Source organism: Hemiscyllium ocellatum, chromosome 11 (genome assembly GCF_020745735.1).
Source record: "Hemiscyllium ocellatum isolate sHemOce1 chromosome 11, sHemOce1.pat.X.cur, whole genome shotgun sequence".
Classification (NCBI taxonomy): domain Eukaryota; kingdom Metazoa; phylum Chordata; class Chondrichthyes; order Orectolobiformes; family Hemiscylliidae; genus Hemiscyllium; species Hemiscyllium ocellatum.
Window position 1 is genome coordinate 89,806,664 of NC_083411.1, and position 144,179 is coordinate 89,950,842.

At 40.7% G+C, this 144,179-nt stretch overlaps 3 protein-coding genes across 3 annotated transcripts; 2 read left to right on the forward strand and 1 right to left on the reverse strand.

Annotated features, from left to right (window-relative positions):
- Positions 1–22,714: 22,714 nt before the first annotated feature.
- LOC132820502 (ATP-binding cassette sub-family C member 5-like) lies at positions 22,715–69,472 on the forward strand. The gene is made up of 12 exons (XM_060832709.1): positions 22,715–22,838; positions 24,915–25,044; positions 31,437–31,590; positions 33,532–33,664; positions 37,359–37,538; positions 41,713–41,802; positions 48,933–49,122; positions 56,493–56,652; positions 56,822–56,900; positions 62,591–62,704; positions 65,187–65,351; positions 68,911–69,472. The coding sequence occupies exons 1-12, from the start codon at positions 22,737–22,739 to the stop codon at positions 69,019–69,021; spliced, it is 1,608 nt and encodes a 535-aa protein (XP_060688692.1). The 5' UTR covers positions 22,715–22,736; the 3' UTR covers positions 69,022–69,472.
- Positions 69,473–76,855: 7,383 nt separating this feature from the next.
- On the reverse strand, positions 76,856–93,704 carry LOC132820503 (tumor necrosis factor ligand superfamily member 10-like). The gene is made up of 5 exons (XM_060832710.1): positions 93,433–93,704; positions 90,311–90,460; positions 80,656–80,701; positions 80,164–80,244; positions 76,856–78,403 (listed from the first exon to the last, which is right to left on the reverse strand). Exons 1-5 carry the CDS (start codon positions 93,598–93,600, stop codon positions 77,970–77,972), a joined length of 879 nt encoding a protein of 292 aa, XP_060688693.1. The 5' UTR covers positions 93,601–93,704; the 3' UTR covers positions 76,856–77,969.
- A 9,459-nt stretch (positions 93,705–103,163) lies between these two features.
- LOC132820238 (uncharacterized) lies at positions 103,164–119,116 on the forward strand. The gene is made up of 2 exons (XM_060832242.1): positions 103,164–103,383; positions 117,695–119,116. The coding sequence occupies exons 1-2, from the start codon at positions 103,346–103,348 to the stop codon at positions 118,758–118,760; spliced, it is 1,104 nt and encodes a 367-aa protein (XP_060688225.1). The 5' UTR covers positions 103,164–103,345; the 3' UTR covers positions 118,761–119,116.
- Positions 119,117–144,179: the final 25,063 nt, after the last annotated feature.

Genomic DNA, 144,179 nt, shown 5'->3' on the forward strand with positions numbered 1-144,179 from the left:
CTGGGCAGGAGCCACATCTACCTGCAATTGCAACTGGATGAGGAGTCCCAGAAGTACGCTACAATTAATACCAAAAGGGTTTATACCAATATACAACACTGCCATTTGGGGTATCATCAGCATGCACGCTTTGCCAGGAGACCATAGGGAACATTTTATAAGGCCACCCTTGGTTTCCATTTATCTACATGACATACTAATAACCGAAAGACCAATAAAGAGCACTTGGAGAACTTGGATATAGTGCTTAAACGTTTCTCCCAGGTGGGCATGCACCTTAGAAGGGAAAAATATATGCTCCAGGTGCCCAAGTGACCTACTTGGTTTACAGAGTTGACAAAACCGGGTTACACCAGTGGGAAGAGAAAGTGAGGGTGATCAAAGGACCCCACCTCCCACATCTGTACCAGAACATTTGTCTTTCCTTGGGTGAGTGAATTATTACAGAAAATTCATATGTAACCTGGCCTCCATCTTGGCACCTGCTATTGAAAAAGGGTCTGTTTTAGAAATGGTCTTGTAGTCAAGAAGTAGCCTTTCAGGAAGTGATAAAGCAGCCATCGTCATCTAAGGTATTGGCCTATTATAATCTGAAGCAAGAGGCAGTGCTGACATGCAATGCCTCCCCATCTGGCATTGGAGTAGTGTTGGATCACTAATGGCCCAATGGAGCGGAATGCCTGATAGTTTATGCTTCACAGACGCTGAACAGAAATATGCCCAAATAGAGAAGGAAGATTTAGCAGTCATCTTTGGTGTGAGAAAGTTCCACCACTATCTTTATAGATGGGATATGTCATAGTAACAGTTCACAAACCACTGTCACGACTACTGAAGGAAGACAAAGCAATGCTGTCCACAGCTTCCAGTAGAATTCAGGGATGGGCCCTTATTCTTAGCATGTACAAGTACAAGTTAGAAAATGTCCAGGAAGCCAAGTGGCTAATGCAGATACCTTGAACTGCCTCCAACTGGCAGAAATTCCACCAACGGTGTTTCCCCCAAAGAGTTGATTTGGGTTTTTAAACTTCCTAAACAGAAAGGCCACTGCCAACCTAGATTGGGACCTTTCTGGACCTGACAAGACCAGGTCACTGTGGAGGATGGCATATTCCAATGGGAGCAAGACTAATTGTCCCAAGTAAAGGCCACCACCAGATATTGGTTGAACTCCACCAGAGTCATCCAAGGGCTTCCAAGGTTAAGGTGCTGGCAAGAAGCTATGTCCAGTGGCCAAGGTTGGATACTGACATAGCTGTATTGGTGGAGCAGTGCCCAGAGTGCCAACAAAGACAAAAATTGCCACGAGCAGCATCCCTACATTCATGAGAATAGCTGGGTAAACACCAGATTCGGTTGCAATGTCAACTAGACTGGTCCTTTCACAGACTCAATATTCCTGGTCATTGTGAATGCCCATTCAAAGTGGTTGGATGTGCATAAAGTTCGTTTGACAAATTCGGAAATGACTGTTGAGAAGCTGTGAGCGTCATTCACGATATATGTTCTCCCGGAAGTATTGGTCATAGACAATTGGATGTCATTTACCAGCAGGGAATTTAAGTACTTCCTAAAGTTGAATGGCATTTGGCACATAAGGACAGCTCCATACTATCTATTGTCCAATAGTCTGGCAGAAAGAGCGCTCCAAACATTGAAGGTAGGCTTAAAGAAGCAGCCTACAGCATCATTTGATACCAAAATGTTTCGGTTCCTATTCGATTATAGGACCATCCCACACTCAATGACAGGGATAGCTCCAACGGAGTTGCTGATGGGGAAGAGACTCCACAGCAGGTTAAACCTGTTATTCCCAGACCTGGGGGGTGGTGGAGGATGAAATGGCAGCAGGAATGCTAATGCTGGCTACAGGCCCCTCTATGCAAGAGGGAGAATTTAATTCGGAGGATGAAGTTTGGTGCCAGAACCGTGGAATTGGCCCTGTCTGGATATAAGGCGAAGTCAAGTCCCATGACTTACAAAGTTTGATAGGTGATACAGTCTTGAACAAACTTGTGGATCACCTGAAAGCTGTTACTTCACAAACCTTGTTGACTACAACGTCCTTGATTGGGGTTGTTAACCAGGGCCGATCAGGAAAGCCTTGGTTGACCAATATAAAGAAGAGATTTAGAATCTCCTCAGTTCAGGAGACTCATGCCAAGCTGCTTGCCCACAACCAGTGTACTTTGCACAAGTGAATAAAGGGTGACTTGATGATGGGATACTCATATGTAGTTATTTCAAACCTCTTAAAAAATTCAATTATTTTGGTCAGACATAACCTCCATTTAACAAAACCATGCTGACTATTCCTAAGTAACCCATGCCTCTCCAAGTGAAGCCTAATTCTGTCCCTCAATTGCTTTCAATAGTTTCCCCATCACTAAGGTTAGACTGACTGGTCCTTAGTTTCCTGGTTTATCTCTTGCTTTCTTCTTGAATAACAATTTTTATGGAGTTCAATGCAGCTAAATGTGAGGTGATGCACTTTGGGAAGAATAACAGGATGGCAGAGTACTTGGTCAATGGAAAGATTCTTGGTCGTGTGGATATGCAGAGGGATCTTGGAGTCCATGTGCATAGATCCCTGAAAGTTGCCACCCAGGTGGATAGTGCTGTTAAGAAGGCATATGGTGTGTTAGGTTTCATTGGTAGAGGGATTGAGTTCCAGAACCGCAATATCATGCTGCAACTATACAAAATGCTGGTGCGGCCACACTTGGAATATTGTGTAAAGTTCTGGTCGTCCCATTACAAAAAGAATGTGGAAGCATTGGAAAAGGTGCAGAGGAGATTTACCAGGATGTTGCCTGGTCTGGAGGGAAGGTCTTAAGAAGAAAGGCTGAGACACTTGAGTCTTTTCATTGGAAAGAAGAAGGCTGAAGGGGGATTTGATAGAGACATCCAAGATGATCAGAGGATTAGGTAGGGTAGACAGAGAAAGACTTTTTCCTAGGATGATAACGTCAGCTTGTACGAGAGGGCATAACTACAAATTGAGGGGTGATGGATTTAAGACTGTAGTCAGAGGCAAGCTCTTTACACAGAGAGTGGTAAGGATGTGGAATGCCCTACCTGCTAATATAGTCAACTCAGCCACATTAGGGAGAGTTAAACAATCCTTAGATAAGCTCTTGGATGATTTTGGGATAGTGTAAGGGGACGAGCTGAGAAAAGTCCACAGGTCGGGGCAACATCGAGGGCCAAAGGACTTGTCCTGCACAATATTGTTCGATGTTCTATGTTCTAACAGTACCATATTGGTTGTCCTACAGTCTTCTGGCACTTCTCCTGTAGCCAGAGAGGAATTGAAAATTATAGCCAGTGCCCTCAATATTTTCTATCTTGCCTCACAGAACATTTCATCTGCTCCTGGAGATTTATCTACCTTTTAACCTGCCAGATCACTAAGAACCTCCTCTTTGTCTATGCTAGTTTCTTTAAGTATGTCAAAGTCCTTCTCCCTAATTTCCATACCTACACTGTCCCTCTCACTGGAGAACACCAACACTAAGTATCAATTTAGAACCCCATCTACATCATCCTCTGGCTCCATCCACAAGTTACCACTGTGGTCCTATTATTCTAATTATCCATTTACCCTTAATGCACTCACAAAATAACATAGGATTTTCCTTTATTTTACCTGTTATTCTTGTTTCATGCTCTCATTTTGCTCTTTTGAGGTTTCCCCTTGCACATTCAGTACTCCTTGAGGGCTGATGCTGTTCTGAGCATATATTATCTGCTGTAAGCCCCTGTTTTTCTCTTTATCTAATCTCTTACATCCTTGAATATGTATGGTTTGCTAGGTTTGTTGGTAACACCCTTTATCTTTATTGGAGTATGTTGGTCTGGTACACTTTCTATTTCTTAAGTCCCACAGCTTTGAAACTGATTCACCTAAAAGTATCATCTCCCACTCCACTCTAGCCAAATCATGTTTGGTCTTATTAAAATTGTTCATCCCCCAGTTTAGAATTTTGATTTCAAACTCAATCTTGCAATTTTCCATAAGATTTTCGAATCTAACAGTGTTATAATTGCTTTCTGCAAAACCCTCTGGCACTGATACTTCAACCACTTGCTTGGCTTCGTTATCTAACGTTAGGGCCAGAACGAAAGCCAGGAAACTATAGAGTGGTAAGCAAAAGCCAGGGAACTATACAGATTTATTGATTTAACTGATTTATTGGCATCTCTGAAGAAGTAATATGTATTGATAAAGGGGAACAGCTGGATTACTGGTTTTCCAGACAGGATTAGATAAGGCACTGCATCAAAGATCATTATGAGCATAGGAGATCATCATGTATTGATCATTTATTGAAGTGGATATAAAATTGGCTAGCTAACAGGCAACACACATGAATGGGTCACTTTCTGATGAACATGTTGTAGCAAGTGGTGAGCCCAAGCGGTTAATGCAAGGTGTTGACTTTTTGCAATACTGATGATGAAGTTTTGTAGGAAAGTAGGTGAAATGGGTAGGGTATTGCACTGTGATATTGTAGCTGGAATAGTAATCTGAAGATCTAGTTAATGTTCTGCAAGTTGGAGTTCAAATCCCACCACAGCAGCTCAGAGGATTTTGAGTTCATAAATAAAAATCTGGAATCTGGCTCTTGAAAATATATCACTGTTCTTTCAGTACTACTGGGTCAAAAACCTAGAACTCCCTCTTTAACAGCATTGTGGGTCTGTCTATAGTAATGAACTACAATGTTTCAAAAAGACAGCTTACACCTTTTCAAGGACAACGAAACATGGGCAACAAACACTGGCCCAACCAGGATCCCATGAATTTTTTTTTAAGTTGTGAAAATCATGCAAGGAGTCTACAAAGGAATGTAGATAGATTAAGTGAATGGATGTAGATCTTGGAAAATTAAGTTTAATATGTAAAAATATCAAATTGTCCATTTTAACAGGATGAATGATAAAGTATTGATTTAAAATTTAAGGGGTTGCAGAGTGCTGAAATACAGAGGAATCTGTGTGTTCTAGTAAATGAATTGTATTAAGTCAGTATGCAGCTCTGGCAAGTAATTAGGCAAGTTAATAGAATGCTGTCATTTATTGGGAAGGGAATTGAATATAAAAGGAGGGAAGTTATGCTTCTGCTGTACAGGGCATTGGTCAGACCATATCTGAAATATTGTATATTGTACAGGTTTCCTTACTTAAGAAGGTTGTAAATATGTTGGCAGCAGTTACGAGAAGGTTTACTAGACAAATACCTAGAGTTGTCTTAAATGGAAATTAGGACAGGTTAGGCTTTTCTTCAGTGAAGTTAGAGGAATCTGTGGTTACTTAATTGGAATGTACAAGATACTATAAAAACAGGAAATGACAGTAAACTCAGTAGGTTTGGCAGCATCTGTGGTGTCTAATGTCATTTGGAACACCTGTATGATGAAATATTAAGTTTTACATTTACATTAAACAAAAACTCGATCTGTATTGATCTGATGCATACAGTCTTCTGACAGTTTTCCCAAAAATCATCATTTACTCGGAGGAAGTTTAAGAAAATCAAATGTGATAATTTGAGTTATGGCCAAGGAATCTGTGTATAATGGAGTCATAGAGAGAGGTATAGCACGAAAACAGACCCTTCAGTCCAACTCATCCATGCCGACCAGGTATCTTAACCTAATCTAGTCCCATTTGACAGCACTTGGCCCATTTCCCTCTAAAACACGTCCTGTTAATATACCTATCCAGATGTCTTGTAAATGCTATCATTGTACCGGCGTCTACTATGAGTGTAACATTTATTTTAGAGTTTGGATTTTAAAATACCAACATGAGAGTTTTGGTCAGTGTGTCTGAGGGGGTTTTGGTGAGCAACTTGACAGCATTTCTGGAACCTTTATTTATGTATGAGCGAGTGACTTCCTGGAGTATAATGGGGTGATCTTTGTGATGAGTGTGTTTTACAGCGAGACAGAATAAACCATTGAGTGCTTTAGGCAGCTTCCAGTTAGAAGGATCTGGACTTTTGCTTAAAGGAACACTTTTTGCTTTTAGTTTGCATAAGTCCTGGTTGGAAATTAAGTGTGTGAAACAGTTTCCCTAAAGAAAAGAGGTAGTTTAAAATTGTTAAGAAATCAGTTACCTCAGTATAAGGAATTTAGTTTGCAACTTCCCGACTAGGAGTGTTTGAAGGGACTATTTGAAGCTGAGAAGGTTTAGCTTAGTTGAATGAACAGAAAGCCCAGAATTTTTTGCAGCAGTGATGTCAAACTATTTGTGCCATAAAGAAGGGATTCTTTTTGGTGTTTGTGTCCTGTGAAAGATGTTGTTGGGATAAATGAGATTTTATTTTATCACGTGTTTCAAAATCTTTAAAATTGTGTTACATGTAAATGGCTTGGTTTATTCTATATTATTGTTACTTCTTTTGCATAATAAACTCATGTTTTAATAATAAAATCAAGTCTGCAGCACTGCATGTGTGCGGTTCAATGAAAGACCACTTTGATAAGTTTAAAAAAAACACTATCAGATCAGATTTCAATCTGAGATCTGATAAATACAACAGTTGAGAATGGAGAAAACACTGTTTGGCTTAGTAAAAAGAAATAAAATGAATTGTTCATATTTAAGAAAAGGCTGTAATGTATCTGAAATATTAGGTACAAATTTACTGTAAATGCCATATCTTTTTATTTTTCTGTATTTAAGATTGTGAACTAAAATGTAAAAAGGGCTGTCTTAACAAGCAAGGATTGGTGAAGGATTACAGTACTTTTTAAAAGCAAGTAACCTGACTTGTAAGTGTTGTTTACATAGTTGCTGCACAGTAGTCATAAGTTTGCAGATGATCTGGAGGCCAGGGCTGTGTACATATGAAGATTTAATCATCAACAAGTAGCAAATTGGTCTGTGGACAAGTGACCAATTATCAATAACAAAAGCTTTCTACTTGTCAACAGCTATGTAACTGGTTGAACAGTTGGTTCTTGCTTGTTTATCTGTAGTTGTAATGTATTTATTTGTAATAAATAATGATCCCTTTTAAGTTTGGAAACCTAGTCATGCTTTCTGCTAACATGGGTCAAAAAGACAGATAAATTGGGGAATTCTTTCCCATTTTCAAACCTTTTAATTTTTGTGATGACTTGGGAATAGGTGGAGCTTGATTTCTAATGAGCTATCCAATCAGGTGTAATATTAAGGTCATTTCAGAACTGACCTCAAGGCAGAAAACCCATATTGTCCAACTGTTTGTGCAAGAGTGGGATAATAATTACCAATGTTGGTGACGGTTTCATCGAGTTGGTTCAAAAGATTGGTCATAGTCATTTACATCTGAATTTCCTTGATCTATTACATTTGAAGATTGACATTGCACTGAGTTATGTCCATCTTGCACAGAAAAATACAAGGAACTTAGAGACTATAGCATGTCTAATAATCAACACCAATGTACCACATTAAATTCTAGAACCTTATTCAGAAGAACTTGAAAAACACCGCCAGAAAACCTGGACATCAAGGACCGAGAAATCTCCTGTCAGTGAGCAAATCTGTGTCAATTGTACATGAAAAGAAGAAGGAAGGTATTGAGGGGTGCCTATATCTGTACCTGGATGTGCATGTGGTTAACATATATTTTCAGTAGTGAGAGTATGGTTGAAGTTGTTTTCTGATGGGTGAAGTGTTTATATTTATTATATGGGTGTTCCTTTATGTCAGTGTATGTGAGATAAAATACAAAAATACATTGATTTAGCCTAACACATTTCTCAATATATGTGAATCATTTTTATCTATTTAATTGCATGGAAGAACAGAAGTATTTATTTAAAATAGTCAACTAATTGATAGAACTGGGAGTGATTTGGGGCTTTGTGGTGCAACACTGTGGAGAGAAGCTGCAGTTCAGGATGAGTTGAATGCTGACTTTGGGATATGGTCTGTAAGAATGTGGATATGTCATGTTTGAATAATGGTGAAGGCTAGAATGTGTACTTAGGCTAAGTTCCAGTTTGGATACACACAGGGTAGTTTGGCAACTGTGTACAAGATGGGACTAAGGTTCGGAGTAAGACTGGGCTCTGTTTCGTCGAAGTGCAGTAAATGTAGACTTGGGGTGCAGGGTTAGATTTACAGTTGGCTTCAAATCTGAAGTTGAGATCTGGGATGAGAACATGCATGTCAGTTATTGAAGTAGTGGATTCAGTAAGAGTAAAAACAAAGGAAATTAATCAGCATCAGAGTGTTGCCATCAAATACTGAGTCACAAAGTCATAAAGTTGTAGAGATTAGTGAGTTTTGAAAAGATTTGTAGCTCAAGTTGAGGTTCTGGATGTAGGTTTGCTCGCTGAGCTGGAGAGTTCATTTCCAGACGTTTTGCCACCCTACTAAGTAACATCTTCAGTTGTCCTCCGGGCAAAGCACTCCTGATGGTTCCTACTTTCTATTCATATGTTTGGGTTTTATAGATGGAGTCATAGAGATGTACAGCAAGGAAACAGACTCTTTGGTCCAACTCATCCATGCTGACCAGATATCCCAACCTAATCTAGTTCAGTTTGCCAGCACTTGGTCCATACCCGTCTAAACCCTTCCTATTCTTATACCCATCCAGATGCGTTTTAAATGTTGTAATTGTACTAGCCTCCACCACTTCCTCTGGCAGTTCATTCCATACATGCACCACCCTCTACGTAAAAAGGTTGCTCCTTAGGTCCCTTTTATATCTTTCCCCTTTCATCTAAAACTATACCCTCTAGCTCTGGACTCTCCATCCCAAGGAAAATACTTTGTCTGTTTATCCTCTCCATACCTTCATGATTTTATAAATCTCTGAGGTCACCTCTCAGCCTCCAAGAAAAACAGCCCCAGCCTATTCAGCCTCTCCCTATAGCTAAAATCCTCCAACCTTGGCAGCATCCTTTGTAAATACTTTCTGAACCCGTTCAAGTTTCACAACATCCTTCTGTTCGGAAGGAGACCCAGAATTGGATGCAATATTCCAAAAGTTGCCTAACCAAAGAGGCCGCAACATGACCTCCTAACTCCTATACTCAATACTCTGACCAATAAAGGAAAGCTTACCAAATGCCTTCTTCACAATCCTACCTACTTGCGACTCTACTTTCAAGGAGCTATGAGCGTGCACTCCAAGGTTTCTCTGTTTAGCAACCCTCCCTAGGACCTTATCATTAAGTGTATAAGTCCTGCTAAGATTTGCTTTCTCAAAATGCATTTCTCACATTTATCTAAATTAAACTCCATCTGCCACTCCTCAGCCCATTGGCTCATCTGATCAAGATCCCATTGTAATCTGAGGTAACCTTCTTCACTGTCCACTACACATCCAATTTTGGTGTCATCTGCAAACTTACTAACTATATTTCCTATGTTCACGTCCAAATCATTTATAAAAATGATGAAAAGTAGTGGACCAACATTGATCCTTGTGGCACTCCACTGGTCACAAGCCTCTAGTCTGAAAAACAACCCTCCATCACCACCCTCTGATTTCTACTTTTGACCCAGTTTTGTATCCAAATGGCTCATTCTCCCTATATTCAATAAGATCTAACCTTGCAAACCACTCTCCCAAGAGGAACCTTGTCAAATGCCTTACTGAAATCAATATAGATACATTCACCTGTCTGCCCTCATCAATCAGATTTGTTACTTTTTCAAAAAACACAATCAAGTTCATGAGACATGATTTCCCATGCACAAAGCCATGTTGACATCCCTAATCAGTCATTGCCTTTCCAAATATGTGTAAATCCTGTCCCTCAGGGTTCCCTCCAACAACTTATCTATTACTGACACCAGTCTCAGTCTATAGTTCCCTGGCTTGTCCTTACCACCTTTCTTAAATAGTTAGCCAACCTCCAGTCTTCTAGCACCTCACCTGCGACTATCAATGATACAAATATCTCAGCAAGGGGCCCAGCAATCACTTCCCTAGCTTCCCAGAGTTGGAGTTTCTTTGGGTTGGTGAGGTCATTTCCTGTTCTTTTTCTCAGGGTTGGTAGATGGGGTCTAACTTGATGTGTTTGTTGATAGATTTCCAGTTGAAATGCCATGCTACTAGGAATTGTCGTGTATGTCTCTGTTTGGCTTGTCCCAGGATGGATGTGTTGTCCCAGTCGAAGTTGTGTCTTTCCTTATCTGTATGTAAGGATCCTCTCTAACCAGCATCCTTACATACTAAAAGTCAAATAGAGCCAATTTTGAACTTTTAATCATGATGAAAAATGTTGAATAGCAAATTTTTACTCCAAATGGAAAGGAAGATTAAGCAGGATGTCAAATGAATGGCTGATTTGCAGCATCTGTTTTTCATCCAGCTGTAACAACTGAGCTGAATCTGAAAAAGTTCAATGCAATATATCTCTCTTTTGACTATCAGTGGGCTGTAACCTCTTTAAATATTTTGATCTGTTATTTTAAGCATGAGGTTTGTAGCTAAGTGTATGTTTGAGGCCAATTCTCTGTTGTATGTCAGTTAAAAATATTAACTTCTTACTCATGTAACTAACCATTATGTAGGCAGAGAAAAGGCAGTCAATGTTTAAGTCCTTTCTAGTTAACATGTTATAGGCATGTTTCATGGGTAGCATAGTGGCTGAGTGGCCCCATTGGCCAAGCTAAGTAGCCCATTCTATCCTGTGCAGCCATGGGAAATGCAGAGTTACAGGGATTGGGTTATGGGTTGGGTCTGGGTGGACTTGATGGACTGAATGACCCTGCTTCCACACTGTAGGGATTCTATGATAGGTAAATGAGGGACAGTAGATTGCTATATATCTTTGAATTGTCTTTCTCAAATAAATTCAGTTTCTCAAATGCTTTCCTGTTTCCATTGCAAGTCTAATGAAGCAAAAAATTAAATGTTTACTGCCTGCAAATATTTCAGTAAGTTCTTTCTCATCAGGTCGAGGATATGGAACAGTAGTGATCCGCAAAGTGGTATCTGAGGGAGATTTCATGTACCAGGTCAGGGTTTTTGGAAGCAGGTCATATATCAAACTACAAGGAAGAGATGTAAGAATGAGCGAGTCTGTGCAGAGTTTACCAGTGATATCAAATCAGAGTTCAGCAGATTCCAGCACAGAGTTTCAAACAAAGGAACCAGACAAGAATGGAGGCAAGTGAAAATGATGAACTTATGAATTTCTAGTAACTAGCAAGGACAATTTATTGAATAAGCATGACCTTTTAAACTAATATTAACCCCAGCCTGCACTATTCTTTTCTCAATTATTTTTCTCTGTGTAGAAATCTAATTGCTTGTGTAATTTAAACTTTCCATCTTAATGAATTTTTTTAGTTGCTTATTCTACATATTAGTCTTTATGCAAAATGGTCTGATATGAGTTCCTTTCTCTTTTTAAAAAAAAGTGGTTTCCCTCATATTGGTACAGTATATTTTGTAAATTTCTGTCATAATGTCAATTAATTGACATCAAGTCTCTTTTCTGAAGACAAACAACTGTAAATTTATGTAATTACTTAGATACCTAATATCAGATATTATAGTATATCAGGATCACTATGGTCATGCATTTTTGTTCTTTATCAAGAACAACAAATCTATCCATAGTTTTAAGATCCAAATGATACCCATTTTATCCAGCAGGAAGTATCGCCCACCTCCAACATACGTCTGACAATAGTATCTGCAATTTTTCTGTTACTTCTGGTAGCAGACAAGGTCAGGTTGCAAGTTTGCTCACTGAGCTGGTAAACTTGTTCTCAGACGTTTCATCACCATGCTAGGTAACATCATCACTGAGCCTCCGATGAAGTGCTAGTGTTCTGTCCCATTTGCTATTTATCTGTCTTGATCTGTTGTGGTAGAATATATCACTTCCAGTTCTTTTTCTGAGAGGTTGGTAAATGGGGTCCAAATCAATGTGTTTGCAATGGAGTTCCGGTTTGAATGCCAGGCCTCTAGGAATTCCCGCACATGTCTTTGTTTAACCTGTCCCACGGTGGAGCAAGAAACATTGTCAAGAAACAGCTAGGTGAACCAAGGACACAAACACCTGACAGCACCAACTCCATCAACAAGGACAGTATCCTCAAACTAGTAGACCTGTGCCTCACAACTCACTTCACCATCAAAGACCTATAACAAAACAATTAGTTATCTATGGGATCACCAATATCAGGACTCTTAGCAGGAGCAGTTATGAAAATGTTAGAATGAACAGCACTTCCCATAATCCAGCCCAAGCTTTGGGTCCACTATGTGGATGACATCTTTTTCATCACAAAATGCAACAAAATAGATGAAACCCACAAACACATAAAAAAATCCTTACAGTTATAATGTTCACCAAAGATGAAGAAAACAACAACAGACTCCCCTTCCTAGATGTCATGGTAGAATGCAAAGCCAATGGAGAGCTACAGAGCATTGTTTACAGGAGCGTCACACACTGACCAGATACTCAGTTACAGGAGCAATCATCCTACCGCACAATCATCCTACCGCACTTTCCTAAGCAGAAAGAAAGAAGGGAACACCCTCAACACTCTGGAAAGGAAAGCCTGGAAGGGCTCAGAAAAGACAGAAATATCGTAATCCTACCGGCAGACAAAGGGCTCATGTCTGTGTGGAGTTTGCACGTTCTCCCCGTGTCTGCGTGGGTTTCCTCCGGGTGCTCCGGTTTCCTCCCACAGTCCAAAGATGTGCGGGTCAGGTGAATTGGCCATGCTAAATTGCCCGTAGTGTTAGATAAGGGGTAAATGTAGGGGTATGGGTGGGTTGCGCTTCGCCGGGTCGGTGTGGACGACTTGGGCCAAAGGGCCTGTTTCTACACTGTAAGTAATCTAATCTAATCTAATCTAATCTAATCTAAGTCATCCTGAACAGAACATTGAAAAGCCAAACACACTACTTGCAGACACTGACACTACCAACAGGTGGCGATGGACCCGACAATGCAGCTAGAAAACCGTATTACAACAACTGTGAGAAAGCCAGGAAAAACTGTGTTAATATATTAGTATATAAGTCCCCTCATATTCCATATTTCAACAGGCTTAGTTCAAAAAATTAATTTTATTGGAAGAAATATGAAAAAATAAGATAAAAAAATAATGAAATTGGTCTGTTATTATGATTGTATAATGTTAATATTCTCAATACTACCAAAACACCTCTCTAACTTTCCTAATAACTCAGTCTTTATAACAGTATACCTCCATTTTTATAATAGTCCCTCCCCTCAAAGCATTTTAATGAGCTTCATGTAGTTAGTTCCTGATTGAAATGCAGTGACTAGGACTATGTAATAGGCATGGAAAGCACTTTGCATTAACAATGTTACACAGAATGCCGTAAGATAAATGACAAAACAATTTATCCTCAGTTGATGTTGTTGAGGGTACAAGAGATAACTCCATCAATCTTCAAAACATATAACAGCCTGCATCCAAATCCTTGCTTGAAAGAACAAAACAAATAACAAAGAACGTTACAGTGCAGGAACAGGCCCTTCAGCCCTCCAAGCCTGTGCCGATCCAGATCCTCTATCTAAATCTGCCATCTATTTTCTCAGGATCTGTATCCCTTTGCTCCCTGCCCATTCATGTGTCTGTCTAGATACATCTTAAATGTTGCTATTGTTCCCACCCCTACCATCTCCGCTGGCAACGCATTCCAGGCACCCACCACCCACATATATCTCCCCTAAACTTCTACCCTTGACCCCAACAAATTTGGAGTCAAGATTACTGCTCATTCAACCTGAAATGCAGTATCCTGTCTGTGGTGAGACGATTAACATGTGCTTAGGCATTTAGATCAATGCTTTATCACATCACATTTTTATGCTCAAGTAACGAATCTGAACAAGACTGTTAGGTATTTAAATTGATTAGCGATAAACTTGAAGGAAAGAATACTCAAGATTTCCAATGACATTTGCTGGGAAGTGTTTCTGTAGAAAGGGTCAGACTTAACAGAAGGAAAACAATAACACACATGACAACCAGCATTTATATGTTGCCTTTTAGAGTAGGAAAACTTCCCACAACACTTCACAGGACCATTATCAAACAAAATTTAACACAGAACCACATATGAGATATTAGGACAGAAGAAGAACATTTTAAGGAGCATCTTAAAAGATAAAAGAGATCGCATGATGTATAAGTTTACGGTGGGATTAATTACAGAGACTAGTGACTTGGCTGCTGAAGGCAAGTCCACCGCTGGTGGAATGATTAAAATAATCAAGGTACTAATTTACCATTGTCAAAGTCAAGTTGAAGAATGACTTCTGTTGGGGTGCAACCAACAGAAATTATAAACAAGCATGGATCAGCATTTTAAGGAGAAAATAGAGTCAAGGAGTCAGAGAGATGTACAGCACGGAAACAGACCCTTTGGTCCAACTCGTCCATGCCGATCAGATGTCCTAAATTAATCTAGTCCCATTTGCTAACACTTTGCCCATATCCCTGTAAACCCTTCCTATTCATATGTCCATCCAGATGCCTTTTAAATGCCAAGCTCCACCACTTCCTCTGGCAGCTCATTCCATACCCGCACCACCCTCTGTGTGAAAAAGTTGCCCCTTAGGTCCCTTTTAAATTTTTCCCCTTTCAACCTAAACTTATGCCCTCTCGACCTAAACACCTCCACCCCAGCGAAAAGACTTTGGATATTCATCCCATCTGTGTCCCTCATGATTTTATAAACCTCCATAAGGTTACCCCTCAACCTCAGACATTCCAGGGAAAGTAGTCCCAGCTTATTCAGCCTCTCCCTATAGCTCAAACTTCCACCCCTGACAACATCCTTGTAAACTTTTCCTGAACCTTTTCAAGTTTCACAACATCCTTCTTGTTGGAGGGAGACCAGAATTGCACACAATATTTTTAAAATAACATCTGATATCATTGGAGACCAATCTGCATATTTAAAGAGGACCCCATCAGCTTAGGCCAAATGTCCTTGAGATCTTCAATTCAAAACTACAGTCAGCCAAACCAGATTGGAAAGGGATTGGAATTCTGAACTATTCCATTTTAATTGCCCCCTGCACCTAGCTTTTGTTTGTACCAATAAACTTCTGAGCCAATTTGCCTTAAACTAGTAACAATTTATTGAATTGTAGGATGTTCCTGCCTTTACTGACACACTGTCATTATTTGGCTACTTCACTGCACCAATAGCTTCACCTCTGTCCAACAGGACCTTTAGTAGTATGAGGTGATAGTGAGGGAGAACACCAAGCAGGGTTGTTAGCATATACTTTGTTTTCCTAGGTTAACTTTAGTTTCCCTTCATTTTTGTAAAGACCTGACACCAGCAGTATGTAGAATCTTTGTTTCATGATCTTCAGATCACCTGTGTCCTTAAATCTTGTGTTACATGCATGGAAATAGACCCTTCAGTCCAACTAGTCCACGCCGGTCATGTTCCTGAACTAAACAAGACCCATTAGCTTGTGCTTGGCCATATCCCTCTTAACCTTTCCTTTTCATGAAGTCATCCAAATGCCTTTTAAATGTTGTAATTTTATCTGCATCCATCACTTTCACTGGCAGTCCATTCCACATAAGAACCACTCTCTGTGTAAACCGTTGCCCCTCATGTCCTTTTATAAATCTTTCTCCTCTCATATACCTGTATGGATCAAGTGCTAGTGTTTACTTGTTACCCCAAACGCCCTTAATGCTGTTAATCCTGTGGAAGTTCTTTGGCACGAGTGATGGGCAATAATTTTCTTTATACGCTGAAGACCAACTGAGGGAAGTTTCACATTATGCAGAAATATTTTGTTTCAGAAGGGAGTTTTCCAGGTAGTTTCAGAAATATAAACATATTTATATCGTACAGGTTTGCAAAAAAATCATTCATATGAAATGAATGAAAAAATGTATCATCACAGTAAGCTATACAATTGTTCAAAAGGAGGTGAGGTGGCCCAGTGAGTTGGCACACAGTCAGTTGTTAGAAGTACAAATATATGTATGGATGAAAGCAACTGGAATATGAAACAAAAATAGCATTTATTACATTAAATAATGGTATTGTTCATACAATATCAAAATGCATGAAAATGTGTTTACTTTAATGATATATAGTTCCTTTGTATTTTAAAAATGTGGTTCCATGACAATAAAAAACCCTGGAAGACTAGGATACAGAGTGGAACACTGCAGGTCCAGATCAGGGCTGTTGACCAACATCTATGATTCCTCAGTAGCTGGTACACATCAGCTTTTTGCCTATTCAAATCCTATATTTTGTTTTATTCGTTGCCTCTGGGCAATTAGGGACGAGAGCATCACTAGCTGGTCCAGCGTTTATTGCCCATCTCTAATTACCCAGAGTGTGGTTAAGAAACAACCACATTGCTGTGCATCTGAAGTCACTTGTAGGCCAGACCAGGTAATGATGGCAGTTTCCTTCCCTAAAGGACGTTAGTAAACTGGAAGGATTTTTCCAACAATCATCGGTAGATTCACTGTCATCATTAGACTCTTAATTACAAATTTTTTTATTGATTTCAAATTCCACCATCTCCCTTGGTGAGATTTGAACCATGGTCCCTAAAACAGTACCTGGGTCTGACTATATCTGACTTTTCCATTACTGTGCTAGCCTGTATTATGTAGTCATTCTTTGTACTAATAAGCATGAATCTTATCCTAGCTGCAGAAAGTGCAAACAGTAACAAAATAGGACCAGAAGTGGTGGTCAGCATAGTACCAGAACAAGAAAAAAAGATGAAAGAGCAAGTTAAGGATTGCAAGCAGGCAGATTCTGAGGACAAACCTGATGTGATGGTGAATGGCAAAAAATCTGCAGTGTTTCGATGGAAGCCAGTTGTCGTCCAAATGCATGATGAAGACAGCATTGAATGGAGTGAGGGTGATTTAAGTTACTTGTTCAGGACAGAACCCAGAGATTTGGAGCCTCGGGTGGAGATAGCGAAAGATTTCAACAGTGAGAAGGACTTTGATGAGGAGTTGAATGCTGAAGCAGCCGATGATTTAATTAGTCGTGATTTTTTTCCAGAAGAGGAAACACAGAAGGGCAAGTGAAACAGTAATGTGATTTCTGTTAAAACTCTTCAGTTTTCTTCACTATTTTAATACAGAAGTCTCATTTAATAAGGCTTAATAATAATTTGACATTTGACATAGCACTTATGCTCAAGGTTAAAAGACCATATAAATTCTCAACATAACAAACACAATCAAAATATACTCTGACATTGCACAGTCTGAAATATAAAACCATTTCTGATGTCTTCATTAATGTCTTTATTGGTACTCACCAGGTCCAAGTCACTTTTTGAATGGTTCCCCTGTAATAATCTTAAAAAAAGAGCTCTACTGTACCCTTGTGCTTGTTATTTTCAGACAATAAAACTGTCTTGAATTAATGAACACAAAACACATTGAAGAACCTTAATTCTATTATTGAAATGTTATTTTACCCAAACTGTTAATTCCTGTGAATAGAAAACTTTCTTTCAGCATCAAGCATTGCGACAGATACAGCATACCCAGCTGAAAAGTGAAATTCCTTCCTTTCTACTGTAAGCACAGAAGCAAATTCCTTGGCTCTTCATCAGTTCAACAAATCAGTTTCCCCAAAGTACCATCTTGATGCCTCATGTGGTGAAATGAATGCTAGGTATCTGTTTTTGCTGTAGTTTCATAGTTGCTTCAGGAACTGAGGAAAGCCTACCCGTTTTCACTTCATAAGTGATAAAAATAAAAAGTTAAAAGCATCTACCTAAGAATAAAACTTGACACAGTTTACAAATACTGAGTGAATTATAGGCGCCTAAAAGATTCACTTCTTCCCTTTATATATTCTTTCGTTTAGCTATCCCTGTCAACTCCATCAGTTTTGAGGCTCCCCAATTGCCAAACCTTTTATTCAACTATAAAGATTCTCTATTTTCTGCCCTATCCCCAGGCCTATTGTTTAGCCATGCCCACCATCACTATTCACTGCGCTCCTCACCCTCCTTTTGCCTCCCTTTGAGGCAAAGTTAGATGCACATTCCCGTGTATTTGGCTGTCTTTGTTCTTCTAGATGGTGGTGGCCGTTGGTTTGGAAGATGCTGTTTAAGGAGTCTCAGTGAATTGCTGCAGTTCATTTTGCAGAAATAGACACTTTTGATACTGTGCATTGGTGATAGAGTAGGTGAATGTTTATGGATGTGGTGTCAATCAAATGAGCTGCTTTGTCCTGGGTGATGTCAAGGTTTTTCACATTTTTTGGAGATGCACTTATCCAAGCAAGTGAGGAGTATTCCATTACACTTGGACTTGTGCTTTGTAGATGGTGGACAGGCTTTTGGGAGTCAGGAGATGAATTGCTTCCTGCAGTATTCCTAGTCTCTGACCTGCTGTTGTAGCCAAAATATTTATATGGCTAGTCACATTCAATTTCTGCTTGGTGGTAATCCTTGGATGTTGAAAGTGATGGATTCAATGGTGGAAATGCCATTGAATGTCCAGGTGCAATGGTTAGATTTTATTTTATTAGAGTTGGTCATTGCCTGCATTTATGTGATGTTTGTGTTACTTGGCTCTTTCAACCCAAGCTTAGATATTTTCCAGGCCTTCAATTCCCGCCTCAGGCGACTGACTGTGTGGAGTTTGCACATTCTCCCCGTGTCTGCGTGGGTTTCCCCTGGGTGCTCCGGTTTCCTCCCACAGTCCAAAGATGTGCGGGTCAGGTGAATTGGCCATACTAAATTGCCTGTAGTGTTAGGTGAAGGGGTAAGTGTAGGGGTGTGGGTGGGTTGTGCTTCGGCGGGTCGGTGTGGACTTGTTGGGCCGAAGGGCCTGTTTCCACACTGTACGTAATCTAATCTAAGAATACTTCCACTTCTAAGGTGTTGTGAATGGTGCTGAACAATGTGTGGTCACCAACAAACATCCCCACTCTGACTTTTTAATGGTCACTAATGAAACAGCTGAAAATATTTGGGTCTTGGACACTAACTTGAAGTGATTTCCTGAAGATGAGATGGCTGACCTCTAACAAATGCAACCATCTTCCTTTGTGATAGCTATGATTGCAACCTGCAAAGAGTATTCCAAACCTCACCTTGCCCCCGATTCCCAGAAGAGTTGTGAGGCTGTGAGTTTATAATAAAGTGGCAATTCACTTACAAGTAAATTAGAGACTGTGAACATCCAAGTAAGCAAAGATAGATGTGTGTCCTTTTGTGCAGAATGACCCAGCAAAGGCATTACAATGTTGGGTGTCTGTGAATTCCAGCGTACTGGAGCATTTTTTGAGTTAGTCTACAATTGATGATATCATAAGACTGGTGTTTTGGCAGTGCTACTTTCTAGGGATAAAGTATAGTCATAGCTGTTGCCCATGGAGCAATTTAAGATGATGGTGAACATACCTGAACATGCGGGCCCAGAAAACGACTGGCAAGCTGCATCTGCGGGTATTTTCTGATTCTCAAGTCAGGAATTGGCACCGTCTAGTTTTTCAGCCCTACATGGAGGAATGGCAAATTGCATTAAATGAAATAAGTTAATAATAAGATGCGAATATGTGGAGATAAGGTAGCCACCATTTACTACCCAGAATCTTATCTATCCCATAAAACTTTAAGGGAAATCAGAATGATTTTCCTCAACATTGAGCATCAGATTTTTTAAATTCTCACTGTTTTCCCAAATTTCTGGCCATTGGTCAAAGCTGGGAAAATTCTACACTCTGATAATCAGAAAGCCCAACTGGAAGCGAACATTCTTTATTGCTGAACACCAAATTAGAGCCACTACTTGTGGCCTACATTTGCTAGTCACAGCCTGGAACAGACAGCTCAGCAGTTCCATCCCTGGGTCTGTTTTTTTAACAGTTGAACATAATTTATTTACAATTTAACATAAGACGAATATAAATTTATTACAAAATTGGCCAGAACTGTATAATATAAGTTGAACATAGGGATTATTAAACACCTTTAATTCATTCCTAGCAATATGTTAGGGGATATGACATGACTGGGTCTGCTTTATATTTTTCCTGAGCAACCTGTTCAGTGATGTCTTTACACAACTCTGGAACAGATGGGCTGTGAATGCAGGCTTCCTGGTTTAGGGGTAGGGAACAATACCACTATGCACAAGAGCCCTTGGGATTTGCTTTATTTTATTACAAAGGTGTCTGCTTTTTTTTAATATTTGAAATCCGGGAGTGCATTTAATCTAAAAAACCTATTGAAGTAGAAAGCTTTGGCAGCAGATCAAATTGGTGATGATGTCATGAGTATGAATGATCAGTTTGGCTGAAGTGCAGAATTAGCAGTAATGAAACCATGGCCCTTTTTCACAAATAATTTTCTTTTCCATTGATTTTGAACATAGAATCTACTTTTACCCATTCCAGGTTATATTGATGAAGACTAATTTCATCCCCTATGTAAGTTCACCTCATCCATGTGAACATAATAAAAAGATCTTATGAAAAAGTGTAGCTCACTTTACAGGGCAAGAAATCCTCTAGTGATCAATTTAAAATGTCAAGTTAATAACCAGAATGGATGACAGTTTTAGAATGCACTGTCATCCAGAGTGAATTATGTTTGTTGTAGGTACATTCAAAGTCAACGGGTAAAAAATGAGGTCTGCAGATGCTGGAGATCACAGTTGAACATGTGTTGCTGGTTAAAGCACAGCAGGTCAGGCAGCATCCAAGGAATAGGAAATTCGACGTTTCGGGCATGAAGGGCTTATGCCCGAAACGTCGAATTTCCTATTCCTTGGATGCTGCCTGACCTGCTGTGCTTTAACCAGCAACACATGTTCAACATTCAAGGTCAAAACTACTTTGGATGAAGCCAACCCATGTACAACACTGTCTCACTTACATCGTGCCTGTAAAATCTTGCATTTATAAGTTCAAGTGATTATTCAGCATTAAAAGGCCTGAATTTTGCCTTACATCCTTTCTTATAAATGGGCAAAAGAATTTTAAAGTAGATCTATTCTGCATTCAAAATCAATTAAAAAGAAAATTATTTGTAAAAGAAAATAGGCTGCATTTCTTTATTTAAAAACTGAAAGAACTGCAGATGCTGTAAATCAGAAACAAAAACAGAAATCGCTGGAAAGGCTCAGCAAGTCTGGCAGAAATCAGTTAACGCTTTGGGTCATGTGCCCCTTCCTCAGAACTGACAAAATGTTAATTCTGATTTCTCTCCATAGATGTTGCCAGACCTGTTGATATTTCTAGCAATTTTTGTTTTTGCATTCTTTTATTGCTGGTTTGGTTCTGTAATAAAATATAAAATTCAAACGCATTACCTGATCTGCTGCCACAAGTTTTGTCTTTAAATAAATGCTGTATAAATGCCACAAAGCTTTGCCACAATATTTGTCAGGTAGTAGTACATTTTTGTCTTACCAAAGATTCCTGGCATTTCACAAAACCAAATGTCCTAATCTGATAGCACCATCTTTTAATCCCGCTGCCTTCAAAATTCATTTCATTTTATTTTGAAAAAAAAACAGTTTTGCTTTTTGTATTAGCAAAAATAATTTCACATTGAACATCTATGTTTTCACATTTCAGTGACTTTATAGCAAGAACTCTTCCATTTTTGACAAACCAACATTGAAATGGAAACTAGCTCAAGAATGTCAAAGTCTTCCATTTATCCCTTTTTTGATATATACCTTTTACAAACAGATTTCTAAGCCTTCAATTTTATCCTACATGCAGTTAAAAAAAAAATACTGGTTTGCCTCAGCTTCTGTAGTAATTGTGAGTCCAGAGCAAAACTATGTGCTGATCAATTATTCCACTAAGCAAAGCCTTATGGATCATGTTTGATGAAAATTAATTCATTCCACTAGAGGAAGGGGCTGATGATGGTTTACTTCTGAAGTTAAATGGATCTCTTCTTCAGTTAAATGATCAGCTAGAATTTTGCTCCTTTGACAGGTAGCACACTCAAGAAACATCATTGTCAAATTCAATGCAAAAACAGAAATTGCATGAAACGCATGAATGAAAGTTCTGAAACAACAAAATTTCAGTGGTAAAATTTACTGAGCTGATATTTGTCATTTTATTTGCTACCAGATCAGCTTATGCAAGCTGAAGAAAAGGCTGGTGGTTCTGTGTCCTGGTCAACTTACGGAATTTACATCAAGGCTGCAGGAGGTAGTCTCGTCTTCTTTGTAAACATTCTTCTGTTCATACTGACAGCAGGCAGCATAGCATTCAGTAACTGGTGGCTCAGCTATTGGATTAAGCAAGGCAGTGGGGTGAGTTCCTTGCAGTGCTAGAACATAGTGCATATCGTAACAAACATTGATGTCCCTGAATGCCGCAAGTAGCATAATTAGAACATACAGGTGCAATCATGCTGTTAACAGCTTTTTGTTTAAAATGTTCCTGAATTGCAGGAATTTGTAAAGTACTATTACATATCCAGGATTATTAAATTAAGTTTGTAATTCTCCATGATAAAATGCAGTTGTAAAGGCTACAAATTCTAATCTAATTGAGTCTAATGTCTTGTAATACTTTCAAAGTACAATAGAACTGCAAAAAATAAACAAAATAAAATTCAGTTTTGCATTTATTTTGTACGCAAAATATGTGTTGAATGAATATCTTGATGAGCTCAGCAGATGATTGTAGACTGGCTTCTTAAAAGACTGATATTGTACATGACATTATTTTTCAGAATACACCTGTCACTAAAGGTAATACAACCTACATCAGCAACAGCATGAGAGACCATCCAAAACAGAGCTTCTACACTTGCGTCTATGCTCTATCCATGGTGGCTGTACTACTTTTCAAGGCACTCCGTGGTTACACATTTGTTAAGGTGCGGAAATACGATGTTTGTGACAAACAAATGTCTTCCTGTCATTATACTGATTGGCTAATATCTGCTTCAAATTTGTGCAAGATAGAAAAGTAATTCCATCGATGAACCCTATTGTTACAATCTTCTTGGTATTGAAATCTAGATCTTGACTAATGCTGAATATTTCTGCAGATGACCTCATTTCTGCAAGTCAAATGCTTGTTTTTATATGAGTGTTGTGCATGCCTGCTGATTGTATTCAGCAATTCTTTGGTTTCCTTGGTTCTAAGCTAGGAAATAAAAAGTGTGATTCTGAGACTTCATGGTAGATAGTAGAAATTGATAGAAATCAAGGAGCAGACACAGTATTCCTTCTATTGCTGTTTGTGCTGCAGTCAAACCTCGGCTCTCTTATGGGCTACTGCAGTGTATCCCCAAGATATTGATCTTAAACTTGTCTACTTTTGACACTTCTCGGTGCACGCCAAGCTATACATCTCTTATATTATCTCTGTAAGCCATTTCCAAAACTGCCCTTCAAACCATTGAGTCAACTCTTACAGCAGTCCAAGACAGTGAATGGGGATGTGGTTGTAATAATATGAATCTCAGTTTATGTACGGCCTTTCATAATAAATCATCCCGAAGTTCTTCACAGATATTAACTAAATATGATATCAAATTACATAAAGATATTTGGTCAGATGACAAAACACTTGGTCAAAGAGTTAGGTTTTAAGGACTGTCTTATAGGAAGAAAGTGCATGGAAAGGTATAGGGTATAAGCATCAGGCCAAGAGAATTGAAGGAATGGTCATCAAAGTTGGAACAACTAAAATTGTAAACAGCTGAAAAATGTGTTGCTGGAAAAGCGCAGCAGGTCAGGCAGCATCAAAGGAGCTGGAGCATCGACGTTTCGGGGATAAGCCCTGCTTATGCCCGAAATGTCGATTCTCCTGCTCCTTTGCTGCCTGACCTGCTGCGCTTTTTCAGCAACACATTTTTCAGCTCTGACCTCCAGCATCTGCAGTCCTCACTTTCTCCTAGTTAAAACTGTAAATACTGAACATTAGATTTGGAGAACTGAATGAACCCCCAAAACTTGTGGTGTTAGAGAAGATGATCAAGAGGGACAAGTTATGGATGGATTTTAAAACAAGGATGAGAATTTTAAAGTCAAGGTGTTGCTTGACTGGGAGCCAATGTGGGTCAACATGGACTGATATAAGGAACACCCTTGGTCAACCTGATTCTTTCGTGTTACCTTGCATAATTTAGTAATGTCAGTCAACACCATGTAGCATTACTATGAGGATGGGAGGAAGGCCAGTCTGCAATGGAGATGGCCTCTACAGCCAAGACCACATATTATTCACAATTCCCTTTGATAGCTTCCTGTCCCATTTTCCAAGCAGGACATTAGATTTAATGAGTTAACATGAATAAGTGTTGCACGAGTTGGTGTATAATAGGAAGGATTTGAAGATTCTGAACAATTTGTAGGGAAGGTGGAAAGATGTAGATAGGACTGTTAAGGAAATAGAAAGTTGTGATTATACAAAAAAAAAATCATATTACATAGTCACAAAGGACTGTTGGCAATGGGTTGTGTACCATTTTCTCCTCCTCTCTTTTGCTTTTGCACTATTTTGACTAAGTAGCACTCCTTTGCGTAGCAATGAAATATTAAAATAAAATCTGTACATTCTGCAACTCAGCTTTCAAATATTTCATCACTGTCAGTTTTGCTGTCCAGAACAACAGTAGTTGCTCTTTAAACCTTCACATGGATGTGTTTATCTTGTTTGTTCACATTAAAATGAGCCTAGGAAGTTAATTGGAGCCAATACCAGATCTCATCGGTAGATGAAAACCTGACCCAAGAGATACTTCAGGTGACATTAAAACTGAATAGAAAAATCTAGGTTGGGGCCTTTGAACATTAGAATATCAAAACCAATTTTGAATAAAATCCTTGAATATTTTTCCATGACATTTTAAGTAGCATTTAGTGTATTTGAGTTTATGAGAGAGTTCCAGTGGACTCTTGGTTAGTTAAATCTTTAGTAATTACGCGTTATCTTTCCTCAACAGTGCACACTTAGGGCCTCCTCCAAGCTCCATGATGCTCTATTTAAGAAAATTCTGAGGAGCCCAATGCACTTCTTCGACACAACACCTCTAGGTCGCATTCTAAATAGATTTGCTAAGGATATGGATGAAGGTAAGACCTAAAGAAAGTTTTAAATAAGTAAATTTATTTTTAAAAATGATTTTAGAGTTAGCACTTCCATTTGTGGCATCGTGCAGTTGTATGATGTGTTTCACATTTTTCCCATTTGGAGAATGTTAAGCTTTGAATAATTGATCAGGAGAAATTCTAAGCCAAGTTGGGCACTGTTGATAAAGAGGAGATACCAGGAGAGATAGTCACTTCATTGATTTCTAGCAGAAGGAGTGCAGTTACACTTGTACTATAAAGGCAAAATTCCTCTTGGTGCATGTCAATATGAGAAACGACAGTTAAAGTTTGGTTTAAGCTTCAAGCTTTCAGCAAAGCATATTAAAGCATCCCTGCACAGCATCACCTTGCAAAACTTTCAATTTGTAATAACTAGAATATTATTTCATCCCTAGTACACATTTGTGTATGCAAAAATATTTTTTTTAAAAATGCAGCAGTTCTGCCCATGTCAAGCTTTCAGTAGCAAACAATTTAATCTGTACAGAATTGCTTGTGCTGTGAGATTGCTCTTTGCAGTAATATGTCATCGTTCTTCTTTCCTCCAAATTGGACAAGGAATTGATTTGGCCAACCAATTTGCTTTTCCGTTGCTGCAGACAGGGTATAAATTTCTGTTGACTTTCTGGAAGCAGTGCTGTCTGGTATCAGTCTGAGTATCTAATACAATGGAAGAAAGATTTCCTGCCTGTGCAATGTAGCTTCCAGATGTTATAACTGCAGTCTGTTGGTAGTAACTCAGGGTCCATCAGGATCTTTCTGAAAAATGACTTGAAAGAGAAAGGTCATAGAAATAAAATTATAAGTTACCTTCAATTTTTCAAAAAGAAAATTGATATCTTTGTAAAACTTAAATGACATCAGCTACATTAAAAGATTGAGAATACAATGGGGCAACTGTTGGAACAACAGTGTATTCCGCAAAAAAGAAATCATTATGATTCATTTTAATTTATAATTTAGATTTATGGTTTTTTTCAGGTGAGTTCTAGTGCACATCATTGTCTTTTCTGTATGACAACTACACTGTGATTTTCTGGCTCAGAGATCAAATCAAAGGGTAAAAATGTGAATGCTAATGTTAACTGTTAATGCAACTTAATTAATTTTAATAAGTGAGTATTAACACCAATGAGCACTGAAATATATCATGATAATGAAATATTCCATCCCTGGAGGTGATGAATTGTTGGTCAACCAGTTTATTTTGTGTTATATTCTGTAGACAGCAATAATTTAAAGGAAATTGGCTTGTTTCATTTTTGTTTGGACAGGCTAGAAAATATTATGCTAGAACTTGCAAAAAACTTTGACATTCAACCACTTTGTAAATTTCTGTTCCATTTTTCTACCAGAGGGATTATCACACCCAACTGAACGATCTTCCAATCAATAAAATTATTGTGTTTTTAAATTTTTATAAAACTACTAGCCGCTACCAGTACATACACCCTTTAAAAGATATTTGGACAAGTACATGGATATAAAAGGTTGAGAAAGATATGGACCAAACACAGAAAATGGGACTAGTTTAGTTTGGGAAAACCTGGTTGGTATGGATGAGGTGAATCAAAGAGTCTGTTTGTGTGCTGCATTACTCGATTCAATGACTCCATGACCCGTGCACCCAATTCAGTATTCATATGCTAAGCCTATCGATGGCAATGTAAAACATCAAAAGAGTGGGATAGGCACAGAGGGAGAGATGGGGCTAAATCAAAATGGTGTTGAATGGGGTAATAAAGCACTATATGCCCTGCATGCCCTCCTGTCTCTAAAACACAGTGGGCAAGCTTCTTCTCCAAGGATGCCCAGGTATGAATGCAGCCATAGAAGAGGGTCAGACAGTTAGCAGATATAACCCTCTTATAAAGGGTGTTTTTACTGGTAGCGGTTAGTAGTTTTATAAAAATTTTAAAAGCACAATAATTATGGTCACTCAGTTGTGTGTGATAACCCTTCAGGTAGAAAAACGGAACAAAAATATACAAAGTGGGTCGAACAGCAAGTTCTAGCAAATTGGTCCACTGCCTGGACCTATTTAGAGCCAGCCTGGCCAGGGCCAAAGGGAGGTTCTCCAATCAGTCCACATTCCCTCTGCAAACATTCCAAACATCAGAAGCATGGGGCTGAGGTGCAACCAAACACACAACAATTTTTTTTCCAAATGAACAAGAAAGCCATACCCACAACCAATATATTCTACACACTTTGTAACCCTGTGTAGTAATTATTTTCAGATCAACTCATTTTCTTATTGGGGGAGTTTCACTGGCCATGGTGAGGTTGATACAGGTGCAGGCCTTGGGGTGAAAAAGCAATGTGTATCAATCTGCCCACTTTCATGTTTCATCCATCTGGATTTGGAGAAGAATAAAGAACTGGGAATGTTTTAATAATTGAAATCAGCAAGTTTGTAGTTAGCCATGGTTATGACTACCATTTTGGGAAGAGAGGCTACCTACACAGAAAATAGAACATGACAGCACAGTACATCCTCGATGTTGCACCAACCTGTGGAACCAATCTGAAGCCCACCCATCCAACACTATTCCATTTTTATCCATATGTCTATCCAATGACCATTTAAATGCCCTTAAATTTGGGAAGTCTACAACTTTTGCAGTCAGTGCATTCCACACCCCTACTACTCTGAGTAAAGAAACTACCTCTGACACCTGCCCTATCCAACCCTCTCATTATCTTGTACGTAACAATTAAGTCATCTCACAACCTTCTTTTCTCTAATGAAAACAGCCTCAAGTCCCTCAGCCTTTCCTCATAAGACCTTCCCTTTATACCAGGCAACATCCTAGTAAATCTCCTCTGAACCCTCTCCAAAGCTTCCACATCCTATCTATAATGCAGTGACCAGAATTGTATGCAATACTCAAGTGAGGCCACACCAGAATTTTGTACAGTTGCAGCGTGACTTCATGGCTTTGAAACTCGATCCATCTACCAATAAAAGCTAACACACCATTTGCCTTCTTAACAACCCAATAACTTGGGTGGCAACTTTCAAGAATTTATGTACATGGACACCAAGATATCTCTGCTTATCTACACTATCAAGAATCTTACCATTAGCCCAGTACTCTTTACTCCTGTTGCACCTTCTAAAGTGAATCACCTCACACTTTTCCACATTAAACTCAATTTGCCACCTCTCAATCCAGCTCTGCAGCTTATCTATGTCCCTCTGTAACCTGCAAAATCCTTCTGCACTATCCACAACTCCACGACCTTTGTGTCATCTGCAAATTTACTAACCAATCCTTCTATGCCTTCATCTAGGTCATTTATAAAAAATGACAAACAGCAGTGGCCCCAAAACCAGATCCTTGTGATACACCACTAGTAACTGAACTCCAGGATGAACATTTCCCATCAATCACCACCGTCTGTCTTCTTTCAGCTAGCCAACTTGTGATCCACACTGCTAAATACCCTCAATCCCATGCCTCCTTATTTTGTGCAATAGCTTTCCTGAAATCCATATACACCACATCAACTACTTTACCCTCATTTATCTGTTTGGTAAGGTTTGTGAGGCACAATCTACTCTTCACAAAACCGTGTTGACTATCCCTAATCAACTTATTCCTTTCTAGATAATTATAAATTGTATCTCTTATAACCTTTTCCAGCACTACCCACAACCGAAGTAAGGCTCACTGCTCTATAATTACCAGGGCTATCTCTACTCACTTTCTTGAGCAAGGGATCAACATGAGCTATCCACCAGTCTTCTGGCACTATTCCTGTCGCCAGTGACGACATAATGCATGGATAATTGGTATCAGACAAAAAGCAGTGCATCTTACCTCAAATCAGTGGAATTCAAAGCTGAAATAATTCGATTTGAGTCTCAATTGCAGCCTTTTTCGAGTTATTTACAAAGGCCTGTGTCTCAACTTGCTTGCATTTATTTTAATTCACTCGTGAGAAGTAAGTGTCACTGGCTAGCCAGCATTTATTGCCAATAACTATTTACCCTTGACAAGATGTTGGTGAGTTGCCTTCTTAAGCCACTGCAGTTCCATGTGCTGTAGGACCCAAAATGTCCTTAGGGAGGGAATTCCAGGAGTTTGAACCAGCACTAGTGAAGAAAGGGGTGATATTTTTCCAAGTCAGGATGATGAATGACTTGGAGGGGAACTTGGAGGTGCTGGTGTTCCCATGTAGCTGTTGACCGTGTCCTTCTAGAAGGATTTGGTTTTGGGTTTGGAAGGTGCTGCCTAAAGATCTTTTGCAGTGCATCTTAAAGAATGTACATCCTGCTGCTACTGAGCATTGGTGATAGAGGGAATGAATGTTTGTGTGTGGTGTCAACTAAACAGGCTGCTTTATCCTGGATGGTGGAATATGCTCAAGGGGCTGAATGGTCCTGTCCGGTTCCTATGTTTCTTTGTTCCTTGGTATGGAGCTACATCAGTGAGTTTTTGCTCCATCCTATGTATCAGATCAGTGTGCAAATGATTAGTCTGAGCCAGCAAGCACTTAGTTGTCTGTCAAGTCTGATTATTCACAAAGATGGCCTCCCTTTCTATATAGGAGGATATCAGTGTCAATACCTGGGAAAACATGGTGTACCTTTAGAATTGAAGTCATTCATTTTTCCCTCTGAGAATATGCAGTTCTTCTGGAAATATTGGCAGAACTGCACACATTTGCTGCGCTGCAAGTTTCCTTCTCGCAGTTAGCTTTTGAGGTTCATCATCTCAAACTAACCATACAAAGCAAAGCAAAGCTTAGAGTTTCCTGCACCTCTGCAAGCTGGACCAGTGACCACATGTTCCTACCAGTGTGTAATGTACTGCTCACCTTGTACTACCTATTCAAATTACCGAGACCCCACCAAGACGTGTTTCTGTACTGGTGAAGAGTATTCAGGGATCCTGTGATGGTGCATCTTTAGAATGGTTACTGTCTTCCAAGGACTTCTCAGTGTGATCTTCATCCGCTCCTTGGCAACCTATAATGGACCTTTGGTAGATGAAAGGCAAGAATTAGCGCCAATATTGAAAAAGAATACAAACACAGCCTAGTGACGTTATCAAGACAGTTCAGTTATTCAGGATGTCAAGTCATGAATGATTGCGAGTGGATAGTGCTTTATCTAATGCTGTCACTAGATTTCTCAGTCAAGCCATCCCTCCTTTGCCAACTCTGGCTTGCCAAACATCCAAAGTACCTCCTTTTGTAGGGATGGTATGGTCATGAACATGACTACATAGCTATTTCCTACCCTGATTCTGTAATTGTCTCTGGAGTTATGCACTGTTTTCTGCAATGGGAAAAGGCAGACATCTGAGTGTAAAAAGTGGAATGTATTGAGGATAATGATTGTGAGGGATTGGTGCGAGAGGGAAATGTAAGATGGATTGCAAATGGAAATTGTGGAGGCAGTTGGCGAGAACAAATACATAGAACTGCACGTCAGTCAAAAGAGAATGCTACTGAGTTTAGAATAAAGTGACTACAATGCCTGAGTGATGAGGCGCCTTTCTGGATCTAATGTGGTCATTAAATTCTTTATGACACTGCATCACAACTGTTGCTAACTTTTGCTATCTTCAACCATGACAGCTTGCTCAGGTCCTAGTGCTGTTTTCCTCCATCCTCAGCAAATAGGATTTCTTTTTTCCTGCTCACTGTCTCCAATGTGACCTCCAGTGATGAATGTGAATATGGGGAGAAGCTTCCACATTTTCCTTCTATTCCAAAGCAACTTTCTGATTCTTTCCTTAGCAAATTTTCCTGCAGCCATTCAGACCTCACTAAGGACTGATGAAATAGAGCCTTCATTAACAAATCCATGGATGATCTCGTCCACCTTCTCTATTTGGCCAGGAAATCAAATGCAACATGCAAATGTGAGGAGTTAGACATAGGGCTAAAGAGATAATGGATATGGACAAAAACTAGCACCATGTTTCTAGGTTGGATGATAAACCATGATCAGTATCAATGGTAGAACAGGTTCAAAGAGCTGAATGGCTTGCTCCTGCTCCGATTTTTCTATCTTTTATAACCTGGATACCTGAATTAGTACCTAATACCTGGATTATCCAAGTCTGGCACATTTTGCTAGATTCTAGGAGTTGAAAGTTTTGACCTATATATCTCCTTTTGCTTTTGTTTTAATTATCCTAACTGTACCGTCTACCGAAATAAATAACATTAGTTGACTGACCAGGAATTTGACCCATAAAACAAGTTTATTATACGTTCCACAATTCCCCTGTGTACCTTCTATTTTTAGGATTCGTGTGCATCTGTTGAGAAAATACATTGGATTATTGTGTACATCTGTTATAAGTGAAGATAATTTTTTTTTAATACAAACATTCAACCTTCTCTTTCTTCAGTGGATGTGCGGTTGACCACACAGACTGAGATGTTGATCCAGAATATCATCCTTATACTCTTTTGTCTTGGTGTCGTCAGTTCAGTCTTTCCATGGTTCCTTATTTCGGTGTTACCACTCTGTATTATCTTCATGATAGTCAACAGAATATCAAGGTAATGTCCCTGTCAATAGATCTGATATCAATGGAGGGAAAAGACTTTTCTCAAAGAGTCTTGGCGCTAGCTGGGTTCTTAGTCAGCTAAACAAAATGGTTATTTATTGGAATTACTGATGGGATAAAATCTAATCTTCCTTTAATCTTTATCTTATTAAACTCCTTTTAAAAGACGAACAGTAAGAACTGTGGCACAGTAATGATGACACAACTCTATATTAACAGGATAATGTTTTAAATCAATGATATTCTAATAATGCCAGTAAGAGATAAATACCTAAAAATAATTTATAAGATCTATTTAAGGTGATATCTCTGTGGCCTACTAAGTAGATTAACTAAGTATAACGAAAACAGGAATTGCTGGAGCAACTCAGTGGTCTAGCAGCATCTGTGGTGAGAAAACAGAATTAATATTTTGAGTCTTTCGAGAACTTCAGTGAAGAGTTTCTTTCCACAGATGTTGCTAAACCTGCTGAGTTTCTCAGTAATTTCTGATTTTGTTTCAGATCTCCAGCATCTGTAGTTCTTTGTTTAAAATGAACTATGTTAACCATGTTAAACACCCAGAAGTTAAAAGGTTGGCTAGTCAGAGTCCAGGTATATATCTTTCTGGTTACACATCACAAAACTCCAACGCATTGCTTACTTGTTTCACCTGTACATCCAGTTCTCACCAAATTATTCCTTAATCACATGAGGCAATTGCTGATTGACTCAACAAAATTCACTCATTCAATGACCATGCATCTGTTCTTTCCATCAGCAAGGCAATGGTTTTTATTCTATATCTGTTAACTCAGCAATTAAGCTAGGGCTACAGTTCAGCACTGCCTGGGGCTCAAATCAACTCATATACTCTGAAACACAATCAAATTGGGTACTACTGTGGCCTGAATGGCTTGTTATCATTCAGTAGGATCTGACAGGATTTCAAGTGGAACTAGAGAACAGGTCATGATTCTCTGTTGATGAAGGAATATTGACAATAAGATGTAGGAGCAGAAGTAGGCCATTCAACCTGTTGAGTTTGCTCACCCATTCGTTGACATCCTGGCTGAACTGATAAATAGCAACTAAATTTGTATTCTTGCAAAATATCCTGATGAGAGCAAGATGAAAAGCTTCACTGGTTTATTTCTCAGAGCAAGGCCTTAAACAATCAGATTCAACTTACTGGGTTTAAAAGTTTTTAAAAGCTGGGTTTTTAACTGTTAACCAGCATCAATTGATGCATTTTCTACAGCGGTGCCTCAATCAATTACAGTCCAGTTGACAACCGATCACTGCTCTCCTCATATGGTAAATGTTAGGGTGTAGGTTTGCTCGCTGAGCTGTAGGTTTGATATCCAGACGTTTCATTACCTGGCTAGGTAACATCATCAGTGGCGACCTCCAAGTGAAGTGAAATTGTTGTCTCCTGCTTTCTATTTATATGTTTGTCCTGGTAAATGTTGGTTTTCCACTTGAATTTGAATTCTTGTGAAATATCCCTTCATCAGCAGAGAATTACTAGCTGGTCTGTAGTTCCATTTGAAATCCTGTCAGATCCTACTGAATGATAACAAGTCAATCAGGCCACAGTGGTATCCAATTTGATTGTGTTACAGGAGATGTGAGTTGATTTGAGCCCCGGGCAGCTGTGCAGCTCTAGCCCTAGCTTCATTGTTGTTGAATTAACAGGAAGAGAGTCAAACACCATTTCCTCGCTGCTGGAAAGAATACATGTATGGTCATTGAATGAGTGAATTTTGTTGTGAAGTCAAAGATTTACAATCCAAGTTCAGAGGTGCTGAGTAGAGTGAAGTCATAAAGGACTGTCATTAGCTTTCGATACATATCTGTGTATATTTCTATTGTTGGACAAAAGTAATAAAAAACAGAATAGAAAGGAAATTAAAATTGGTGATAAACTGGCGAATTCTCTACCTTTCGACAGGGTTTTAGTTCGTGAGCTTAAGCGTATGGACAGTATCAGTCAGTCACCGTTTACATCTCATATCACCTCCAGTGTCCAGGGTTTAGCCACCATCCATGCTTATGACAAAGAAAGTGAGTTCCTGCAAAGGTATGTAGCAAATACTTTTAAAACATATGAATCTACAGCAGGGTACAATTATTGTATGTAAAATATAAAAATATCTTTTAAGCATGGCACTTTTCTGCGATTTGTGCATGGAGAGTTCCGACCAAATACAGTCTTCAGGTACCACACTGTTGAGGATGGAAGAATAATTGGGCTAATACATAATGATGGTTTTAAAGTCTTACATTCCATCCTTTTTTCCCATTGTGTTTCACTATCATTTTGTTATCTTACTATTCGACAACTCTCCAAATTTTGGCACTAGCCCCCCTGGTGTTAGCAAGTAGGACTTTGCAGGTTTAACAGGGCTGTGTTGCTGTTGTCATTTTCGGTGCTGAGATCGATGCCAGGCAGTCCATCTAATTTCATTCCTTTTGAGATTTCCTTGGATTTCAGGCTCAATAGGCAACATTAATATATAGATGCCAATGTTCTAGTACTCGACCATTATCTTTACATTTTTCAGCTATCATGAACACCATTGATAGACATTTTAAACAACAGTATTTCATGGTCAATTCAAAATTGTTTTTCCAGATACAGGCCAAATTATAAATTAAAATCTAGCTGTATTACTAGGTGGTTTTCATGGTTCAGGAGAACATAGATGTAAGTTTTTTTTTCAAAATTACCATTACGTTTCACTGAATGCTTTATAGCTTTTACAGTAAGGGATGTTTTTTGTACGCAAACCTTGAAGGCGCAGGGCAGATTGATAAAGTGTTTAATACTGCATGCGGAAAGCTAGGCTGTTTAAAAATGGACAAACAGGAAAAGATGCAATTGATAATAAGCCTGTATAAAATACTGCTTATGCTTCATCTGGGTATTGTTTCTATTTCTGAGCAAAGCACATTAAGAAGGTGTGACAGTGTGCTAAAGGATTCCTGAGTATGAAACTAGGGTGTACAGTTTTGTGGATAAATTGGAGAATCTGGGACTGTTCTCCTTGAGAGAAAACAATGAGGGGATTTGATGGAGATGTTGAAGATCTTGAGGGATCTGAATAGTCTGGATAGGGAGAAATTATTTCCGTCGATGGAAGGATGCCAGACAGGAATGAAGAATTATTGCACACACTCTTTAAATGTTTGCCCTTTTCTATCCCCCATTTTCTCTTTAAGCAATAACTTTCAGTTTATCATTCACAGCTCATATCTCATACCATCGTAATTTCTATTACTAAGATTCAGGATCATAGTCGCAGCAATGAGTATGTCACACGCCATCTTAATGAAGCATTCTATCATATTAACTTCTCCCCTACGGGCCTCACACACTTAGATTACCAGTTATTCCTTTCTTATTACAGAATAAAAAATGAGGTCTGCAGATGCTGGAGATCACAGCTGCAAATGTGTTGCTGGTCAAAGCACAGCAGGTTAGGCAGCATCTCAGGAATAGAGAATTCGACGTTTCGAGCATAAGCCCTTATTACAGAATACCCAATCTAGAGCGACCTGTTTTTCAGTTGGTTCCTCAATATATTGATCATTCAAAATCATCTTGTACACAATCCAGGAGTTCCTGTTGTACAACATTGTTACTAAATAATCCAACTTTGCATAACAATAACAAATATTGTTGTGAGGTTAACTACCCTTATGGAATGATGATCCATTGATTAAGACATCTAGTGCCTCCTCAATCACCCTATCTTAGATTAAAGAAATGTGGAACTCCCTGAGGGCATTTTGAACTAGCCCTTATATAAGTAATGTAATAATGCACTGGGTCATTTCCAGTGTCTAGTGGCTTAGTTGGGATGGTGATGCTGGTGTGTCTCCCAATCAAAGCAGTAAATTAAGAGGAATGTATAGGCTATGGAGTATCACCATGTTAAGTTTTGATATAATAAAATGTTTGATCAAGAACATTGCAAGTGTCTCTCTCTCTCTCTCTCTCTCTCTCTCTCTCTCTCTCTGGTGAAGTAAGTGAGTTCAGCTCCTAACAGTGCTTGGAAGGCAAATATGTTGGGGAACATTCTTCTCTCACTTTTTCTGTACAAATTGACCCTTTCTGCTATATAAAAGGCCTTGTCTGAATCATGGATATGAGACAAGTTGTTTGCATTGTAGCCTTTTTAAGCTGCCCCATTATTTTGGTACATTTCTCAATCCACTTAAACCAAAATGGTCATTGTTGTCCTTATGCAATGCATTAAGTGATGCTAAGGTCTTGCTACACTTCTTAATCCACTTTAAAATGCTACAAGAATTTTAGTTTTAAAGGGTATCCCAATTCGTAACATTGTTGAGTTGTTATTGTGCACCTTTATGGTTTGCATTGCTGGTGGAGATAGGGTGCCAGTCAAGGGACTGTTTTGGCCTGATTGCTGTTGAGCTTCTTGAGTATTGTTGGAATTGCACTGATCCAGGCAAGTGGAGAGAATATTCCTAGTGGAGATTGTGGACAGGATTTGGGGCACTGTGAGGTGAGTTACATTTTGCAGGCTACCTAGATGCCGACTTGCTCTTGGAGGTGCACAATATTTACATGGCTGGTCCCGTTCAGTTTCTGGTCAGTGGCAACTCCCAGAATGTTGATAGTTGGTGATGCAACTGATAGCATTCAATGGTGTGACCATCACTGAATCCTCCACTATAAACATCATGGTGTGGGAGGAGGGGTTACTATTTATCAGAAACTCAACTGGATTCATTACATTAAATATGGTGGCAGCAAGAGCAGGTCAGAGGATAGGAATTCTGCAGCGAGTATTTCACTTCCTGACTCCCCAGAGCTTGACCCACATCTGCAAGGCACAAGTCAGGAGTGTGATGGAATACTGCCCACTTCTCTGGCGGAGTGCAGCTCCAAGAAGCTTGACCATCCAGGACGTAGCAGTCAGTTTGTTTGTACCAGATCTACAAGCATCCATTGCCTCAACCACAAATACTTAGTAGCAGCAGTTTGTACTATTTACAAGAAGCACTGCAGAAATTCATCAAAGATCCTTTAACAACATCTTCCAAACCTATAGCCATTTCCATCTTGAAAGACAAAGGCAGCAGATGCAAGGAAACACCACCACCTGCAAATTCCCCTCCAAGCGATTCACCGTCCTGACCCCGAAATACATTGCCATTCCTCAACTGTCACTCAGTTAAAATCCTGGAATTCCCTTTGTGTCTAATATATTATTTATAGTTAAGTGTTTTCATACTTCCATTTAAATGCAGAATAGGAATGGTAGAGTTTACTCATCAATAAAAGCAATTTGTACCTTACTTATGATGCTACTGAATTGAAATGCAAGTTCTCCTTGGCATTATAATTTAATTACACTGTTTTGAAATCTCTTTTTCTCTCAATCCAATTTTGGGGTGTCACCACCCTCTGTCACGAAAACAAACACCTACCAACTTCAGTGGATACTTGGCAATCCACCAGTATGCAGCATAAATGCTCGGGGAACCACACAACAGGATCCACCTTCTAACATTTTACCAACTAATTTCTAATACTTGCTTTTGTACCAATAGATTACGAGTGAAGTTGGCAAATCATGGAGTAGAAGCAACACTGCTGACATCTGGTGGTCAAAAGTTGTGCATCAGCATTGATGCAATTTTGCTGCAAAGCAATTAATTTCAGCTTACGCCTGTAATTCTCCCAACATTTTAGGAATCAGCCTTTGCCATATAACTCAATTGGTGCTATTTCCTTTTAGGTACCAGGAACTACTAGATTCCAATCAAGGGCCCCATTTTCTATTCAGCTGTGGCATGCGATGGTTGGCTGTTCGCCTTGATCTTATAAGCATCATACTTATCACCGTTGTGTCAGCAATGATGGTTTTCATGCATGGAAGAATTCCGCCAGCTTATGCAGGCCTTGCCATCTCTCATGCAGTCCAGGTAACTTCAAATTAAGGAACTTAATTGCAAGCCATTAGCAATATTAAATTGTGAATGAATTACAAAGTGGAAGTTTGTCACAAAAATTTGAAGATAGCTCGGATACTTACGTTTCACTATTTAACTTGCTCCCTGATAGCTATCAATTTTATCAAATTGATTCTGGTTTACTTTATAATGAACAACTAAGATTCAACCACAGTGATTTCAGACACTAAACTTGACCTTAACTGATCTGAGTTGTGGATGGGAATAAAATAACCCATCCTGAAAAGTTTCTGAACATTGGATGAGGCCAGTGATCAGGCTTGCCTTCAATATCTAACTCTATCCACAGGTGCTCAACATGCACAAAAGCCCCTCACTAATAATAACAATTTGGGCGAGATACTGAAGAATCTTTCCCATAAATACCTCAGCATGAGTCTCTGCCTTCAGAAAAGGAACAAGAGAATACAATTTATTTATGATATTATTAAGTATTGTAATATCTCATAATGAAGAGTACAAGGTTCGTATGATGGTTAATGTCCTCACTCTCATATGCTAGAAGATAACTGTTTTTAACAAGTCCAAGTCTACGCTTTTTGTGAGAGTTTTATTTGAAGTTAACCACATTCCATAAAATTCACACCCCACCGCTTGCTAGCTCCCTATATTTATGCAACCAATTCGCACCCTTAATATAGAACATCAAGCATTACAGTGCAGTACACGCCTTTCACCCCTCACTGTCGCACGGACTTGTGGAATCAATCTGAAGCCCATCTAGCCTACACTATTCTATTTTTGGCTATATGTCAATCCAATTACTCCTCGATGTAAAGCTATCCCCCCTCGTGCTAGCCATCACTATCTGAGGAAAAAGGCCCTCACTGTCCACCCTATCTAACCCTCTGATTATCTTATATATCTAAATTCATTAATCTCTCAACCTTCTTCTCTCCAATGAAAACAGTTTCAAGTCCCTCAACCTTCCCTCCATAACAGGCAACATCCTAGTAAATCACCACTGAACCCTTTCCAAAGCTTCCATATCCTTCCTATAATGAGGTGACCAGAACTGTATGCAATACTCCAAGTGCGGCTGCACCAGCATTTTGTACAGCTGCAGTATGAAATTCAATCCCTCCACTAATAAAAGCTAACACACCATATGCTTTCTTAACAACCCTATCAACCCAGGTGACAACTTTCAGGGATCTATGTACGTGGACACTGAGATCTCTTTGCTCAACTACACTACCAAGAATTTTACCATTAGCCCAGTACTCTTTAGTCCTGTTGCTCCTTCCAAAGTGAATCACCTCACACTTCTCCACATTAAACTCCATTTGCGACCTCTCAGCCCAGCTCGGCAGCTTATCTATGACCCTTTGTAACCTACAACATCCTTTTGCACTATTCACAACTCCATCAACCTTAGTGTCATCAGCAAATTTACTAACCAATCCTTCTATGCCTTCATCTTGGTCATTTATAAAAATGACAAACAGCAGTGGATCAAAAAAATTCTTGCAGTACACCACTAGTAAATGAACTCCAGGATGAACATTTCCCATCAACCACTTCTTTCTGATTTAAACCACTAAATTTCTGATCTAAATCACCCTCATTCCCATGCCTCCGTATTTTGTGCAATAGCCTACTGTGGGGAACCTTATCAAATACCTCACTGAAATCTATACACACCACATCAACTGCTTTACCCTCGTCCACTTGTTTGGTCATCTTCTCAAAGAACTCAGTAAGGTTTGTGAGGCATGGCCTACCCTTCTCAAAGCCATGTTGACTATCCTTAATCAACCTATTCCTTTCTAGATGATGATCAATCCTATCTCTTATAACCCTTTCCAACACTTTACCCACAACCGAAGTAAGGCTCACTGCTCTATAACTATCAGAGTTTTCTCTACTCCCCTTCTTGAACAAGGGAACAACATTTGCTATCCTCCAGTCTACTGCTCCTACAGTCTGCAGGTGGATCATTCAATTGCCCTGTCCTCCATTCCCACTATTCTAAATTCCCAACGAGACTAATGAAAACTAATATATGTATCACCTCCTCCCTCATTTTATTCAGTGCATACCATGTTAATTATCCTATGACTTTCCACTCCCATTCTTTGTTGTCCTTGCATTCTTTCTGGCCTCAAAAAACAAATTTCAGCATTTTCAAATGAGTCCTTGAAGTTAAAATATCTGGGCTGCACATTTCTAAAACTACATGAATTAGCATCTGCTTCATTTCCTACAACCTCAGTTTCCATCCCCCAAGTTCAACATAACTCCAGGAACCAAACTTTCTCAGCACAATAACAAAGGTTCTTTCCTCAGACATATTTGAAATGGAAAGCTCATCAACTGAGGGTCTGAGGACACAGACTGTTGTCTTAAGAATGTCACAGCATAATATTTTGAGCAATATAGAACATAGAATTGTGCAGCACAGGAACGGGCCCTCCTTCCCATGATATTGTGCCAAACATGATGCCAAATAAACTAATCCCTTCTGCCTGTCCTTGGTCCATATCCCTCCAGTCCTTGCATATTCATGTGCTTATCTAAAAGTCTCTTAAATGCCCCTATCATCTCTGCCACTATCACTACCCGTGACAATGTGTTCCAGAAACATCCCACTCTCTGTTTAAAACAAAGTGCCCCTCACATTTCCTTTTGAACTTTCGCCCACTCACCTAAATTCATGCCCCCCAGTGTTACACATTTCAACTCTGGGAAAAAGATTCTGACAGTTTACCTTATCTATGCATCTCATAATTTTATAGACTTTTATCAAAGTTCCCCTTAGCCTCTGCCACTCCAGAGAAAACAACACATGTTTTTCTAGCCTCCCCTTATGTTCATACCCTCTAATCCAGGCAGCATTCTGGCAAACCTCTTCTGCTCTTACTCCACATCCTTCCTGTACTGTGATGATCAGAACTGAATGCAATTGTGGCCTAACCAAAATCTTATAAATCTGCAACATGACATCCTGACTCTTGTACTCAATTCCCCGACCAATAAAGGCAAGTATACCATTTGCTTTCTTAATCCCCCTATCTGCTTCCATGGCCACTTTTAAGGAGCTATGGACTTGAACCCCAAGATCCCTCTGTACATCAATGCTGCTCAAGGGCCGTCAATAACTGTAAACCTTCCCTCCAAAGTGTAGCACTTCACACTTACCAGGATTAAACTCTATCTGCCATTTCTTGACACACACTGCAAGTGATCTTTTTTTCCTGCTGTAGCCTTTGACAACCTTCTAAACTTCACCAATCTTTGTATCATCTGCAAACTTACTAGCCTACCTGTATACATTTTCATTCAAGTCATTTATATATATCACAAACAGCAGATATACAGATCCCTGCAAAACAGCATTAGTCATGGACCTCCAGTCAGAAAAACATCCTTCCACAACAGCCCTCTGCCTTCTATTGACAAGCCAATTCTGAATTTACGCAGCCAAGTCATCATGGATCCCACACATCTTAGTCTTCTGGATGAGCCTACCATGAGGGACTTTGTCAAAAGCCTTACTAAAATCCATGTAGACAACATCCACTGCTCTACCCTCATCAATCACCTTCATCACTTTCTCAAAGAATTCAGTCAAATTAGTAAGACATCACCTGTCCTGCTGATTTCCCCTAGTTATGCCATGCTTTTCCAAATGTGCATAAATCCTATTGTTAAGAATTCTCCCCAATTGCTTCCCAACCACTGATATGAGACTCACTGGTCTGTCATTTCCTGGATTATCCCTATTTCTCTTCTTGAACAGAGGAACAACATCAGCTACTCACCAGTCCTCCAGGACCTGGCCAGTGCTAATGAGGATATAAAGACCTTGGCCAAAGCCCCAGCAATCTCCTCTGTTGCCTCTGTCAATAACCTGGTGTAGATACCATCAGGTCCTGGGGATTTATCCACATTAGTGCTCTTCAAGAAACCCAATACTATTTCGTTCTTGACCTCAAAATACCATCTTCGGTAATAACTATAATAACTATAATATATAAGATCTTAAATTTTTATTTTAGAAAACTTCTTAAAAGTATCTCTTAAATGTCTCTGTTTCTTTTAACTAACAAAATATGCATTTGTATTCTGATAATTTATTTTCTTTCTTAAGAATATCTTCTTCCCCCCTTGTTTTATCAATCAGCTGACAGGACTGTTTCAATTTACGGTCCGCTTAGCATCAGAATCAGAAGCCAGATTCACGTCTGTAGAAAGGATCAGGCATTACATAATGGTGAGTTTTGTAGCATTGATCGCAGCTGAGATATTTACAATGTTTCCATTAACTTACAGGTTAAATCTCACTTATACAGCTTGATTGTCATAGAATTATTTATCTTCAATACATAATTGTGTGTGAAATATTTAAATATATCTGTTCCATAGAGTTAGTTTTTATAATTAAATTGCCTTTTTCTCTGCAGATACATGCTATTATTCCATATCTACACTATCAAAACTATGTAAATCTAAGATGTGGGACAATTATTGAGAAAGTTTGACTGAAAGAGCTTTATTAAAAGCTATGAATCCTGCCATAATGAGCCAATCAGTCATCATTGGCAATTCATCATCATTGACACTACAAGATGTTGCCATCAAGCTTTCCTGATGCCAGTTGCAATAACTTTTTGTCTGTTGTTACTTTTTCACTGACATCTTCATATATACGTTCTTGAACTCTTTGGTCTTTCGCATAGTTTTTACTTGACTGAGACTATGACCAAAATTATTCAAAATTCCAAATGCGGTCTGACCAGAGCCTTTTACATCCTCAGCAGTATGTCTCTGCTTTTGTATTCTATCCCTCTTGAAATAAATGCTGACAATGCATTTGCCTTCCTAACTGCCACTGCATCTGAACTGCTTGTACCTTTTGTGCTTCAGATTTCTGAAGTCATTCCCCCTTTTGAATATTGTTGACACCTCTAATCTTCCGACCAAAGTGAATAACCTCACACTTTCCAATCTGATTTTCCCAGTCCACCTGCATGTTGAAGAAGTCCCCCATGATTATTGTCATAGCGTTTTTGTTAAATGCATTTTCTATCTCCCAATTTACTTTCTTCCCCAAATTCTGACTAGGAGGCCTGTACACGACTCCCAACAAGGTCTTTCTTGCTTCACAGTTTCTCAACTCTGCCATCACAGATTCTACACCTTCTGACTCAAAACCACTTCTTGCGGTTGATTTAATTTAATTTCTTATTAACTAAGCAACCCTCCCCCTCTGCCCATTTGTCTGCCTTTTGAAATAATGCGTATCCTTGGATATATATAGTTCCTAGCCCTGATCCCGTCGCAGCCACATTTTTGGGATATGCACAAAAATCTATCTGCCAATATTAATCTATTCTATAAGCTCATTTATCTTATTTCACATACTTCATGCATTCAAGTACAACACTGTCAGTCCTGCATTTACTGCCCCCTTTCTCATTGTTGTCCCCTCATCTGCTGTGCCTGAAGTTAGATTCGTGGCCCTTTTCATACTCTTCTGTTCTATCACTTATTCTGGAAACTTTAGTAACCTCTGCTGAGCCTTTTCCTCTTTCAATTTTTCTATAATGTTCCCTGCAACTGAACCTACCTGACACCCACTATTTAATTTAAAGCCCTATCCACAACTCTAGTTATGCGATTCACTGGGACTCTGGTCCCAACATGATTCAGGTGGAGCCAGTCCAATTGAAACAGCTCCCTCCTTCCCCAGTACTGGTGCCAATGTCCCATGAATTCAAACCCAATTCTCCTGCTCCTATCTTTGAGCCATGTGTTTACCTCTTTAACTTTGTTGACATTGTACTAGTTTGCTTGCAGTTCAGTTAGTTCCTGTACTGTTCTATGTTCTATGATGTCTGACTCACTGCAGTCACTACACACCTGAAACATGAATAGGGCTTTAACAGGTTTTAAATACTATTGAAGCGTAACTGATGTGGTCACCTCAGCTCTACTTAAGAAAGGGCCTGTTGAAAGTGCACAATAATAAAGCTTTGCATGGCCAAGAAAGATCACTTCCAAAATGCAACACAACCGAAGTGAGTATACAGTTCAGGGAATTTGGAAGCCTATTTCTCTGCCCATATCTGCAACTGATCTAGATCCCACCGTATCCTTTGACACTATCTACAACTCTATGGATCTTCGTATTGTCTGTAAACTTACTAACCTACCCATTGACATTTTCATCCAAGTCATTTATATGCATCATAAATAACAGAGGTCCTCATATGGATCCCTATAGAATGCTACTAGTCATGTACTTCCAGCCAGAGAAACACACTTCCACCACTACCTTTGTTTCTATGCGCAAGCCAGTTTTGAATCCAAGTGGCCACTTCACCATGGTTCCCGTGCATTTTAATCTTCTGGATAAGCCTACCACGAGGGACCTTGTCAAAAGCCTGACTAAAGTCCACGTGTACAACATCATGCTGTACTCTCATCGATTACCTTCATCACATCCTCAAAAAATTCAGTCAAGATAGTAAGACATGGCCTACTCTACACAAAACCATGCTTACTTACCCTAATTAACCCATGCTTTTCTGAATGCACATCATTCCTATCCCTAAAAATTGTCTCCAATAGCTTTCCAACCACTGGTCTATGGTTTCCTGAATGATCCCTATTTCTCTTCTTGAACGGAGAGCAACATTAGCTACTCACTAGTCCTCTGGGACCTTTCCAATGACTAGTGAAGATACAAAGATCTTAGTCAAGGCCCCAGCAATCTCCTCTGTTGCTTCTGTCAATAACCTAGGGTTAATACAATCGGGCCGTAGGGACTTATTTACGCTAATGCTCTCCAAGAGATCCAACACCACTTCCTTTTTTTTCTCAAAATGCCTTAGCACATTAGCATGTTCCACAGTAATCTCACTATCCTCCGAATCCTTCTCCCGGATGAATACTGACACAATATATTGGTTTCGGGTCTCGACAACATCCTCTCCCTCCAAGCACAAGTTTCCTCCTTTATCCTTGAGGGGTCCTACGTTCTCCCAAGGTATTCTTCTGTTTTAACGAATGTATAGAATGCCTTGGGATTCTCTTTAGCCCTACTTGCCAAGGTAATTTAGTGACCCCTTCTTGCTCTCCTCATACCCTGCTTGGTTTATTTCCTGCTTTCTTTATATTATTTAAGGGTCCTGTCTGACCTTTGATTCCTAACCCTTATATATGCTTCTTTTTTTCTTTTGACTAAATTCACAGGCTACCTCGTTATCCAAGTGTCCCTTGCCTTGCTATTCTTGTCCTTCCTCCTTACGGGAATATGCTGGTCCTGAACTCTGATCAATAGGTCTTTAAACAACTCCTGCATGTCAAAGTTAGGCTTGCCCAATAACAGCTCCTCCTATTAACACTCACTAGCTCCTGACTAACGCTGATGTAATTTAGTACAATTTAGTATCTTCCCACAAGGTCCTGACACATCCTTATTCATAGCTATCTTAAAACTTAAGGAGTTGTGATCACTATTAAAACTTAAGAAGTTGTCATCTCATCACATTCGCTCTGAGAGTAGGCTCAGAGGGAGCTGGATTGGTGTCAAGGACTTCCCACATGTAAATAAAGGGTGACTTGTTGACAGGACTGGCCTCCTATTTCAGTGGCAATGAGAATAAAGCACGCTCACAACAGTCATCTTTGAAATTGGGTAAGCATTTCTGGCATCTCGCTGTTGTCTGCGAAACTTGACTTGTTCAATCCTGCCATTTAAGACTGGGCCCAGTATGTAGAAGGAATGTGTATTTTTTTTTAGGCAAATGACATTGGGGCAGCTGAAAAGCACAAGTAATTCTCCTGGTAGCTTGTGCACCCGCAGATGTTTTTGGTTATTCAGAGCATAAATTTCCCAAAGGCATGATACTAAAACCTTTCAAGAGTTAAGAAATACTATCCCAAGCTGCCTCTAATTCTGAAATGTTATTGGTTTTACTCGAGCAATTTGAGAACCAAAGCAGAAGCATGTGGTGTTGGTTTAACCCTGACTGAGATGCTGAGACACGGTTTGTTGGTTTGGTATGTGGGACTGATGACGTAACCATGCAAAAGTACCTACTAGCTGAAGTCCAACTGGACTTCAAACCGGCACGACAACTGGCTTTATCATTAGAAAATATGGAAACTGGAGCATGAGTTGTAGAGAATTTTGGAAGAAATAGATACCCTCGACTGAGCTTGGCGAACATCACTTGGATGAAGGCAATTGCACTCAGGACATGTTCTGAATAAAGGGACTGTAGGTCAACCACAGCAACACCCCCCCCCCCCCAAAGAAAAAGCCGCGGTGACAATTTTCTTCAGGGTCAGGGCCAGCAAGCCTTGATGGTTGCTGCTGGTATATAGGCACAGACAGCAAACGAGTCCCAAGAGATCTAAATTGAGTAGGAGAACACAGAGCAATATCCAGGAGAGTGCACACCCTTGGAAATCCAACTACATCTGGTTTGGATCAGTTAATTTGTTTAGCAACATCCAAATCAGAATCCACCAACCACTTAACCAATCTAGTTAAATGGTCCCTTGGTTCTAATGGAGTTTGATACTGGTGTAGCTGTTTCAGTGATCCTAGGACCAACCTTGAACAAATTTTACTCTGGATTCCAACCATTATGTTTGCACAAGAACTCAGCTAGACTGGGGAGCTTTTACAGATCGAGTGTACAACTTTGGTTCCAGTCTCTTATGAGAAGCAACTGGTTCAGTTACCACTGACTGCAGTAATAGGTTTGTGGTCAAGCTTGATGAGGCAAAACTGGTTCAGAAAGATTGACCTAGATTGGCTCTATTTTTCGATCAGAAAATGGCTGCCTGAGTGAAGTTCTAATTAAATACCCTCAAGTTTTTCAGGAAGATCTAAAGATTATCAAAGGAGCTAAGGCCACTTTTATGTTGACCAGGAAGCAATTCCATGATTCTGCAAGGCCTGCCCAGCGCCATTTGTCTGGGGGGCAAAAGTAGAGGTAGAAATCAGAAGGCTGGAAAGTGAAGGAAGCATAAACCCTATCCAATTTGCAGATGGGCAGCACTGGTCTTACTGATTGTGAAGCCTAAAGTGTCAGTTCACCTTTGTGGGGATTTTAAACAAATAGTAAACTTCTTTTTTGTAACTGGACAAATACCTAATCCCTCCCATAGAGGATTTACATACAAAGCTGACAGAGAGACTATCCTTGCGAAGCTGGACATTAGCCATGTGCACTTGCAATTGCAGTTCTATGAGGAATCCAGGAAGTATGCTACAATTAATACCCGTAACTACAATTATTGTACTAATTATATTATTGTACTAATATAACAGACTGCCATTTAAGGTATGCAAATACAATTTTTTAGCAGACAATGGAGAGCATTTTACAACATCTACCTCAGGTTGCTATTTACCTTGATGTCATGCTAAAGACAGGGAAGACCAATAATGAGCACTTAGAACTTGAACATTTCCATAGACATTTCGCCCAGGCAGATGTATGCCTTAGAAGGGAAAAATGTGTGTCCCAGGTACCGTAAATGACCTACTTGGGCTACAGAGTCGACAAGACCAGGGTACACCCACTGGAAAATAAAATGAGGATAATCAAACGTTTCCCTGGCTCCCACATCTGTACCAGAGTATAGGTCTTTCCTTGGGCTGGTGAATTATTACAGAAAGTTCATGCATAGCCTGACCTCCATCCTAGCACCTTTGCATCAACGTAGAAAAGTGTCAGCCTAGGAAATGGTCGCAATAGTTTTTAGAAACAGATTTCATCCTCAAAGGTGTTGGCGCACTATGATCCCAAGCAAGATCGGATATTGACGTGCAATGTTTTTCTGTATGGCATAGGGGTAATATTAACTCATAGGTGGCCCAAAGGAGAGGAACACTGAATGACGTATGCATCTAGGACTCTGGCTAATGCATAGCATAACTATGCCCAGATAGAGAAGCAAGTTTGGCAGTCATATTTGGAGTCAGGAATGGATGTAAATTTGTAACAATAACAGGTCACAAACTCCTGCCGGAAATTTGCATCCCCTGCTAGAGGTTTGTGGCCTTGGCAAAACTGACACAGCTGGTGGTGGTGGGAAAACCAAGAAGTTTTTTGTGTCATAACCAGAATTGAAATCTTTTTGGAACCAGAGAGGCCAGATCACAGTAGAGAACGGCATATTATTATGGGGTAACAAGGTGATGGGATACAGGCTTCTATTGAGTTATTTCAAAGTGATTGATATGTGTCATTGAGTCAGCTACGTCATTAACTTTTTCATTGGACTACTGAATTTTTAAAAAATCGATAAAGAAAATAAAGATTCACCAGTTCTTTTCCCACATTGCTTCTGAATTCCCTGAACTATATATTCACTCTGTGATCTCATCTTCCTAACCTGATCAAATTCTAGCTACACCATCTGCTGTGGTGGGACTTAACCCTGGGTCCCTAGAACATTACTTAGGTCTCAGGATTACTATTGCAATGTCAGTACCACTGACCATCTCCATTGCAGGTTGTCATTTTGGGGTGATCGCTCGATCTACACTAATCTCGATATGCCATGAAGCTGGACCTAATGCAGGGAGTTGGTCTCTGAGAGCCACCTCTTTGCCTTTGCTTCCAGTTCCATCAGATGCCCAATTGTTAGAAGATAAGCAGGCTTCCCCAGCACTGTAGGTCATAGCCTTGTTTTTTCCCCTGGAAACCCCTCCTTTTGAAGTTAATCCAAACCCAGAAAGATCCTGCCCAGAGTATCAGGTCCTATTCTAACTTTCATGCTTCTTGCTGTTTTTTAGGCATGTGAATGTTGGAAGAGCTAACAAATTTCACTACTTGATGATCATACTGATAGTATTCCTTAATCATTAGCTGCCTGTCTCTTAGACATTTTATCCCTTGATATTACCTTAAAACTATGAAATGACCACACTTCCTAATTCTTTACCTCATGAAGTAGTGTCAGGATTTTTTTCACAGACAATAATCCACATACACCACTTAGAGATCTGTGAGAAATGATTAATCAGCTGACTAATTTAACATGGAATTGCATTTGACTGAAGTGTAACATAACCTTGGAAAATTTTTAGTGTTTGATTGTATTCTTCCTCCTTTGTGTTAAATAACAACAGCAAATGCAGCATCTGGAGAGAAAAATAGAGATACATTAAAATTCAACCTTGTGTGCCCTTGTTTTTGTTTTGAATCTATAAATTGATGATAATAACTTCGAGAAGAATATAGCACTGCCCAGTTTGTGAAATCACAAAAAAAATGCAACTTACATCTTTTCTGAGCAAACCTCTTTATTGTTCCATTAATATGTTACTGTTAGAATTTGGTATTGTAATGTTAATGAGTTCTGCATCACATTTAGAATTTGGAATCTGAAGCACCGTCACATATTCCAGAGACAGCACCTCCCCCTGATTGGCCTCAGGAAGGACAAATCCAGTTTGAGGAAGTGGAAATGTGTTACCGTGATACCTTACCAGTTGTGCTGAAGAAAGTTACATTTACTATTAAACCTCGGGAAAAAATTGGAATTGTAGGAAGAACAGGATCGGGTATATCTCTTTTTCCACTATTTATGATTTATTTTGAAGAATGTTGAATGTGCTTAATTTATCTGAAACAATGTCAAGACATTGGGCATGAACAAATTACCATAAGTAAAATATCTAATGTTACCAAGTAAAGAATCTGTTTCCAACATGAAGGCAAAGATTTTGAGTGTTTGAGGTTCGTTAGACCTCGGACCAATTCTAAATATTTTAAATTGGGATCTGCCTGAATTACTCTCCTGAGGGAGACGTAATATTTTATATCCATACTGAAGGAACAGCTATACTGTTCCCAGCCAGAAGGATGAGTGGCTCTGAGGGGAACTTGTAGTTTGCAGTGTCCACACGTGTCTGCAACCCAGGTTCCATGAATACTGAAAAATTTGCAAATGAACAAAATTGTGAGAAAGGATGAGTTGTGTGGAGAACGTTGCAGGCTGATTAAATGGTCAAATTCACGGAAGATGCAGTATAATGTGGATGGACAATTGTGAGATTATCCATTTTGGTGGCAAAAATGAGAAGGCAGATATTATTTGAGTGGCTATAAATTGAGAGGGGAGAATGTTCAATGAGATTGGGCGTCCATGTGCACGAGTCACTGAAAATAAGCAACCACATGCAGCAAGCAGTAAAGAAGGAGAACTCTTTGTTGGCCTTCAATGTCTTAGTTCAATCATAGAGGGTATTGGTGAGACTATACCTGGAATATTGTGTGCAGTTTTGCTCTCCTTATTTAAGGAAGGATGCTGTCGTTATAGAGGGAATACAGGGAAAGGTTAAGCAAATTGATTCCCTGGGATAGCAGGACTGATAGATGAGGAGAGATTGGGTCAGATTTATATTCACTGCAGCATAGAAGAATTGGGGTGGAGGGGTGTGTGGAATCTCATTGAAGCATATAAATTCTAACAGGACTAGAAGGGTTGGATGCAGGAAGGATGTTCCTTATTTTGGCAGAATCCAGAACTAGGGTTCATAGTTTAAAGGTTAGGGGTAAACCTTTTAGGATTGAATTGAGGAGAAATTATTTCACCCAGTGAGTCATGAGTCTGTGGAATTTAGAGCCAAAGAAAGTAGTTCCTGCCAAAATATTGTGTTTTCAGGAAGAAAGTAAATATGGTTCTTTTGGCTAAAAGGATCAAGGGACGTAAGGAAGGTAGGTTTAGGATATTAAGTTCAATGATCAACCATTCATCATATTGAATTGATGGCTGAAGGGGTCAAATGGCGTACTCTGCTCCTATCGTCTATGTAGAAGGAGAAGGACAGCAGATGCACAGAAATATCATCTCCTGCAGTTTTTGTCTCCAAACCACTCCCCATCCTGACTTAGAAAAATATTGTTATTTATTCAGTGTCACTGATTCAAAATCCTGGAACTCCCCAATTACATTGTGAACTGCATTACTAATGCCAAATGGATTTCAATGTTTCAAAAAGGCAGCTCACCACCACCTTCTCAAGGACAACTAGTAAGAGGCAATAAGGGTTCGCTCAGCTAGTTGAACGCCACATCCTCTGAATGAGTAAAAAGACAGATCTTGCAGTGTGAAATTTATGTTCCTGCTCCGTTCACAGCTTTACTTAATAGTTTCAAAGATAGCATTTGATCCACATCCCTCCTAAACCTTTCTCATTCATATATCCATCCAGATGCCTTTTAAATGTCGTAAATATACCAGCCTCTACCACTTCCTCTGACACCTCATTCCACACACACACCACCCTCTGTGTGAAAACGTTGCCCCTTAGATCTCTTTTTAATCTATGCCTTCTAGTTTTGGACTCCCCAACTCCTGAGAAAAGATCTTGTTTTTTAACCCTATCCATGCCCCTTATGATTTTATAAGCCTCTATAAGGTCGCCCCTCAGCCTCTGACACTCCAAGAAATATGCCCCAGCCTATTCACCTCTGTCCCCAGCCCTGGTAACATCCTTGTAATGTAGAGGAGGCCACATCGTGAACAACAGATACAGTAAATGATGTGTGGAAGTGCAGGTGAAACTTTGATGGATGTGGAAGGCTCCTTTGAGACTTGGACGGAGGTGAGGGGGGAGGTGTGTGCGCAAGTTTTACGATTCCTGTGGTGGCAGGGGAAGATCCACACTGCCTTCCCCCCCCCCCCCCCCCCCTCCCCAAACAGCCCACTCTCCCCTCCTGGCACCTTCCCCTGCCACTGCAGGAATTGCAAAACCCAAAGGATCTTTCCACATCCATCAAAGTTTCACCTACATTGGGGAGACAGGATGCCTACTCGCAGAGCGCTTCAGAGAACATCTCCGGGTTCCCCGTACCAACCAACCCCACGACCCCATGGCCGAAAACTTCCCCTCCCACTCTGCCGAGGATATGCAGGTCTGGGCCTCCTCCATCACCACTCCCTTACTACCCAACACCTAGAGGAAGAACGCCTCATCTTCCACCTCTGGGCCCTCCAACCCCAGGACATCAATGTGGATTTCACCAGTTTCCTCATTTCCTCTCCCGCCACCTTACCCTAGCTCTAACCTTCCAGTTCAGCACGATTCTCAATATCTGTCCATCTTTCTTCCCACCTATCTGCATCACCCTCCTCTCCAACCTATCATCTATACCCCCAACATTGCACTCTCAGCTACCTTGTCCCCAGCCCCATCCCCTTCTCATTTATCTCCCCACTCCTGAGGATCCCAGCCTCATTCCTGATGAAGGGCTTTTGCCTGAACGTTGATTTTCCTCCATCTTTGCAACTGAACAATCTACAGACCCAGAAAATAGTACACTTTTACTGTTTTGAAAACACTGTTCTAGACTAGCTTAGTAGCTAGTAAAAAGTGAGGTCTGCAGATGCTGGAGATCAGAGCTGAAAATGTGTTGCTGGTTAAAGCACAGCAGGTCAGGCAGCATCCAAGGAACAGGAAATTCGACGTTTCGGGCCAGAGCCCTTCATCAGGAATGAGGAGAGGGTGCCAGGCAGGCTAAGATAAAAGGTAGGGAGGAGGGACTTGGGGGAGGGGCGATGGAGATGTGATAGGTGGAAGGAGGTTAAGGTAGGGTGATAGGCCGGAGTGGGGTGGGGGCGGAGAGGTCAGGAAGCGGATTGCAGGTTAGGAGGGCAGTGCTGAGTCCAAGGGAATCGACTGAGACAAGGTGGGGGGAGGGGAAATGAGGAAACTGGAGAAATCCGAGTTCATCCCTTGTGGCTGGAGGGTTCCCAGGCGGAAGATGAGGCGCTCTTCCTCCAACCGTCGTGTTGTTATGTTCTGGCGATGGAGGAGTCCAAGGACCTGCATGTCTTCGGTGGAGTGGGAGGGAGAGTTAAAGTGTTGAGCCACGGGGTGGTTGGGTTGGTTGGTTCGGGCGTCCCAGAGGTGTTCCCTGAAGCGTTCTGCAAGTAGGCGGCCTGTCTCCCCAATATGGAGGAGGCCACATCGGGTGCAGCGGATGCAATAGATGATGTGTGTGGAGGTGCAGGTGAATTTGTGGTGGATATGGAAGGATCCCTTGGGGCCTTGGAGAGAGGTAAGGGAGGAGGTGTGGGCGCAAGTTTTGCATTTCCTGCGGTTGCAGGGGAAGGTGCCGGGAGTGGAGGTTGGGTTGGTGGGGGGTGTCGACTTGACGAGGGAGTCACGCAGGGAGTGGTCTTTGCGGAACGCTGATAGGGGAGGGGAGGGAAATATATCCCTGGTGGTGGGGTCCGTTTGGAGTTGGCGGAAATGACGGCGGATGATACGCTGTATACGGAGGTTGGTGGGGTGGTAGGTGAAAACCAGTGGGGTTCTGTCTTGGTGGCGGTTGGAGGGGCTGGGCTCAAGGGCGGAGGAGCGGGAAGTGGAGGAGATGCGGTGGAGGGCATCGACGATCACGTCTGGGGGGAATTTGGCGCACCGACCTTTATACCGCTGAGGCCAAGCGCCAGCTCGCGGACACTTCCTCCTATTGCCCCCTTGACCATGACCCCACCTCCCACCACCAAACCATCATCTTCCAGACCATCCATAACCTCATCACCCCAGAGGATCTCCCATCCACCGCCTCCAACCGCATAGTCCCACAACCCCGCACCGCCCGTTTCTACCTCCTGCCCAAAATCCACAAACCTGACTGCCCCGGCCGACCCATTGTCTCAGCCTGCTCCTGCCCCACCGAACTCATCTCCGCGTACCTCGACACGGTTCTGTCCCCTTTAGTCCAAAACTCCCCACCTACGTTCGGGACACCACCCACGCCCTCCACCTCCTCCATGATTTTCGCTTCCCCGGTCCCCAACGCCTTATCTTCACGATAGACATCCAGTCTCTATACACCTCCATCCCCATCACGAAGGACTCAAAGCCCTCCGCTTCTTCCTTTCCCGCCGCACCAACCAGTAGCCTTCCACTGACACCCTCCTTCGACTGACTGAACTGGTCCTCACCCTGAATAACTTCTCTTTCCAATCTTCCCACTTCCTCCAAACTAAAGGAGTTGCCATGGGCACCCGCATGGGCCCCAGCTATGCCTGTCTCTTTGTAGGATATGTGGAACAGTCCATCTTCCGCAACTACACTGGCACCACCCCCCACCTTTTCCTCCGCTACATCGATGACTGTATCGGCGCTGCCTCGTGCTCCCACGAGGAGGTTGAACAGTTCATCAACTTTACTAACACCTTCCATCCCGACCTCAAATTCACCTGGACTGTCTCAGACTCCTCCCTCCCCTTCCTAGACCTTTCCATTTCTATCTCGGGTGGCCGACTCAACACAGACATCTACTATAAACCGACTGACTCCCACAGCTACCTGGACTACACCTCCTCCCACCCTGCCCCCTGTAAAAACTCCATCCCATATTCCCAATTCCTTCGTCTCCACTGCACCTGCTCCCAGGAGGACCAGTTCCAATACCGTACAGCCCAGATGGCCTCCTTCTTCAAGGACCGCAGATTCCCCCCAGACGTGATCGACGATGCCCTCCACCGCATCTCCTCCACTTCCCGCTCCTCCGCCCTTGAGCCCCGCCCCTCCAACCGCCACCAAGACAAAACCCCACTGGTTCTCACCTACCATCCCACCAACCTCCGTATACAGCGTATCATCCGCCATCATTTCCGCCAACTCCAAACGGACCCCACCACCAGGGATATATTTCCCTCCCCACCCTTATCAGCATTCCGAAAAGACCACTCCCTTCGTGACTCCCTCATCAAGTCGACACCCCCCACCAACCCAACCTCCACTCCCGGCACCTTCCCTTGCAACCGCAGGAAATGCAAAACTTGCGCCCACACCTCCTCCCTTACTTCTCTCCAAGGCCCCAAGGGATCCTTCCATATCCGCCACAAATTCACCTGCACCTTCACACACATCATCTATTGCATCCGCTGCACCCGATGTGGCCTCCTCTGTATTGGGGAGACAGGCCGCCTACTTGCAGAACGCTTCAGGGAACACCCTCTGTGACGCCCGAACCAACCAACCCAACCACCCCGTGGCTCAACACTTTAACTCTCCCTCCCACTCCACCGAAGACATGCAGGTCCTTGGACTCCTCCATCGCCAGAACATAACAACACGACGGTTGGAGGAAGAGCGCCTCATCTTCCGCCTGGGAACCCTCCAGCCACAAGGGATGAACTCGGATTTCTCCAGTTTCCTCATTTCCCCTCCCCCCACCTTGTCTCAGTCGATTCCCTTGAACTCAGCACTGCCCTCCTAACCTGCAATCCTCTTCCTGACCTCTCCGCCCCCACCCCACTCCGGCCTATCACCCTCACCTTGACCTCCTTCCACCTATCACATCTCCATCGCCCCTCCCCCAAGTCCCTCCTCCCTACCTTTTATCTTAGCCTGCCTGGCACCCTCTCCTCATTCCTGATGAAGGGCTCTGGCCCGAAACGTCGAATTTCCTGTTCCTTGGATGCTGCCTGACCTGCTGTGCTTTAACCAACAACACATTTTTAGCTTAGTAGCTATGTTTTTATATTTTTAAAGTTTAGTCAAGAGACAGATCTCAATGAAAAAATGTCATCAAAAATCCCCACTGTATTTACTATTGTAGATTTACAAAGAAGAAATAAAATTACATTTTAAAACAAGCCACTTAACTGCTCCCTTGCTTTCTGAAAACCAACCCTCCACCACCACACTCTATCTTCTACCTTTGAGACAGTTCTGTAACCAAATGCCTCAATCTCCCTGTATTCCATGAGATCTAACCTTGCTCACCAGTCTCCCATGGGAAACCTTGTCGAATACCTTAGCGAAATCAATATAGATTACATCTCCTGCTCTGCCCTCATCAATCTTTGTTACTTCTTCCGAAAATTCAATCAAGTTTTTGAGACGTGATTTCCCACGTATAAAGCCATGTTGACTATCCCTAATCAGTCATTGCCTTTCTAAATATATGTACATCATGTCCCTCCAACAATTTGCCCACCACCAACATCAGACTCACTGCTCCATAGTTCCCTGGCTTGTCCTTACCACATTTCTTAAACAGTGGCACCACGTTAGCTAACCTCCAGTCTTCCGGCACCTCACCTGTGCCTATCAATGATACAAATATATCAGTAAGAGGCCCAGCAATTTCTTAGCTTCCCACAGAGTTCTAGGGTACAGCTGATCAGGTTCTGGGGATTTATCCACTTTTATGCCTTTCAAGCAATGCAGCACTTCCTCCTGTGTAATCTGGACATTTTTCAAGATGTCCCCATCTATTCCCTACATTCTATATCTTCTATGTCCTTTTCCACAGTAAATACTGATGCAAAATACTCATTTAGTATCTACCCCATCTTCTGTGGCTCCACACAAAGGCCACCTTGCTGATCTCTGAGGAGCCCTATTCTCTCCCTATTTACCCTTTTGTCCATAATGTATTTATAAAAACCCTTTAGATTCTCTTCAACTCTATTTGCCAAAGCTACCTCATGTCCCCTTTCTGCCCTCCTAATTTCTCCCTTGAGTATACTGCTACTGCCTTTACACTCGTCTAAGGATTCACTCGATCTATCCTGTCTATACCTGACATATGCTTCCTTCTTTTTCTTAACCAATGCCTCAATTTCTTTAGTCATCCAGCATTCCCTATACCTACCAGTCTTTCCTTTCACACTAACAGGAATATACTTTCTCTGGACTCTTGTTATTTCATTTCTGAAGGCTTCCCATTTTCCAGAGGTGCCTTTACCTGCAAACACCTGCCTCCAATCAGCTTTTGAAAGTTCTTGCCTAATACCGTCAAAATTGGCCTTTGTCCAATTTAGAACTTCAAGAGATATTCCTTTTAACTGGAGTCCATTAAGCGGTGGTTAAATTATTTTATGAATGGAAAGCCACTTGCAAGAAGATGATGAATGGTAACAAATTATTAATTGATTCCATATACCATGTTTTATATACAGGGAAATCATCCCTAGGAGTGACTTTATTCAGACTGGTAGAAATTTGCAATGGATCTATTACAATAGATGGCGTGAAGATTAGGGATATTGGATTGGATGACCTGAGAAAGAAGCTATCCATTATTCCTCAGGAGCCTGTGCTGTTTGTTGGGACAGTCAGGTATGTATCTAACTTGGCTAAGGACAGTTCCTGACATATTATGCCAAGATTGGTAGTATTGATGATACCATATATGAGGGAAATCTTCATTTATTTGTGGTAACATGACAGCTATATTAACAATAAATCCATACTATGAATAATTTTGTTGTTTCTGTGTTTATTTCAGGACAAACCTTGACCCCTACAATCAGTACACTGATTTGCAAATTTGGGATGCATTAGAAAGAGTTCACATGAAAGAAAGTGTAAGTAATGGTCAAATATAAGTGAAGTAATATAAATTTCCATTTACATTGCATGTATCTGTTAGATCTTGTATGTTTGTAGTGTTTAAGACATCTTGGTCTTCACCTTCATACCATCATTTTTTTTACAATTCTATTTCATCAGAAAGTTCCCTTGTCACATCACCGAAACAAAATATAATTGTTTTTAATTGTAATATTTTCATTGTAACAATATTTATTTTGGAAAAAATGCTCTCAGGTGCTCCAAAGTAGTGTATTTTGTTTTTGAAGACTCTGCAGCAATGTTCCTTCTCAGCTGTATGGGTGCAAGACCACACACCAGTCTAATCCAATAGGCTGTACAAAATTTCCTTTCAGGTATGCAAATGTGCGGTGTATGTGAATCTTAAAATGACCAGGAAGTGCAACTAACAGACCGTGCACAACAAACACAGGCTGGTGGGAACATCGATTTAGGAAGACACTCAAGATATCTTGAATAATTTGACAAGTTTTTTATGATAAATCTCATCATACAAAATTTTTGATTAGATTAGATTACTTAGTGTGGAAACAGGCCCTTCGGCCCAACAAGTCCACACCGACCCTCTGAAGAGCGACCCAACCAGACCCATTCCCCTACATTTACCCCTATACCTAACAGGCGATTTAGCATGGCGAATTCACCTAACCTGCACATTTTTGGACTGTGGGAGGAAACCGGAGCACCCGGAAGAAACCCACGCAGACACCAGGGAGAACGTGCAAACTCCACACAGACAGTTGCCTGAGGCGGGAATTGAACCCAGGTCTCTGGTGCTGTGAGGCAGCAGTGCTAACCACTGTTCCACCATGCCGCCCACTATTGTGGCAAGTTTTATTTTTATCAATGCGACAAATTGGCAGCTAAGTTATTTGTAGGAATATTGCATGGCATTTTTTTTACTACAAGAGACTTTGATGACTCGCTCTCTGATATCACTGTTGACATAAGCTGCAGTAAATGGCTTTAGGCATGAAATTGAGTTTGGTCATAACAATTATTTGTTGCTATAATTGCCATTTTGCGACAAAATGATACCCACTGCATGCAGTCTCACTTGCCACATGAATCACATTGGACCTCCTACTGGTGAAGATGTTAACTAATGTTTGTAAAGCAAACATTATTGTCACATGTCAATACCAGCAGAACCATTTGATAGTTTTATACACCAGCCAATGCCTTCTGTTAGCCTGACACAGCTGAGCAAGTGTTAAGCAGCATGAAGGACTCTGCACCAGCACTATTTAGCAGGATCATCAACTCTGTCTATCTTTGTCTAGTCATCCCTTGAACCTAGGAGGACTTTTACCACATGGCAACTCATGGCAAGTACCTGTGCATTATTGTTTTTAATCTGGAGAAGCTGTTGTGCTGCAGCTATCACATGGTTCTAGCTGATCTGGAGACTCTTACGTTCTTATCACATACCATTGGTGTATTGGAAGTATTTACAGTAACCACCTGTTTAGCCACATTGTGAATGCACCTTCTGTTGCCATCAAGTCAGGCTGTTGGACTCCATCTCTGTGACTTCGATGTAGAATGCTACGACTGTGCCACAAGACCAGATTGAAATACATATGATTAGTTACTCATTTGATTTCTGTTAACAGTTGTAATAATTGTGCAAATCTTTAGTCTTCTAAAAATCTTCAAAGTTGTTAAAGTCAATAGAGAGTAGTAGGGAATCACCATTCAGCGAGATCATGGCAAGCCCAATTGAGATCCAAGTTCTGCATTCCCAGTTCCAAACCCAATGACCTTTTGATTCCCTCACAAAAATCCTTCTACCTCTATCTTTAAAAATATTTAATAGCCCTGCCTCCACCGTCTCCGAATGCAGCAAGTTCCAAAGTCACACAGTCCTCAGAGAAATTACCTATTATACTATGTATACTTTACAGTTCATTCTGTTTGTTAATTTAGACATAATTGATCTTGATTCTGATTTATATTACTATAAAAATGAGGAAGTGGAATCTTGTTTAGTAACTTTCTAAATTTGGCAGTCATTTAAGAAATGTTATTCATAGAATCCCCACAGTGTGGAAACAAGCCATTCGGCCCAACAAGTCCACACCGACACGACCCCCCTACACTATCCCTATAATCCTACTTTCTCCATTGCTAGTCTGCCTAACCTATGCATCCTTGCACACTATGGGTAATTTACCATGGCCAATCCACCTAACCTGCACATCTTTGAACCCTCGCAAGCAGGGGGACAATGTGCTAACTCCACACAGACAGTCGCCTGAAGCTGGAATTCAACCTGGGCACTTTGGTTTGTTCATCTTCATTGGGAAGATAACACAAGCAAGTGGAAATGATTCAGTCACATTACTAACTCATGCTAACTGATGAACAGGCAATGGGAAGTCAAGAATTGAGTTACTTGCCACAGAATTCCCAGCTTTTGAACTATTCCAGTGAGACACTGGATGAAATTTTCCAATGGCCTGACAATCATTATTCCAACATAGTTGGGAGTTACAAATAGGTACCTGGTGGAGTTCCTATCAGCAAATGCTGAAGGAATTGCCCGATAGTTGATTCCACTGAGCAATTCCTCTACACCTAGAACCTTCGAAAGTCTCAATTCAAATCAAGGAAATATGAAGGTTACAATGAAATTAAGTAAATAGTTATTCAACAAAATCCAGGTTGTTAAATATGTAGTCTAACTCCTGAGTAAGTATTCAATTGTCCCTATACACATCTTATAGATTCACAACTAAAATTCTCCCAGACCACTTCACTAAACCACTCCCCTCCCCTCCCCACCCCACCCCACCAAACACCCTGACTGGCCATCCCCTTCCACCACTTGCCTGTCCTCCCTTTCTCTGCCGCTGGATATGCTCTTGCCTTTGTCAGATCTGACTTCCACTCACTATTCCTGCTCCCATTGGCCCAAATTTCTCCCACCTGCCCAAGCTACCTTAAACACTATATCACTTTAGTTTGCCCTTTTCCCTATCCAGTTAACACCCTCTCCCTTTTCCACTTGATATCCCATCCACTTCGCACTGTACTCACTACTCATCTGTCACTTAACCCCCTACCAGCTGACATGATTTACCTCGCGGAGAAAGTGAGGTCTGCAGATGCTGGAGATCAGAGCTGAAAATGTGTTGCTGGAAAAGCACAGCAGGTCAGGCAGCATCCAAGGAACAGGAAATTTGACGTTTCGGGCATAAGCCCTTCTTCAGGAATTTATCTAGCACCCTGGCCTCGTACTTACCTTAGCCCCAGCATCCAACCCTCTATCAATTTAGCACCTTATTCTTCCGATACTCAACAGTACACTTGCCTTATGTACTTACTGTTTGATAGCAGCTGTTATAGAAAGTGGCTGGACCTTTGAATATCACAATGTGGCAGCTGATTGTTGTGAAAGGAGGGCATGGTTTGCCTTCCCTGACACTTTTGCACCACACAACTATAGTGCAAAAACAGTAAAGCTCCTGTTTCCTGAAGGATCCCTGATTGGAATCTCCTCTCAGAAATAAGGAGCTTCCTTCTTTAGTAAAAAGAAAGGGCAAAATAGCAATTTGCGTGAAATTTCCAGCCCATTATTTGTATAGATTATCTGGTTAGGTCGGTAACCAATGGTACCCCCAAGTTGTTGATGGTGAAGGATTCTGCAATGATAATGCCTGCTTCTGGTGCTTGTTGACCTTGTGCATGAAGACTGCTTCAATGTCTGAGTTGTTGTGAATAGTACTGAACACAGAAAACACCAACATCGCTCTTCTGATCTTATGTCGGAGAGATGCCTATTGATGGAGCAGTTGAAGATGGTCAGACTTCGGAGACTAGCCGAAGGAACTTGGGGGATCTTGTAGTGCAGACATAGGGTCCCTACCTCTGGGCCAGCATGGGATATGCCCCATCTGCTCTGGAGCTGTGTAAGAATATCTCTCATTATGTTGATCAGAAAATATCTAGCCTGAGAATCTTCTGCTCTCATTTCCTTGGCCTGATTCCACTGTACCAAGTATGAGTCCAACCAATGCAGTGTTGAACCCCACTCCCGCATTGATTTCAGATTTGCTGATTCTTTTAGAGGCCATGCTGATCAAATATTGCCTTTGTCTTTCTCACCTCATCTTTGAATGTTACTCTTTTGTCCATGATTGAACCAAACCTGCATTGAAGTCTGGAGATGAAACATTCAGGGCAGAATCCAAACAGTGGTAGTGAGCGTGTTATTTTTGAGTAAATGCTGCTTGATAACTTTCTATCACTTTGATAACTGAGAGTAAACCCATTGGGCTTTTGCAGCAGGGCATAGGCACTTTCTACATTTTTAAGAATATGCCATTTAGCTATACAGGAAATGCTTGGCTAGAGGCCAAGTTAGTTTATGGCATAAAACTTGGCATAATACTGCTAGGATTTTGACAGGGTCCATAATTTTGCTGTATCCATGCTTTCAGGTGCTGCTTAGTATCACACAGAGTGAATCAAATTTGCTGAAGACTTGCATCTGAGATGCCGGGGGCCTCAAGAGGTGACTGATGTGGATTATCGATTCTGTACTTCTAGCTGAAGATAGTTGAAAAATATGTCTTGCTTTTAGCATAGGTGTGCTGCACTCCCTGATCATTAGGCCTGGGGATGCTTGTGGAACCTTCTCCTCTTCTGATTAGCTGTTTAACTGCCCACTGTGTTCATGACTGAATGTGATCGGACTGAAAAGCTTTGATCTGAGCTACTGATTGTAGATTCACTTGCCCCTGTCTGTTGTACAATGCTTCTGCTAATTGGCGTCCATGAAATCCAGTGTTGTAGCTTCATAGTTTGGTCCCTAATTCTTAGCTAATCCTGGTGCTGCTCTTGGCATGCTCTTCTTCATTCTTCACTGAACCAGGTTTGACCCCCTAGCTTGCAGGTAATGGTCGACTCTGGGATATGCAAGCCATGAGATTCCAGATTGTTATGAAATATGATCTTTCTCATGCTGATAAACACTGATTGCCCAGTTTTGAGTGGTTAAATCGGTTTGAAATCTATCTTCTGTAGATTAGCGTAATACCACATAACATGTTAGAGAATGTCTGCAATGTGAAGATGAAAGTTAATTGCTACAAGAAGTATGTGGTGGTCACAATAGTATCGTAGGTAAATGCATCTGGAACAGGTAAATCTGCAAGGATGCAATCAAGGATTGTTTGCGCTTTTATTGGTTCTCACCTCCTGCTGCAGGTGACTATGTACTTCAAGACTCAAGCTACTGAACCACATTTGGCAATGGACTTTGAAGGTCCCCTTCCACCCAGAATATTATCTCTACCCATAGTAACATCAGTGCTGGTTTGAATGCTGTCCAATTTAGTTTCCTTTCTGTTAAGTTCTGTTTGCCCTCAAGGTAAGGTCAGAACTACACTACAACCTGACTATTCCGAAAAGAGATTAGACAATCACTGTAATTAGAAGAAAAGCTTTAGTTCACATCAACCTGCGCTACCCATGACCTGGAAAAGTTCAATACTTAAAATGGGAGGGTTTTTTTTCCATTCTTCAAAATTAACACCTTTTATACTGAAGAAAAGAAGACATTACCAACACTTTTATTACAAGAATGAAAATAGATTTTTTTTTCAATTTTTGAATTGATGTCATTAACGCATTGTATTTTGGATGTATGATTTTACAGATAATGCAACTGAATGAGAAACTCAACTTTGAGATCACAGAAAATGGAGAGAATTTTTCTGTGGGAGAGAAGCAGTTATTATGTGTAGCTCGAGCCCTGCTTCAGCACAGCAAGGTAATAATTTCAAAGGAAACCTTCAGCAGTTTTTACCGCTTGAGTAAAGCATTGATCAAATTGAAGATAGTTCATCATTTTGAAGTGTTGACATGAAATCCAGAACTTTTATCCAGACATTTAAATACTAAATGCAGAAGTGATTCTGTTTTCTGAATTTAAAGAAGGAAAAATAATTACAAATATTTTTGGAGAAGTAGAGGCTTAAAGGTAACAAATTTAAAGAGTTTAAATAATGTGGGTGAGATTAGAACTAATGATAGCTGAATTGTTGTGAAATAGATTACAGGAATTCTATTCTAGAAGGCAGGGTGGCTGCTTTTACTTTGCTCTTTACTGGCAGATTTGAGGGTGGGGACATGAAATCCAGCAAACTGGCCCTCTTGCTCTCCATCTGCCAGCTACCTGTCCACTCCTGCTGCCTGAAATTTGACAGGGGTCTAAGGAATCTTATGTGGTCATTTGCTAGACAGCATATTGAGGCCATTAAATAGCCAGTTAAGAGTCTAATTCCACTCAGCTGGTATTTCACCCTCAGCAACTATAGGCCAATACCATGTGGGAACCTCATCAGCTTTAGCTGCACAAATCAATGTTTCACAGTAGGAATAACATCCTTTACTAGGTCCCCTGGACCCATCCGAAGCATCTACACCCCAACATTGTTTCCCTTTCTTTTTACCCTTTTCCTGAACTTTTGAACCTCAGCCCCTTAACCACTCACCTAGACTCTAGATTATAAACATAAATGTGCTTCTCGGTGTGGCAGGACTGCTTGTAGTCACAGCAGTGGCCATCACTCCTAACTCCTGGCTTTCCACAGTGGCCAGCTCCAAGGAAGACTTCCTACTGTGAAAAGGGTGGAGGTTCTGCTTTAAAGCATGATTCCTAGCAGCCGTCGGGATTATCACCAGGCTGGTTCCCTAAAAGACAGGTTTACAACTCCCTATTAAATACGGGCCTATGAATGGGTTAGATTAAGTCCTAACCAAAAGATTATTTGAGTTATGCCAAGTAAATTGAAATTTTACATATAATGTCAGATATCCTCTCTGAAGATAACCATCTGGTGATGGTGATTTGTTTAAAAGCTATTTCCTTTCTCTTGTAATTATATTCTTTGGAGAATACCAAGATACTCTGAAACATTGTGGTGTTTAAACTGTACAAATAAAATGGCTGTGGATCCCTTTCTTCCTATGACATGATCTTGTTTTTATAAAAATGCTTTCAAATCTGACCAGCCCAAGATATCCGGAGTCTTCTAATAACACTAAATTTAAATTTTAGTTGCAACTCTTGTGGTCATTAAGTGTGGAAACACTTGGGCAACAGTTCTACAGAATCAGAATACAGCAGATAACTTTTTATAAAAAATGTAAAATTATATCAATTGAAACAAGTATAGGTATTCTTCTTAGCTGAAGGCAATGTAAGATTTTGTCAAAAGAACATTGAAGAAAATAATAGTGGATAGCTGGATAATAAATAGCAAGATCTATATTTCAATTACGTTAAATGTTGGGAGCTCTATGGATTTGTGATCAAAGCAGATAAAGTGTAATGCGCATGCAAAGCAAATAGCAAGCATGGAAAATTTAATGCTGGCGCCTGTTTTAAAGGAAAAGGATGTGCATATCAATAGTACTTGAATCACTGAATTATTGGAACGTATTACTAGATCAGCTTAATTAAAAGCACACGTAGAATGTTAAGATCTGGATTAGACTTCATTTAGAATAATATTCCTTATTTTAGCATCATCACATAATAGATAATATCGAAGCCTGTGGAAAAAACTTACATGTAAATGCAGTAGAATGATAGTTTAAAGACTTCTCATATGTTAGACGCAGAAGGTTTGAGCTATTTGCTCAAAAAAGTGATGACTTATAAAAAATGATTATTGATGTCTTTTAAATTAATGAAAGTAATAGATTTAGTTCATGGATTGACTGCTTAAATTATAAGGAATGGTTTAGGAAACAGTACTTGTGTAGACTTGTGTCTGAATTACATTAGCGCAGAACTAGATTAGATGTCAAGACGTACTCATTTCTTCCAGAGTCTGCAATCTATTAAACGTTTACAGCTCATGCAGTTAGCACAGATTTACGACATTCAAAAGTGAGCTGGATAACGAGTTTGCGTATAATGAAGAGCCAGGTGGTTACAGATAACGTGCCTCCCAGTCAGCCATGGTGTCATACAGTTGTTTGATCTTGCATTGTTGGAGAGGGACTTTGGGGGTACATGTGAGAAGTTTGAGTCTTCAACCTTCCCTGGAATATGTTTTCTTATTTAGCTCCCCCAGGGAATTGCCAGGCTGATGCTGAGTGTATAGGGATTCCAGTGAGGAACATACTATAAGTTAAGGATAAGTCTCATGCCCTTTGTTTTCATATGATCATGATCTGCATTTCACTCAATGGCACCTTCTAGTTCAATGCTGTAAGTTTAAAACATTTCCTTTTCAATATAGATTTTATTACTAGATGAAGCCACAGCTGCCATTGATACAGATACTGATATGTTGATTCACAAGACCATTCAGGAGGCATTTTCTGATTGTACAATGCTGATTGTAGCTCATCGTCTTCACACGGTATTGAACTGTGACAGGATCATGGTGCTGGATCAAGGCGAGGTAAAATGTTTTTGCTGGTCAGAGTTAAGTTTGTAAAAGATGAAAGATTAGTTTTTGGGAACTGAAAGCTAATTTATTTTGAATTTCTCTCTTTTATAATTACTGACCTCAGTTTCCTAGTCAGTAAAGATAGGAAAGACACATCCCGTGTTTCTGCTTTGAATAAAAATGATGCCTGCACAAAAGTGCACAGTTGCAGATTGGTTATGAAGCTGGAATGGAATGTCTATGATGCCCATCAATAAACGTCCTTTAGTTCAGTTGTAATCAGAGTTTAAAAGCATCGTCATATACAGAAATCATATTACAGCTTAACACCAATTCCCATGTCAATGTCTGTCAACATTAACTGAATATCTCAAGTACCTGAAGTTGCCCTCAGATTTAATAAGGTAAAAACAATGACTGCAGATGCTGGAAACCAGATTCTGGATTAGTGGTGCTGGAAGAGCACAGCAGTTCAGGCAGCATCCAAAGTGCAGCGAAATCGACGTTTCGGGCAAAAGTCCTTCAGGAATAAAGGCAGTGAGCCTGAATGGTGGAGATTAAGCTAGAGGAGGGTGGGGGTGGGGAGAAAGTAGCATTGAGTACAATGGGTGAGTGGGGGAGGGGATGAAGGTGATAGGTCAGGGAGGAGAGGGTGGAGTAGATAGGCAGGTAGGACAAGTCCGGACAAGTCATGGGGACAGTGCTGAGCTGGAAGTTTGGAGCTAGGGTAAGGTAGGGGAAGGGGAAATGAGGAAACTGTTGAAGTCCACATTGATGCCCTGGGGTTGAAGTGTTCTGAGACGGAAGATGAGGCGTTCTTCCTCCAGGCATCTGGTGGTGAGGGAGCGGTGGTGAAGGAGGCCCAGGACCTCCATGTCCTCGGCAGAGTGGGAGGGAGTTGAAATGTTGAGCCACGGGGCGGTGTGGTTGATTCGTGCGGGTGTCCCGGAGATGTTCCCTAAACGCTCTGCTAGGAGGCGCCCAGTCTCCCCAATGTAGAGGAGACCGCATCGGGAGCAACGGATACAATAAATGATATTAGTGGATGTGGAAGGCTCCTTTAGGGCCTTGGATAGAGGTGAGGGAGGAGGTGTGGGCACAGGTTTTACAGTTCCTGCGGTGGCAGGGGAAAGTGCCAGGATGGGAGGGTGGGTTGTAGAAGGGCGTGGACCTGACCAGGTAGTCACGGAGGGAACGTTCTTTGCGGAAGGCGGAAAGGGGTGGGGAGGGAAATATATCCCTGGTGGTGAGGTCTTTTTGGAGGTGGCGGAAATGTCGGCGGATGATTTGGTTTATGCGAAGGTTGGTAGGGTGGAAGGTGAGCACCAGGGGCGTTCTGTCCTTGTTACGGTTGGAGGAGTGGGGTCTGAGGGCGGAGGTGCGGGATGTGGACGAGATGCGTTGGAGGGCATCTTTAACCACGCGGGAAGGGAAATTGCGATCTCTAAAGAAGGAGGCTATCTGGTGTGTTCTATGGTAGAACTGGTCCTCCTGGGAGCAGATACGGCGGAGGCGGAGGAATTGGGAATACGGAATGGCATTTTTGCAAGAGGTAGGGTGGGAAGAGGTGTAATCCAGGTAGCTGTGGGAGTTGGTGGGTTTGTAAAAAATGTCAGTGTCAAATCGGTCATCATTAATGGAGATGGAGAGGTCCAGGAAGGGGAGGGAGGTGTCAGAAATGGTGCAGGTAAATTTAAGGTCAGGGTGGAATGTGTTGGTGAAGTTGATGAATTGCTCAACCTCCTCGCGGGAGCATGAGGTGGCGCCAATGCTGTCATCAATGTAGTGGAGGAAGAGGTGGGGAGTGGTGCCGGTGTAATTACAGAAGATCAACTTTTCTACGTAGCCAACAAAGAGACGGGCATAGCTGGGGCCTATACATGTGCCCATGGCTACCCCTTTGGTCTGGAGGAAGTGGAAGGATTCAAAGGAGAAATTGTTAAGGGTGAGGACCAATTCAGCCAAACGAATGAGAGTGTTGGTGGAAGGGTACTGTCGGGAACGTTTGGAGAGGAAAAAATGGAGGGCTTGGAGGCCCTGGTCATGGCGGATGGAGGTGTAGAGGGATTGGATATCCATGGTGAAGATGAGGCATTGGTGGCCAGGGAAACGGAAGTCTTGGAGGAGGTGGAGGGCGTGGGTGGTGTCTCGAACGTATGTGGGGAGTTCCTGGACTAGGGGGGATAGGACAGTGTCAAGGTAGGTAGAGATGAGTTCAGTGGGACAGGAGCATGCTGAGGCAATGGGTTGGCCAGGGTGGTCAGGCTTGTGGATCTTGGGAAGGAGGTAGAACCGGGCAGTGCGGGGTTTCCAGACTATGAGGTTGGAAGCTGTGGGTGGGAGATCTCCTGAGGTGATGAGATTCTGTATGGTCTGGGAGATGATGGTTTGGTGATGGGGGGTGGGGTCATGGTCGAGGGGACAGTAGGAAGAGGTGTCCTCGAGTTGGTGTTTGGCTTCAGCGGTGTAGAGGTCAGTACGCCAGACTACCACTGCACCCCCTTTATCCGTTGGCTTGATGGTGAGGTTGGGATTGGAGCAGAGGGTTTGGAGGGCTGCGCGTTGTATACCAAGCATTGATAGCCATGCTACAGCACAAGCCAGACCATTATGTCTTTGGGATTTAATGCTGCCTTTATTTACTAAAACAAGATCTAGTATGTAGCCATTCTACCACTTGAAGGCATCAAGAATTCTGCAGATAGAGCAAATTGAAAGATGTAGTTTCTGTTCATTATCCTATGCGTAATATTACACAAGCCTCTATCTATATTGTGCATTCTTTCATCCAAACGTTTCTCCCATTTACTTTCATTAATCTCTCACCATTTTTTTTATTCCCGTCTCCCTCATTTAATTATCTAACCTCCCATTAAACACAAAACAATATTTATGATATACATGGCTAAGCATACCTAGCTGTCAGGTCAGTTCTAATCACTCTCAATTCCACAACGAGCTTGAACTTTATTCCCAGGTTGATTTGAAGAACTTGGAAAGTTTTGCAAATGCAGTAATGAATGGTTCCAGTATCAGTGTAAGCTTGTTTTGTTAAATTCCATTTTTTTTTCTTTTGAAAGAAATCAATCTATCCCTTGATATATCTATAAACATAGCTGATATTAAAATTCAAAAATATATGGAGTGAAAGAGATGGTAGACCAAAAAATGGTTATAGTCCAACAGGTTTATTTGAAATCACAAGATTTCATCACCAGGACTATTACCTGGTGTTGTGTGACTTATAAATTTGTCCCTCCCAGTCCAACACCGGAAACTCCACATCATTTGAGTGACTAAACAACATTTGCTACCAAGGTTAACAAATAAAGAAAGGTCACTTGAATGAGATGCTGGAAGATTGTCACCATATGTCTGGATATACCCTAACACAACACAGCATTTGGGAGAGCAAACATATGTAACTAAAAAGGAGCTGTTTTTAGTTCTTTCATTGATTGGGAGGAGGATACGAATTAGTGTGTTCAGTCGGCAATATGAGTACTGATTTCTGATAACAAATGAAATCAAGTACAAAATGTTTTAATATTAAAATCACTTTATTTATTAGATTGCTGAGTTTGACAGCCCCAGTGTCCTGCTCTCCAATGACAACTCAAGATTCCATGCAATGCTTAGCGCGGTGGAAAACAGGATAATAGCATCACCATCCAGCAGTTAATCTCCTTGTTCAGCAATCAAGTTGGAACGCTCCAGACTATCACTGGCCACACTGCATAGTGCAACCTCTCTACATAAGAAACCAAAAAAAAATGGAGGACTCTTTGCAGATGGATAAAGTGATTCCAAGTGAACTGTCACTCATGAATACCTTATTTATTATACTTTATAGACAGCACAAAACATCATGTAATTTGACAGTGTTTTTGTCTTCTAATGGGGAATATCTAATGAAATATGTTGGGAGTAATTAGTGTAAGAGTCCTTTAGTGAAATACTGCACAATACACTGTCTTTTGAGAAGGAACAGATCTGTCTCAATTTCAAACTGTATGCAGAGCCTTGGAATATCTTTAAATTAAGTTTTTTGCTTAGACACACCTTTGAAATGAAGCTCTAAGTTAATTATTCTTCGTTAAAAAGCTAGTCTTTGAATATTAACAAGTAGGGAAGAATCTTAAGTACTTATTTGTAAAACCAAAATTCAAAACTTAAAAGATTCCCTGTAAGGTTTGACGTCTTCCAACCCAGAACTTTCTTCTGCTAAAATTGGTTTTGAAAATACATAAAAAGGATTTTCTCTCCCTTCTTAAGACTTCAGTCTTTGTTGTTTTGCCAGAACCAGGAACATTTGGTAAGGACAATTTTGTATCACCATCAGCAAGTTTTCTGTTGTTTTCTAAATGCAATGCACTTTGGATCCATCTACTTTCTCAAGAAAGGGAGTGTAATATTAATCTTTTACAAATTCCTTCATTTATGGGAAGTGGATTCATTGTGTTAAAAAAAATTCTGTGCAAATGGGATTATCCTGGCCCAAGATTCCCCAATATTCTGATTTGGAGCAGACAGAATATTTCACACTTGCACTCTATTCTTTAAAATCTAAGTGCATGCAATTCAACAGGGAGTTGTAAGGCTGTCCATTTTGTGGTCCATTGAAAGTTCTTTTTGCAATATTGATTCTATCATATGAAACTGTATAAAACTAGAATGGTGAGACACTAACCCCCAAATCAGGTAGCTGCTTCACAATCATATACCACTGAACACAGCTCTGTCTGTGTTCTTGGGAGAAATACATTTCTAGCAATGCCCTCAAAAGTTTCTGAATCTAACTCCAAAGCAGCTTTTCACCATAATAAAGCAGCTAAAGAAATTGAACCTTATTGAGATTCTAGTTGTATAAAACTTTTTTTGATTCAATATTTGTTTAAATGTTTGTTTCTATATATACATATATATGCTATGGAGGATGAGGCCGAGACTACACATTAGTATGAGCATGACTAATAGTCCGTAGTACATCAACATATATTGATAAACAGCCAGATTTTCTGGCCACTCATTTTAATGTTCAGAAAATATAATTCTAGCCTCTAGCATTATCAGATGACAATATCAAAAGTTTCTTAAAGCCTCTGCTGTGCTTTGACAATCAAAAACAAAGCTCTTGTTACTGTGCATATACTGACTGGATCAAAACAGTGGGTGTCCAGGGTCAAAAGTGGGTAACTGAATCTTTAAGAATATTCTTATTTGTTACCTTTTTCTAAGAAAATAGTTAAATGCCCTGAGATGTTAATATATTTCTAAGTATGTTTACATCTAAGAGTGTTAGTTGAACAATGCCAAAGACATCTGTGAGGCTGTCAACACCAGCATTGAAACTTCAGGAGTACCAAACTCAATCCTATTAAATAATATGATTTACTGTTGGGGAATTTTCAGTGAAAGCCTTAATGTTCATTATGCTAAGATTGGAAGAAATACAACCAATTGTTAAATATTTAGCATTCTCCTTCACTGGTGATTTAAGGAAAATTTTCAACTGAGCTATTATTTGAAATGACCTGATCAAGGACAAATTAATTATATAAACAGTTCCAGCCTGCAGCAATCTTTTCAGTGTAAATATTAGGAGCACTTCTTGTGTATAGTAAGTAATGTTGGTGGGTTTTGTTTTGTTTCTCATTGTTTATGCAACAGAAAGAGTGCATTAATGAGTGTCCACCACAGAAGGTGAAATAATTGGTGGTATGAAAATTGATATCCATCAAATTATCTATTGCCCTGAATACTCAATTCTATTATTAAGTATGTCCTTTTTTACTTGAACCTAAGGGCATTTCTACCATACCCACATTGGCAGTAGCTTCTTAGTATTACGTTATATAGGAATAGCCATCGTAATCAAAATTTGTCAAGCTTAAATATATTCCTTCAACTGCCAAATTATCATAATAAATTATTTTCTTGCTGTGCAAAGGTAGAGTGACTGATTTGTGTAACTATATCATAATGTTACCAGTTTTATACCAATCACTTTGGTTAAATGTATTTTAAAGAACTTGGAATTTCTGCACCATCTTCCTAACCCACCGTTGTCACTTTGGCAGATTCTTTGGTAAAACTATGTACATGTCTCAATTCTACTTTTTCTGCTGATATTCTGACAAAGTAATGTTGGTAATTAGGAAGACTAGCGGACATTATCCCACAAAGTATTTCTCATAATCTTTCTCATCTCTCTATATTTTACCTCAATTCACGTCAGCATTGACGTATCTTTTCCATATTCCGTTCCAAAACACTCCCTATTCACATTCCCTCTCCCCTACATTGATTTGAAATTAAAAATTAATCACAAATTCTTTCAATATTTTATCCCTGTATCTCAAAACAGTATCCTTACATTGGCTTAATTCTCCCTTGAACAATCCGCAAGCTTTTAAAACAAAGCAAGGGCTACCTAAGTCCACTACTCAATTTAGCTCACCTCATTTTATTATTTTGAGGCTCACTGATGTCTTGAAATGTAGGCTTTGGTTCTTCATCCAAGGTTTTCAACAATTAAAGACTTGAGTGGCATAAAATAAGGGCAAAATAAGGGCAACAGGTGTTCCTGTACTGTTTGATCAGGTAGATTTAAATGTTGATAACTTTACTGGGGCATTATTTGCTAACTGCACAGCTCATGGTCAGAAGTGGTTATTTACGCACCGTGTTTATGTGAATGTTTGCTCATTGTACTAACATGGTGTATACCACCAAAATGCATTATTATATTTACAGCATTTATAGTGGATATTATTACTACAAATTCCTTATATGTCAGAGTTCTTCAGTGTACAAATTTGCTGTAAAGATGTGAAAAAATAAAAGACAAGACTGAAAGGTTTTGTCACATTTCTGGTATGGACCAGCCCAGCAACATCTTGACTCATTTTTTGCAGCTTTCTAACAAATTACTGTCTTTTCTTTTGCAAAGGGTAGACAAAGAAGTTTCTAATCTGCCCAGAACTCTGTTTAGAAATCAATCTCTGTGTATGATAATGCAATAAAAAGATTTGCCTTGATGTAAGATAGAACTTATAAACAATAAAAGTATTTTTGTAGTCTAATGGTGGCTATTGTTTTTTTTTGTTATTTTTCTGTGTCACTATAAAAAATGCTGAAAGATTAAAAATAAATCATTCTCTGCTTATTATTCTTACTTAGAAAGCATTTCAGTAACTGCTTTTTGCTGTACAGTTTTGTTTCTAAATTTTAAAAAAAGCAGAAGCTGGGTATCAGAAATTGCTGGAGAAACTCGACTCTAAAGGTGACTGGACCTGAAACACTAACTCTGCTTTCTGTTCACAGATGCTGCCAGAACTCAGTGTTTTTTCCAGTGAATTCTGCTTTTGTTTGTAGTAACTCATGCTAAATTGTGGGTAAGTTTTTAAAAATTATTCATTCATGGGAAGTGGGCATCACTGGCTGGGCAAGTATTTATTGTCCATCCTAGTTGCTCTTGAGAAGGTGATGGTGAGTGCCCTCTTGAATCACCATTTTTGCATATGTGGACTCACAATGCTGTTGGACAGTGAGTTCCAGCAGTTTACACAGCAATGTTGAAGGCATGGTGTTATATTTCCAGGTCAGGATGATGTGAGGCTTGGCGAGGAACTTGCAGGTGGTGGTGTTCCCATGTAGCTGCTGCCACTGTCCTTTTGAGAGTGTAGCGGTCACAGGTTTGGAAGGTGCTGTCTATGGAACTTAGGTGAATTTCTACAATGAATTTTGTAAATGGTACACACTACCAGTACTGTACATCTGTGGTTGATGAAGTTAATGTTTGTGGATGTAGTGTCTAGTAAGAGAGCTGTTTTCTCTTGTATGGTGTCAAGTTTCTTGAGTGTTGTTGGAGCTTCATTCGTCCAGGAAAGTAGAGAGTATTCCATCGCACTCCTGACTTGTGCCTTAGGGACAGGCTTTATGGAGTCAGAAGCTGAGTTATTCGCTGCAGGATTCCTAGAGACACACATGCTCAATTATACAGCTATTCCACTTCATTATCTGGTCAATGATAACCCTCACGGTGTTGATGGTGGAGGATTGAGCAATTGTAGTGCCATTAAAAGTCAAGGGGTGATGTTTAGATTCTCTTGTCGGAGATTAGTTATTGCATAGCATTGTGTGGCACAAACATTATTTGTCACTTATCGGCCGAAGCCTAGGTATTGTCCAAGTTTTGCTGCATATGGACCGCTTCTGTATCTGAGGAGTCATGGATGGGGCTGAACATTGTGCAATCATCAGTGAACATCCCCACTTCTTATAATGAAGGGAACATCATTGATGGGACTGTTGAAGGTGGATAGGCCTAGGATGCCAACCTGAGAGATGTCTTAGAGCTGAGATGACTGACCTCCAACAACCACAATACACTTTATTCCAGATTTTATTGAATTCAAATTTCATCTTCTGCAGTGGTGCTGGAATGGAGGTCGCCAGAACATTACTTGCTCAGGAGACAATATCACTCTGCTGTCGCCTTCCCTTGAGGATGATTCATAATCCTTTTGCAAATGTAACTGGAGAAAATTATTTATTTGGCTGCACAGTAAAACCTTCATAGTTGGATTGCAATTAGTTTGTTAGTTATAATTATTCAGTCAAAATGGCACTATTCATATACACACTTGGATCTTGTGGCAACGTGCATTTCATCTCTGTATCAACTTTAACATTAAATGTCCCAAGGCAATTTATTAATGTGAAAAAAAATCACTGTCCCAAAGTAAATATTGGGAAACATAATCAAAAGCCTGGAGAAAGAGAACTGCTTTGTTTTTCCTGATGATCAGCTAAAACAACATTGTAGAATAAGTCAAAGCATCTCCTGGTTTCATATACCTATCTCAGGAGATGGTAAGATGTTCACTGTGGGTTGACGGCATAAGATGGTATTGGTCACCCTAGACGTGGATCCCAGGTGTTTGCAGGGGGCTATCCAATGCTGAGGTGAGCTGTAAAAGGCATGCCTTCTTTCACTAGGACACACCATCTCCATGAAACCCAAGGCTCCTTACATTCCATTCTCTCAGTTCATCTCTGTGACCCCAGGTATCCTTCATAGCCACTCAGAGTGGACTCTGCCATGTAGTAGCACTGGGAATTGCTTTAAAAATCATTGGAAAACCAGTAAACCTCTAGCAATCTATGAAAATCCTGAATTTAAATTGACAATCATAGATACTGAGCAAAAGCTGAAAGGAGAAGGGTTGAAAAGGAATTTTTTTTTTACTTTTTTTGATCCAGTGATACTTGTGTCCTGGGAAAATTGCTGTGAGGGATGTGAACAGTTACACAATGCTGGTCAATTTAAGGGTCAACTCAATCTTTTCAAGGCAGATTCATATAATGAATAGTGCATTAAAAATTTATCTAATGACATTTTTAAGATGTCAAGACATTTTATACTTTTAAAATGTTCCTGACTTCTCAGTCAGTGAATGAGTGTCAAAGAAATACACACGTAGTGGAAAACAATGTGTAAAGAAATCTCTTTTTTTCTTCTTGATTTAAAATGAGGAACCCAATCTCAAAGGAGCAAGTATGCACTTTGCACAGGAGGCAATCCCTATATGCAAAAAGGCCAGAGGAAAATAATGGTTGTATTGTGGAGGAAAATTAGATATCTTTCCAAAAAAATCAACACAATCAGCGACCCATTGAAATGCACATCTGAAACCAAACAAAATATGGCCTCAGATGCCCAAAAGGAAGGCTGGATGAGGATTAAAGAAGGTGAAAAAAAGGCATGAAATGATTTGTAACCAAAGACAGGATTTTAAAGTTAATACGTTGTAGATTAGGAAGCCTGTGAATGTTGAAAAGGGACAGCAGGTAACAAAGTGTGAGTAAGATCTGAGAAAAATGGAGATTAGAGTTAAAAAGGAGGTTTCTTTTAAAGCCAGTATCCTTACAGTATGTTCTGAGTAGCAGAAGGTTTTATCTTTGTTCACACACTAACAATCTTTAACAAATAAGGACAAAAAGAAGATACAGTAAAGGCCACAAGGATCACTAAGGCCACTGTGTTCCATGGAACTGATGTCAAACAACTACCTAGCATCATATGTACCTTATTATCAATGCAGCATTTAGGAAAATTTAAGTTTTGTTCCCGAAAGGGGAAGTTGGAAAAGGGGGCAGTGAGTATTCTTACATCTTGACTAATTGTCCTATATCCATTAGTTTGTAATAGAACAGGTGAATGACATAACTAACAGCCCTATAAATTGAGTATATCGACAAGTGCTCAATTGAGAGTTAGTTGTCATCAAATGGCAGCTGCCTTTAAATAGATGACAGGCCAAAAGAGGAAAGGCCAGGGGAAGGTTCCTTAGTTTTTCAGCTAAACCGCAGGATGCTCCTTTCTCAACTTTCGTTAGGTTGACACACTGTACCAACTGTCTATTCATCAGTGAGCCATCTTCAATTGTCACAGGTCATCTGTTTTTCATCTCAACGTATATTCTAAACTGTAGCTTTTTAACAAAATAAACTGCAAAAGATTCTCATGAATGGTAAGCTTTCTGTATTAGATAACTGTGGTCCTGAGTCTTAAAATCTTACATTAGAAAATGAGCATGAAGATGACAAAACATGGGCAGGGATTTAGTAAGGAATGACAGATGGCCATCCAGCGCCTCACATCTGTTGCTTCAACATATGGATTGTGGCTCATTGAGATAATGCCTGATAGCAATATACATTGCTCCTAAATACAGGAGTCTTATTCAACTTGAAATATTACCTCTGTTTTGCTTTCTTTGCAAATATTACCAGACTTGTTGAGCAGTGCTCATATTCTAAGGGGGTGATGAGCAAATTTGTTACCAAAAGCCCATGAAACTTTAAATCATAGGGTGACCAACTGGATAAAAGTTAGAATTGACAAAACCGGGTAAGGAATTACCCCTCCAAACACTGATTAGTTCCCTGTTTTACTAGCTTCTGATAGGTTTCCTCGCAAGCTAATCAACAACAAATAAGCAGTTAGAAAGTTGGATGTCAGTGAGGGAACCACTAGAAGAGCCTTTTGCCAAGACAGGAGAGGTTATGGAGGTGCATTTTGCTGAGGTTGATGCCGTCAGCCTCTGCTGAGACAGGAGGCGACTACAAGATTGGGTAGAGTGAGAACAGAAATAGATGGGGGGGGAAAGGGAGAGGGAATACAGTGAGGCTAAAGTGAGAAAGAGGGCAAAGGAAACAAAGGATGGAGAACAGTTCCATAAAGGAACACACTGCTAATTGGATCCAGGAAGGTATGAAATCACTAAAACAATGAATTTCCTGACATCAGTGTGAAATCTTTAGGCTGCATAAGTTTGGAAGAGATTTTCATTTTACTTTTACAATTACACTATTCTCATGTTAGTACACTGTTCATCCTTCAAAGTGAATCAGGTTTTAAACACTCAAATGTTTCCAAATACACCCCATTATTCTATTGTTTTCAATCAACAAGATAGAATCATTCTGTTAAATATAATACAAAGAACTAGTTGAGCAAACATATTTTATTTGGCAGCAACATCATCCTGAAGATATGTGCTTGCTTTTAAGCAGCTTTAACACTATTCTCAAGTCAGCCACTGAGAAGCATGTGATCCCAGCCTGCAGGCATCTTGCCTCAATATTTGTATTCTTCCTCATAGAGAGAGAAGTATGATCATTCTCTCCCTGAGACTGTGCCATGTGGCAAACTGAACAATTAAGATTCCTATTTTACCAGTTCACAGTGGAGCACAATAAAGCAAAACATCACAACCCAAAGCCAAAACACCTGAGAGAAATCTTCTCCTAATGAGACATATACCAATGTGATGTTTTTTGTAGTCATGGATCCTGTGCAATTGTATTCAAATTTTGTCTCTTTTTTTTGGACTGAAAAACATGATTTCTAAGCTATAAGCTCACATGGGCACTGTCTAAAGCAAGATTCAAGATAAAGACCTCAGCTAAAATTCTAACTGCTAATACAATTTATAAAAATTGTCTTTTGTTTTTGTTAATATAAATATGCAGCTAACTGTAGGTCACTAAATGAAAGAAGAACTTCTGATAATGCACAACCTGGGAAAAGATTTTAAAACAATTATCAACCCACATTCCCCTTTTGGGTGCTATCTCACTTACAGTTCACTTCTAAAATTCACAATTTGCTGGTTAATTTATAAACTCAAGGGTTTCTCCATTGTTTGACAATAAATCAGTTGACTCAGCCCATGCATTTTGTTGGGTTTAGATGTATCCATTATATATGACTCGGATTCTGTGCTTAACACAGCATTTTTTCTTCTCTGTGCATTTGAAATCAAACTCTGTATTCTTTATAATCACAATGATCATTTTACCAGCAATTAAGCCCTAACCTCATTTACCCACAATTCCCATGTCCCTAAATTTCCTGTTCTTATACAAACATAAAGGGAAATCTTACAGTCGGACAATAATTCCTTTAAGTTGTATCTTTCTTTTTCCTGATTCTGAGGCTGTAACCATGTATTCAGGGATATGATGGACCTGACTCAAAATGTAATTGAATTTAACGTCAGTTATTGTTCTATAAAATTTCAGTTTAAACTGATGTGATCACTGGTTTATTTGTTAATTCTAAAAAATCATGAAAGCACCAAAGTATGTTGCCCCCTCATTAACATCTACAGCACTAGCATTTGTTACTTTTATGAATAGTTTGTCCCCTTGCTGCAGTTCAAAGAGGGCTCCTTGAAAACTTGTATATGCATCAAACGTGGACTCTTTTGACCAACATTTTGTGGAAATAGCTTTTGTTAGAATAATAGGATTGTAATAATTCATGGACTTCTTGTAAAGATACTGCAGAAACAGATTGTACTGTTGATCTTCTCCATCTGGTTCCGGTATATGCCAGAAATAAACTTGGGAGTAGATGTAGTAGATACCGTTTCTTGGGATGGTAATTTCTCCATGATGGTATTTTATACCACTTTGATGCACTGCATATCCTTTTACGTTGTTCCAGTAGAGGATATCCTGTCCATCTCCATGAGCAAAATAAGGTGGCACTGCCAAGGAAGTTTCAAAAGAAGGAATTAGATACATTTTTAACAAGGATATCAGTCGTATTCTGTGACATAGTTCATAACAGATACTAAATCTTAAAAGGGCAATAGCATTGTATCATATAACAATGGCCTGGAATTTGCTGTTAGTAGCAAAGGAAAAGCTTTCACTGTTCACCTTGTGTACCTTTGCCCAGACATTTGGCTAGTTTGTCTGTAGTTTATCTCATCCTTGGGTGGGACACAAGCACGTCACAGAAATATGACACACTGGAAATGCATGACTTCAATAAACATAAATTCCCAGGCTTCTTGTCAATCTTTCTCTGTGGCAATATAACATCAATCTAGACAAATACACCTTGGTGCAGAATGATTAGTGCATTCAGCGCATGCCTGTTTTCAACATTTAATCAGAAAACTTCTTTAAAGAGTCATCAACAGTGAATAATACCAAATTGCATGACTTGGATTTTTAATTCTGGATTGGGAAAGCAGTTATAATGCAGGCATTGATGATGAAAGAGTCACACAGTATTAAACTTCAAATAGTATGTAATTCATAGAGGATAAATAAGTAGTTTTAATGTAATCCTCTTTCCATTCTCAACTGTTCCTTTTATTTTACTTTTATTTAGAATTGGTGTGTTTTCTGAAATATGGAGAGCTATGGAAATCAACAGTGATGAAAAGTACGTGTCAGTATTTTACAGTTGTTAATGGACATCAACAGTACTAGGGCCTGCAGCTTTGCAAGGCACTTTTACCTGGTAGGAAAAGCAAGTGAATATTAAAGATTCACCAACAGAGTCCAACTGCCATGTTCAAATAGGAGGTGTCTACAATCCTTAGGTAGCAGGGTGGAACATTATTATCCTTTGCATGTGACCACCAAAGACAAAGTACAGTCAATGGCCCTTTTGTGGTGGAATGATAGTCTCCCTACCCCTGTACCGAGAGATCCAGGTTCATGTCTCACCAGCTTCAGAGGGGTGCAATTACGCCTCTGAACAGATTGATTAAAAAGGTTATTTTTTTTTAAATTGAAAGGAGAGACAACCTATTGTATATTGTTGTGAAACCCATTATCAAGTAATAGCAATGTTTAAAGAAAAAAACTTAACTCAAATGAGAAATGACAGTGTTGCAGATCCCAGGTTAAACAAGGGCATTAGGGTCTTTCACGTGATACTTGGAGCAGTGTTTACGTCTCCTTTGGGCCTACAGACAGTAATTCATGCTCAGGTCGCCCTTACTCCAATCTTAATAAAGACCATCTCCTGAACCAGTTTTTAAACATTTTTTTTAACTTTTAACAGCGACCATCCTTGTGGTATTTCTAAGTGAAAGTTTAAATAAAGTGCCAATGGTATGCCAAACTCTCAAGGAATTTTCAGAAATAAGGCTCAGCTAAAACTAAAAGAAAAAAAATACATATCATCACTCTTAACTTCAAAGTCAGCATCCAGAAGTGAAAAGGCAACAATGAATATCATTATGTCACTTCCTCTATAACACTATAATGGATATTTTTAAATATTAAGAAATGTTACAACTCAAACACTACTGACTCTTAATGTTGCAGTATGTTTAATAATTATTAAACTACATACAGGAAAGCTGCCTGAAAATAAGATGGTGAACACTATATTTGATTTGTTCTGAACTCAAGAGTGTAGAAAACAAAACATTGAGCTGTTATTCTTTTGGTTGAGAAATATTTACATTTTTACCATGAGAATAATGCACAAGAATTTGCTTACCATTTTTTAGAGGCTTGTTTCTGTGCTGTCCAGTTAAATGGATAGCTGGTTTTTCAGGACCCAGGGATGTTACATTGTGTGCTAAAAGGGAATGAAAAGTGCTGAAATGTTTATTTAAATTTTCCTTCGCTAAAAAATCATTGAGTCTGGATGCATTAATATGATACAATTGCAATGGAAATGTTTCACAAGTCTTACAAATACATTAACTTTTTTTTACTTCCTTTTCATAATATGGGGAACAAATAGTGGGGATGCCTCTGGTAAGTAAGGCACTTCCAAACACAGATGAAGTAGTGAACATTGACCCAGTCTTGCTGTTAAGCGTACTCTGACAGTTTGTTCACACTGGCAGAAACAAACAGATGCAGCCCAGGCTTCTCCAGTCTAATAAATTTCTACAATGTACATCTCAAACAGAGTGCCTGACAGTCTACTGGACATCTTCAAAATTATCATGAACCATCATGTCTCTACTTCAGTAAACCTCACCTTTCAATTCCTTGTATATTAAGTTCCTCACATCAGATTGCAGACGCTGAAAAATAACGAAATAAAATGAACACTTTAAGGATACATTTCAATTCCAAAGAATACACACACAAATTGTAAAACTATATGTTTCAACCTCTGAAATAATTAACTGCCTGCTCAGGTGGCCTTGAACTAAAGGTATTAAACTTGGCTCTCTTCACTCATGTAACAATATAAAATAGCTTTACCTTGGTGGAAAATTTTGTTCATCATGTTATTCTGGCAACATGACTGTACCATATTTAATTGACGGATACACATAGGTCACTTTCACAGTAACACTGAAAGAATGACAATATCTTTACAAGTCAGATGGTGAATGACTTGGAGAGGAAGTTATACATGAGAGGTTTTCCTGTATCTGATGCCCATGTTCTTCGATATAGTCGTGGTCATGGGTTTGGAAGATCAGTCAAAGCAGCTTTTGTGACTTTGTTTGAATGTGGTGCAAATCAAATGGGCTGGTTTGTCCGAGATGGTATGACGATTCTTGAGTGTTATTCAGGCAAGTGGGGAGTAATCTATCACACTCCTGAGCTTTGCTTTTTAAATGGTGGCAGGTTCTCCGAATCACGAAATGACTTACTCAATATAGGATTCCAAGCCTCAGACCTGATCTTTTAGTCATTGTATTTATGTGACTAGTCTAGTTCACCTTCTGGTCAATGATAATGTGCAGCATATTGATAGTGAGGGATTCAACAATGATAATAGCATTCAATGTCAAGGGGCGGTGATGTGATTCTCTCTTAGTGGAGATGCTAATTGCCTAGCACATGTGACATGAATGTTACTTACCACTTGTAAACCCAGGCCTGGATACTGTCCAGGTCTCGCTGCATTTGGACATGGATTATTTCAGTATCTGAGGAGTTATGAACGGTCTTAATATTGCACAGTGGATATTCCCACTTTTGACCTTACAATGGAGGCAAGGTAAGTGGAAAAGCAGGCAAATATGGTTGACTCCAGGGCACTTCTCTGAGGAAATCTTGCAGGAATGCCCTGAAACTGAGATCACTGATCTTCAATACCCACAATTATCTTACTCTAGGTAGATATGGGAGTTTTCCCCCAAATTCCCATTGACACTAATTTTGCTCAGGCTTGTTGTTGGCAGACTTCATCTAATAAGACCTTGATGTTGAGTGTGGTCCCTCTCACCTCTACAGGTTGTTCCTTTGTCCATGTCTGAAGCAGGACCGCAATGACATCAGGGACTGTGGCCCTGGTAAAACCCAAATTGAGCATTACTGAGCAGGCTATTGCTAAGCAAGTGGTGCAAAATGGCATTGTTGTTGACACCTTCCATTATTTTTCTGATGACCAAGAGTAGACTGATAGAGAGATAACTGACTGCTTTTAATTTGGCCTGCTTTCTCAGACAAAACATACAAGGGTAAATCTCCATATTATCTGGTAGGTAATATGGAAATTTCTGGATTTGGAAGTAAGACCTTGGCTCCAAAGGCTTCATAGACCAGCAGCTCAGCAAAACGTACAGGTAAGCTCAAGGTAAATCCTTTTAACGTTCCTTTGTAGTTTTACAGTTGTTGAATAGCAGTTAGGGCAGTTGCATGTTTCTCCTGGGAGTTCAAGGAGACCTCCTTTGTCCCTGATGACTACACCTGGAAGTGCACCCAGCTGAGCTCCTAAGAGGCCGTGTTAGGGAACTGGATCTGGAGCTGATCATCTGAGATGCTGAGCACTTCATAGTAAGAGCTTGAATGACGTGGTCACACCTAAGGTGCAGGCAGAGAATAGCTGGGTGACCACCAGGAAAGGCAAAGTCAGGACTCCCCTGTGGCCATTCCTGTTTTGGGTACTGTTGCTGGGTTGACCATTCAGGGGAAAGTAGCAGTACTAAGGATGGTGGCACTACAACTGGCTCCGGGGCACAGCAGGAGAGGGTAAAAGTAAACAGGACCTTCGTGATAGGAGACTTAATAGTTAGGGGGACAAAGATAGGAGATTCTGTGACTGCAAATGGGAATCCAGGATAGCATGCTGCTTCCTAGGTACCGGGGCCCAGCATGTCTCAGAGCAGCTGCAGAATGTTCTCAAGGGGGAGGGGGAGCAGCCAGACGTTATTGTGCACGTTGGCACAAATGAAATAGATAGAAATAGGGATGGGGTCCTGCAGAGTGATTATAGAGAGCTAGGAAAAAGGTTAAAACTAAGACCTCGTTAGTGATAATCTCCAGATAATTTGCAGTGCCATGTGCTAGTGAGGGTAAGGACAGGATACGTCGCTAGTGAATTGGTGCAGGGGGCAGGGATTCATATTTTTGGGTTATTGGGATCTTTTCTGGGGCAGAGGTGACCTGCTCAAGAGGGACGAGTTGCACGTGAACTGGAGGGGAACCAATATCTTGACAGCCAGGTTTGCGATGGAGGATCTAAACTACATTGGCAGAGGGGTGAGGTCCTCAACAGCACGAAGGCAAGTGTAAGGCTCGGTGGAGATACAGTAATCAGAAATAGTTAAGTTGAAGAGACAGGTCAGGCTGGAACACCACAGGGAGCAAGGAATGCCTGTTGGGTTAAACTGCAATTATCTCAATGCAAGAGGGCTGTCAGGTAAAGCTGATTAACTCAGGGCGTGGATAGGTAAGTGGATCTGGGATATTATAGCATTACAGAAACATGGCTAAGGGAGGGACAGGACTTACAGCTTAATGTGCCGGGTACAGGTGCTTTAGGCAAGACAGACATGGTGGTAGGAGGGGAGGGAGGGGGAGTTGCATCTCTGATTAAGGCAAGTATCACAACAGTAATCAGAGATGAAATAAATAAAGGATCATCCAGTGAGGCTTTGTGGGTGAAGCAAAGAAGTAAGAAGGGGATGGTGATGTTCTTGGGGTTATACTATAGGACCCCAAATAGTTAATGGGAATTAGAGGAACAAATATGCAGGGAGATTGGGGAGACTTGCAGGAGCAATAGGGCCATTGTAGTAGGGAATTTTAATTTTCCTAACATAGACTGAGACTGCCAGAATGTTAAGGGCTTAGATGTGATGGAATTCATTAAGTGCACTCAGGAAAATTTTCTCAAGCTTTATATAGAGGGTCCTACTCGGTAAGGGGCAAAACTCGGCCTACTCTTGGGAAATAGGGCAGGACAGGTGATGTAGGTGACAGTGGGGGAGCACTTTGGGACTAGTGACCATAGTTCCATTCATTTTCAAATAGTTATGGAGGGGGACAAAACTTGTCCACAGGTTCAAGTTCTGAAATGGGGCAAGACAAATTTTGATGGAATTAGAAGCTTGCAGGGATTGATTGGAGTAGTTTGCTTGCAGGTAAAGGGACGTCTGGCATGTAAAAGTGAGATGGTTAGAGTTCAAGGTCTATATGTTCCTGTGAGGATGAAGGGCAAGGTTGGCAGTAATAGGAAACCCTGGATAACAAGATTTATTGAGGCTTTGCCCAGAATAATGGAGGCATAGTTCAGTACAGGCACCTTGGACCAAGGGAATTCCTGTAGGGAAAAAGGGAATACAGGAGGTTTACTGAAGGAGGAAATCAGGACAATGAAAAGGGGGCACAAGGTAGCCTTGTCTGAGAAGATTAAGGTGAATCCAATGAGGTTCTTTTAGAATATTAAAGGAAAAAGAATAACTAGAGAAAAGCCTAGGAACTATAGATCTGTAAGCTTAACATCTGTGGTGGGTAAGTTACTTGAGAGGTTTCTGAGGGATAAGATATATATGCATTTGGAAATACAGGGTTTGATTAGGAGTAGTCAGCATGGCTTTGTGTGTGGGAGATCATGCCTCACAAATTTGTTAGAATTTTTTAAAGAATTGACCAGGCAAATTGACGAGGGCAGGTTAGATCGCATGCAAAATGGATATAAAAATAACTTGATGGTCGAAAGCAGAGAGTGGAAGAATGCTTGCCAGACTGGAGGCCTGTGAATAATGGAGTGCCTCAGGGGTCAATGCTGGGCCCATTACTGCTTTTTATTTATGAGAATGTACAAGGCATGACTGGAAAATTTGCTGACACTAAAATAGGTGGCATCATGGACAGTGAGGAAGGATATCAGAAATTGCAGAAGGACCTTGATCAGCTGGGGAAATGAGCCAAGAAATAGCAAATGGAGTTTAACATAGATAAGTGTGAGGTCTTGCATTTCAGAAAATCAAATCAAGATAGGAATTTCATGGTGAATGGTAGGCCTTAAGGAGTGTAGTGGAACAAGAGGGGCCTTGGAGTTCAGGTGCACAGTTCTCTGAAAGTAGATCACAGGTATACAGGGCAGTGAAGAAGGCTTTCAGTACACTGGCCTTCATCAGTCAGGACATTGGGTATAGAAGTTGGGAAGTTATGTTGCAGCTGTACAGGAAGTTGGTAAAGCGCATTTGGAATATTGTGTTCAGTTTTGGTCACCTTGTTCTAGGAAGAATGTTATTAAAATGGAAAGACTGCAGAAGAATTTTATAAGCATGTTGCTTGGACTCAATGGTCTGACCTAGAGGGAGAAGTTGGACAAGCTAGGACATTTTTCTTTACAGAGTATGAAACTGAGGGGGCACCTTAGAGAGGTGTATAAGATCTTGAGAGGCAGAGATAGGGTGAATGCATGCAGTCTTTTTCCCAGAATTGAGCACTAGAGGGCATCAGTTTAAGGTGGGAGGGGAAAGATTAAAAGGGAACCTGAGGGACAACTTTTTTTAGACAGAGGGTGATACGCATATGGAATGAGCTGCCAGTGGAAGTGGTTGAGGTAGGTACATTAACAACATTTAAAAGGCATCTGGACAAAGACATGGATAGGAAAGGATTAAAAGTATATGGCCCAAATGCAGGGAAGTGGATGGACATTTTGGTCAAAGGACCTGTCTCCGTGCTGTAGGACTCTATGTACATTGACTTGAACTGCTTGGCTAAGAGCATGGCAAATCTTGGGGCATAAATTTTCAGGATTATTGCTGGAAAGTTGTCATGGCCTCAAGCCTTTGCAGTATGCAGGTCCTTCTTGATTTCTTGATATAAAATGAACTGTATCAAATTGCCTCAAGACTGGCATCTCTAATGCTAGAGACCTCTGGAGGAAGCCATGATGGATCATTCACTCAGCACTTCCAGCTGAAGACTGTTGCAAATAATTCTTCCTTATATGTTGCACTGTTGTACTCAGCTCTCAAATCACTGGGGATATTTATGGTGTCTCCTCTTCCAGTGACTTGTTGAATTGCTCACAACCATTCATGAATTGTCCACAACCATTGGCTGTGGAATCACTTAGTTCTGTCCATCATTTGCTGTTTATGTTGCAGCTTCACCAGATTGACACCATTGTTCCTGGACATGTCTTCCTGCACTCTTCATTGAACCAGGATGAACACTTGGAGGTTTGACTATGATCAATGTGACCATACATCCTTCTGGAGAGGTACACATTGTTCTTTGTAGCATATGTTTGACAAGTAAGTTGTTTTGCGGCTAATTGCTGGCACTCAATTTCACTATGCAATCACCACCATTAGAATTTACTTCCTTCCTCTCTTCATGTACAACTGATGTGTTTTCTGAGCTGGCCTTTGTTCCTTCTCAACACATCATGATCAAGAATGACATTATAAGTTATGAGCTGATTGTTTATTCTAGAAATCTTTACTGGTATCCAAATATTGGATTTCCAGTTCATACTGTTTGCTTAATGTGCAGTTGTGGTAGTGGTCTACCTGCATGCTCATCTTGTATCTCTTTTATTCTCCTCTGACTTTGAAGAAGAATATCTCATGTCTCAGAATGACAAGATCATTAATTTTGCCTTCGGAACATCAGTTGCGCAAAGCATGTTAATCCTTTTCCACTGATGTTACGTGGAAATGCAACCTGGTAATACAAAAATCTTGCTTTGTTACTGACCACATAATTATTATACATTAAGCAATGCACCATACATTCTGCATTAATATTTCAGTATGGTTGTGGAATGGCAGTGTAATATAGGTCACTTTTTACTTGCTACACATATTCTGGAATGATCTGTCATTGTACTGTAGTCTACTGTCAGATGTAACCTATTTCAGGGCAGTAAATAGACTGAAAATAGCACTTTCTGGATTAGTGGTGCTAGAAAAGCGGAGCAGTAAAATCGACGTTTCGGGCAAAAGCCCTTCAGCACTTGCTGCAACTACACACCTGTGCATACTGGTAGTCATGTCGCTGTTGGAACATTGGTATCTACCACACTGATGATTTTGGGAAGACATGATAACCTTACTTATTGGCATTGTAGTGTGACTCCACAAATGCACAGAATTGGTGTTTCATTATATTCTGTGAGACTTGTGGGGGTTGTATCATCGAGTGTCAGATACTTCGGTACACATTGGCACTAAGCATACTGCAAGACATGTTTGCACTAGTTCCTGTGTTGATTTTAGGTTTTTAAAGTGTATCATATTGCATTTTCAGGACAAATGATATTCACGATTAATATTTTCTCATGATCTTACTATGTGGTGTGTGAGGTTAACAACTTTTTGAAAGTTACTTTTTGTTGGAACTTTATTGATGTGTTTGTGTTTAACATTTTTCTTGCTGTTAGTGTTGTAGTTTTGCACTGTCTTGTTGGTCATCTGTATTTTGTTTTAGGGTCTGGCTAGGCCTTTGGAACCAGATCTCCAGCCCATGTATGACCGGTGTCCCTTAGTGACACTTGCTTTATAGATGAAGGAAAACTGGACAATTTTAGGTGGATATGATAAACTGCATTGGTTACATACTTTATTGGTTCGGTACACTTTGCTGATCACTGAAATAGTGTTGGGTGCATGAAATCATCGAACTGTTGTTGGCTTAACATTACGGCTTCATTCACACGTTTTGAGAAGATTTGAGAACCTCCGGTTGAGGTTTTTTTAGATTACTTACAGTGTGGAAACAGGCCCTTCGGCCCAACAAGTCCACACCGACCCGCCGAAGCGACAACCCACCCATACCCCTACATATACCCCTTACCTAACACTACGGGCAATTTAGCATGGCCAATTCACCTGACCCGCACATCTTTGGACTGTGGGAGGAAACCGGAGCACCCGGAGGAAACCCACGCAGACACGGGGAGAACGTGCAAACTCCACACAGTCAGTCGCCTGAGGCGGGAATTGACCCAGGTCCCTGGCGCTGTGAGGCAACAGTGCTAACCACTGTGCCACCGTGCCGCCCTGTTTTTTTTTTGGATCTGGATGTAAGTTTCAGCTTCATTCTTGCCATGTGGAAAATTTTTTTCTGTGTTTATTTTGTTACATATTCTTTTAGAAGAGCTTTGTATTTTAAACATTTAAATTACAGTCACTTTTTTTTTAAAAGAGAGGGAAGTTTCTAATTTGAAAGAACTTGGATTTTAATTACAAAGGTAGTAACTCTGTCTTCTGGCTGGTTAAATCCTAGCTACAGATTTTGCTGATTATCCAACTTTATTCATGTCCAGCAGCTTTGGTTGACCTTCAGTGTGTTTTCCAAATATCTACACCTTGAAATCTTGGACTTTATTTTAATAGACCGAGAGACACAACTGCTAACCATGATCTACATTTTGTTTCCAGAAAAGTATACTTATCTGATGCAGTAATGCTAATGTGATCTATTATGATGTAAGAAACTGGGACATGGATAACATGGTATTAAATGATTCAAGAGCTGTTTATTATCATTGACCAGAAAATGAACTGGAATAGCCATATAAATATAGTAGTTCAGAGTACTGCAGTGAGTAATGCACTCCCGACTCCCCAAAGCCTATCCACCAACATTCCCTCTAAGCTGCATGGCTGCACAATGCACAGCTTCTCCAATGTTCTGTGCATGGGATCAGCATCAGCACATCAACTGCAGTTTGACTTATAGTTCTGGATGTTGCTGCTCTACATCACCCCAGGAGGCCCAAACAGCTGGTAAGAAAATTAGTGGAAACCCTGCTGTCCACCATCTACAAGGCACAAATCAAGAATATGATGGAATGCTCCCCAATTGTCTGTTGTTGGAGTGCTGCTCCAACAACACAAGAAGCTTGACACCATCCAGGTTAAAGCAGCCTGTTTGTCAAATCTACAAACATCCAATTACTCCATCACCAACATTCAGTTGTTACAGTGTGTACTACCTATAAGATGCATTGCAGAAATTGGCCAAAGATCCTTCGATACCTCTTTTCAAAGCTATCACCGCTATCATCTAGAAAGTGAAGGGCAGCAGATAGATGGGATAACCAACCATGCAATTCTCCCTCCAAGCCACTTACCATCCTGACTTGGAAATACATTGTCGTTCCTTCAGTGTTGCTAAGTCAAAATCCTGGAATTCCCTCCCAAATAGGATTTTGGGCCTAAGTACATTACATGGACTGCAGCAGTTTAAGAAGGCAACTCACCATCACCTCAAGGGCAATTAGAGATTGGCAATAAATGCTGGTCCTGCCAGTGATAGCCTGTTTCTACCATGAGTGAATAAAAAAATTATAGCTCACTAATATACACAAATATTATATTCACAGGCGCATCCATGTCTGGGCTAAATGTTAAGATATTTGGTTACAGAGAGGAGTAACATGCTTCTTTAGCTTATCAACTTTAACTGGCCACATGTATGTAGAGTCTGAGATCTTTAGACCTTCAGGTCACATACTATGATACAGTGATGATATCATGCATATGTTATTTAAAGGTATACTTATATACCATGTGTCTTAAAGATACATTCACTGTGAGACACAACAGATCAATTGCAAAGTATTGCCAACTGATTGCTAATTAAACTTCACCACTACTAAAAATTTGACCAAGACTTTCTAACAATTAACTATTTTCTAATTATTCTGTAATGCTATCATCATCCACATTCATAAACCTCAATTTTATTCAAAGCTCTGTCAGCTTATTCTGCCTTTGATTGTCTTACCTATTCACCAGTACGGTTCTCATCGATGTAAGTAGTCTTCCCGTCCAAAAATATCCACCGGAAGTTAAAACTCCAGGTAATCCATACAAATACCTGAACTCTGTGTCCTAACATACAACCTCCCTCATACATCCACTCTTGAAGATCCTCAGACTGAAAAATTTGGAAGATTGATTTATTATCTCAACCCATTTTGTTTTGGAGAGTCCTAATGTTATTTCTATACTCCTCTGAATCCAGTCTCTGTTGGTCCTTATATCACCAGCAGGTAACCTTCAGCCACTTCCATCCTACTCTCTGGGGTTCCCCAGTGCTCTCAATCTCGCTTTTAGCAACCTTTTGAAAACTCATTCTTTCAGCAATTTTTTCTCATTTACCTTTTAATCTTTTCCTTATCAAGTTGGAAAAGGCCTTCTTTCATCAAAGTAAATAACTTTTCATTGTTCTATTGAACTTTAATTTTTCCTGTTAATTTAGCCATTTCTTCAGCATAAACTACACTCATTTAATACAAGGAGACTAAATAAATAAATATTTATTTTTCTGCAAATGTTCAAAAAGGCCAGGGCTCTGGGTGGGGCAAATTGGGTTGGAATATCTGGTCGACATGGATGAGTTGGACCAAAGGGTCTGTTTCTATGCTGTACATCTCTATGACTCTAAAAAATTAGGATGAAAATCGGTAGAATATTTACCTGGTTGATCAGAAAGTTAACATTCTTGATCCATCTGTCACACATAAAATCTTCAATGGTCACGTCATTATCTCTTAAATTATCAATGTAGGAATTCAGGTACTGGAGACATCGTTCTGGATAGTTATCAGAATTTAATTTCTGTTGCATCTGGTTATGACAAAGACAGAATTATTAAATTTCTGTGCTCAACTTTGTTCTGATATTCCTTTTGCCTCCTCCAAAGACAGTAGTGGCTTGTGCTGTGAAGTATTGATAACCCAGGATATCACAGAACAGCTGCAGAATATTCTTCTGTGGTTTGGAGAAAAGTGAGAGGTTGCGGTCACATTGCTACTAATAACGTTAGGTTGGAAGGGGAATGTAGTCCTGCAATAGCAAGTAGGACTTCTAAAAGTAATAATTTCTGGATTACTCCAAGCTTCCTGTGCAATTGACTATAAAATTGAAAGAAAAACAAAATGAATGAATGAAAACAAGGCTGGAGTGATGGTGCAGGAGAGAGGGCTTTAGAAGCCTGGGACACTGGAATGGACTCTGGAAAGCTGGCAGCTGTACAAGTCAGAGCTGAAAAATGTGTTGCTGGAAAAGCGCAGCAGGTCAGGCAGCATCCAAGGAGCAGGAGAATTGATGTTTCGGGCATAAGCCCTTCTTCATTCGGGCTTATGTCCGAAACGCCGACTCTCCTATTCCCTGGATGCTGCCTGACTTGCTGCGCTTTTCCAGCAACACATTTTCAGCTCTGATCTTCAGCATCTGCAGTCCTCACTTTCTGTACAAGTCAGGCAGCTTGCAACCAGGACAGAGCTGAATTTGAAGTCTTTCTGGATTTTATTGTGCTATTGGGGAGGGTTTAACCTAACTCAGCAGGGGTGTGAGAAGGGTGTAGAGGAACAAATCTTAAAGGAAATTATCGAGGTGTAAATAACAGAGTAGTTATAAGCAGGGTCTTTACTTACTCTATATAGTCTTGGTTAAAAATCACACAACACCAGGTGACAGTCCAACAGATTTATTTGCAAGTACAAGCTTTCAGAGCGCTACTCCTTCATCGCTCCGAAAACCTGTACTTCCAAATAAACTTGTTGGACTATCATCTGGTGTTGTGTGATTTATTTTTTAAAACTTTGAACCCCAGTCCAATACCGGCACCTCCACATCACATATAGTCTTGGATAGTGGTAGTGTCAGGGGCAGTGAGGGGCAAGCATTCTCATATCATGTGCAAAAGAATCTCCTACAGCAGTTTGTGTCCAACCCAGCATGATAGGAGACACAACTGAACCATCCTTTAGAATGAGGTGATCCAAGTAGACCAAGTGTCATTTAAGGGTCAGTGCTGATTGTGGCATAAGATTGAGGAGGATGATGGAAAACAGCATGCAATCACCTGACAGACAGTACACTTAATGGGATAAGAATAGAGCTGAGCCAGATAGACTGAAACCGAAAGTTGGTAGGAAAAGCAGGAACTGAACAATATTTTCAAAGTGGAGATACTGAGCACATTTTTCAAAAGGGAAAATTAGGACAAACAAACCTGAATATCCTGGTTGGTAAGGAGACAGAAAGTAGATTAAAGAAAAGGTTTGCTAATGATAGTGTCGGGTAGTCAATATAATTGAGAACCAAGCTGACTACAGGGCATATGGAAGGAAGATGAAAATGCAGATGAGAGAAGCAAAAGGGGATTATAAGAAAAGACTGGCAGCTAACATGAAGGGAAATCCCAAAGTCTTTTATAAGCATATCAATTGTAAAAATGTGGTAAAATTAGTGTGGCCAATTAGGGACCAAAATGGGGATTTGCATATGGAGATAAGAGCCAAGGCTGAGGTGTATAGTAGTACTTTTGCATCTGTCCTTACCTGGAAGCCCATGGTGCTGTAACTTAGTCACAATGATGAAATGAAAAGAGAAGCAAGTTTAAGTTCTTCAACTGACATACCAATCAGTGCCGATTTTTAAAATGCCTGGACAGGACCATCAAAGAAATTATTCCAACGTTAAATGGGATTGCATGGGCATGTTGAAAAACTATGATTTCGGAAGACTGTGACGTTTTGTCCAGTTGTTTTTGTAGAACTGATCGCATGTGGGTTCATTTTAACATACGTGCTGTCCCTGTACAAATTTCAATATACATAGCTTTTAGAATTGAGTGTGTGTGTGGACTGCATTGTACATCAATGGAAATTGTACGTGTGTGCTTATGCAGAATTTCTGTACTGATTCGGTGTAAATTTCGATGTAAAGACGAGTAAGAACGCAAGGACATTAACGTTCGCGGAGAGTTACTTAAAACCTGCAGCAAGTAATGTTCAGCTTGAAACTGGGTGTGAATGTACCTATACCAGTTACAATTAAACCGGTGTCAAAAGGTGAAACTGTATTTACGTGACTTTCAGGACAGAGGTAGAACGGCTTTATGTAAAAGAATTTCTTCTGTAACTCATTCTGATGAAGGCTCTCTGCACTCGAAAAGTTAAATCTGTTTTCTCCCCTCTCTCTGGACAGAGGCTGCCATTCCTGCTGAATTTCTCCCACACTTTGTGTTTATTTCAGATTTCCAGCATCTGCAGTTTTTTTTTGTTTCTATTTCATTGTGATGGTTGTTTGTACACGAATGTGATGGTGGAGTTGAAGAATTGTGCTGACAACAACAGGGCGGATATGGGCTCAGGATTCAGAATTCCCCGAACCCCACCTATTTTGAAAGGCGTCTGAACTAAAGTTGACATGGCGCTTTCGAGAAGTTGCTGCTTTCGTTTTGCATAAGTTCTAGTCTTTAATTCAATCCTCCGCATACACTTCTCAGTTGTACAAACTAATGGATTCCAGACTTACATAAACACAATGAAGCAGTTACAAATTGCAACACTTTTTAAAAATAAAAGTACTGTTGCTGGATAGTGCTGAAAAGCTCTGCGCGACCTTTTGTTTTGACGATTTAACGCAGCCCTAAATTGTTCATATTGCACGGGGCTAGCTTAAAGTTGTCAGCCATTCTGTATTTAACACTGTCCTGGGGGAACAGCAGTTTCTTATATAAATAAACTCCTCATCCGCCTGTGTATGGGATCTATTTTACAAACAATGCAAACAGTTGGTACTGTTCTTACCTGGTCAATCTGATCAGTGAAGTAACAGAAAAAGTAGCAAGTGACACACATTTCTGCAATGGCTGTAGATCCCAACAAGAGCGTAACGATGTGCCACTTTCTCTTTTCGACAGCCGTGCACTTTTCCTCCAGTTTTTGATAACTGTAATCCGTCGGAGGCGAGGACATTTTTTGTTGAATTTAGGTAGCGACCTTCCAGCAGGTCGCCTGCAATCCACTGAAACTGTGACAAACAAAGGCCAAGCGTTTCTGCGCTGAGTGACGTGAAAGACTGGGAGTGGAACCAAAGACACTGTTTCCTGGGGGTAGCCTCATTCCCATAAAGCCAGTCCTTTGTTCCTTGTTGCTATTTATCAACGCGTTTAAAGTGATTCCGAAAACTAGCACAGTAAATCTAGTTAAACTCAGAGAAACAGAACTACAAACTTTTTCCAAAATTAGAAATCCGAATTTAAAATAGCTTTTGAAACAAATAATAAAAGCAAAATCCTACAGATAATGAAGATCTGAGATCAAAGTAGTACTGGAGAAACGTAGCAGGTCTGGCAGCATCTGTGGAGAGAGAAACCTTTAATGTTTCAAGACCAGTGACACTCTACTGACACTGTATCTTAATTTCGGTCCACAAAAAGGACACATCCAAAATGGCCAATTATTGCTTTCTCAGTCTACTCTCAATTGTGAGCAAAGTGATGGGCCATGTCAATGATAATTTAGATCAGAGTGGTGCTGGAAAAGCACAGCAGGTCAGGCTGCATCTGAAGAGCAGGAAAATCTTACCTGCTGTGCTTTTCCAGCACCACTCTGATCTAAACTCTTTTCCAGCATCTGCCGTCCTCACTTTTGCCATGTCATTGATAGTGCTATCAAGGAGAAATTACAAAGGAATCTGATGAAGAGTCATACTGGATTTGAAGCATTAACTTTATTTCTTTCTAGATGTTGTCAGACCTGCTGACTTTCTTCAGCATTCCTTGGTTCAGGCTGCCAGCACCCACAGTTCTTTGTTTTCCTGCAAAAAAAAACAGTTTGCTCTTTAAAACTCAGTTTGGGTTCAGCCAGGAGCACTCAGCTCCCAACCTTATTACTTCCTCGTTCCAAATGTGGACCTGAACCTCTCGAGATAAGGAGAGAGTGACTGCCTTGACATTAAGGCTGCATTGACTGAGTGTGGCCCTGGGGAGTGCCGGCAAAATGGGAATAAATGCAAACCAGGGGAAAATCTCTGCTCCATACCTAGCGCAAAGAAAGATGCTGGTGCCTGTAGGAGGTCAATGACCTCAGCTCCAGGACATCATTGTTGTCGTTCCTCAGGCTTGTGTCCTAGGCTGAACAATCAGTAGCTGCTTCATAAATGACCTTCCCTACATCACAAGGTCAAAAATGGGGATTTCTGTTGATCAATTTCAAAAAGAAAATCCAGAATTTTTCATGGCTGCTCAGAGACTGAGCCGGTCTGTGTGCACATGCAGCATGAGTGGACGAACATCCAGGCTTGGGCTGAAAAGTGGCAAGTGACATAAAAGTGGCAACTTTCAGGCAATGACCATCTCCAACAATTGAGAATCTAAGCACCACCCTTTGATAGTCAATGCATTACCATTGCTGAATCCTTCATTATCAACATCCTGTGTGTTATAATTGACCAGAACTGACTGAATTGGACCAACCATATAAATACAATGACTACAAGAATAGGTCAGAGGTGAGGAATCCTGCAGCAAGATTAACTTAGCTAACTCCCAAAATCTGTTCACCATCCACAAGGACTGAGTTGGGAGTCTGAATTAATACTCTCTACTTGTCGGGAAAAGTAGATTTAACAATGTTAAAGGAGATGACACCATTAAAGACAAAACAGTCCACTTAATTGGTACATCATCCTTCAACTTCAACATTTACTCCCTTCATCATCATGGCAAAGTAGCAGCATAGTGAACCATCTACAATATGCACTGTAGTAATAGCCTCCTTTGAAAACACTTCCAATCCCATGATGTCTACCACCTAGAAGGACAAGGGAAGCAGATACATGTGAACACCATCAACTGCAGATTATCTCCACATTATTCACCATCTTGACTCGGAACTCTCTTTAAACTCAAGAGCTGTTGTAACAACTATTTATTTATTTTGGGATCCACACTCAGTAAGAAATCAATGATTTTCCCTCACCTTCGCTGGGTTGAAATCCTGGAACTGACTTCCTAATAGCAATATGGGTATTCTTCACCCCAAGGACTGCAGTGGTTCCAAGAGGTAGCTCATCACCATCTTCTCCAGGGAAATTAAGAACGACAAAAGATGCTGGCCTAGCCAGCTATGTCCACATTCTATAATCTTGAGCATGAACTATAATGCTGTTCCTTCACCATTGTTGGGTTCAGCCTGGAAATCATTGATTTACAGTACAGTGGGTTTACCCACAAAAGAACTGCAGCAGCTCAAGAAGGCATTTTACTCTGACTTTCATTGGGATAATTAGCAATAATGACATAAGTCAATGAAAAAACTCTTTACATGTGATATCAAGGAACAGCTGAAGATGGATGTGGCTCTGGACCCTAAAAACATTCTGGCAATAGTACTGAGGACTAATGCTCTGGAATTTGCCACACCATTAGATTAGATTCCCTACAGTATGGAAACAGGCTCTTTGGCCCAACAAGTCCACACCGACCCTCCGAGGAGCAACCCACCCAGACCCATTCCCCTACCCTATATTAACCTCTAATGCACTTGATACTATGGGTAATTTAGTATGGCCAATTCACCTAATCCGCACAGCTTTGGATTGTGGGAGGAAACCAGAGCAAACCCATGCAGACACGGGGAGAATGTGCAAACTCCACACAGACACCTGAGGCTGGAATCGAAAGATGGAAAAATGTCCTGTTCATAAACAAAAAGTGCCAAATCCAATCTCGCCAGTTACCAGCCCATTAGTCTACCCTCAGTCATCACAAAAACGAAGAAATGATGAATAGCAATACTATTAGGTGGGAGTTACTCAGCATTACCTTGCTCACTGACACCCAGTGCGCTTTCCACCAGGGATACTGAGCTTCAGACCTAATTGCAGCATTGGTCAAAACATGGACAGAAGAGCTGAATTCGCGAGTTGATATGAAAGTTACCACCCTTGACATCTAGATAGGATCTGAATTAAATCTATCCACTGGTTGGAGCCCTACAAGAGAAGCAGCTATATTGGAGTCCACTCATCTAAGGCCTAAAACATTTCTATAGGAGTTCAAGTTTTGTGTTCTAAGCCCACCATCTTCAACTACTCCATCATAATAAGTTTGGAAGTCATATCATTCACTTTTCCTCAGATTCTGAAACAACAAGTGCCCACATGCATTAACACCCAGACAACATTCAAGTATGGATGGTGGAGATGCAACTTACATTCAAACTGTACTGGTGCCGACCAATGAGCATGTCCGAAAGGAGAGAATCAAACCTTCTTGAAATTCAACAGCATTCCATCATTGAACTCACCACCTTTAGTGTCCTGTGGATTAACATGGACCAGAAACTGAACTAAACCATTCATATAAACACTGTGGCTGGGAAATTTGCATGGAATTACTCACCTTCTGACTTCCCAAAATCTGTCCAGGATTTAGAAGGCAGAAGTTGGTGGAGTCCACTTGCTTGGGTGAGTGCAGTTATGATACTCATGAAGTTAACTACAATTAAGGGTGAAACAGATTGCTTTGTAAGCACTCCATCCACCATGCAAAACATTCACTCATTTGACCACTGGCAAACAATGACCACTGTGGCCATACACATTGCAACAACTCATCAAGGCTCCTTCCACAACACTTCATAAAACTGTGACCTCTACTACCTAAAAGAATGAAGGAAGCAGACACTTGGGAACACTACTACCTGCAAAATTTTCCCTTCAAGCCACACACCACCCTGATCTTAAATCTTCAAGCAATTAGGGATGGGTAACAAATGCTGGCCTTGCCAGTGACCCGTGTTGTGTGGAATTACCGCTATGTCACATGGAACAGACTTTGAACACATCCAGCAACTGAACATTGAGCTACTGTAGGCCAGTAAAATTATACTCAAAGGCCATCTGCAATGTCATGGCCTGTCACATCTCTCACTCTATCATCACCATCTAGCTAAGGAATCAATACTGGTTCTAAGAAGAGTGCAGGGCAGCATGCCAAGAGCAGCATCAAGAAAACCTGACAAATATGTGTCAACCTGGTGAAGCTACAAGACAGATTACTTGCATACCAAACGGCATAAGCAGCATGTGACAGTTACGCTAAGTGATTCCACAACAAACAGATCAGACCCGAGCTCTGCAATCCTGCCACATTTGACTGTGAATGGTGGTGGACAAGAAAATAATTTGCTGCATTAGAGGGCTCCACAAATATCCCCATTGTCAAAGGTGGCAAACCCAGCAAATCAGTGGAAAAGATAAAGCTGAAGTATTTGCAACAACCTTCAGCCAGAAGTGCTGAATGGATGATCCATTTTGACCTTATCTGCAGATTCCAGTCTTCAGCTAATTCGATTAACTTCCCATGATATCAACAAACAGTTGAAGATATTGTGTAGTGTAAACGCAATGGGCTCGGAAATATTCTAGCAATAATACTGAAAACTTCTGCTCCAGAACTTACTGCTGTCCAAGGTGGCTACCAGACTAGTTTGCCCGAGGTTGTCATGATGGTCACACCTTCTCAACTTCACCCATCACCTGAGGCATGATGACTTTTGGGCTAAAACACCACTCGTCATGTCTCTCTGAGGACAGAGTAGCCATATGGCCCTCTGATTATGGTGGCATTATCTAAATTTTAATTTTACCAGACTGGCATCCAATAATAATACATATAGTGCTATTCCCCTCTCAGAGTCATCAAGTCATAGCGAGGTGCAGCACGGAAACAGACTCTTTGGACCAACTCGTCCATACCAACCAGAAATCCTAACCTACTCCAGTCCCAGTTGCCAGCATTTGGCCTGTATTCCTCTAAACCCTTCCTATTCATATACCCATCCAGATGCCTTTTAAATGTTGATAGAAAGTGAGGACTGCAGATGCTGTAGGTCAGAGACAAGAGTGTGGTGCTGGAAAAGCACAGCAGGTCAGGCAGCATAAGAGGAGCAGGAGAATTGAAATAAGCATGCCCCCAACGCCGATTCTCCTGCTCCTCTGATGCTGCCTGACCTGCTGTGCTTTTCCAGCACCAACTCTCACCTTTTAAAAATTGTAATTGTACCAGCCTCCACCACTTCCTCCGGCAGCTCCTTCCTTACACGCACCACCTGCTGCATGAAAAAGTTGCCCCTTAGGTCCCTTTTAAATTTTTCCCTCTCACCCTAAGCCAGTGCCCTCTAGTTCTGGACTCCCCATTTCAGGGAAAAGACCTTGTCTATTTACCATATCCATACCCCTCATGATTTTATAAACCTCTATAAGGTCAGTCTTCATCCTCTGACGCTCCAGGGAAAGTAGCCTCAGCCTATTCAGCCTCTCCCTGTAGCTCAAATCCTCAAATCCTGGCAATATTTCTGAACTCTTTCAAGTTTCACAACATCCTTCCATTGGAGGAGACCAGAATTGCACACAATATTCCAAAAGTGGCTGAACCAATGTCCTGTACAGTCGCAACATGACCTCCCAACTCCTGTATTCAATATGGTGACCAATAAAACAAATGCCTTCTTCACTATCCTATCTACCTGCGACTCCACTTTCAAGGAGCTATGCACCCGCACTCCAAGGTCTCTTTGTTCAGCAACAGTCCCCAGTTACCTTCCCATTAAGTGTGTAAGTCCTGCTCTGATTTGCTTTTCCACCTTACATTTATCTAAATTAAACTCCACCTGCAACTCTTCAGCCCATTGGCCCATCTGATCAAGATTCTGTGCTACTCTGAGATAACCTTTTTTTTTGCTGTCCTCTATATCTCCAATTTTGTCATCTGCATACTTACATACTTACACCCAAATCATTTATGTAAATGATGAAAAGCAGTGGACCCAGCACCGATCCTTGTGGCACTCCACTGGTCATAGGCCTTCAGTCTGAAAGGCAACGCCCTACCACCACCCTCTGTCTTCTATCTTCAAGCGAGTTCTGTATCCAAATAATTAGTTCTCCCTGTATTCCATGAGGAACCTTGCTACTACCTACCATGAAGAAACTTTACCAAAACCTTACTGAAGTCCAAATAGATCATGTCACTGCTCTGTCCTCATCAATCCTCTTTGTTATTTCATCAAAACCTTCTATCAATTTTGTGTGACATGACTTCCCACCCACAAAGAGAAGTCGATTATCCCTATTCAGTCCTTGCCTTTCCAAATGCATGTAAATCCTGTCCCTCAGGATTCCCTCCAACAACTTGCCCACCACTGATGTCAGGCTCACCAGTCTATAGTTCCTTGGCTTTTCCTTACCATCTTTCTTAACACATTAGCCATCCCCCAGTCTTCTGGCACCTCACCTGTGACTATCGATGATACAAATATCCCAGCAAAGGGCCCAGCAATCACTTTCCTACCTTCCCACAAAGTTCTAGGGTACACCTGATCAGGTCCTGGGGAGTTAGCCACCTTTATGTGTTTCAGGCATCCAGCATTTCCTCCTCTGTATTATGAACATTTTTCAAGTTGTCACCGTCTATTTCCCCTCATTCTATATCTTCCACATTCTTCTCCACAGTAAACACTGATGCAAAATACTTGTTTAGTATCTCCCCCATCTGCTGCGGCTCCACCCAAAGACTGCCTTGCTAATCTTTGAGGGGCCTTATTCATTCCCTAGTTACCCTTTTGCCCTTAATGTATCTGTAAAAAACTTGTGGACTCTCTTCAACCCTATTTGCCAAAGCTATCTCATGTCCTCTTTTTGCCCTCTTGATTTCCCTCTTAAGTGTACTCTTATTGCCTTTATACTCAATCCCTCCTGTCTATACTTGACATATGTTTCCTTCTTTTCTTTAATCATAACCTCAATTTCTTTAGTCATCCAGCATTCCCTACACCAACCAGCCTTGCTTTTCATCCTAACAGGAATATACTATCTCTGGACTCTCGTTATCTCCTGATGAGTGCAATTCCAACTCAAGAAGCTGAAAACCATACAGCACAAAGACCTACTTGCTTGATACCACATCCACAAATATCCATTCCCTCCATAGTAGAAGCAGTGTATACCATCTCTAAGTTGAACTGCAAAATTTCACTGAAGCTCCTTTGACAGCACCTCCCAATACACCACCACTTCTATCTAGAAGGACAAGAGCAGCAGGTAGATGAGAGAACACTACCACCTCCAAGTTCTCCTCTGAGCCACTCATCATCCTGACTTGGAAATAGATTGCCGTTCCTTCATTGCCACTGAATTAAAAGCCTGGAATCTCTACCCTAATAGCATTATGGATCTACCTACACTCAACAGACTGCAATGTTTTAAGATGGCAACTCACACGCTCCTCAAAGGAATGAGCACTAAGTGCTGGCCCAGCCAGCAAACTCACATGCCATGAATAAATAAAGACCACAGTTCTCTTCGGTAATTAAGCTTGGGCAACAAACCCTGGCCCAATCCGCGATACTTACATAAATGCAATATTAACTTGCCTGAAATAAACAGATTGACATTTACTTGAGTAGAGTTAATGAAGGAATTTTGAAAGTGTGTACTCAAATCTGTAGATATATAAGACAAATATGCTGAGTAAATAATTTTGAAAGTGTCGTATATTGATAAATCTTACCAACTGATGTTTTTTAATTTCTGGGAGGATTGGGGGAAGCAGCAAATATTGCATCAAAGAACTACCGAACTTTGTAGCACAGAAGGACAAACTTGATCTACTTTAATTTGGCTGGGATGTTTACAATAACTCGGAACGCTCCATGTGCCATACAACATTGAAAGTAACCTGAGAATTGGAATACAGGAATTAGTTTTCATTTTTTCATGACACTGTTTAATAATTGAGAATTTTATTTTTCACAGAGCTATCAGTAGATAGTTATTTTTAAATTCCATTTAATAGATATAGATTTACAATAATGTTACCATTATGCAATTCCCTGGTGGGCAATTTCCTGTATTATGTAAGGTCTTTAGTTAATGAAAACCAATATTCTTTAAACACACTTTGTCCTTTTATTTCAATTTTAACTAAAGTAAATGATATTTCCCATTAATATAAATCGCAGTGCTGACTAATACATATTGGCCTGTCCTTCATCCATCCTCATTATAAGAATGCATATCCATCCCCATCACCTTTGTCTTATCAACATTGATCAGGAAATTGTATTTCCCATTGACTTGCTCAAGATCTTCCTTTAATCCCAGAACTGAGTTAACAAGTAAGACAATGTCATCAGCAAATCAAAGATTAAAATCTCACGGCCAACCATTCAGCAGCCCACATTTGTATTTTTCAGGTTATCATATTAATTTCTGCTTGAATATTGATCAACCACAGAGACAGTACATATCCCTGACTGATAAGTATTATCTGGTATAGCTTCACTCAGGATTGTGGCCACCATCTACAGACCTGTAAACATATTCATTGAGATTACACGGTCCATGGCTATTGATGATTAAAGTTAAAAATTAAACACATTTACCAAGGCAACAGGGCATAAATTTTACACTCTAGCATTTGCTCATTTAATGATGACAATTCAAAGGTATCCAGGTGAACTTAAAAGTGAATCAATTAAATTAATTGCCTGAACAACCAGAAATAGATCATCAGAGTATGTTACTGGAAAAGCATAGTAGGTCAGACACATCCAAGGAGCAGGAGAAACAACATTTCGGATGCCTGATAAAGGGCTTTTGCCCGAAACATCGATTCTCCTGCTCCTCGGATGCTGCCTGACCTGCTGTGCTTTTCCAGCACCACACTTTTGACTCTAATCTTCATCAGTACTCACTCTTGCTGAGAAACAGATAATCAGCTCAATGCATATTAGTTTGTAGAAAATGTATTCAAAGTATGCTTTGAAACTCAAATGGGGCTTGAGATGCTTCAGACGGTGTAAGTTTAGTAAAAATACTTTTTGTCAAAATAGTTTACTTGCAAGAGAAGTGGAAATACCACAGACTAACAATGCTTGAAACATGAAAACAATTTCAAAATTAATCACTGTATTATCTCAAAGTACACTGAAGTTAAAGGTACAAATGAGGTAGACTGAAAAATTGTTCAGAAAGCAATGCAGGCTGATCATTTCATGGCAAAGTTGAAACCACAGCCTTTTGTCCTTGTAACTGCTACTTCGAGCTCTTAGTTTATATACATTATAATCTACATTTCAAAAAGTAGGAAATAGAACCATATTTAAAACAAGTGAGTTTAAACTTATTGGCTGTTTAAAATTTGATTTACCAAATTAATATTTTTAAACGTCTTATATAAAAGATGTAGAGCTGAAATTTACTGAAAAATCAGCTATGTGGGAGGCTTCATGGAAAGCTTTTCTCCATGAGCTGTAGCGACTAATTTGTTACAATTCACTGCTGCTCATCTTATTATGTATGCACCACGCCTCTAAGGGGCCACTCTTGAACTCACCAGCAGCAGTATTACTCATCGTTGCCAGGAATTTCCAAGATTTGTGCCACAGATGCTACATTTTGATATTAGCTCTGAACCAGTTCAAATACAGCAAGCAGGAACGGATATTCACAATTTGTTGCTGCACATTTCTAAAGTGAAAGGCTGAGAAAGAAAGCACTCCTGCTACATGAGCATGGACCTGGACAATGGACTAACGGAAAGAAAGGCTGTCCTATTTCTTCAGGACCATCAGAGGAGACCACAGCACCATATCCTGTCAGCCTGATCTAACATTGCTGCCTGTGTTAGTGCAGTGTCTATGGATCAGAGAAATGCCCAACACTGCAGGAACATTTTCCATTTGGCAACGGTAAGTGACACCATATTCTCTCTGCTGCCTCACACTCGCTCTAAATCTGCATTTATAATAAACATCGCAGCTGTGCCAACACAAAGGGTTAGTAGATGAGAGGTCTACCTTGGAAACAAAAGTAGAAGTTGCTGAAAAAGCTCAGCACATCTGGCAGCATCTGTGAAGAGAAATCAGAGTTAACATATTGGATCCAGTAACCCTTCCTCAGAACTGATGATAGCTAGGAAAATATTCATTTGTATTGCAGAAGATAGGGTGGTGAGAGGGGTTAAGGGGTAAATGATAGGGGGGGATAGAGCCCAGAGAGAGATAAAACAGTTGGATAGATAAAGGAGTGGATAACAATCTGGCTCGGAGGGTGAATAGCTGTTAAAGGGGACTGCTAGTGGCTAACAATAAGTAATGTGTAACTGCAGACTATGTGATAACAAGGCCTAGTGTGTGGGGTGGGGAGCTAGGATATGGGAGATTTCAGGCCCTAAAAGTATTGAACTCGATATTGAGTCTGGAAAGCTGCAGGATCCCCAGTGGAAAAATAAGTTGTTGTTCTTCCAGCTTGGGCTGAGCTTGGCTGGAACACTGCAGCAAGCCTGAGACAGGGATGTTGGCCAGGGAACAGGGTGGGGCGTTAAAGTGGCAGGCAATTAGAAGTTCAGGGTCAGTTTTGCGGGCAGAACATAGATGTTCTGCGAAGAGGTCAACCAGTTTACGCTTTGTTTCCCCAACGTAGAGGAGACCACATTGTGAGTAGCGAGTGCAATAGACTAGATTGAGGGAAGTCGCCTCAGGCGACCGACTGTGTGCCTCACAGCGCCTGAGACCCGGGTTCAATTCCCGACTCAGGCGACTGACTGTGTGGAGTTTGCACATTCTCCCAGTGTCTGCGTGGGTTTCCTCCGGGTGCTCCGGTTTCCTCCCACAGTCCAAAAATGTACAGGTTAGGTGAATTGACCACGCTAAATTGCCCGTAGTGTTAGGGGCAGGGGTAAATGTAGGGGAATGGGTCTGGGTGGGTTGTGCTTCGGCAGGTCGGTGTGGACTTGTTGGGCCGAATGGCCTGTTTTCACACTGTAAGTAACCTAAGTGCTGCTTTACTTGGAAGGAATGTTTGGGCCCTTGGATACTGTAGAGGGAGGAGGTAAATGGGCAGGTGTTACACCTTCAGCAGTTGGCGGGCAAGGTGCTGTTGGGCTGTGGTCGGGGGAGGTTTTGGGAGTGAAAGAAAAGTGGAGCAGGGTGTCCTGGAGGGAACAGTGCATGCAGAAGATAGACAAGGGAGGGGAGGGGAAAATGTGTCTGGTGGTGGCATTTCGCTGGAGATAGCAGAAATGGCGGCTGATGATCTTTTGGATGTGAATGCTGGTGGGATGGTAGGCAAGGACCAGAGGAACCCTATCACTGTTGCAGGAGGGAAGAGAGAGGGTGGGAGCAGAAATGCATAAGGTGGGTCAGACCCACTGGAGGGCCCTGTCGACAATGGTGCTGGAGAATCCTCGAATGAGGAAGAAGGCGGACATTTTGAAGGCTCCCTTATCGAAGTTAGCCTCATTGGAACATATGTGATGAAGATGGAGGAACTAGGAGAATGGAATGGTGTCCTTACAGAAAGCAGGGTGCGCGGATGTATAGTCTACGTAGTTGTGGGGGTCGGTGGGTTTATAGTGGATATTAATGATTAGTCTATCCCCAGAAGTGGAAACAGATGTCGAGGAAGGGAAGGGAGGAATCAGAGATAGACCAGGTGAAAATGAGGGCTGAATGGAATTTGGAAGCAAAATCGATTAACTTTTCCAATTCAAAACGAGAGAGAGGGAAGCAGCAGCGATGATATTGATATATCAGAGAAAGAGTTGTGGGTGGGGACCAGAATAGGATTAAAACCTATGAAGAGGTCTGCCTCAGCTTTTGAACAATGGAGACCCTTAAATCCCATTCTCGTGCACACTTTGACACAGTTATTTGCTACAAAACACAATAGTTTCTGAAAGTGAAAATCAAATCCACCTAATTAGCTGAGAGGCTCAAAAACCAATTTATAGTCACATGAAAAGAACTGCTGATTTGTTTGATCTACCCATGAATAATAAGACTTGACTTTTGATTGTCAGTCTCCAGACTTTGCTAAACTGCCACTGTAGATCTCAATATCTCTTTGAAATCTAACTTCTGGAAAGAAACTGATGTTTTACCTGTGAAGTGAACCAACCTACAAATTTCCCAGCCTATAACTATTGCATCTTCACCATACACTATGTCTGAGCTCTTATGGTACAGACTTTGTTTTAAACTTAAAGAATTTGATGAGTCATTTTTAAATTGAACTTCACAAATAGCATAAGGGGAAACACACAACAGCCTTTTTCTTTTTATAAGACTGGAAAAGGAAATATGAAAAACAAATTAAAAAACACACTTCTGTTATCAGACAGAAGAGAACAGTAAAGATAATTCAATTCACCATGCCCTCTTGTCCATGACAGCTGCAAATGTTAATTCTTTTTTTCATTGTTCAATTGAATTGGTCTCTACCACTGTGTTTCAAGTCCTAACCATTTTGCATCATAAAAGTTTTCTCATGCCATCTTGCTGTTTATTTTCAAATGCTTCCTCTGGCTTTTGATCCTTCTACCAAACTGAACAGTTTCTTCCAACCTACATTATCCTCAGTACTTAAAGAACCTCTATCAAATTTCTGCAATTTCTCATTAATGAGGACAATTTCAGCTGCACTCTAATCTATCTTCATAACTGACATAATCATCCTTAAATCTTTGCTGTTCCCTCCAATGTCTTCACGTTCTTCCTAAAGTATGGAGAAAAGAGATTGGAGAAAATACTCAGTTGAGATTGAAACTAGTGCCTTGAAAGATTTGCTATAACTTCCTTGCTTTTACTCTATGCCTCTGTTTATAAAGCCCAGATTCTCTATGTTTGCATCTTCAATGCTTTGTGTACATATACATTCAGGTACTTCTGCTCCTGCAACATCTCCCCCTACAGAATGTCTCATTTATTTTATAATTTTTTTCTTCATTCTTTCTACCAAAATTCATAATGTCACATTTCCCTGCATTAACCTGCCATGTGGTCACCCACTCCAACAGCTTGATACTGACTTCTTGAAGCCAATGTTTCTCTGAGATGTGGGCTGCAGTTTGCCCAGTCATTCTGATGTTCCACACACAGCGGTCGATGTGGATCATTGCACTGACATCCGGTTTACAACTGGCAGCATCCTTCAATGCATTTGATCCTGCCCTGGAGAAGATAGAAACACAGAACCTTGGAGAAGATGTTCATTTGAGCCAATGGGTTCTGAGCTATCCTGAGCCTGTGCTAAAACTGTGCCTTGCTGATTGAGAGGAAATGGCACTGAGGATTAAAACTTCTGTCTCTCCTCTGGCATTGTTGAAAGCTGACAAAAGGACTATAAATGTCTCATTTTGACTTAGGAGTGTAGGACCACTTATTTCAACAAGTGTTCCATCAGTCATCTCACAAAGAGATAATAGTGGAGTGTAAAAATGAATTGCTATAATCTCACCAGACCATAGGGCTGCTCCCTCTTAAGAGGGAGAAACATTAATGGTGGTTTAACTCACTCCCCAGGTAAGGGGATATGATGAGAAGGAGAATCCCTCATGGCAAACCTCAGTCAGTGCAGGAACTGTCACTCTGCATTAGAAACCAGCCATCCAGGCTACTGAGCTAACTAATCACAGCAAATTGTAAGTGCTGTGTGAGCACTGAACTCTTCTCTGCCCAGCCCCACATCACCCACAAAAAAAATTCATGGCATAAAATAGAATTTGGAATTTTATTTGGCATTCAAATGGAGAGGGAATCAGATCCATGTCCTTTTGCAACTTAGGTTTACATTACATTAATTGCATGGGAAATGGCCCACAAATGCAACTGAAAGTCACAGTGATATCTATCCAATGACCAATGACATTTGATGCAATTACACATGAATTCTCAGTACCGGCACTGCAGTACTGCACTTCACCTGCAGTAAGTTACCTACAGTGGACAAAGTCAGAAGTCGCATGACACCAGGTTATAGTCCAACAGATTTATTTGAACTCACAAGTTTTCAGAGCGTTGTTCCTTCATCTGGTGAAATGGAGGGAAGTGCACAGGCATAGAATTTATAGGTGGAGCGATAGGTGGAGTGTCAAAAGATAGTTCAAGTGGTGTGAGTGGAGTGTCGACAAGCTGCAGACGTAAGTGAAGTGTCAACAGCAAGTGATGGGATGACTTATGATCCAATTAATTGAGGCAGACATGTAATTACAAAAATCAAAAACAAGATGGTGCTAGAGACAAACTAGCTGGAACATAACATGATAAATATAAGAGTAGCATGACAAGGATCTAACCAAAGTAACAAATAATCCAAAATTGTACAAGGTAGAAAAATCATAATAAGTTATCAAGGTGATGGTGTCAAAACAGAACAGTAAGGAAGAGATTACAGATATCGAACAGTATGGTGGGGTTACATGTAGTGCGACGTGAATCCAACATCACGTTTGAGGCTGTCTTTATGGTTGTGGAACTTGGCTATCGGTTTCTGCTTAGCGATTCTGCATTGTTGTGCATCTCAAAGGCCACCGTGAAGGACACATACCCAAAGATCGGAGGCTGAATGACCTCAGGAGGAAACATTTCTGCCTGGCGATTGTTGTTGGTGTCATGGTCTTGCTGATAAACCAGGCCTCAGGGCATCCTTTCCTGCAGCATCTAAGATAGAAAACATTGGCCGAGTCACATGAGTACCTACTGTAAATGTGGTGGGTGGTGTTCCAACATGTGATGATAGTATCCATGTCGATGATCTGGCATGTTTTGCAGAGGTTGCTATGGCAGGGTTGTGTGGTGTTGGGGTCACTGTTCCCTTGAAGACTGAATAGTTTGTTGTGAACGTTTGGTGCTTGTTTGAAGGCAAGAGGTGGAGACATAGCAATGACCTTGGCGAGATGTTAGTTATCACTAATGACATGTTGAAGGCTGTGAAAAACATGGTGTAGTTTCTCCACTCTGGGGAAGTACTTGATGATGAAGGGTGCTCTATCGGTCATGTCACATGTCTTTGTTCTAAGGAGGTCCTTGCAGTTTTTAACAGTGTTACATTGGAACTGGTGATTGTTGAGTTGAGCATCACATCCTGTTCTTAAGGGAGCATCTTTCAGTGTCTGTAGGTGTCTGTCATATTCCTCCTCGTCTGAGTAGCTGTGTGTGCAGGGCTAGAGAAGTGAAACATCATGAGGTTATCTGTGGGCTTGCGGGAGAGTGAAGTAATGTGGTGTCTGTCATTGATGGAGATGTGTGTGTCCAAGACTGAGATTGATTCTGAAAAGTAGTCTGTGGTAGGTCTGAAGATGGGATGAAACTTGTTGATATCCTCATATAATTGTTTCAGTGATACTGAATGACCTCCTTTCCAAAATCAAACTGGAGAATGCATTCAATTTTGATCATGAGTAGTTGGCTGGATGGACAGATTGTGATGCAGAATGATGGCAACAGCATGAGTCCAGTTCCACACCGGCCAAGACTACCATGAAGGACCCTCCTACTGAACTTCTTCCCTTAGCTTAAGTATGGAGACCCTCAGGTTATACCACTACCAGTCATTTCTCTCTCCAGTGATACAGCAGTCCTATGGCCCTGTAGTTTTATGGTGACTTTACCTTTATGATCCAAATTAATAAGAATGTTCTACTTTCTGGTCTATTTGTCCCTCTTAATGCTAAATGCACACTAGAGTGCATAGGTTACTGTTGTTCTGTCTTAATTTATGTTATTTAGATTTACTAGGATGTTGCCTGGTATGGAGGGAAGGTCTTACGAGGAAAGGCTGAGGGACCTGAGGCTGTTTTCATTAGAGAGAAGAAGGTTGAGAGGTGACTTAATAGAGACATAGAAGATAATCAGAGGGTTAGATAGGGTGGACAGGGAGAGCCTTTTTCCAAGTATGGTGACGAGGGGCCATAGATGTAAATTGAGGGGTGATAGATATAGGACAGATGTCAGAGGTAGTTTCTTTACTCAGAGAGTAGTAAGGGTATGGAATGCTTTGCCTGCAACGGTAGTAGATTCGCCAACTTTAAGTACATTTAAGTCGTCATTGGACAGGCAAATGGACATGCACGGAATAGTGTAGGTTAGATGGGCTTCAGATTGGTATGACAGGTCAACGCAACATCGAGGGCCGAAGGGCCTGTACTGCGCTGTAATGTTCTATAAGCTAACTGTATATTGAAGTGTATATTTGGCTTCATTCCAATCTAAATTTAGCATTTATTATTTACTAGATGGCTTATACATTTTCAACGATATTTCCTTTGTCAGTGAAAATAAATAATTACCAATTTATTCAGAAAATGAAGAAATTGATCAATATTTGATCACAATGGCTCAGTGGGTAGCCCTGCTGCCTCCCATTGCCAGGGACCTGCGTTTGATTCCACCCTCAGATGACTGTCTATGTTTGCAACATTCCTCCAGTGTTTCTGTGAGTTTCCTCCAGGTGCTCCGGTTTCCTCCCACAATCCAAACATGTGCAGGTTAGTTAGATTGGCCGTCCTAAATTGTCCTTAATGTTCATGGGTGTGGAGGCTAGGTAGATTAGCCACGCAAAATGCAGGGTTACAGGGATAGGAAAGGGGAGTGGTCTGGGTGGGAAGCTTTTCAGAGGGCCAACGTAGACTTGATGGGTTGATTGGCCTGCTTACACAATGTAGGGATTCTCTGATTCTGAGTGTTCTTGTTGTTAGAAACAAAATTCAATAAAATTTAGACGAGACCACCAAAACTGGAAACAAGACAATTTATTACGGACTTGCAAGTACGGGCTGCAATTGCACAAGACAATTGAGCGAATTAGACTTGGGTTAATTTAAAATTATACCTTTGAGCTGAGTGAGATTACCTCTCCAGACTCCTAACTACCCAATCTCCCTTACTAGGCTATACAACTGCCCATCTTCGCTCCACCCTTGTTACTTCCCCTTCCCCATGTTGGCAACCTTCCTCTCTGTAAGTGCTGACACATACATTTATTTTGTCGACAGTACATCTCGATCTGGTTTAACATTTTGTATCGATTCTGCTGGTACATTCCATCCTCGGACATTTCATTAACTTGTACCATTTTGTACAGCTCAAGCATTTCGGTTATCTCAGCTTTTTGCTGAAAGCATAAGTTTACAAAAAGAACTTTTTGTTATAGTAATTACACACCAAAGTTAGTATTTAATTAACCACAATTATACACTGAAAAGTCCCTAAATACCTGCAGAGTTAATAGTTCTCTTGCTGTACCCCTTTTCTGTATGCTTTTTCTATATCTGGAAAAACAACACTTTACCCCATTTCTAACATTTCCCCCATTTCTTTTCTTAACCATTTGTTGGTTTTGCAATCTTATTTTCTGCCTTCTTTTCACTCTATGGTGTCGAGGTTCACAACCTAGTCATTTCTGTCCTTCTAAGTTGGTTTTTTTCAAACTCTAGGAATAATCTGTTACTCTCTCTTTTTTACGATTGTGCTATTGTCATGACCATTATTGGTTGTTGTCCTCCCAAAGACATAACCAGCTTAGTCATTATCCATTTTAACACATTAAACCCTATCAGTCAACCTACAATTATTAGTAGTACATCAATGCCTAAATTCACTAAGCATTTTCCCCACCCGGTCAATCTCCAGTTACCCCATTCCCATTCTTCATCTTTTCAGAGTTCATCTCCAATTTGTCTTATATTGTTTATCTTTTTCTTTATTATTTCCACCTTATCTTCCACTATGGAAGAGATGAAGGTGCAGCATTCTTTACCAACCAGAGCACAAGTTCCCCCTTTTTCGACCGAAAGATAGTCTAAAGCCATTCAATTTTGTAAAGCTGTCAGTCTTGTGCCAATCATTTCAGTGCTTCTGGCCGATATTTGGGATTGAGTTTTTCCCATTGCGCCGGCTGTACCATTAATTAAATTTTCAGGGGCGGCCGCCAGTTTCTGTATTTCTACCCCTGCCCTTGTAGGGTCGTAGTTTGGGAGCAGTGTCCACAGTGGACAGTTTTTATCTGAGACCTCTCGGGTCTTACGTCTTACCCCCCCTCCTTTCCCCAGTTGGGCTCATGTTTTTCTATTCGGAGGTGAGGGACTATCTAAGCGAGGTAACAGCAGCCACTCAAACCTTTCTGGTTTTGAAGAAGTGTTTATCACACAAACATATTTTTCCCCGGGAATAAATGAATAGGCCTTCAGACCGCATACCCAATATGTTCCATTTAATATTCGGGGAGTGGTCGTGGCAGTGGCTTGACTGGTGTGGACACAAGATGATTTTCCTAGTTGGAAAGGCGCAGCATCATTCTGATTACAGAAATAGGTGGTATTCACTGCTCCTTTCAGTGGGGAAATTCTAAGATTATCAATAGCGCCCTGATTTTTCGGGGCTGGCCTTGGGAACCATCCCACAAAGCTATATTTGCTTCTTTCAAATCTCCACTTTGTATTATTTGAACCCACATCAAATTGTTGTACATCGTATACTTCTTTTTTAGTGAACGGTATTACCGAGGTGGGGATTCCAGATTCGCCATGGTGTGGGACCTCTGCACAGACCCAACAGTCGGCAAGTCCCTTTTGTTCAGCATAATTTTGGCATAGTGAAGTAAAGTGATTTTTCCCATCTCCTTGAATAGTTAGTACTACTAACATTACAATACTATATTAATACCCGCCCATCTCTAACCCCTGTCTACCATCCTGCCTATTAGTCTTAATCTTTTAGGCGCCAGGGAGAGGTGAGTCCACACAGCCCTTACAATTAATAATAATATATATATCAGCAAACATTAAAAGAGTCTTTTGTCTTAGTTCATTCTTTCTTTCTTAGCTTAACTTTCAGAGGGTTGTCTGTAGGATGAGCGTACCACCCCACCAATGGGGCGTTCACACGACCTTTAACGCGAATGTGATGACTCCACCCTTTCTCAGCAGTCCGAATAGCTGTTTCACTAGTTAGGAGGGTTAGGATGGTCCCTCCCAGCTCGAGTGCAGTTTGGTATCTTTCCAGGTCTTGATCAGGACCCAGTCACCCGGTTGTATTCGATGTACTGCAAACTCGAGTGGCGGTGTCTGTACCAACAGGCCTTTATTCCTAAGAATAAACAAAGAAGAGCCGAGCGCCACAATATAGTTCTTTAAAAACTTATCATTGAACTCTGACCAGCCGTTAGGCAGTCTTTCAGCCTCGATAACGCTTCCCTCTATCCCGTCTACTACAGCATATTCATTGTGCTTTTTACCTTCAATCATCCGGGAGGACCCGTCGATAAACAACCGAGCTCCGGCGTGCAACGGTACGTCTCTTAAGTTCATTCGCACTTTAGTCTGATTTTCAGTAATATCAAGGCAGTCATGTTCTGGATTGCCAGGGGCCACCCCCCTCTCTCCGCCACAGAAATGCAGCTGGATTCAAGCAACTGTCTGTAACTAACACAAGGTCATCCTGTTCTATGAAGATTGTCTCATATTTCAAGATCCTAGAGTCTGTGAGCCATTGTCCTGCATTCTGATTCAAGAATTCTTTGCCTTTTACCCCAGAAACCTTGAGACCTTTGTTAGTTAATTTAACACCGCTAGGTCTAAAGCTTAGGGATGATCGTGCTGCTCCCGTATCCACTAAAAACACTGTTTCCTCTCCTTCAGGTCCCACCTTTAAATTTATCAAGGGTTCCCGATGGGTCTCAGGAGGAGGGAACTCTTGACTCCCCTAATCTTCGTCAAAAATCATCAACGAAACTGCTTCTTTTTGTCACGTTAGCTTTGGACAATCTTTCTTAAAATGTCCTGTTATTCCGCATAATAACCTCCTGCCGATTACCTCCTTCCCCTCCCACCTGCTCTCTGTCTCTCTTGTCCTCCTCTGTTCTCTAATTCTAACTTTCTCGTCGTAATTTCTACAACTGCTGCAACCATTATTTTAGCTTTTTGATTTTGTTTCTCCTCTTCCCTTTTCACACACACTTTCTGTGCCTCATATCACAGATCTAATATCTGTTTTTCACTCCAGCCTTCTAATTTCTGTAATTTCTTATGTATGTCCGGCCATGATTTAGTCACAAATTGGACCTTTAAAAGTCCCTGTGCTACCGGATCTTCGGGATTCATTCCCGAATATTTTCTAGTGGCTTCTTTTAATCCCTGTAAAAAGGCTGACGGGGCTTCCTCCTTTTCCTGTCTTACTTCAAAGGCTTTTAAAAAATTCTGAGATTTAGGTGCTGCTTCTTTAATACCCAAAATGACCATTTCTCGAAAGTCCCTCATTTTTCCTCTATCGTGTTCATCCATACCCTTCCAACGTGGGTCCACATTGGGGAATTTGTTTTTGGCTGGTATCACTCCCTCACCCACTGGATGTCTCTTTTCCATTCCCTCAGAGCAGCTCTTCTAATCTTGCCCCTTTTCTTCCCCTGACCGTACCTGATGTGGGTGCTGACTACTAAGGCTCCCCTAAAAGTAAGTTTCCGACTCTCCTCTGCCCATAAGGCTATTGCTACCACTGCCTGCACACACTCTGGGCTGGTAATGTAGCTTTCTATTCTTTAATTAGCAATGAATTAATGCAGTCATGTTTTAAATTAACCATGAAACAATATGACAGGTCACTGAGAATGTATGAAGGAATCCTGCCAATTAATATTGATTCAGGCTAACACAATTGAATTATTATAAATATTAATTATTAATTATATATATTATATAATTCAGGATGGAAACACAACAAGTGATTAAAACATTTTAAAAACTGTAATCACGCAGTTCTGTTTGTTTACCAGTCACTTGTGACTTCTCATTTTGTTTCTGTAATTGTTTTGCTCGAGCACATTCATTTTTAAGAACCTCAACAGATTCCATAGCACCTTTCGCAGTTAATTAAATCCCCAATTTGGTGGCAATATCTCGTCATGAATGCAAAACTGATTCTTCATGCCTCTCATCACAAAACTGTTGCCATAATCCAATTAACTTTGTTTTCGTTCCCACTCCCTTGGGCTTAAAACGTAACAATGACCTTGCTGCCCCCATATCGACTAGGAAAACTATGTCCTCTTTGTAAGATCCCACCTCTAAATTTATCAAAGGTTCCTGGTGGGTCCCCGGGGGCAGGAACTCCTGACACCCCTATTTTTCATTAAGGTTCATAAACAGCACTGCCTTTACTTCCTTTTTCGGATCTGGACACTCTCTCTTAAAGTGACCTGCCTTTCCACAGTAATAACATCCCGCCGGTGGGGATTTCCACTTTGATCCTTGTTCCTGTCTAGCAGCCCCCTTAACATCTCCTCCCCGATCCTTTCTCCTCACTTTATTCTCAACATGCTGCCTGCCACCATTCCGGTTTCCTTATCGTTTTAGTTTTGTCCTTTTCTTTATTACCTCAGTAACCGTGGCTTATCATTATTTTTGTCTTCTGTTTCTGCTTCTCATGTTATGTTGCCAGATCAATTGCTGAGCTGATTTAACCAACTGAACAGCTTTAGGGCCACCTCATGGCCATTCCTCATCACCCAATGCTTTGTTTAGACCTTGATTCTTTTAAAGAAATATTGCAATATTTCTTGCTCCCTGTAATCTCAAATATAATTTATAAATTTATGCTTGCTTTTCTTTAAAGCCTGTGCCAAACTATACATTTTGGAATCTTACTTGTAAATATATATTTATATATTATAAATTCATTTATTCAATGTTTAATATTCAAAATGCAAAATGCACACAGTTCCCAACTCTGAAATCCACCACAATTACCCAGTTCCAGTCCCCCGATTCAAATCCAAAACTAGTCCTCCCAAGTAGTCCTGACCAGTTATTGCTCAATTACAATGCTATAGCTCGTGAAATAACCAGAGCTGCCTTAAAAGGATTTGTCTATTCAAATTAAAACTTCAACTGTCCTCCATAAATCGCTTCTATGTAAGGATAAAAGAGATTAGTTAGAAACTGATAGTAAGGCAGTCATGACCTGTAAAAAGAACATTTTATTTCATAATCTTGCAAAATCCTTAACCTTAAAAGAAATCATGATAAAATTTCCATAACAGAAATCAGATTCAAAAACAGTCCCGGATCTCAAGCTCCAGGGAACATTCAATACCAACAAACAAATGTGCATTCACACTGAATCACAAACGGTTAAACTTTCTACTAGCTGTACAGCTCTTTTCTCTCTCTCTCTCTCTCTCTCTCACACACACACACACACCATGTCTCACAGACACTTTGAGTTTCCCACAACGACTCCTCTAGCTTTTGAATATTTTTCTGGTCATCTGGCCATAAGTTAGTTACGAAGTGCACCCTCAGTAGCCCTTCAGCTACTAGCCCTTCTGACACGAAGCATAATCTGATTCCTCCTGACTGTAAGGCTGTTTTTCATTGACATTTTATCATTTGTTTTTTATCCTTTCCTCGTGTCCAAGTATTGTACTTCCAATCTCTTAACATTTTTCCTAAAGGATTGTCCGTTGGGATGTGGTCCTCGGACGTCCCTCTCATGTCCCCTTCTAAACTTAAATCACTATTTTTATTCCCCATTTCTATGATCGGCCGTTTCTTTATGTAATTTAGTTAGCCTTACTGAGGTCTGGTGTCACCTTCTTCTACACTCACTTCTGGGTCCTGACCTTCGCGTGGGGGATTTCCCCTCTTAACAACTGGTCTAAGGCGGGGTGATCGAATCAGGTACTTAATCATCAGATTAATCTTAGCCAATCAAACACTTTAATTTAAGAGTTGCCAATTACCTGTACTTCTTGTACGTCCCGTATTTCTCGTATGTCCCCGACCACCAAAGCAATACTTAAAGGTCCCTTTTCTTACCTTGGTCTGTGCACACGAGTTACCTGGTCGAATTCGTGCGCCCTTATCCCGCGGCAATACCCAGGATATATCCACCTGGCAACCATGACAACTGCTACCTACCCTGGTTGATCGGGTTCGCCTAACCCGGTCGCCCAGAACCCCAGTTCCCTGGATCCCCTGACATATCCAACTGGCACCGGATATGTGGACACATCCACCAGGCAGCAAATACTGCTGCTGGTCTCCCAGATGTATCCACCTGGCAGCAACTACTGCTACCAACTCCGGTCGCCGGTTACCCGGATATATCCACCTGGCAGCAACTACCGCTACCAACTCCGGTCGCCGGTTACCCGGATATATCCACTTGGCAGCAACTACCGCTACCAACCCCGGTTGCCCAGCAAATACCACTGCCAGCCACCCGGATACATCCACCTGGCAACAGTATCAACGGCTACTCACCCTGGCTGACTGGATTAGCCTATTCCAGTCACCAGCGCCCCGGTTTCCTGGATCCCCAGATATATCTGAATGGCAGCAAATACCGCTGCCTCCCCTGGTCGCCTGGATAAATCTTTTAAGACCTTTCTTACTCGGGTCTTGTGCACACAAGAGTCACCCGACCGAACCCGTCTTGTTTCCAGAGTCTCCCAGTCCGGATCACGCTCGCCCAAAGCTGCCTCGGCAACGAGGAGAAACTAGAGATCACTGAAATCAGTGAGGTGCCCCTTCTCTGTTTGTCCAAGAATGTCGAGCGATCGGAGCTTGGGATCCCGGAATGAGCCCCCAAATCTGTTAGAAACAAAATTCAATAAAATTTAGACGAGACCACCAAAACTGGAAACAAGACAATTTATTACGGACTTGTAAGTACGGGCTGCAATTGCACAAGACAATTGAGCGAATTAGACTTGGGCTAATTTACAATTGTACCTTTGAGCTGAGTGAGATCACCTCTCCAGACTCCTAACTACCCAATCTCCCTTACTAGGCTATACAACTGCCCATCTTCGCTCCACCCTTGTTACTTCCCCTTCCCCATGTTGGCAACCTTCCTCTCTGTAAGTGCTGACACATACATTTATTTTGTCGACAGTACATCTCGATCTGGTTTAACATTTTGTATCGATTCTGCTGGTACATTCCATCCTCGGACATTTCATTAACTTTCATTCATTTTGTATAGCTCAAGCATTTCGGTTATCTCAGCTTTTTGCTGAAAGCACAATTTTACAGAAAGAACTTTTTGTTATAGTAATTACACACCAAAGTTAGTATTTAATTAACCACAATTATACACTGAAAAGTCCCTAAATACCTGCAGAGTTAATAGTTCTCTTGCCGTACCCCTTTTTTGTATGCTTTTTCTATATCTGGAAAAACAACACTTTACCCCATTTCTAACACCCCAACATTTTTATGCACAGGTTCGAACAAGATTTCTTCTCTATGCAGGATCTCCAACCAACATTGTACACCAGGTACATTGATGACATTTTCTTCCTCTGGACCCATGGCGAGGAGTCACTGATAAAACTACACAGTGACATCAACAAGTTTCATCCCACCATCAAACTCACCATGGACTACTCTCGAGTGTCTGCCTCATTCTTGGACACGTGCGTCTCCATCAATGACGGACACCTCAGCACCACACTCTACCGCAAACCCACAGACAACCTCACAATACTACACTTCTCTAGCTTCCACCCAAAACATATTAAAACAGCCATTCCCTATGGACAAGCCCTACGCATACACCGGATCTGCTCAGATGAGGAGGAACATGACGGACTCCTGGAAGTACTCAAGGATGCCCTCACAAGAATGGGGTACGATGCTCAACTCATCGACCGCCAGTTCCGACATGCCACAGCAAGGAACCGTAATGACCTCCTCAGGAAACAGACACGTGCTGCAACTGACAGGGTACTCTTCGTTGTTCAGTACTCCCCAGGGGCTGAAAAATTACGCTATGTTCTTCGTGACCTGCAACACATTATCAATGAGGATGAGCATCTCACCAAGACCTTCCCCACACCTCCACTACTTGCCTTTAAACAACTGCCAAACCTAAATCAGATTATTGTTCGTAGCAAACTGCCCAGCTCTCAGGACAACTCCATACAACCCTGTCATGGTGGACGCTGCAAGACGTGTCAGATTGTGGACATAGATACCACTATTACGCATGGGAACACCTCCCACCTTGTACATGGCAGGTACTCATGTGACTCAGCCAATGTTATCTATCTTATACGTTGCAGGCAAGGAAGCCCAGAGGCATGGTACGTTGGGGAAACCGAGCAAAGGCTACAACAACGGATGAATGGGCACAGCACAACAATCAATAGACAGGAGGGTTCCCTCCCAGTTGGGGAACACTTCAGTGGTCCAGAACATTCAGCCTTGGACCTTCGGGTGACCATCCTCCAAAGTGGACTTTGGGACAGGCAGCAGAGGAAAGTGGCCGAGCATATGAGCAGAGACTGATAGCTAAGTTTGGTACCCACAGGGAGGGCCTCAACCGGGACCTTGGGTTCATGTCACATTACAGGTGATCACCATTGCAGTACACTCACACACTCTCACACACACACGGACACAGGTACACACAGACGCGCACACAGACACCCACACACACCCGTATAGACACACACACTCCCACACTCACACATGCACCCCCTCACAGACTTAAGACACTCTGCACTCACTACACACACACTTTCTCACACTCACAACCCCCACCCCAGACAGACACACAGACACACACAGACAAAGATCCACATGCACACATATATTTTGTGTGGTGAATTTGTACTTGCAGAGTTACATTGCACTTTGCTGAAAAACTGCATATATTCATGTAGAATTCTGAGCTCAAAAACTGCATGAATTTATGTAAAACGCTGTTATCTCACTTTTTAGATTAGAATCAATCTAAACACCAGGTCATAGACAGAGAACACAGGGGGCTAACACCTTCAACATATTGTCTAGCTATCACCATTCTTAGCAGCTAACTAGAGAATGCAACTTTTAAAAAAAGGGTTTTGTGATTTACACATGAAAGAAGTGAAACTATCACTGCATTCTAACAGATGAAAGGCTTAACAGACAATCAATTTTTCAATGTATAATTTCAGTTACATCACACTGTAAATGTTTTGCTATAAATTCTGTGTTATGATTGAGCCCTCCACTATCACCTGATGAAGGAGCGTTGCTCCGAAAGCTAGTGTGCTTCCAATTAAATCTGTTGGACTATAACCTGGTGTTGTGTGATTTTTAACTTTGTACAAATTGGCACGTTTCTGATATGGTTAGCAGTGATTATACATCAAAAATTAGCTGTGAAGTGCATTGACACATGAGGTGTTAAGCGAAAAGGAACCGAAGTCTTCCTTTTTTGTCACAGTTGCTATGGACTGTGTTTACCTCGAGTGCCAAAGTCTCGCGGTGTTTCTGCTGTTCGCTTTGCAATAGTTTCTATGGTGACGGTGTAAACATAGCTGTTGGTTAATTATTAATGATAGGATATGGCCAGTGCTGGTGAGCAGGTCTGAGAACTCCCCAGTTAACACAACCAGCCTTAACAAAGGGTAAACAGTGCCTCTTGCAACCAATGCATGTGGCGACAAATCCCTCCCAAAAGTTTTCAGAGTGCAAATAGGAAGTGTCAAGAACCTCGTTTCACCCTTACATTCAACCCCTTAGTGTAGTGCATTCACACCGCCAACATGAAAGCCTACCTGTCCTCCTATTCCAAGAATGCGGCCCTTCGCACGGCCGAGGAAAGAGATGTGAGTAGCAGATAATATTGCAATAAAGATGAGTTGTCGCTTTGCTGAGGGAAGACTGCAGCTGGACTCTCATCAGTGATCAGACGACAAACTAATTGCTTAACTTCGGGGAGGGGAGTTAAACAGCGTCTCTTTGGGTTGGCTTCTATCACACATGTTCGATGGCAGGAGATTGGAACTAAATTAACTAGACTAAGTCATCCCACTGCAATGCCACAGCAGACTGAATGGTTCTGGCCAGGAAGCAACCAGTGTTTTGTGCTGATTAGAGCTAGCAATGCCGCATTCACAGGCTTGAAGCTTAGGCTGTTGTTCACCTGGATGAGATGTGTCCCTCTGGTGGCAATATTCCACGGGGCGTGCTCTTTTGGCGTCAAGCAATTACATTACACACCAGGCTTTGTTAGTAATTCTGAGGACTGAAAGAGTCGGCTACAGAACTGGGACAATTCACTGACAAATGAAATTCCATTTGTGTCAAATAGTAACAATTACACGAAAATTGGGACAAAGCTGGATAAGGTAGTAGAATGATGGGGGATTCATATCTATAAGGCATTTATGTAAGTAACTCAAATGGGTGAGGTCATAAAAAAGTGGAACATTGCACACTGCTGCAGGAGCACAGTATATCAAAATGTAATAATAGCGAAGTAGGTCTTATGATTTAATTGGGAGCATTTCTGCTCTTTGAATTCAAGTCCCACTCTTAGACTTGATAGCTAAGGAAAGTGGCCAGATAAGTTTAAATTAATCGTTCTAAATCTCTCCAATGACAATAGGAGGCAATTTTAAAAATGATAGATTCCTGGTCAGCCATGTGAGGTGTGTCCCATGGAAAGAAATTGGAGCCCCTGCTATCACTATCAAAAGCTCCAGGCAACAACATGCATATTCTGTTGACACAGCATCCGGGACTCCTTGATTGGTTGGCTCAGCAAGTGGGCCTCATTCCTACAGAAGGGCTTATGCCCGAAATGTCGATTCTCCTGTTCCTTGGATGCTGCCTGACCTGCTGCACTTTTCCAGCAACACATTTTTCAGCTCAGCTAGTGGGATGGTGGGTATGAATCAGATCAATGTGAACAGCACAAGATTTGATCTCTGTTCCAGCTGGAGTTGGCACATGCCTTCTTGCCCTACCCACTGTGGCACTGTTATTTAGACAGAAAACTCAAAAAGAATGTTGCATCCATAAAAGTGGGTAGAAAGTGAATTTGCTTGTGAGGAGGAACTTATAATGTCATTCTCTACGTTTTAGAGAAATCTAACTCATGGTACATTAATTACTTGGCCCTTTGATCAGCACAACTGGCCCATTTCATAGAATTCCTACAGTGTGGAAACAGGCCTTTTGGCCCAACAAGTCCACACCAATCCCTCCAAAGAGTAACCCACCCTGACCCATTCCCCTACCCTATTATCCTCCATTTACCTCTGACTAATGCACCTAACCTGCACATTCCTGAACACTATGGGCAACTTGGCAAGGCCAAGTCACCTAACCTACACATCTTTGGATTATGGGAGAAAACCTGAGCAACCAGAGGAGACCCACGCAGACACGGGGAGAGTGTGCAACTTCCACACAGACAGTCAGCCAAGGCTGAAATCAAACCCTAGTTCCTGGCACTGTGATGCAGCAGTGCTAACCACTGAGTCATCAAGCTGCCTCCTTCATCTCTGTCAGAGATGCAAGAATGTAAGAGGTCCATGAGGGAAAGGGAACCCCGTTAAGGGCTGGGTTAAGGTTGGTTTATGAAGCAATGCTTTACCTATATTTACAGAACAAGGTATTTGGTTAATAGAGTCCAGGGTGGGTTTTTGTAGTGACATAACAAAGCTATTCAAAATTCTGAAGAAATGGGTTGGAGTAAATAGAAACAGTTTTAAGTTGATATGAATCTTGAAAGAAAGCAAGAAATTTAAGTCAGATGGAGGAAAAAGGTGTTTTTTACTACACGGAGGACTGTTGAGCTTTGGAGCATATTTCTACAATAAGTGAATAACAGAGCAATCAACAATTAAAGTTGTGTCGCCATAGTCTTACCAGACTACAGGGCTGTTTTCTTATTAGAGAGACGCAACTGGTAGTGATTTAACCCGAGGGCTACTACTCTCAGGCGAGGGAAGAGATTGAGAAGGAGATTCCTTCATGGAAACCTCAAACCAGTGATGGGAATTTGTTGGCATCACACTCCTCTGTAAACCAATCATTCAGCCAACTGAACTAAACTGATTCCCATAGTTGAAGTAAACATCTAATAAACAGATAAAGGAAAAGAGGACATTAAATCAAGACCACTACCCATGTGAAATTAAGATTATTGTTTATATAAATAGCATAGTTGCCAAAACTACTCCTTGCCAATTAATCAAATTATTTTAGATACTAATCTAATTGATTTAATAGAAAAGGCAAATGCTTTGGATTGAAGGGCTATTACCAACTGTGTACACTCAATCTAAGTTATCAAACGCCATCTTCTCTTACAAGAATAAGCAAAGTTGCATAATTATAATGGCATTCACCTATGACTACATAAGGCACTTTCAGTCAACCATTTACACACAATAGAATTCCCACTTTTGCTTTACTTTGCTGCCATATTTCTCACAGTCTACAGTTTTAATAAAATATAACTTTTTGTCCCTTCATAGCTGTCAAATATCCTGACTAGGACTGTCATCCTTCCAACTTGGCACTGCCTTCATGACCTGTCTTATCTGTCTGTCTTCTTTCCCACCTATCCACTCCATCTTCCTCTCTGACCTATCACCATTACCCCCATCTTCATCTGCCTATTGCACTCTCAGCTACCTTCCCTCCCAGCCCCACCCCCTTCCCATTTATCTCTCCACCTCCTTGGCTCATAAGCTTCATTCCTGATGAAAGGCTTTTGCCCAAAACGTTGATTCTCCTACTCCTCAGATGCTGCCTGACCTGCTGTGCTTTTCGAGCACCATACTCTCGACTCCGATCTCCAGCATCTGCAGTCCTCGCTTTCTCCTTTCATCTCTCACCTCTACATTTCTGATTGTTTGTTTTGTTTTTTTTTACTTTTCCATGACAATATGGTGTTTTGTAATGTACAGAAAATCATGTCAGCTGCTATTGTAGGACAAGTAAAAATTTACACATATCTAAGTTAACATATAATTCCTGTCTCCAGAAATGATACCTCCATTGTTAAGATTTTGTCATACTTCTGAGTTAATGTTTTCCATGACAAGTTCATAACTGCACAGTTATAATGGAAACTCACGTTGTATAATGGTAGAAGGATCTGAAATGGTTAATGCTGTAAAGTACCTTTGTGGGAGAAGCAGGGTCTGAAGAGTTAGTCCGACTGTCTGTGTCTTCACCATTCTTTGAAATAACAGGCTGAAACTTACTATTTTGGCTACGTGTGAACTGGAATGAGTTTTTTGGAGGGATTCCCAACAAGATTTCATTGTGTCTTACCAAACATGCTTCATCAACTGCCTACCCTGTTCTGTCCAAATCTATTTCCATCCTACCATGTGACATTCCAAGAATAACTTACCATCCTGGGGTAGCTGTTGAAAGATGCATCACTGACACCTCTGCCATCTTTGAAAGACTACTGTGCATCCAGATAATAGTTGGAAATCTGGTATCACCTCTGACTGGGAGTGTAATGGCACAGCAACCAAAAAGCCAAGTTTCTGATGGCATATGGCTGGTAATCATTTGCATAAATAACCCCATTCTCTCACTTTAACCACCAGGCCTGTCCTCTACATCCCTTTGAAATGCTTTCTTTTTGTCACTGCTATTCTTTCCTTAATGCCCACTGGACAACTACATCTAGTAATTATTCAATAGGGAACCATCACATATAGACAAGCAATAAACAAATCCAAGCATGAGCCTTTGTTGACAGACAGCAACAGGGTTCAGAAAGGAAAAGAATAGATGCTGCAATTCACCCACCTCCACCATGCAAACCAAATGCTGGAATCGTGATCCTGACAGTCTATGATGGTCTTCTGCACCCAGCTAGCATTTACTAGAGTTGGGTATCAATCAGGTCCCATTTGCCTTATAGGGTCCAATGAAGCTAAGCTCTGTCATGCACAAAATGAGTTCCAGTTTCAAAGTCTTTATACTTTTTTCAGATAATTGCTCCCATTTCCCCAGCTCCTCAGAAGTTATCACTCTGCTTTGCTGCCTGCTCAAATTGGGATGCACTTCAAGCCAGGCATGTGTGGCACTCTCTGTATGGACGAGATTAGAGGACCCCCTCTGCCGCCTCTGATTTATCCAAGCTGAAAAAGCACATCTTTAGCAGCTCTATTGTCTGCACCACAATTGCCAGCGTGGTGAATGTGCTGTCCTGGTTGAGTGACCAACACACCATAAAGTGCTTGGACACCCTTTCCATCCCAGACTCACATCAACGATAATGCGTGTCACTGAATTCATTAGAGACCATCATCATAGTTATGAGGCATGTGATGTAGTGATGTTCCCCTATCCTTTGGCACCTTGTGGAACTTCAAAAGTGATGGGCACTTTTGCCAGTTTTGTCTCCTTTTTAAGTATTATTGATAACTTTGCATCGCTAAGATGACATTGTCTGTTTGGGTAGCATCAATAGCATGGTGCAATCTGCCTTTGACCATCATTTCATGGACTAGCATGTTCACTCTGCATGCTTTTTGTATGTGCAAATAAATGCTTGCAAAAGAATTGTTGCTGAAATTTGCAGACAGGTGCTTCATGTAATTGCCCCTTCAATGTCAAACCATTCAGTATTCATGGAACAGTGCTTATGCCCATCAAATTAATGTTGACTTTGCCCACCTTGGGCATATGTTCCCATTGCATTTCACATCGAGGGAATAGCAAATGATGGCAGGGACCTTAACATTTGGTTGACACTTTCAACAATAGCTTTACCTGGTCACCAGATAACCCTCCCAGAGCCTTCATCATGTTCCCTTTTACCTTAGTCAACCCTAGAAGCCCATTGCAATCCATTTTGTTGATTATCTTTCTTTTACTCTTTTGAGTGTGGTAAGAACATGGAAAGACTTGTTTATTGTTATTAGCTGCAGCAACACCAGAAATATTCCCTCTTTCCAGTTATCAGCTCTTAAAAACTTGAATCTACTTCCTTTAGTGTATTCTGTGATATATTGCACACAAATTCTCTTATTATGTGGTTGGAGTGCTCTAAATATGTGTCTTATACTGTTTAAAAACATCACTAATTTATTAGCAATAGATTTAAAAAGATGACTGCGGTATATTGTGTTGTTCTCACTCAATTTATATTGTTCAGCTGTAAAGGTTAATCTAGATTCAGGATTATCTTAAAAGCAGAGAATACTGGAGAAACTCAGCAGATCTGATAGCATCTGTGGCAGCAGAAAAATGGAATTAACATTTCAATTCCGGTATAATTATTTAGAACATTGTGTTTCTGTTTTCACAGATGCTGCTGAACCTGCTGAGTTCTCCAGCGCTTTCTGTTTGTATTTCAGATTTCCAGCACCTGCAGTATTTTGGTTTAATTCAGGATTGGCTCTTGCCTGTTTGAAGAGAGAATGAACTTGGTCTCATAGAAACCAATTGTTTTTTACCATCATTTTTAACTTTCTGTGTGGCGGAATCAGAGCATGATTTTTAGATCTAAGCCTTTTTATGTGACAAACAAAAAGCAACTTGTCTAAATACTATTCAGTAGGAAACATTCTTTACACTACAGTAAAGTTTCTTCCATTTAACTTTTAAACAACCAAATAGTCCATGTAACTCTCCCTCCACAAACCTCACTCCATGTTTATACTTTTACTCTGTCTCTTAAGTGGCTACTTTCTTCTTCTGGAAATAGTCTAATTTTTTATCTACTTCTACTAGTCAGTTTCCTTTCTCCATGCCCAGTTGGTCAACTTCTAATCTCCAACCTGACTTCTATAATGAGGGTTACCCTAGAGATTCCTCCCTCTAGCCAAAGCGAGCCAAAGTCCCCTCAATCCAAGTGTAAACTCTCAATTATGTTCTACTGTACATGTTAAATAAGAAAGACATAATTTCCTCTGCTTCAGGAACAGAACTAACTACCTCTATCTCATCACTCTTTCTGTCTTTCTCAGATTCCTGCAAACCAATACTACAGTGGTGTGCTATGAACTCTTGTCTCACCTCCATGGCAAAATGAAGAACATAGGTCTTATATCCCAGTAGGAATGTTATGCGCTAGACGCCCAACTTCATTCTATATTGAAATTAAATAGACTGCGATTTTTGAGAAGATTTGTAGCTCAGGTTGATGATATGGATGTAAGTTAGCTCGCTGAGCTGGAAGGTTTGTTTTCAGACGTTTCGTCATCATGAGTAGATAAATCATCAGTGAGAGCCTCCGGTGACGTGCTGTTGGTATGTCTTGCCACTCTATTTTTAGGTCTTAAAATGCCAGTTAGAATGCCAGGCTTCTGGGAATTCTCATGCATATATTTATTTTGCTATCCGAGGATGTGTGTGTTGTCCCAGTTAAAGTAGTGTCCTACTTTGTCCGTATTTATGGAAACTATTGATAGTGGGTCATGTCTTTTGGTGGCTAGTTAGTGTTCATCTATCTGGTTAGCAAGTTTCCTGCTCATTTGTCTGATATAATGTTTTTTACAGTTCTTGCATGGTATGTCATAAATGTATCTAAGGGATCCTTTAGGTTCATTAATCGCTGTTAAAGTGTGTTGGTAGGTTTGTGGGCTACCCTGATGCAAGGGGTCTGAGTAGTCTGGAATTTATTTCTGATATGTCTTTGATGTAAGGTAATTTGGCTACAGTTTTTGGTTGTGTTGTGTCTGCTTGTTTTGGTCTGTTTCTGAGGAATCAGTGTATTGTGTTTACTGAGTACTCGTTTTTATGAAAACGTTATATCAGTATTTTTCTTCGACTGTTTGTAGTTCTTGGGTGGGGAACTGTGATATAGCTCATTGAAATAACATCTTGATCCAGCTCTGTTTGTGGGTGTTGGGATGATTGATTCTGAAGTTAAGTATTTGGTCCGTGTTTGTTGTTCTTCTGTAGATGCTGATTTGAAGTTCTCCATTAACTGTACGTTCAACTGTAACGTCTAGGAATGGGAGTCTGTTGTCATTCTCCTCCACTTTTAATGAATTTTATGCCTGTCAGGATATTGTTGATGGTGTTGTAGGTTTCTTCTAATTTGTTCCATTTTGTGGAGCAACAACAGATTCCTATTCCTAGACGTGACAGTTGAACGTACAGTTAATGGAGAATGTCAAACCAGCATCTACAGAAGAACAACAAAAACGGACCACATACTTAACTTCAGAATCAATCATCCCAACACCCACAAACAGAGCTGCATCAAGACATTATTTCAATGAACTATATCACACTGTTGCACCAAAGAACTACAAACAGCAGATGAAAAATACCAATACCACGTTTTCAATAAAACGGGTATCCAATAAACACAATCTGCTGATTCCTCAGAAACAAACCCAAACAAACAGACACAACTCAACCAAAAACTATAGCCACATTTCTGATATGTCTTTGATATAAGGTAATGACTTCCAGAATACTCAGACCCCTTGGCATCAGGGTAGCCCACAAACTTACCAACACACTTAAACAGCAATTAATGAACTTAAAGATCCCGTAAAACCTACCAGCAAAACTAATGTCATTTATAAAATACCAAGCAAGAACTGTAAAATACAGTATATCAGACAAACAAGCAGGAAATTTGCCACCAGGGTACATGAATAACAACGAGCCACCAAAAGACATGACCCACTATCATTAATTTTCATACATACAGTCAAAGAAGGACACCACTTTGACTGGGACAACACACACATCTTAGAACAAGCAAAACAAAGATATGCATGAGAATTCCTCGAGGCCTGGCATTCTAACAGGAACTCCATCACTAAATGCATCAATTTAGACCCTCTGTCTTCCCTTGAAGAAAATAACCAGAAATTACAGCCCCCACCTTAAGAAACCAAGAGTTAGAAATAGAGAGGTGGGACATACCACCAGCACTTCACTCGGGGCTCTCACTGATGATGTTATCTAGTCACGGTAATGAAACATCTGAAAATGAACCTTCCAGCTCAGCAAGCTAACTTACATTCATATTAAATAGACAGTTTAAAGTATAACCCATTATAAAACCTGAAATTCCTATTCCACCCTATGAGATTTGAGGACGACCAATCTATTCAGACTCAACAGCAATTCTTTGCTGTTGTTGATAGTTATGAACATCTTGCACCTCATCATAGTGAACCAACTTAGACACCCTTCAACTTTTAACAACCTAGCTATAAAAGCTAGAATTCTATCTATCAGATAGAATTGAGAACAGGTCTCAAGACTCCCTTCATTCCTCTGTTTTATCCTAAGTTGAAAAGACATTTCCAGAATGTAACAATCTTATAAATATTGTAGTTGTAACAGTATTGGAGGAAAACAAATAGATGTTACTAAATTGATAGTGGTAGATAGAAACCATGAATTTATTTCTGACATTGAATAAATACATTGTAAAAAGTAGGCTTATGTTTCCACTATCATACTGATTCCATAAATTCAGTTATAAAGAAGTGCTGAGTTTCTGGAAATATTATCCTTTGGATAAAATGTTAAGTTCAGGCTGTGGATTCCAGTGGATCAGATATGCAATTTAGATCCCACATTACTTTTGAAAAACAAAATCTAACTACAGTGTCCTGGACCACACTCTTTCCTCAATCAAAACACTCATTGACTTATCAGACAAATTATTGTGAGTTTGAGAATGCAATTTTATTTGCTCAACAGTCATTCGCTAAGAATTGAGGTTTTGAAGTGAATTCAGAATCCATGGGCAGAAAATTCATTTTTTGTGTGAAGCACATTCAAATAGCTCAATGTTATGTGAATCTATCCATCACTTAACAAAAAAAAACAAGGCAACACTATCATATTAGTATATCTTTAGAATTATTATTTGATGAATTCATGAGTATGTTGTTTATGAACTATAGTAAATCTTAAAGAAGTTATCTTAAGTTACCTCTTTGCTTAATATAAATTGTGAAACTGAATTCCACATATAAAATGTCAAACTACAAATTCACCTCATCTAATAATAAATCAACTGTTTTTTTTAATTTACAGTGTATGAGCAGTAAAGCAATCATGGGGGCAGGGTCAAAACAACTTTTGAATTTGCCCCTGGGGTCCAAGCTTCCTTTGCTTCCAGGTAGTGGTGTTTTGCTGTACACAACAACCCTGGGTGAAAAAGTAAGTCATAAAAGTAAAACTGTAATTCCTTTATTCAGAGTTTGTTATGATTAAAATCCTGGGCTGGATTACCAGTCTGCCTCTTTATAATAACTCTTTCATTAATTTAATGCAGCAGTTTCAGCTTTTTTGCTTCATTGAATCGACAATCATGAAAATTAACATTGGCAAAACCCAAACTCAGACAAATCAAAAACTCACCAGGTGACAGAGTGTCTTTCTAATCACTGTCTCTCTGATCTTCCATCACTGAAAGGCCAGGCTGTGCTTCTTGAGTATCTGAAAGGCAAAAGATCTAAGTTGTTATGAGGGGATGGCAGAAAGCAAGTGCTGCATGCTTACACCCTAAAGACTTTAAAATTCATATTTTATCTTTCGTTTTCGTACTGGATAGTCTCCCCATTTCCTTGTGTGTGTGTTTTGTGTTTGATGTTGTGTCTTTGTTATTTTTGCTCAGTATTAATAAGTAATAAAATGGATCTTCGTTTCACTCAAGAAAACCTGGTAATAGGCACTTATTAAGAACACAAAGAACAAAGAAAATTTACAGCCCAGGAACAGGCCCTTCGGCCCTTTAAGCTTGAGCCAATCCAAATCTACTGTCTAAACCTGTTGCCCAATTCCTAAGCATCTGTATCCGTCTGCTCCCCACCTACTCAAGTATCTGTCCAAACGCATCTTAAATGAATCTACCGTGTCTGCCTCTACCATCTCTGTTGGCAACGCATTCCAGATGCCCACTATCCTCTATGTAAAGTACTTGCTGCATGTATCCCCCTTAAACTTTCCATCTCTCACCTTGAAACCGTGACCTCCCGTTATTGAATCCTTCACTCTGGGAAAAAGCTGATCTCTATCCAACCTGTCTATACCCTTCATGATTTTATAAATCTCAATCAGGTCCCCCCCATCTCCTTTTTTCTAATGAAAACAAACCTAACCTACTCAACTTCTCTTCATAGCTAGCACCTTCCATACCAGGTAACATCCTCGTAGACCTTCTCTGCACCTTCTCCAAAGCATCCACATCCTTTTGGTAATGTGGCAACCAGAACTGTACACAGTATTCTAAGTGCTGCCGAACCAATGTCTTGTATAATTTTAAAATGATTTGCCAGCTCTTACACTCAATACCCCGTCCAATGAAGGCAACCATTCTATATCCACCTGTGCAGCAACCTTCAGGGTACAATGGACCTGCACTCCCAGATGTCTCTGCTCATCAACTTTTCCCAAGGATCTTCCGTTCATTGTATAATTCGCTCTAGAATTAGTATTGTCTAAATGCATCACCTCACATTTGTCTGGACTGAAATTCATCTGCCACTTTTCCACCCAACTGTCCAGTCTATCTATATCCTCCTGTATTCTTTGACAGTCCCTTGTGCTTTCTACTAACCCACCAATCTTTGTGTCATCTGCAAACTTGCTGATCATACCAACAGTGCCCTCTTCAAGATCATTTATGTATATCACAAACAGCAGTGGCCCCAACACAGACCCCTGTGGAACACCACTAGTCATCTTTCTCCATTTCAAGAAGTTCCCTTCAACAACTATTCTCTGTCTCCTATTGCTCAACCAGTTCTTTATCCACCTATTGTTTCTGGTGAATGAGTTAACAGTGAGATATGGTTGCATGCTAAAAAGAACCAAAAAAATTGTATTGTGGCCAACTGAGAATATTGAATAGAAGGAGTCACTGCTCCTCAATTAGACAACATGCTCCCCTATTTTTTTCTTGTTCAGAAATTTGTTAATGTTTTGGTGAAAAGTTCAAGATGATATCCAGAAGTATTTGCTGAGTTTCTGCTTTGTACTATTGACTCTTGATCTACAACTTGAAATACTTAACATTCCTATTAAGGTAATGTTATACTGACCCTGAGAGTGATATCATTCAGAACACTCTCTCTGCCCAAGGGTCGCCCAAGGGCAAGATTGAGGGCAAGCTTCCAAATGTTCTGAACCACAGAGTAGGCAGCATTGTAGTCCTAAGGCTGCAAAGACGGAAAAAAAAGGTTACTATAGGAAAGTGACATTAATTATTTTGTTTTGCCATGCCACTGATTTCTGCCACCATCCTCCAAGATGATGTGGAACTCAGCTGCATACTAAACAATGTTGTGTGCAGGCTTCCATTAGACAAAACTCTGTTGTGATGAAGAACTGATGACAGGACAGGGCTGAGGTGCCTACTGGCCTCCATCCAAGAATCTGCATAGCTGGTGGATGTATGATGGTCATTGGGTATTCATTTTGGAGCACCGGTGTCTATTGGCACCAGTGACCGAGCAACCCTATGCTTGTTTGGTTTCATTATTGCATGGCAACCAATCACGTTGTCATGAACTGAAGCGTTAATAAGTGTTCACCATCCCTCTTTGCAGATCTTTTTTCTTATGTTAAAGTGGATATTTTAAAATGTAACTAAATTGTAAGGTTTAGCACTCATGACAATACATAACTGCTCAATGTCTTAATTACAGCTTCATCAACCATCTTGTGAGTTCAACCTCACAGATCCCAACTTGCAACTGTTAAAACTCAACTATCAAAGTCTTCATGATCCTTATTTAAGTGGTTACTACAGGCGTAAAGACATACTGAAAAAGTTAAAAAATCAGGGGCTTATCACAGAAAACAATAAGGTAATTGACAGTCAGTAAAGATGTCCCGATTTTGAATTATAGCTTGTCTTTTTCAAATGTATCTTGTAGAAAGGTGCCAACTTTGCATATTTTAACAATGTAACATGTTCAATGTAGGGCATCATTTTGTTTTTTTTATATATTTTAGTTTGTATGTGGAGATAGGGTAATGGGATAGCAATAATACATCAATCATTAATTGATTTGAAGAGTTCTGATACTATTTTATAAAACTTGTAAGTGCTTTTCTATGCTATTTCTATTAATTATTCTTTGGGTTGCTTTTATATGAGGTTCCTTCCTGAAGAGGTGAGGAATGATAATTATTGAATATGAATGTCATTAGAAAGAAAGGAACAATTTTCATTCATGCAATGCATTTTTCTATCTATCATCCCCAAAAGTGCAATACAGCCAAGTACTTTTGTACTAATGGAGAATTACACAGCAAAGTCTCACAAACAGCAATGTGGTAATGAACAGAACACTTGTTTTTCACTTTTGTGAGGTAAATATAGGTCAATCGCCTAACGGCTCAGACAACTTGATTAAAGATTTAAGTTAACTTTTGACTGTAGTACCAATATCATCATATTGGACAGACTCCTACAATTTTGTGCCTAAGTGCTGGTTGTCAAGTCTTTTTGAAATTTTTTTTGCAGTGAGGCCTAGTGTGCTTTCTCACAGAATGTTACCAAATGCCTGTAAATTCCTATGCTGCTGTATGGCTTCACTCCCACGATTCTTTCTTACTGATGATTGAGATTAGACTGATGAGCAGTAATTAGCTGAGTTGGATTTGTTCTCGTTTTCAGAACAGAACATACTTGAGTAATGTTCCACATTGCTAGCTGGATGCCAGTGTTGTAGCTGTACAGGAACAGCTTCATTATGGGTGTGACTAATTCTGGAGCACAAGTAATCAATACTATTGCCAGAATATTGTCAGGTCATATAGCCTTGCAGGATCCAGTGCCTAGAGCCATGTCCCAAGTGGAGTGAATTCACTTTAGCTGAAAACTGGTATTTACGACACTGTGGACCACAGATGGAGGCTGAGATGGATTATTTTCTCGGCACTTCTGACTAAAAATAGTTACATATGTTTCAGACATGTCTTTTGCACTGAGTTTGGAGTCCTCATTAGTCAGAATGGGTATTTGTGGATCCTCCATTTCTTGTGAGTTATTTAATTGTACACAGCCATTCATGACTAGTTGTGGCAGGACAGCAAGTCTTAGGTCTGACCATTCGTTGTGATATTACTTAGCACTACCTATTGCATGTTGGTCACACTACTTGTAGTTCTGTGTTGTAGTTTCACCAGATTAGCACTTCATTTTAAGATATACCTTGTGCTGTTTCTGAAATGCTCTCCTGCACTTTTCTTTGTATTGGTGCTGATCCCTGGCTTGATGGTAATTGTACAGTTGGGTATATGCTGGGCCATAAGGTTCAGATTGAAGCGGAATACAGTTTTGCTCATGGCCCATAGAACCTCATGGATGCCCCTTCTTGAATTTTGTCCGTCTTGTCCTGATGAAACACCTGATGAAGGAGCAGCACTCCGAAAGCTAGTGCTTCCATATAAACCTGTTTGACCATAACCTGGTGATGTGTGATTTTTAACTTTGTACACCCCAGTCCAACACCGGTATCTCCAAATCCTGTCTTGAATTATTAGCTCTGTTTGAAATCGCCTTCATTCAGCATAGAGATAGTGATAGTGCTGTGGAATATGATGGAGGAATTTTTCAATGTGAAGGTGAGTCTTCTGTAGAAGAATCATGCGGTGGTCATTTCTACCAATACTATCATGAACATATGATTACAAGTAGACTGTTGAGGATGAGGTCACGTATATTTTTCACTTTTGTTGGTTCTATACTGCAGCGCTAGTCCAACAGTTATGTCCTTTCGCACTTTGGGAATATATTAGTCAGCAGTAGAAAGTGAGGACTGCAGATGCTGGAGATATTCAGATTTGAGAGTGTGGTGTTGGAAAAGGAAAGGAGGTCAGGCAGCATCTGAGGAACAGGAGAATTGACGTTTTAGGCATAAGCCCTTCATCAGGAATAAGCATTGTGAGCCAAGGAGGCTGAGAGATAAATGGGAGCTGATGGAGCTGGGAAGAGGGTAGCTGGGAAGGTGATAGGTAGATGAAGGTGGGGGTGAAGGTGATAGGTCGGAGAGGAGGATGGAGTGGAAAAGAGGGAAGGAAGATGGACAGGCAGGACAGGTCATATGGTGGTACCAAGTTGGAAGGTTGGATCTAGGATAAAGTGGGGGAGGGGAAATGAGGAAACTGGTGAAATCCTCATTGATCCCCTGTGTTTGGAGTATCCCAAGGCAGAAGATGAGGCATTCTTCCTCCAGGCGGAAAAGGAGGAGGCCCAGGACCTGCATGACCTTGGGGAAGTGGGAGGGGGAATTAAAGTGTTCGGCATGGGGCAGTGGGGTTGCTTCGTGCGTGTGTTCTGGAGATGTTCTCTGAAGCTTTCCGCAAGTAGGCATCCTCTCTCCCTAATGGAGAGGAGACCACATCGGGTGCAATGGATACAGTAAATGATGTGTGTGGAAGTGCTGGTAAATCTTTGATGGATGTGGAAGGCTGTCGACGATGTTCAGCTGAGTGATGTCAGTGGAGGTAGAAGTAGTTGTGACGGCGGCGGCTGGGGGTGGAAGTACTAGGACGCATGAAGTAGGTGATATCGTCGAGGGCAGAAATGATGGGGCGCATGGTATGGGTGATGTAGGCGGGGGTGGAGGTAGCTGTGACAGCAGCAACAACGGGGACAGAAGTGATGTTGCCTTCCACAGCCAGCAGAGATTTACCTGCACTCCCACACATGTCATTTACTGTATCCATTGCATTCAATGTGGTTTCCTTTACATTGGGGAGACAGGACAACTACTTGCAGAATGCTTCAGAGAATATCTCTGGTACACACGCATGAGGCAACCCCACCACCCTGTGGCTGAACACTTTAACTCCCCCTCTCACTCCACCAAGGACATTCAGGTCCTGGGCCTCCTCCACCACCAAATCCTAGTCACCCGACGACTGTAGGAAGAACACCTCATCTTCTGCCTTGGGCTTCTCCAACCATATGGAATTAATGTTGGTTTCACCTGTTTCCTCATCTCCCCTCCCTCCTGTTATCACAGATCCAACCTTCCAACTTGGCACCACGCTCTTGACCTATCCTACCTGTCCATCTTCCTTCCCACCTATCCACTCCACCCTTCACTCCGACCTATCACCATCACCCCCCACCTCCATCTATTCATTGCATTCCCAGCTATGTTCTCCCCAGCCCCACCCCCCTCCCATTTATCTCTCAGCCTCCTTGAACACCACCCCCACATTCCTGATGAAGGGCTTTTGCCCGAAACATTGATTCTCCTACTCCTCAATGCTGCCTGACCTGCTGTGCTTTTCCAGCACCACACACTCGGAAGTGAGTAATTAGTGCTGAGTCTTGGTGATTGACATGGAAATGCTCCTAGAGTACATTTGCTGCTTTTGTCACACACAATTTGCCATTCAATTGTGTTCAGCATGGAGGAGTACTGTTTCATCGAGTGGATGGTAATCAGCAGGAGTTTGCCCATGTTTGACCTGGTATCGCAACACTTCGTGGGGTCTGGAGTCAATGTTGAAGCCAACTGCATACCACTACCAACTGCATACCTGATGTGCTTGTCCAGTCACTGAGGCAAGATATATCAAGGGATAGTGATGTGGTGGTGTCTGGGGCATAGACTTTAAGGTATGATTCTGGGAGGATGACTGCATAAGGCTCTTATATAACTTTTGTCACAAGCTCCCAGTTGTGAGCTGTGGATGTCACACTCCCTTTGTCAGTAAGAACATTGCAGGGTCCACAGGTCTATGTGCAGAGGCTAGGCTTCTAGATTACTAGTCCAGTGTCATTACTCATATGCCACCATCTCCTGACATTAAGACTTTTTTCTTTAACTCTCAATCCTATTCCTCATAAACATTTCTTAGAAATAATAGTATTGCTAGCAAATATTTGCAGCTTCCTCAGTGATAAACCACATTCCATTATAGTTGAAAATACAGCTGTAATTAATACCAAAAACTGCAAGTGTTGGAGAGCAAAAAGAGTTAATGTTTAAATTCCAATGATCCCTCTTTGGATCTATTAAGTTGTCATTTATTTCTCTTCTTTTTCAGATTATTTGCACCCTTAAGGAATTTAATCAGTATAGACAGTATTTAACCAGCATTAAGTTAGACTTTGAAAGGAAGTATGCACAAGAACAAGTGAGTAATAAAATATCTTTGAACTAAATTCACTCTTTGAGCATGTTGGAAAACAGGAAATAACTCACTATTTTGGTTCTCCAGAGGCTACTTGCAAAGCAACTACTGAATCTTCAAGATCAAGGTTTTGCTAAGGGAATAAACCTTTCTGATCTGCAGGAATGGCTCACAAATGAATCCAAGAAAAATATAAGCAAAAAAGCTCTGAGGGACAGGTAAATAACTGACATATCTTCTTCTTTGACCAAAGGGATTCTTTCAAGAATTTCAAATAAGCCTATGTTCTGCTACATATTGTTGGTGGTAAAAGAGACTCCAGTTACCCTAATGTATCGTCTTTCAAGTGCAGAACTGTTAGTGATGGTTTGATGGGTTTGAAGTTAATCTGGTATAGATGTAAGCTTCAATTTCTTCAATTATTTTCTGAGTCCTGATATTTAACTAATTTTAAATTATTGATTCATATCAAGATCAGAGAAGATGAGGAGCAAGGAAGGGAAATGGACTTTCAAAAAAGAGTGAAAAAAGGAGATAGTCTAATGGGTGACTTAGAAGTACATAACAGAAAGAGCTGGAGATGGGGATTGAGATCAGGGAGTAAAGGCAAGGGATTTTTAAAAAAATCATTTGTGGGATCTGGATGTTGCTGGCTATGCCACGATTATTGACCATCCCTAATTGCCCTGGAGAAGGTGATAGTAAGCTGGGGAAGGCCAGAAAACACCAAGTGGAAATGGTTCCACAACATTTAAAAGGCATCTGGATGGGTATATGAATAGGAAAGATTTGGAGGGATATGGGCCAAATGCTGGCAAATGGAATTAAATTAGGTTAGGATATCTGGTTGGCATGGATAAGTTGGACTGAAGGGTTTAGTTCCATGCTGTACATCTCTACAACTCTATCACTAAGCACAGTTTTGAAAGTTACTGTGCAATCTATGATTGGCAGGTCTCTAGTCCCAGAGGGTGAATGGATAGGACTGGGACTCCAAGCAGTCCCCTAGAGTCAAAGTCCTGAAATCTACAACTGTGTAAGTGTGGAGAGCGCAGGATGAAAATGGGAGGTGATATTTAGATGAGGTGGGTAAAGGGGACTGGAACTACTGGCAGAGAGGAGGGATCATTTGGAGTCTTCCTCATTTTCTGGGTTTCCCCCTCTTGGCAGAATCTGACCTTCCACCTCTGACAGGTTTGTAGATGTGAAAAAGGTGCTGTAAGATTTCCTGAGTAACCTTTCCACCATTCTCTCAGTAGCTTTACAGTGGGACTAGAAAGAGTTAGACAAAGTGACCTGGCTTTACACCAGTTGAGGCCATGAATTAACTAATTAATGACCTCCATCTTCTTCAGTTGATTAGCCTCAATTTTCAGAATAGTGGGAGGTGTTCATTTTAAGAGGGGGGAAACCCAGAAAATGAGGAAGACTCCAAATGATCCTTTCTCTCTGCCAGTAGTTCCAGTCCCCTTTACCCACCACTTCTAAATATCACCTCCCATTTTCACCCTGCGCTCTCCACACTTACACAGTTGTAGATTTCAGGACTTTGACTCTGAGGACTGCTTGGAGTCCCAGTCCTGTCCATTCACCTTCTGGTGCTGCTGGGACTAGAGACCTGCCAATCATAGAGTGCACAGTAACTTTCAAAACTGTGCTTAGTGATAGAGTTGTAGAGATGTACAGCATGGAACTAAACCCTTCAGTCCAACTTATCCATGCCGACCAGATATCCTAACCTAATTTAGTTCCATTTGCCAGCATTTGGCCCATATCCCTCCAAATCTTTCCTAATCATATACCCATCCAGATGCCTTTTAAATGTTGTAATTGTACTGCCCTCCACCACTTCTTCTGGCAGCTCATTCTGTACACTCACGACCCTCTGCGTGAAAAAGTTGCCCTTTAGGTCCCTTTTAAATTTTTCCCCTCTCATCCTAAACAGATGCCCTTTATTTCTGGACTTGCCCACCCCAGAGAAAAGATCTTGTCTATTTACTCTATCCATGCCCCCCATGATTTTATAAGCCTCCATAAGGTCACCTCTTAGCCTCCAGTGCTCCAGGGAAACAGCCTCTTTCTGAGTGATGGGCAGAAGTTCCATCTCCAGGCAATTAACGTTGGGCAGCAAGTAGCAGCATGATTCTGCTCTCCAACAATTCTTTCAATAACAGGTTGGTCAGAAGCTCTACCATTTGAAAAACACTGGCCTTGTGTGGGTAAGACTCAGCAAACTTGTCTACTTTGAGAAAATTCCATGCCATACCATGTCCAATATTTGATACGGTGGACGAAGTGGGCTGACAGAAGTGTGAGTGTTCTGTTTGAACTTGAATGAAATATCAACTCCATATGCTGTCCAGCATAAAGACAGCATATTTTCACCTCTGTGAAAATATACTGAAGTTTACGAGCTCCTGTGTGGGAATGGAGCAACAATTTGTTAAATAGCAGTTGTTAAATAGTCACTTGTTAGGTAATCATAATCAAACAGATTGCTGATGCTGTCCTACCACCACAGGAGAATTTCGAGAGGAGACAGGAAGCACTCTGGGGTGTGAATGATTGCTTGTCTGCTTGAGGTGGAAAGTTGATTTCTGAAATTGAGCACCCTGTTAATGCAGGAACATAATACTTATGTAAATGAATTGTATATTCAGCATTGTTTTACAGCATATCACCCTGGATAAGTTATTTCTATCAGGAAAAGCACCTCCAAAGATGGAAAAAAGAAGCTCAAGCCTAACTCTAGTTCATCTCCAGTGTCCAAAAGACACCCTTGGCATCACCTAAAAAAAAAGTCACAATCACAACGAAGCAAGAATTAATGAAGTAAAGAAGGATTCACTGGCTGCACATGGAACAGGGTGGAAAAGATGCACTTTGTCAGGAGTCCATACCATGAGACTAGGGGCTACCAAAGCTCTAATGCTGTCAAAGCAAAGCAATAAATGAATTTGGAGCAGAGTAAGCCATTTGAATTGTTTCGGCTGCTTGACATGGTAATGGCCGATCTTATTTTAGTCAGTGTCCATTTACTATCTTTTCCCAAAAACCATTGTTCTCTTCACATGAGAGCTGTCAACGGAAAACTCTAGCTGAAGATCAAGGCAAATGGCAACTCCAGCACTGCAAAACAAGACACAGCAGAGATCATCACACAGCACCAAGAAGGAACAACTACATGTGTGCCACTTGAGGCAGGCATTGCCCTTCCAGAGTTGGCTTTTTCAGCCAACCTAATGAAGGTATTCAGACTGCATTCGCACTATCTCTCACCACTTGAAGGATGTCAGAGAGATAGCTACCATTAATTTTGGCTCCACATTGTTCTGACTGTGGCACAGTTGCCCGCTGAAGCCTGTGGCTCTCTGTCACACAGAAGTCCCTTAGACAGGGATGCTGCAACCCTGCAGCCCTAATGATTTCACCAAAGGGCTTTTCTCTCTGATCTACATGGCATGGCACCATCTGATAGAGTACACAATTATATTATTGAACACTACTCTGGGGTTTGCTGTCTTCTGGCTGCCTCAGTAACTCTCACTCTCTGTTGTTGGCACCCGGAGACTTCAGAGCTGGTTGTCTTCAGTTTGGCCTGCAATGTTAGGAGCCCCTCCCCCATTCCTAATTGAATAATGGGCCCATCAGTGAGCAAATTAGAAGGCTGCCTCCAATGAAATGACTGAATTTGTGTTTGAGCATCGACTCAGGATTCACTTTTGTGCCCTGATATTGGCAATTGTCTATTGCTGCTTCTATCTCAACTCATCTGCTGCTGAATGCCTCATGCATATCTTTAACTTCACAATTTCAATGCTTTCTAGGCTCAACCCTCTATAAACTAATGTAGTCTCATTCAAAGCTCTGTAATACATGTCTTTTCCAGCAACAAATCCCACTCACCTCTATCCGCACTGACCTATATTGGCTCATAGTCCTCCAAAGTGTCATCCTTTTTGACTTTGTCACTCCCAGCAATCTTTATTGGACCATGCCCATAATGACCCACAAAATACTGTTCCTTTGAATAGTGACTAACCATCGTGGTCACTAACTGCTAAAATAAACTTATGACTTAACAAGCCAGATTTCATTGTGGAGTATGATTTTTCCAGTATTACAATCACTGGGAATCTTAATAATATTTATTGTAGACAGAACATTACTAATGTAAGTAGTTCCCAGCCTACAATATGTAGCAGTAAGATAACAGGCCATCTTGTAAAACTGAAAATAGGAATTGATTCAAATTCTATTGCACCTTGACCTCGAGGATCTGGAAATAGATTAGGTGGAGTTTAAAGTATCAGAAAGTATTTGTACAAATTGAATAGCTATTTTATGCATTAACCCACTTACAAGGTGACAGGATGTTGCAATTTAGGCCAGGACCACAACATTCATTTCAAGTCAGGGGCCTGACTCCATACCAGGATCAGGTATTCCATACCAGATTTTCCCTGAATTGACTATATAATGGCCAGAGGTATGCTCCTGATTAAGGAAGAGGCAATCAGTGACCTTCCATTATGGAAGAAACTGCAGTTTACTATTGAAGTTAAGGATGCCGAAAAACAATGTCCCTGTTTGAGCTGTCCTCTCAGCAACTTTGAAAATATTGACGATAAAATATAGTCACAATTGTTGGGTCACCATTATTCAGGGGGAGAGGGAATAATTTACAATGTGTAGTTTGCAGTTACAGCTATGGACAAGTAGAAAGAAAGGTATAAAAGGAATGCTGGAATTCTGATCCTCTCTTAGAATTCTTGGACTCTGCCTATAAATTACTGTTGTTTATTTGGTACCTTGAAGTCTTTGTGCATTCTAGTCCACTTGACCGACAAATTACCCGATCAAAAGGTTGGTATCCATTCCACATGTGAACTGACTTAAACTAAAAGGCGTGGAAATAGTATGGTTCTTGTAAACTGGCATTCTGACTCCAATCTTGACCTCATATTGGAGTGAAAATTCAGCCATGGAGCAAGTACTTTTTTCTTAATTTTCCACATTTTTTTTCTAAAACAACTGTGTCTTGGAGCTGCAGGGCAGAAAACGTGGTTATATAAAGTACATCTGTGGGGATCTATTAAGTTATAAGAAACACTGGGACCAATTGATATCGCTATTGACAAGCTATATTAAGGATAAATAGTCTGTCCTTACTCAAGGTGTGCTCCTTTCTCAAAGTAAAAGTTGCTGTGACCAAAATATTTGCATTACCATCTGACATTTCCACCCTAACCTTATTTCCTTCCTATTCACCAGGATGACTGCCCTATCATCTTAATTTCTTTAGCAGATTCCCCGTGAACACCAATTCTGAGTGAATGTTCTTTAATTAACCACAATAGAATTGATTAATTGTGTTTGAAAAAAAATTAGAGAAATTTGTTATGGTTCCATAAAGAAGCCCTCTCTCTAAATGTACAGAAGGTTATGGATTCATAATGTCTTATTCCAACGTTGAGTCTGATATTTTAGCAGATTCAAAATCTAAGGAAATACTGTATTGTTAGAGGTGCTGTCTTGAAAATATTAATGCTCTGTCTGCTTCCTGAGGAAAATGTTATAAGATAGAAACATAGGAAAATGGGAGCTTGCTCCCACCAATAATATGATCATCCGATTCAGTACCCTTTTCCTGCTTTTGTGGGTCCCTGATCTTCAGTCCATTAAATTGAATATTTGTCTTTGTTTGCAAATCAATTCATAACCTTCTCCATACAACCTTGGAAATTTCATCTAGCTTTAATCCCAATTCATGCTTTATATTCCACCATTCATAGGTTCAAATGCATCACCTCTCATTTATTAGTAGAGTTGATGTGATCTTTTTTACCTTTCAAAAAGCGCAGGTGCCTTGTCTGGTATCTCGACAAATTCTCCCAAAATTCAAATGTTCTGTAAGTCTGGGAATGTTTGTAGACAAAGTCTCCGATGGATGATCTTTCCACAGAACTCTTTGCAACATCAGTTATTTCTCTAAATGTCAACCTGCCTGATCTGCTGTGCATTTCCAGCTTCTAGAGCATTTTGTTTCTGTCTTCTGAAACCTTAATTGATCCCACGATACTCTCTGAAAAAGTGCAGTGAAGTTCTCATGTTTCAGAATATAAATCCCTTAACTAACATAATGTCACAAAGTTAAAAATCACACAACACCAGATTATAGTCCAACAGGTTTATTCGGCAGCTTTCCTTGCATCCAAATAAACCTGTTGGACTATAGCCTGGTGTTGTGTGATTTTTAACTTTGTACAGTCCAGTCCAACACCAGTATCTCCAGATCATAATATCACAAATTACCCAACCACGTATTACTGTTTAGATAATACTGCTATGCAAACATCGGTGACCATGTTGTCAATTGTTACAGTAACCACACATAAGAAAGGAATTTACTATTTGTGAAATATTTTGTGAATTGGTGCTGTTAGCTATTTTAACAAATCTCTTTTTTCCAAAAGGTATTTCAACATGATTCAAACAGAAGAAAAAATCAAAAACTTGATAAAAGAACAGAAATGCTGTGCTGTTTTGGCAGACTCAAGTAAAGATAGTCAAAAAGCAAAAGAATTGGTACACCAAATTCAGCAAGAGGTGTGCATACAAAAATTGCATTTTTGTAATCCTATTATAAAATGTTAAAAAGAAAATACTAAAGTCTGGTTAGAAATTATACATGTATTTTTCACATCAGTAGGGTGAAGAGTGGTGCATAATTAATCAGGGATCTTTTCAGTGCTTCTGTATTGGTTTTTGTATTTTTCTGCTTTGGTTCATTTTACAAAGTAATGGGATGACATTCTGTAGTGATTGAGTACAGGTTGACTACAAGGTTCATGATTGGGGTTGTCAACCTAGGCCAATCAGAAAAGCCTAGCTGACAAGTATCTGCTGACAAGCTCCAGCATCTGCAGACCTCACTTTTTACTAGCTGACAAGTATAACCAGGATATTTACCCTAGCAAATGATAGGGTGACTTGGTGATGGGATCTGGCCTCTGTTTATTCATGTTCTATGTCTTTTATAATGTTGGAAATAGATAACAATTTTTGATGTTTTCATCATTCTGGAATCCCTGATCATTTTCCATGAATAGGGTAGTCGCATATTTATTAATTAATTCAATGACTGGGTGTTATTGACTAGTCTAATATTATTGCCCATTCCTAACTGCCCTGGACAAGATGTGGTGTGATATCTTCTTAAATTGCATCAATCCTGAGGCTGCAGTTAGAAAAGGAACTCCAGAATTTTGAATTTTTGCCAGAGAAGGAACAGCAATACTGGTCCAAACTGGGATGGTTTGTGAGTGACTTGGAGAGAAACTTGTAGGTGATGATGTTCCCATGCAACTGCTGCTCTTGCTCTTCTAGGTTGTAGGGGTCACAGATTTGGAAAATGCTGTTGAAGGAACCTTGATGAGTTGCTGCAATGTATCTTGTGGATGGTACATACTGATGCCGCAATGCTTCGGTGATAAAGGGAGTGAATCTTCAAGATGGTGGATGGTGTTCTAGTCAAGTAACCTGCTTTGTTTTAGATGGTGTAAAGCTTCTTGAATGTTGTTGGGACTGAATCTATCCAGGCAAGTGGTGTATTCCATCAGAATTCCTGACTTGCATCTTTTAAATGGTGGACAGGCTTTGTGGAGTCAGGAGATGAGTTACCTACCACCAACTTCCTAGTTTCTGAAATATGTATATGATGAGTTTCTGGTCAATTGTAGCCCCCAGGATGTTGATGGAAGTGTATTTAGGAATTGTAATGTCATTGAAGGTCAAGAGGTGATGGTTAGATTCTCCCTAGTTAGAGATGGCTATTCCCTGGCACATACATGGTGCAAATGTAACTTA

Bases quoted from the DNA above. Each gene is read 5' to 3' on its own strand.
- LOC132820502 (XM_060832709.1), top strand. From the start codon at position 22,737: ATGAGAGACCATCCAAAACAGAGCTTCTACACTTGCGTCTATGCTCTA. The intron at 56,653-56,821 runs GTATGTATCTAA...TGTTTATTTCAG, and splicing joins CTGTTTGTTGGGACAGTCAG to GACAAACCTTGACCCCTACA. The intron at 65,352-68,910 runs GTAAAATGTTTT...TTTATTTATTAG, and splicing joins TGGTGCTGGATCAAGGCGAG to ATTGCTGAGTTTGACAGCCC.
- LOC132820238 (XM_060832242.1), top strand. From the start codon at position 103,346: ATGCCCAACACTGCAGGAACATTTTCCATTTGGCAACG. The intron at 103,384-117,694 runs GTAAGTGACACC...TTTTATGCACAG, and splicing joins ACATTTTCCATTTGGCAACG to GTTCGAACAAGATTTCTTCT.
- LOC132820503 (XM_060832710.1), bottom strand. From the start codon at position 93,600: ATGTCCTCGCCTCCGACGGATTACAGTTATCAAAAACTGGAGGAAAAG. The intron at 90,461-93,432 runs GTAAGAACAGTA...TGTCATAACCAG, and splicing joins TCACTGATCAGATTGACCAG to ATGCAACAGAAATTAAATTC. The intron at 78,404-80,163 runs GTAAGCAAATTC...CTTCCTTGGCAG, and splicing joins AAACAAGCCTCTAAAAAATG to TGCCACCTTATTTTGCTCAT.